A 144,179-nucleotide genomic window follows, 5' to 3' on the forward strand; every position below is an offset into this window, starting at 1 on the left:
TGTTTTCCTACCCCAGATCATGATCGATCTATTAATTTGTTTAGTAATGATTTTATCATATCTAAAAAAACCATAGTTTTTTTCTTGTAAACATTCTTCACGGCTTTCAGATTTATTGCGAGTTGTTTCGCACTATTGTAAAGTACCTTGTTTTATTTACTGTAGTTACTTTTCTTGATATTTCTTGCTTTGTTTTTACACGTATTTATGCAGTTGTCCTAGCAGCATTAAACGTAAATATATTTTTTTCAACTTTTATTTATTTTTGGGACAGAGAGAGACAGAGCATGAGCAGGGGAGGGGCAGAGAGAGAGGGAGACACAGAATCGGAAACAGGCTCCAGGCTCTGAGCCATCAGCCCAGAGCCTGATGCGGGGCTCGAACTCACAGACCGTGAGATCATGACCTGGCTGAAGTCGGACGCTTAACCGACTGCGCCACCCAGGCGCCCCTAAACGTATTTTTTAAATATGTTTGGCTTTTGGATAGTAATTACCTCTTTATTCATTACTTTTTCAGTGCTACCCTCTCCTTACTTTCTGGGACTCAAATGGAATGGATGTTATTTTTTTGTTGTTGTTATAGCCTCACAGGGGTCTGAGGTTCTGTTTGTTAGTCTATTTTCTCAGTATTATTTTGTCTAAATAATTTTTATAGTTCTATCTTCAAATACACGGGCTCTTTCCTCTGTTTTCTTCATTCTCCTCTTCAATTCATCTTTCGAGGTTTTTGTTTAATTTAGGTGACGATATTTTTCAGTTCTAAAATTTCCATTTGATTCTTCTCTATGTCTTTTATTTCTTTACTGGGACTTTTCTTCTTGCCCTTGAGAAAGAGAGAGAGAGGCGGAGAACCTGGGTGGCTGAGTCAGTTCAGCATCCAACTTTGGCTCAAGTCGGGATCTCACAGTTCACGGGTTCAAGCCCCGCATTGAGCTCTGTGCTGATGGCTCAGAGCCTGGAGCCTGCTTCGGATTCTGTGTGTCTCTCTCTGCCCTTCCCCTACTCGTGCTCTGTCTCTCTTTGTCTCTCAAAAATAAATAAATGTTAAAAAATAAAAGACAGGGAGAGAGAGAGAGAGGGAGAGCATGTACTAATCAGGGAGGGGCAGAGGGAGAGGGAGAGAGAGAGAGACTCTTAAACACACTCCATGCTCAGCACAGAGCTGGATGTGGGACTTGATCCCACAACCCTGGGATCATAACCTGAGCCCAAATCAAGAGACACTTAACTAACTGACTGAGCCATCCAGGCACCTCAGCGGGGACTTTCTTTTATTGCTAAGAATCTCTATTATTTTCTTTTGCTTCAAGCATGTTAATAATTGCTTCTTTATGCATCTTTATAATGACTAAAACTTTCATCAGATCATTCTATAATCTCTGTCATCTCAATGTTGTCATAAATAACGTGGGTTTTATTTGGGGGGGGGGATTTTTCGTTTTATTTTGTTTTGTCTTAACTCAGCTTGAGATATCTAGGTGCTTCTTATTAAACTTGCACCCTGGGGATATTATGTTTTGAAACTCGATAGTACTTAGGCTTTCTGTTTTACTGGCTTGTTCTCACACCACCCTGACAGGAGAAGGAGGAAACTGCCTCATTACCTCCTAGTACAGATAGAAATCCACATTCTCTACTTGGGCTTCACGGACACCTAAGAGTGGGCGTGTTTCTCATTACTGTTGGGTAGGAATGGGGGTTCTAGCCTTCCACGAGGTCTCCACTGATACTTCCCTCTCTGGAGGGGTAGGATCACCTTGTTACTGGCCTCTGTCTGGCCTCCATGGACACCTTGATTCAGGAAGGTGGCCTTGTTACTCCTGGGAGGTGTTGAAATCCTTGACTGTCCACTGAGAGTCCTCTGACAACACCCCTGTGGTGAGTAGGGCGGGACCACCGCCTTATTGCCACGTAGTAGAATCTAGGCTCTCTACTTCATTCCCACGGAGACCAAGGAGAGGCGGGGCCGTCGTGCTTATTACTGTCCGGTGAGAATGAAAGGCCCAGGCTTCCACTAAGCCCTGTCTCACCGCCGCCCCCCTCCCCCCCTCCCCAGGATGGTGTTCGGAGGGGTAGGGTCAGCCTCACAGGTGTTGTTGCTGGTCCTTTGGCTAAAGTAAAAAGACTTACATTGGGACTTTTCTTTTCTGTGCCCATGGACACTTTCAGGTTAACGGCCTCTAGATCCAATCTGGGCGTAAAAGAAAACCCAGCGAACCCACTGCTATACCTTTTCTTGCATCCTGAGATCCTAGAAGTTCTGTTTCCTTTCCACATTTTAGACCTTTATTATATTTATTATCTATACTCCATATAGGGTTTTTAGTTGTATTTAATAAGGGAAATGAGGAAAAAGTTTATCTACTCTGCCTTCCTGATTCAATGGCTTTTAAAGGATTTTTTCTCTTTAAAAAAATTTTTTTTTTCTTAACGTTTATTCATTATGGAGAGACAGAGAGACACAGAGCGTGAGCAGGGAAGGAGGAGAGAGAGAGAGAGAGACACAGAATCTGAAGCAGGATCCAGGCTCTGAGCTGTCAGCACAGAGCCTGACGCAGGGCTCGAACTCAACAGCTGTGAGATCATGACCTGAGGTGAAGTCGGACATAACCGACCGAGCCACCCAGGCGCCCCTGGATTTTTTCTCTTTTATCTTAGCTGCTGAATTTTTTACAATAAAGTGTTCATGCCGCTTCGCTGGTATCCTTTTAATAGCTAAAGGATCTAATTGTGATGTCATCTCCTTCATGCCTAATATTGGCAATTCTTACTTGCTCTTTATACTTGATGTGTTTTGGTAAACTTTTACCAATTTAGTTTTTCTTTTCAAATAATCAGATTACGGCTTTGTTAATTCCTTGATTGGTTTTCTGTGTGTCACTTCATTTTTCCTTATTTTTACAACTTTAAATTTAATTTACTTTGATTTTTATTTAAATCATTAACTTTTGGGGCACCTGGGTGGCTCAGTCGGTTAAGCATCTGACTTCAGCTCAGGTCACGATCTCACGGTTCATGGGTTTGAGCCCCACGTCGGGCTCTGTGCTGACAGTTCAGAGTCTGGAGCCTGCTTCGGATTCTGTGTCTCCCTCTCTCTCTCTCTGCCCCTCCCCCCACTTGTGCTCTGTCTCTCTCTCTCTCAAAAATAAACAGTAAAAATTTAAATCATTAATTTTTAATTATCCAGATAAATTATTGATTTCAAACTTCTAACATAAGCATTGGGAAGCATAAGCATCTATTCCCCAGCATTGTCCAATACATTTCTGTATCATATATTTATGTTTTTCAGTTAAAAATATCTCCAAATTTCAGGGTTTTTATTATTCATTCACGAGATTTCGAGGGGTGCTACTTAATTTCCAAATATTTGGAGCTTTCCAAGATATCACATTTTAATGGAATTCTCACATAGTTCTGTGGTGTGCTGGGCAAGACTTTGTAATATTTCAACCTCTTAAAATATATGAGACACATTGACCACATATTTTCTGTGGTCATGAACATAGTATTCTTTATTGATTAGGCCCGACTAGCTGCCTCGTCAAGAGTGTTGTTCAAATCTTCTGTAACTGTACTGTTAACATTTTTTCCTGGTTATTCTATCAATGATTGTGGATTTACCTATGTCTCCTTTAATGTATATCAGTCTTTGTTTCATGTATTTTGAAGTTTTATTACTAGGTGCACAACATTTGAGATGATTATGTCTTCATCATGAAAATCCCTCTTCATTGCCAGCTGTATTTCTTGTAAAAAAAATCTACTTTTCTCTGATATTTATACAGCCATACTAGCTTTTTTATGACTTTTCAAAACTTTCTGGAAAGATTTCTACATTTTATCTTTGCAATTTACCAATTTATTTTTCTATTCGTTCTATTTTATTCTGCATGTGAACTTTCACTTTTTTTTACGCCTAATATATATATATTTAAATTTTTCCTGGTTCTGGTTTCATATTTGGAGTGTCTTCCCTTATACCTATTAATATGTTTATACCTATTAATAGTATGATGTTTGGCTCCTGTCTTGTAGCATTTCTGCTGAGGTTGGAATCTGTAATCCAATATATTGGCTTTGTTTGGAAATGTTTGTATTCTCTAACGTGCTGTTTTGGGGTTTCATTTTTACATGACGCCATTGCTGATTCTAATAAACAATGCATGTGGAGAAGGGCAGCCTATATTGTCAGCTAGAAAAGGTTAGGGGGTGGGGAGTTGATGAATCTTCTACCGGGTTTCCGGGGAAACCTAAGGTATTAGAAAACCAGTCAATTACTCACCCACAGAGAGCTCTCGGGTCAGATCATCACATTTTGTCCCCAGAGAAGCTGCATGAGAAAAACTCCTTAGATGCCACTTCCCTTGTGGGTTTCAAGGGGATGGGGTGAGACAGCCGCTGCCAGGGGCTGGTCTCATTTCCCCTGGCTTTCCACGGCACAGGTCTTCTCTCTTGCCCTGATTTCATTCCTGAGCCACCAGGCCTAGTCCCCCCACCCCGCTGCAGGATACAGACAACGCCGTGGGTTCAAGACAACGCTGGAAAGCAGCCGGAGAAGTAAAATAACGCTTTCTCCTCCACTTTCACCCTCTCAGAGCCTTACCAAACTGCCTACTATCTTCCAAACTGCCTACAGTCCCACACAGAAGTGTGGGAACGAACCCACCCCCCACTCCCACGTTCTCCGGAGGATCCTGCCAGTTCTCCAAAGTTCTTTCTGCGAAAAAGGGAGGCTGTGTCACATTAGTGAGTTGGCTTGAAGTGGCTGGATGTTGTTTTTATGCAAACAAGATATACAGGTAGTCTTTCCTTATTAAATTTACTTAGATCATTCCGTTGAGTGGATCTTTCAACACCTCTTTTTAATATAAGGCCTCTTTGTATCAGCCTAGCTTCCTTCCCTCCTCTTTGCTTTTCCATTTTGTGCTTTAAGAGGAAAGCAGAAGTCTAAACCCAAACCCCTCACATGCTGTCAGCTGTGGGATGCTGTTGCACGAAGCTGCTGGGGTTACCTGAAGTCATTTGAGTTAGTAGGTGGGAAATTCACCACTTGAGATGAAAGGATTCAAGCGTAAGTTCTCTTGTGGCATTATCTCCAGTCGCAACAAAATAAAAGGGGGCTGGGTTGGGTTCAAAAGGCTGTGTCTGGCAAATAAGCACATAAAAAGTACTCATTAAGAACAGGGGCACCTGGGTGGCTCAGTCGGTTGAGCGTCCGACTTCGCTCAGGTCTCACGGTCCCTGAGTTCGAGCCCTGCATCAGGCTCTGGGCTGACGGCTCAGAGCCTGGAGCCTGCTTCCGATTCTGTGTCTCCCTCTCTCTCTGGCCCTCCCCCCGTTCATGCTCTGTCTCTCTCTGTCTCAAAAATAAATAAATGTTAAAAAAAAATTTAAAAAAAAGAATTAAGAGAATCAAGAATATCATTAAGAATTGCAAATTAAAACAGTGAGAAACTGTTGCTACACCCCTATTAGAAGAGCCAGAACGCTGACAATACCAAATGTTGGCAAGGATGGGAAACTACGGGAACTCTCATTCATTGCTGGTGGGAGGGCACAATGGCGAACTTTGGAAGAAGGTTTGACATAACACGCTCTTACCATACGAAGCACAAACTGCATTCCTTAATATTTACCCAAAGGAATGAAACCTTACGTTGACACAAAAACATGAACGTGGATGTTTGTACCAGTGTTATTCATAATTACTAAAATTCAAACCAAGCTTTAGGGAGTGGATGGATAAATAAACTGTGGTACACCCAGAAAATGGAATTTTATTTAGTGCTAAAAAAGAGCTATCAAGTATGAAAAGACGAGGAAGAAACTTGAATGCATATTCCTAGGTGAAAAAAGCCTATTTGAGAAAGGTTACATGCTATAAGATTCCAACTATATGAATTCTGGAAAGGGAAAAACTTTGGACACAGTAAAAGGATCAGTGATTGCCAAAGATTGGGGAGGAGGGTACTGAATCCACGACGCAAAGAGGATTTTCAGGGCAGTGAAAATACACCGTATGGTACTATACTGGTGGATACATTCCATTATACATTTGTCCAACCTAGAGAATGTACAATACTACGTTTGAACCCTAAGACAAATGATGGACTTTGATAATGATGTAAAATGTTAGGTTCATCAACTCTACAGATGCACCACTCCAGAGGGGGATGTCGATGGAGGGGGGGGAGACCGTACATGTGAGGAGCAGAGAATCTATGGGAAATCTCTGTACCTTCCACTCAGTTTCTCTGTGAACCAAGAACTGCTATAGATATTAAATTATTAAAAAAGTTGTGTCTCCTCTGTTTGAACATGGGCACGAACCACAAAAGAACGAGGGAATGATGAGTGTGCATTACAGCCAACCAGATTATCCCAAAGTGCTTTGGCCTCCCCTACAATTGCATGTGTATTCTTGTGTATGCTTGATATCCTTATACATTTTTTTTGTTTGCTTATCAACCACTAAGAGAGAAAAAGATAGCCTCAAGTCTAAATATTGCTTATTCTTGATTATTTACAAGCTTATTTTTCAATATGGTCTGTAGCTTTAGTTTCTAATACTTAACCTTGCTTTCCTTCTATTCCAATTAAAGCCCTGGGGTTTTATCAAGAGCACCAATGAAATAGCCTATGTTTAGAATTTAATTACAATGCTTTGGATAAGAAGTTGAGATTACTGGAAAACAAATATTTTTAAGTGTTTTTAATCCAATTACTTTTGCCCCTCCTGCATTAACTTACCTGAATAATAAAGATCAACAATGGGAATAAGATACAGGTAGCAAACAATGGCTGAAATATTCCCATTAAGCCTTTGATTTTGAACCAGGAGTACCCAGGGGTATTTTTTAAAGTAAGATAGATGATTTCATTGCTCACTTTTGGCCAAGAATCATTATTACATGGTGTTGAGAAAACTGGACAGGTACATGCAAAAAAATGAAACTTGACCACTTTGTTACAGCATACACATATGCATACACACACATACACAAACATGCACACTCAAATATATTAAAGATTTAAATGTAAGAGGTGAAACCATCAAAGTCCTGGGAAAAAAAGTAGGCAGTAAGCTCCTTGACATTGAACTTCTAACATTTTTTTGGATCTATCCCCTTGCAAAGTCCAAGAGTAGCAAAAATAAATCAATGGGAATATATTAAGCTAAAAAGCTTTTGCACAGTGAGGGAAACCATCAACACAATGAAAAGGCAGCCTCCTGAATAGGAGAAGACATTTGTCAACGATACAATGAAAGGGAGTTAATATCCAAAATATGTAAAGAATGTATACAATTCAACAAAAAACAAATAGCCCCATTAAAACATGGACAGAAGACATGTACAGACATGTATTCAGCGAAGACATCCACATGGCCAGCAGACACATGAAGAGATGCTCAACATCGCTAATCTTCAGGGAACTGCAAATCAACATGCCAATGAGATAAAACCTCACAATTGTCAGAATGGCTATTATCCAAAAGACAAGAAATAACAAGTGTCTGTGAGGACGTGGAGAAGAGTAAACTATGGGTGGGAATGTAAATTGGTGCAGCCACTGTGGAGGCCAGGAGGAAGGTTCCTCAAAAACTTAAAAACAGAACTACCCTATGATCCAGCCATTCCCCTTTGGGCTTTTTATCTGACGAAAATGAAAACGCTGATTTGAAAAGATATGAATATCCCTCTGTTCTTGACAGCATTCTTTACCATAGCCAAGATGTGGGAGCAACATAAATGTCTACCCACTGAAGAATGGATAAAGAAGATATGGCATATCTAAATATTATTCAGCCATTAAAAAAAAAAAAGAATGAAAACTTGCCATTTGTGACAACGTGGACAACCTAAAAGGTATATGCTAAGTGAAATAAGTCAGACAAAGACAACGTGGATGACCTAAAGGGTATATGCTAAGTGAAATAAGTCAGACAAAGACAACGTGGACGACCTAAAGGGTATATGCTAAGTGAAATAAGTCAGACAAAGACAACGTGGACGACCTAAAGGGTATATGCTAAGTGAAATAAGTCAAAGACAATGTGGACGACCTAAAGGGTATATGCTAAGTGAAATAAGTCAGACAAAGACAAATACTGTATGCTTTCACTTGCATGTGGAATCTAAAAAAACACAGCAGAAGGACACACAAAAGGAAACAGAAATGGACTCATAGAGTCAGAGGACAAAGGGGCAGTTGCCACAGGGGAGAGTAAGTTGGGGTTCAGGTGAAATAGGTGAAGGGGATTAAGAGGTACATACTCCTACTTATAAAATAAATAAGTCAAGGGATTTATGGACAACATAGGGAATGGCGTCAGTAATAATGACTTCGTATTGTGACAGACGGTAACTAGATCTATCAAGGTGATCATATCATAAAGTATAAACATTTGGAATCACTATGTTGGACACCTGAAACTAATATTTCATGTCAATTGTAATTCAATAAAAAATCATTATACATGAAAACCCCTCTCATTATTGATTTTTAGAAAATGAAAAATGTTATATATAACTTTGTTGTTATTTATTTTACTCCAAGCAGAATTGATGACAGATGCAATCATTACGGGGTAAGAGAGAAAATATTGTGATACTCTCTGTATATATTAGTGAACGTAAAAGATCAATTCAATGAGCCTAGGAGTGGTTCAGTAGAAAGTAAAATAGATTAAGGCTCTCACATAATTAATTGAGATAGAAACATTTATAACTAATGTTTGTGCAGTGATAGAAAATATAAGCAATGTCACTTAGTGTAAAGCCATTGTTTTTTCAGGTATTAAATTCCCTCCATGGAAAATTTACATATGTTATGATGTACACCTGAAAAAGATTCCTGGGGTGCCTGGTTAAGCGTCTGACTCTTGATTTTGGCTAAGGTCATGATCTCATGGTTCGTGAGTTTGAGCCCGGCATCCAGCTCTGCACTCACCGCGTGGAGCCTGCTTAGGATTCTTTGTCTCCCTCTCTCTCCTCTGCTTGCTATCTCTCCCTCTCAAAGTAATGAAATAAACATTAAAAAAAATTCCTTTAGGGGTGCCTGGCTGGCTCATTTGGAAGAGCATGCAACCGTTAATCTCAGGGTTGTGATTTTGAGCCCCACGTGGTGTATAGAAATTATTTAAAATAAACTTACAAAAATTCCCTTAAATACCTTAAAACAGATGAAAATGCCTATCTTATTTGCTCAAGGTTGATATGAGATCATAGCTTGAGAAGGCGCTATTACTGGGTTTCTCAATTCATAGTGTGCAGCTCAGTTAAAAATAATTACTCCATGGGGCGCCTGGGTGGCTCAGTCAGTTAAGTGTCACACTTCCACTCAGGTCATGATCTCATGGATCGTGGGTTCGAGCCCCGCATGGGGCTCTGTGCTGACAGCTCAGACCCTGGACCCTGCTCAGATTCTGTGTCTCCCTCTCTCTGTGCCTCTGCCCGACTCACACTCTCTCTCTCTCTCTCTCTCTCAAAAATAAATAATAAAAATGATAAATAAAACTAAAAATAATTACTCCATTACCTTGACAAGTGGTAAAAGTCACTGACAAAAAGGTTGGGCCATGCCCTAACTTGAGTGCATGCATTGTTCCCTGCTGGGGTACCTTTCTTACTGGGTGTGAACAGAAGGGGGCTTGGGACAGGGAGCCAGGAGTCTGTATATACGAAATACCTAGGGCCTACCTCAGTGTGAGAGCCCAGGGAAGAGACGTTCCCAGATTTGGTCATGAAAACTTCTTTCAGACTTCAGAGGCAGAAGAGCTGTACTCCTGAGCCACTGACTTTTATTTATTTGGTTGGTTGGTTTGGCTCTGTTTATGTGATTTTTCTTATGCTTCGTGAGTTCGACAATGTATGAAGTCATGATTCATCAGGTTTACTGAGGCTAGACTGAAGAAAAATCTTTTTATTTATATTGAATGAGCCCCTTTTGTATGTTTTTTTTCTTTTACAGTCTTGATAAACCACCTATGATTTCAGATTTAAATGGTACCTCCCTGAGAAACTTCTTGTGCCCTCCCTTGATGAACAGTTCCTCTGTGCTCCCTAGTGCTGGTGTTTTAACAACTTGCCTCTATTTTAGCAATTATTTTATTTATGCGTTTATTTATGTCAGTCTTTAAAAGCAGGCTTAGGGGGCACCTGGGTGGCTCAGTCAGTTAGGCGTCCAACCCTTGGTTTTGGCTCAGGTCATGATCTTAAACTGCTTGGGATTCTCTCTCTTTCTGTCTCTCTCTCTCTCTCTTTCTCTCTCTGCCCCTCCCCTGCTCGTGCTCTCGCTCTCAAAATAAATAAATAACCTTAAAACAAAAACAATAATAATAACAAAAGAGGCTGTGAATCCCTGGAAAGCAGGGAAAGAGTTTATTCTTTCCATTCCCAGTGGCAACATAGTGAATGAGGGTTTTGTAAATGTCTGAATTAAAGAACGACAAGAAAAAAACCCATCCAGGTAAGTGCATAACTGCACAATGCATAAATCCAGGATCTTGACGGAAGACCTTTGTAAAACAAAGACTTTTTGAATACGTCCATTTTCTTAATTTTTTTTAAACGTTTATTCATGTTTTGAGAGACACAGCATGAGTGGGGGAGGGGCAGAGAGAGAGGGAGACACAGAATCTGAAGCAGGCGCCAGGCTCTGAACTGAAAGCACAGAGCAGGACCTGGGGCTCCAACTCACAGACCGTGAGATCATGAGATCATGACCTGACCCCAAATCAGACGCTTAACCAACTGGGCCACCCTGGCGCCCCTGATGACTTGCATTTTCAAGGCTCTATGGTGATCACTAGTCAGGAGAATGGGGACAAAAATCAGAAGTGATTTTCAGAAGGAGTGGGCAGTCAGGGGGCCTAAGATTTGACTGCAACAAGAAATTGACAGCCATACTCAAATTAATAAACCTAAAATGAAATTGTAATTGGAAATAAAGTGGAATTTCTATACTTAGTACAGTAATACTAAAGTGCCTTTTTGTGCAAAATAGTTTTGCTGCAAGCAGTGTGGTTGCGTAGAGGGAACTAAACACTTGGATTCAGAATAGTCGGGTTTGAATCCCTATTCCAACACTTACTAGCTGTGTGAGGTAGAGGAAAATCACCTATCGTATCTTGGCTTCTCATCTGTTAAATGACGACACATCAGTTTTCACACCAATTTGTTAAGAGGATGAAACACATACTGGTAGAAATCCTATTGCTTGCTACAAATGTAAACTTTTATGGTTACCCTATGATCGTCTCATTTAATAAATCATCACTGCTCTAATTTCATTGTTTCTAATGGCTTTGTGGACTCAGGTACATGTTGATGTCCCTGAATCATTAATTCGGGATCACTGCCCAGGCCAGCCTCAGATCTAGGCCATTAGAATCGTCAGAATCAAGGATCATTGCACAGGACAGCCTCAGATCTAGGACAGTGTTTGATCTACCCCAGAAGTTCTGCCTGAGATTTAGATTTAATGTAAGAAGGTGGAGACCGGCTGAGGGAAGGCCACCCCAAAATGGGCCCCTGTGACATGAAGATTATTGTGCCGCAGGCAACTGAGACTCTATAAAGCTCACGAGAAACTTGTGCCCCTCTCTTAACTATCTAGGAAAATCTAAATTGGGGGTCTTTCCCAGAATAAGGATTGTTAGCAGAGATCAATTTAATCTGAGTGACCCATGTGTGTGACAGTGCAAACATCTAGTTACCCAACATCTGCCCTTTTTCTTAACGCCCTGTGAAGTGCCTTCCTGTCCTCTGAAGCCCCAGAACCCCTTCTCTTTATTTCAGAGTGGCATTTATACCTCATTTTGCTTGTCTTTGAAATTCCCGTCTGGGTGGATTCCCCGTAGTCACACTCTTAAATTTGATTTTCTCGTGTTAATCTGCCTCGTGTCAATTCGATTCTTAGTCCAGCTAGAAGGACCCTTGAAGGAATTCTTACTCCCTGACACACTTCAGAGGAAGAATAAAACATCAAGAGAAATACAGGCTCACCAATGAACTATGTACAAGTAATAACTCATTTTGGCTGGGTTCCTGCTCAAAGCTGTTTGAAACAGTAGCCCATGCAGAGAGGGGCCTCATCTCTGACAAATCCAAGGACAGAGGCATACTTTTAGAATCTCTCTTCTTTTTTTATTTTATATTTAAAAAAATTGTTTATAATGTTTATTTTTTTAAAGAGACAGAGACGGAGCACGAGCAGCGGTGGGGGGCGAGGGGGGGGCGGTGCAGAGAGAGAGGGAGACACAGAATCCGAAGCAGGCTCCAGGCTCTGAGCCATCAGCACAGAGCCTGATGCGGGGCTCGAACTCGAACCGCGAGATCAGGACCTGAGCCGAAGTCGGACGCTTCACCGACTGAGCCACCCAGGCGCCCCATTTATCCATTTTATATTTTCATATGCCTTAACGTGTTTCTTAGAAAACCCTCTTTGGAAACTGGGAAGTCATGAATTGTTCATTCCATTTCATGGGTGAGGAAATTTAAAGATGCCCAAAGAGTTTAAATTATTGACTAGGTCTAAAAAAAGCCGGTTATTAGAAGAGCAAGGGGTCTGTCTCTGCTTTTAGCCCTGTTTTCAGGGGAAAAAAAAATTCTTGTTTTCGCCTGTCCATTTCTACTGAATTTTCTCTTGACCTTCCTGGTTCCCCGTCTGATGCTCCAGCTCCCATGGGATCTGCTCGGCTCTGCCATTGACAAAGACAACAAAAGAAGTCTCTGCCTGGAACTGACTCCTGTAGACTCCATTCCATTGATAGCTACAGCATGTCCCAAAAGACCCACACATCTCTGTGAGCTCTTTCACAGCAGTTAAAGAGTTTCGAAACCCGAATTGGTGGCACGCATGGACTTAACAGGGAAACGTGCTAGGCGCGAAGCCACAACAGTTGGCCTGTGAATCCGGGGTCTCCAACTGTGAGAAATACAAGGATTTCTGCAGTTCCGAGGCTGAGACCATTTCTCCTCAGAAGTTACTCAGGAGGAGCCCCCTATCTCTATCCCAAGCGTCACCGCCCTGTTTTCTACCTAAGATAGATTTCGGAACTTCCTCGTTCCTTCTCCCATCAGGGTTGTACACGGTGGATTTCAACACTGAAATGATACAGATGGTTAATAAGACGGTTGAGGCAGATAAGTCTAAGAAAGCAATCTCAGACATGTTTTTGTTTGTTTGTTTGTTGCTAAGAAGAAGATAGAACTGATCCTGATTTATGGGGCGCCTGGGTGGCTCAGTGGGGTGAGCATCCGAATTCAGCTCAGGTCATGATCTCCCGGTTGGTGAGTTCAAGGCCCACTTCGGATCCTCTGTCCCGCTCTCTCTCTGCCCCTCCCCTGCTCAGAAGTCCAGATTAAAACAAAGTCGTAAAAGTCATTATGTGGCTAGAAAATAAACAAGGATAAAGAGCAATCTTAATATGAATGCATATGTGGAGACCCAGAAATTATCCCCAGCTGCTTCAAACAGAAAAGGAGATATATTAAAGTCATATCAGGCTCTTCAACCTTAAAAAGAATGAAATTCTGATACATTCTACAACACGGAGGAACCTTGAAAACAGTATGGTAAGTGAAACAAGCCAAAATATCGTATATTATCACTTCCGTCAAATGTGTAGAGTAGGCAAATCTATATGGACAGAGGTAGAATAGAGGTTATCAGGGACTGGGGGAAAGAGTGAAGGGAAGATATTTACTGGGTAGGAAGATAAATAAGCTCTGAAAAGGAATAGTAATGATAGTTATACAGCATCGTGAATGTATTTAATGCACTGAACTTTAAATTTGAAATGGTTGGGGCGCCTGGGTGGCGCAGTCGGTTAAGCATCCGACTTCAGCCAGGTCACAATCTCGCGGTCCGTGAGTTCGAGCCCCGTGTCAGGCTCTGGGCTGGTGGCTCAGAGCCTGGAGCCTGTTTCCGATTCTGTGTCTCCCTCTCTCTCTGCCCCTCCCCCGTTCATGCTCTGTCTCTCTCTGTCCCAAAAATAAATAAAAACGTTGAAAAAAAATTTAAAAAAAAATTTGAAATGGTTAAGACAGTAGCTTTTTTGTTGTGTAGATGTTCAAAAAAATACTCCCCCAAATAACCAGATGTTAGCCTTAATGCCCATCATCTGGTGAATGGATAAAGAAATTGTGGTTTATGTATACCATGGAATACTACGTGGCAGTGAGAAAGAATGAAATATGGCCCTTTGTAGCAACGTGGAGGGAACTGGCGAGTGTGATGCTAAGTGAAATAAGTCCTACAGAGAAGGACAGATTCCATATGTTTTCACTCTTATGTGGATCCTGAGAAACTTAACAGAAGACCATGGGGGGAGGGGAAGGAAAAGAGAAAAATAAAGGTTAAAGAGGGAGGGAGCCAAACCATAAGAGACTCTTAAAAACTGAGAACAAACTGAGGGTTTATGGGGGGTGGGATGGAGGGGTGGGTGGGTGATGGGTATTAAGGAGGGCACCCGTTGGGATGAGCACTGGGTGTTGTATGGAAACCAATTTGACAATAAATTTCATATTAAAAAAAAATAATAATAAAATAAAATAAAATAAAATAAAATAAAATAAAATAAATAAAATAAAATAAAATAAAAATAAAAATAAAAATAGGCAAAGGCGGGGCACCTGGGTGGCTCAGTCAGTTAAGTACCTGACTTTGGCTCAGGTCATGATGTCACAGTTTATGAGTTCGAGCCCCGCATCAGGCTCTGGGCTGACAGCACAGAGCCCACTTCAGATCCTCTGTCTCCCTCTCTCCCCGTCCCTCCCTCTTGTCTCTCAAAAATAAATAAACTTAAAAAAAATAGGCAAAAGACCCGAACAGACATATTTTCCAAAGATGATATACAAATGACTAACAAGTATATGAAAAAGTGCTCAACTTCGCTAATCAGGGAAACACAAATCAAAACCACAATGAAATATCACTTTACACCTTACTGGGCTGGTTATTATCAAAAGAGACCAGAGACAGCAAGGGTTTGGGGAGGGTGTTGAGAAGGGAAATGCTTTTATACTGTTGGGTGGGATGTAAATTGGTGCAGCCCCCGTGGAAAACAGTACGGAAGATCCTCAAAAATTTAAAAATAAGATTTCCATATGACGCAGCAATTCCACTTCCAGATATTTATCCAAAATAATCGAAATCAGAATCCAGAAGAATTATCTGTAATCCGCATGTACATTGCAGCACTCTGTACAATACCAAAAATGTAGAAACAATGTAAACGTCCATCAGTGGATGAATGGGTTTTTCAAAATGTGACGTATACGTATAATGGAGTACTATTCAACCTTAAAGAAGAGAGAAAATCCTGACATATGCAACAACGTGGGTGAACCTGAAAGACATTATGCTAAATGAAATCAGCCGGTCACAGCAGGATAAATATTATCTGAATTGATTTACATGTAGTATCTAATACACGCAAACTCATAGAAGCAAAGCAGCTAATCGACGGACATACAATTTCAATTGTGTAAGAAAAAGAAGCTCTAGAGATTTGCTGCACAACATTGTGCTTATAGATAACAATGTTGTATTTATTGTACACTTAAAAATCTGTTAGAGGGTACATTTCATGTCAAGCGCTCTCACCACAATAAATTTTTTTTAAATGGATTTAAAAAAAAGAGTTTGGACTTCAACACGAGGTGTGAGAGAGAGAAGAGTTAAATATCAACAAGGAGATGCCTTCATGTAAATTACATACCAAAATTTCCTTCTGCCTAAGGATTTAGCTTCTATAACAATTTTCCTGACTTAGCGTGATAATAATAGTGATATTGTATTAGTGATGTCAGCATAACAGACTGCCCGGGGCTAGTTGCTAAGCAATGTCTAAAGCTGTCATTGGCAAGGGAAGGTCTTTTTCTGGAAGCAACAGAAAAAACTGGGCAAATTCAAGAGCAGATACGCCAAGATGGTTGCAGATTTTGTCGATGGAGGCATTCCCCTAATGAAGCCTGAAAGCCTGATGAGGTAGGTTTCAGTATCACCGACAAGGTCAGCCACTCCTGGTCTGGCCCCAGTAGATGGTTTTAGCTAAAAAGCAAAGAGAATCTGGGCCGAGGAGAACATGGAAGATTTACTCATGGCCCAACTTATTTGCAGATTACACTCAGGATGTTAGCGTACTGAAGTTCTTTAGCTGAAGCGATTGATTCTTTTGACAAGGATATAAACTGCGAGAATATTACAGGTCAGGACAGAACTTTCGGGACATGAAGGGGACCCAACTGGAAAGTGGCAGTGCCACATCTGTGAAAACAATCGTGTGTCTGGCATCCCGGCAGCATAGTACTCAAGCGGCTGAAGAAGGACACACTCTTGAAAAATACTTTGAGAAGCACCAACAAGGTCTAAACAGAAGTTGCTTTGTCAACTGAATTTTAAAAGTAAAATTCTGGAAACCAAAGGCAAAACTAGGTCATTAGCAGGCTTTTACACGACTAACATAAGATAAGAAAGAAGAGACTGTTGTGGAGCAAACTTGAGAAACAACGAAAAAATGCCGTAAAATTAGTAAAAAGGAGCACGGACAGTATAAAACATAAAACCGGAAATTCGAAAGATCAACTTAAGGAATTCTTCAAAAATGCCAAGGAAACAGGCGAACAAATCTGAGAGAGAACATGATATATGAGAAGACTGGATAGCAGAGATCTCAAACAGATCACCAATACTTTTTCTTTATTAAAACAATTTTTTTTTTAATGTTTATTGTTTGAGGGAGAGAGAGAGAGAGTGCAAGCAGGGGAGGGGGCGAGAGAGAGGGAGACACAGAATTGGAAGCAGGCTTCAGGCTCTGAGCTGTCAGTACACAGCCCAGTGTGGGGCTCGAACTCACCAACCGTGAGATCATGACCTGAGCTGAAGTTGGGGGCTTAAGTGACTGAGCCACCCAGGCGCCCCAGATCATTGATACTCTTAAAAAAAAGAGAGAGAGAAGAATAAGTAAAAAAGAATATATATAGAGAAAAAAATTGAGATTATGGAATTCCTATTAAAGATAGTGGTTAATTCTATCTAAACCTGTCTGGAATATTCAAAACATTTGATCTCTACTCCTTTGCAGTAGTTAATCTATTGCTGAATAACAAATTTCCCCAAACCTGAGCACCCGGGTGGCTCAGTTGATTGAGTGTCCGACTCTTGATTTCAGCTCAGGTCGTGGTCTCACAGTTCGTGAGATTGAGCCCTGTGTCGGGCTCCGCGCTGACATTGCGGAGCCCGCTTGGGATTCTTTCTTTTCCTCTCTCTCTGCCTCTCTCTCTCTCTCTCAAAATAAATAAATAAACACAAAAAACTTTCCCCAAACCACAGCAGCTGAAAAGAACATGTATTTATTCTCTCATAGTTTCTATTTTTGTAGAATCTGGGCAAACCGGAGCTGAGTCTTCTGCTTCTGTTTTTCTCATCAGATAGCAGCTGAGGTCTACCTGGGATGGGGGCTGTTCCTGAGCTCATTGCATGTTCATTGGCAGAATTAGTCCCTTCCGTGTTGTTGGCCTGACATGTGCAGTTCCACGCTGTCTGTCGCTCAGAGGCCACCCTCAAGTCGTTACCGTATAAGTGGCATTATTACTCACTTAAGTAATAATACAGTTTCACCCTGTCCACAATTTCTGATTGCAGCTAAAAGGTGTGCTCTTTGTCACCCGTACCTCACACAACTTGGTCATTTCATGCAAAGTTAAAAACATTTTCAAAACTCATAAAAAGCAGTAACTTGGTGAGGTGCTAAGGAGTATTTAGAGAAACCACATGCTACACCAGCCATACAGTACCTGAAAAAGACCATAGTTTAATCTATCATCTTAAAGCGGAGAAAGTAAAAATAACCAATTATACAAGCAGGTTCGGTAGCATACTCGAGGTGGTTAAACGTCACATCGAGGGGCGCCTGGGTGGCTCAGTCGGTTGAGCGGCCCACGTCACGATCTCGCGGTCTGTGAGTTCGAGCCCCGTGACGGGCTCTGTGCTGATGGCTCGGAACCTGGAGCCTGCTTCTGATTCTGTCTCCCTCTCTCTGCCCCTCCCCCGTTCATGCTCTGTCTCTCTCTGTCTCAAAAATAAATAAACATTAAAGATTTTTTAAACGTCACATCGAGGAATTCTCTTAAGGTTGGTTAAGTGGCAGATCTAATTTGGAAAACAGGACCGTGAAATCAAAGTCTTTGCTTTGAACTGTCTAAATTGTCCCACAGTTTAGCTCAGTAGGAAAGTCGGCAGGGCTTGGGTTCAAAGTCTTAGGATAAGAGAATCACCTTACCAGCATTGTCCTCGAGGTATCTGTCTTCATAAGGAGCTGTGAGTTCTCTGCATTAGACACCTACGGCCACCATTTCAGAATTTACAGAGAAGTTCAGATGCCTCCTCTTGAGAGCGGATGTTTGATTTTTAGCTTGGGTCATGCGGTAGCTAGTTGGAGATTCCTAAGTGAAGGATTTCTATTTTATCAGTATTAAAAAGAGTGAGATAGGGGCGCCTGGGTGGCTCAGTCGGTTAAGCGTCCGACTTCAACTCAGGTCACGATCTCGCGGTCTGTGGGTTCGAGCCCCGCATCAGGCTCTGGGCTGATGGCTCAGAGCCTGGAACCTGTTTCCGGTTCTGTGTCTCCCTCTCTCTCTGCCCCTCCCCCCTTCATGCTCTGTCTCTCTCTGTCTCAAAAATAAATAAACGTTAAAAAAATTTAAAAAAAAATAAAATAAAATAAAAATAAAAAGAGTGAGATAGGGACAGGAATGAAAACAAAAACCGAAGAACAAACAAAGAAATAAAATAAACAATACAGGAAAGATCCATAGGCTTGTCGTAAGTAAGACTATGGCCTTATGGGAAATAGGGATTTCTTTCTGGGTTAGGGCAAGGTCTTCTGAAATTTCACCCTACAGATAAAGCTATACTTTTTAATGTGTTCTTTAGTGTACTCCCACATGGAAGGAAAGGGTGCTATAATAGGAGTGATTTGACAGATGGATTCTGGGTTTGCTGAGGACTGAGTTTCACTTTTGAGGCCAGAATGAGCTTATATAGAAACTCACACTGCGAGAGGAAACAAATTTCTGGTGGGTAAAGTCCCCCATGGAAAGGAAGGTGTATGGGACCAGGTCCATGGTGGAAGTTGTTAAACGGGCCAAGTGTAACAAACAAACAAAACAGTGAAGATTAAGTGGCCCTAATTTCCCACATGGAAAGCATGTGCCCCGATAATGGTAGCAGCTACTTTATTAGATAGGATGACTTCTGCAGCAATTAAGAAAATCGGGGGGGGGGGGGCACCTGGGCAGCTCAGTTAGTTAAGCCATCCAATTTTTTATTTCAGCTCAAGTCATGATTTCACGGTTCACGGGCTCAAGCCCCACATTGGGGGTCTGCATTGGGCATGGAGACTGCTTCAGATTCTCTCTCCCCCTCTCCCTCTGCCCCTCCCCTGCTCACGTGCACATGCTCTGTCTCTTGAAGAGAAGAGAAATAAGAGAAGAGAAGAGAAGAGAAGAGAAGAGAAGAGAAGAAAAGAAAAGAAGAAAATAAAACCCAACTTGAAATGGCTTAAACAGCAAGCAAATTTTATTGATCACATAACAGGAAATCCCAATAAAGTATAGGGTAAATTCAACAGTTATTAATCTACCAGTTCAATGACATCATCAAGAGACCAGGTTTTATTCTTTTTACCTTTCTGCTCTATCTTACTGAGTATATCAGCCTTGCCCTCATAATCGCAACATGGTTGCAACAATACCAGCTAGGCTATCCAGATGCCGACAGCCAGAAGAATATATTTGGTAGAAATTTCCTAAGGTATCTTTTCTCTTGTGTCATCGGCAAAACAAAACAGAACAAAAAAGAGCGAAGTCATACACTTACCAAATCAAGCACTAGTAAAGGAAATACGATTATTATGACTGCTTTACAGTAATAGCAATTTATTCTGGAGATGGAGTCTGGAGTGCCTTTTCTAAAACATGGGCAGCTGAATAAAACTGGTGTTCTGAAAGCAAGGAAGGCAACCAATAATGTTTATGCCAACACCAGTCAACTAGACTAATGGTTGCTGTGGGCAATGTGATTCCAGGGCTGCCAAATCATTTGATTACTTTTAAAAAGCTGGAACTCTGGATGTTTATGCAAGATCTCCCAATTTTTAAATATTGGCAGTGCATTCAAAACATCTTAAAATACGTTATGACCAAAATCATCCCATCCAAATAAAACAACTCTGTAGTCCAGATATGTCCTGCAAACTACCAGTTTATAACCTCTGGTTTACATTATGAATTTATGTAACTAAAACTTTCTCTACTTAGAAAGCAAAGTTCACTTTAACCTTGCCAGTAACTGAATTATACAAATTTCTGGGAAAAAAAATTAACTAATAAAGTTTTATTCACTTATAGTAAACTTCAAATGACATAGCTAATAAGGATTGCAATAAATGGTGTAGGAAAAAAGATGTTATATGAATCAGAGAATGTTTATATGATTTTGTTGTCAGCGTTCTAATTTGACAGGTTAATTGTCAAAACAATCAAGATGTTGCTAGTTATCTAATGATGAATATACAATGTTCTTCCATCCCTCTCAGTTTCCTGTAATTTACTCAGGGTTTTTATTTGTTTGTTTGCTGGCTTTAAGTAGAGAGTAAATTACTTCTTACTAAATGAGAACATCAAGATACTCAAAATATTTGAGGAACTAGTAATCAATACAACAGTAAGAAGAGGGGGGTGTCTAGGAAAGTCATCTAATTAGACACGTCAGATTCATAGCTCTTTGTTTAGAATCATCTTCTTTCCCATGAATATGGAGAATAGAAATCTTAAATTCATACAAAGATTCTCGAGTATGTCTCTCTAGAAAATTTTTGTTTCATCTCCTCAAAGTAGAACATGAATCAAGAAATGTTAACATACTCCCAGACCCTCTCCCATCCAGAAACAGAAAGAAAGAAAGAAAGAAAGAAAGAAAGAAAGAGAGAAATGTTAACATCCTTGGGTATCAAGAGCAAATAATAAGGAGAAAGTAAGTACATTTCTCTTCCGTCCAGACTGTCCAGTCCTCTAAGTTGATTATTACCCACCACCTGCTTAGTTGCTGCTTCAGACCTTTGGGTTGGAACCCTGAAAAAGACAAGTTCTTAAATGATCAACTTATTCCAAAAATTTAGATATTATATAACTTTTGAACTCTTAAGAAATTAAAATAAATTCTGTGTATTCACACATCTTATTTTATAGATTATTTGATATATCACAGTGAAGGGGTGGAAACATGGGAAGGTAGGGAAAGAAAGTGAGAAAAACCTCACACTGCGATCCAAATATCCATCTGACTAATTAGTATAATATGAAGAAGGTGAGGGACCAACAGAAAACTTATGAGACATCGGATGATTATTCTATGAGAAATGTCCTCTATCTCACTTCCCTGGGATATATTTCTGAGAAAATGACGAGTATTAGGATCATCATCCCTTTCCAGATAAAACCCTTCCATCTTCCTCTTGGGTTTGACCAAACTTAGAAGGAAGACATCTCAGGGGCGCCTGGGTGGCTCAGTCGGTTGAGCGTCCGACTTCGGCTCAGTTCACGATCTCGCGGTCCATGAGTTCCAGCCCCGCGTCGGGCTCTGTGCTGACAGCTCAGAGCCTGGAGCCTGCTTCAGATTCTGTCCCCCTCTCTCTGCCCCTCCCTCACTCATGCTTTGTCTCTCTCTCTCTCCCTGTCAAAAATAAATACACTTAAAAAAAATCTTTTAAAAAATTTTTTAAAAAAGAAGGAAGACATCTTAGCTCCTATCCTATAATCATACAAACACTGTTCTTAGCGAACATCTTCCAGGAAGACATGGTTAGAACTTCTCTCCTTCATAGTAGGAGTGTGACGAGATTACAACAGTTTGGCTATTGATCTCTTACCTTAGGTGTTGACGTTGTTTTATCCTTAAAAACAGTAGAGGGAAGCACTTTTGTGGCATACTATATTAGGGACAAAAATAATAGTAGGTCATTAGAAATGTTATGCATTTCCAATCTTCAGTATATTTATTTCCTAATTTAAATCATTCCTTACCTCCCCATCACTCATTTAAATTCTACCCAACTTTCAGGGTCGAGTTCAAATTCTAACCACATAGTCAATGGATCTTTTTCTTACTTTAAATTAATCTGACCCCATTCATTTCCCTTTTGACCACATTCTTCTCATTTGTATGACTTGCTTTGGTGCAAAAAAATACGCGAGGAATTAAGTGCTCTATATGTATATGACTAGTTTACACACTAAGCATGTAAACTTTTTGAAAAAAAAATTTAGTTCTTTCTCATTTACCCACAACAGGGTACCAAGTATGAAGAAACAATGTGCTCAGTAATTACTCAAGTGAATGAATCCTACTTTTTACTTCGTAGTGCCTGACTTTTATTGCAGGTTTGCCTACATATGGTCTGTTTTTTATTTTTTATTTTTTTATTATTTTTTATTTTTTTTAACATTTATTTATTTTTGAGACAGAGAGAGACAGAGCATGAGCAGGGGAGGGGCAGAGAGAGAGGGAGACACAGAATCCGAAACAGGCTCCAGGCTCTGAGCTGTCAGCCCAGAGCCTGATGCGGGGCTTGAACCCACAGACCGCGAGATCATGAACTGAGCCGAAGCCGGACGCCCAACCGACTGAGCCACCCAGGTGCCCCTGGTCTGTTTTTTAATATCCTATCTTCCACAGACAATTGTGGCTAATATAGGGCTTATTCTGTCTATATCATATTAAAAAGTAAATTATAATTTATAATAAAATTTTATATTCTCCAAAGTAAGCATCTAGGAACTATCCTTTGAAGGACACTGTTTACCTCCTATAGCAGAACTAGTCATCATTTCTTGATGATTATGTAACAGTAAAATTATTTTTAACGTATGGGGGGTGGGAGGGAGGGGAGGGGAGGGGATGGGCATTGAAGAGGGCATCTTTTGGGATGAGCACTGGGTGTTGCATGGAAACTAATTTGACAATAAATTTCATATAATAAAAAAAATTTTTTTAAATAAAATAAAAGAATTATTTTTAACAACAAAAAATTAATACCCATACTAATTTATAGATAGTAAGTAGGCCTTGCTTTCTCAGATATACCTGTGTGCTACAATACCTCAGGTTGACCTAGGGAGCACATATCCTGAGAAAGAATCTATAGATTTACAGACGCCATTCACATCCAGCCCAGATGACATTTAAGGAGTCACTAGTGACTACCTGATACTTACAAGGAAAGAGGAAGTGGACACGGTTGTAGGTATTGGGGGCGGTGGGAAATCTGGCTTCGTAATTAGCTAGTGAAAAGGTAAAAGAAATAAAATAAAATAAAAAATAATGCAAAGATGGGGCCTTGAAAAGAGATGTGCTGAATGGAAAGGCTTCAATCATTTCTAGACATGGTGAACTCATGATCCTGCCCATGCAAATCATCTAAAGCTGTAAGTTCAAGTGCTTTCATTTAGGTATGCACGTGCGATTCAGAAATAAGCTCAGCGCCAGTAGACAGACCATGAAGACGGCACTCTATACAGCAGATTTCTACTCTTCTCGTATTAAGTTACCAACTTTTCCGACCACCATAATTCAGGTTCAGAGGTTAAACGTAGGAATGTAGTGGAATAGCCCACCTTCTCACATTTTGCATTTTCAAAAAGTTTTGCAGGAAAATCTAGCTTTCATATAAATATACGCACAGATTTTCACATTCTTCTAAGGAAACAATGGGCTATCGTGGGTTATGTCTCTTGCTAATATTTCCCTGCGATTAGATTGGAAGCAATATTTAAGAGAGGTTGCTAACTCACAAAAGAAGCTGGAGGCTCAGTGCCCTCTACTGGCAGATCAGGTGTATGGAGCTTCATCTGAGTCATCTAAAAATAATAATAATAATAATATCTTAAAATGAAATGATCGGTTTCCTAAGTTCAACTTCCAAATAAGCAGTCCTCTCAAGACACGGGAGATCAGAAACTGAGATGACACAAGAGACCAGACAGGAAATCACAGTGGCCCCGCTGCTGCATTCTGCTGTAACCAGAGCTGTTAGAGACAGGTAAGTTTCCATTAAACATCACGGCCAATGGCATTGCCATTAACCAACCTCTACCCGAATTTCTAAACTTGCAAGACACAGCCAGGGCTTTAAGGGTTATACATATTATATATGCTGTCATGGAACTATACATATCGTTGTCTTTATTGGGACATTTGCAAAAGGGAAAGGGTCCACCTACAGTCAGTGTGTGTGGGCGGGGGGGAGAGAGAGAGAGAGAGAGAGAGAGATCTGGAGTCTGCCCTCCTTGTTCTCTTTACTTCTTTGCATTTGTGAACTTCAGCAAGGAGCCTCTGCATTTTGGGAAGACTCTTTGGGATTTAAAACAAAGGCAAAGGAGAAATTTCTGAATGTGTAGTTACGGAGCCCCAAATTCTTACTATATACTAACCGGTGGACTGGATTTGTAAAACGCCGCTGAGTAGGAGCGATAGAAGAGACAATGAGAGAATCATGAACCGGGGCCCAAGGCAAACACAGTACCAACTATGGTTCACCTCTTGGGGTCGTACAGCCTTCTCCGTCTGTGGGTTCTTCTTCTGTTTGCGAGGCCTGGTGCCAGTGGTAGATGCTGGCCTGTATATGAAAGCATATCATATACATTGACTTAGCAGTTCCTTCACCATGATGAGGACATTCAAGAGAAGTTTGCCAATTTCCTTTGCCTGTTGCATCATCTTTGGTCATTGACTGGCCTTTCTTCTGTTCTCTAGGACATTCTTAAGGTTTCCTTGTCCTGGAATTCATAATCACCACCACGAATTTTCTTTGTGATTCTCTACAGAGCCCTGAATTCCTAATAACGATGGCACTGAATCAACGGTTGTAAAAATTATGTTATTTCATTAATGATTTAGTCACTCAATATTTAGGAAAACCCATTACATGTGAGTAAGTCGGTGTTTTAAAAATGCTAGAAAGACGCTACAGTGTCAAGACCGTGTTTGAAAGACAAGGCAATCTAGGTGGAAATCCAGATTCCACCGATTTACTTTGTAAAACTTTGAACATATTTTTAGCCTCTCTGAACGTTTGCTTCCACTTTAGGACAAGTGTAAAGTGCCTGGCTTTGCAAGAGTGTTGTAAGAATTAATATACAATACCTTTTCATCTATAAAATGGCATTAACAGTTAGTACTTCACAACCTTCTTGTGACGATTAGAGATAATGAATGCAAAAAGACTTAGCACAGCACGTGTCATAAGCTAGCGACCGATAAGTGTTACACATTATATTCCTAAAATGGGTGTAAAATCCTTAATGATGAGAGTTAGAATAACTCTATTAATTATATTATTAATTATATTTATTAATTATAAATAAATAGAATATATAGATAAAATAAATAGAATAACTATTAATTATATTATTAATTATATTTGTTAATTATAAATACAGCGATCAACACAAAAAGACATGTCTTATTGTGCAGGATTTCCCAGTAAAACTGACACCCAGCATCTGGTCCAAGAAAAAATGCATCTGGACTCGTTTCAGAGTATTCGAAGGGAACCCTAATTAACTTTGAGAATTTGGGTCAGCTCCTTAAATTTAAAATAAATTAGAGGCCAAAAAGTCCCCAAAGCAAGATAGAAGGCTACCTCTGGACTTTCTTCTGCTTTCGTCTGGGGCTTTGGTGCCAGATTACTATAGCAACCACCACAAATATGACAGCCACGGGGAACAGCACCCCGACCACAATGGAGAAGTCTGCAACAAAGAGAAGCAGAGCTGGTGAGGGCATGAGAAATTCACAAATATGCATCACTCTAGTCCTTATTTCTTTTCTCATCACAAATTCCACCTCCCGTTCCCCCCCCCCCCCCGCCCCGTCCAAAACACGCATTCCCTGGAAAATCTCTAATAGTCAATAAAATAAAAACACATTTTGATCTTGAGTGTTGTAATGTTATGCAGATAGAGAGGCACGACGTCTCTAACCTCTGGAAAGTGTAGGGCTGGGAGAGGAGAGGAGATACGAAGTCAGGAGATGGAAGAAAAGGAGTCGCACACTTTTCACACTCAGCCTTGGAATCAGAGAAAAAGATATAAGAAAAGGAGTCGCACACTTTTCACACTCAGCCTTGGAATCAGAGAAAAAGAAACGGAAGGCTTGAGATCATATTCCTGTCGGTAGCAAATAAGGAGTGAAGACACGAAGACCAGAATTGAGAGCGACACAAGCGAGTGTCTTACTGATGTTGGCTCCAGAGCAGAATGATTACGGACAGAAAAGAGATTATGTGACCCGGTGAACTGCGGCATGATTTGAACACGTTTCCTGGCTCTAGATGGTGTTTCCTCTGTTTTAATTCCTGATCTAAGTAATGAAGGCAACTTCAATCTTTTGCTACCGCAGACATTAATTTCTCTTATAATAGTCAGAAGCTTCAGAGACCAGGAGGTACAAGTGTGAGGGGGCGGTGCAAACAACTACTGCTTTCTTATTAGAGCTCAGCAGAGCAATCATAAGATTAAATTTTGCAGAAATGCGAGAAAAACTCCCAAGTGTGAACACGCATATATGCAGACGGAGGCAAATATGTCAGAAGCAGAATTTTAAGATAATGACAAACATCTAATATTTTCCACCTTGCATAACAATTCCGATCCAAAAGGCCAAAGGAAATAAAATTCTGAAGGGTTTGTGTTGAATATGGTATAGATACATTCAGAATAAAAAAAAGAAAGGACTGGCCCTAACATTAAAATTGTAACTATTTTCGGAAGACTAACATGGCACCAGAAGAAATAAAGAGGAAATTGACTGTTTCACAAACACCCCTAATTTGAAAGGACAAGGTCTGCAGAGAAAGCTGGGGTATAAGGCAGATGAGAAGTATCATAATTGGAAGTAGGTATGCATTTGAAGATGGAAATAATTGAAGAGAAAATACACTCTTCTGTTTCTGGTAATGCCGGTCTGGGAAATTCAGGCTCACTCTCCCACTAAGAGAAACTAAGACATTTTTCCAGAAAAAAAAAAAAACACAAAAGTTGTCAAAGTTATGCAATATTTGAAAAAAAATTGGGGAACGGGCATCTCCGTGGCTCAGTTGGTTAAGTGTCCAACTCTGGTTCAGGTCATGATCTTGCAGTTCGTGAGTTCGAGCCCCGCGTCGGGTTCTGGGCTGACAGCTCAGAGCCTGGAGCCTGCTTCAGCTTCTGTGTCTCCCTTTCTCTCTGCCCCTCCCTGTCTCGTGCTTTTCCTCTCTCTCAAAAATAAACAAACATTAAGAAAATTAAATTTAAAAAATAGGGGAAAATGACCTTGGAAAGATTAGTGAGAGGGCAGGAACCCAGAAAGACAGAAAGGAAAATGATCCTGGTCTTGGAAGTTCAGAAATGCAGGAAGGAATGAAAAGTAAATAAACCAAGCATGAACCCGAATTTAAACTATGGCCTTTGAGTGACAATTGTGTGTCATCGGTTGTGACAATGTACCACTCTGGTGGAGGATATTGATTGTGAGGAAGGCTTTGCGTCAGGGAAGGATGGCGAGGCAGAAGGTATATGGGGATTTTCTACTTTCTGCTCAATTTTGCTGTGAACCCAAAACTTTTCTAAAAAGTAATGTCGATTTTTTACAACACCAAATAAAATGAATATTTTCATAATGGCCACTAAAATAATATAAAATAAATATATAATCTCTGAATTAATAAAAAGAAAAATGGAATGATTAAAATCCTCAGTAAGTCCATAAGAAAGCAAGGAAGAAGAGAAAAAGGAACGTAGAACAGGAGAACAAATAAATATCATATAATATGATTGTAGATTACACCCAAGTATATCAGTAGTTACCTTTAATTTAAACGGACTAAGTACCCTGGTTTAAAAATATATATCTTAAGACTAAAATTTTAAGAATGTGTATATTTCCACACTTTTCAAAAACAAGAGACAGATATAAAACGCGATGCTTCAGAAAGAATGAAAGTACAAGTACGGAAAAATGTTATGCCAATGCAAAGGAGACCAACAGAAATTTGGTACAGCTATATTAGTCTTACTATAGACTTTAAAAAGCATGAAGGGGTTCCTGGGTGGCTCAGTCAGCTAAGCGGCCGACTTGGGTTCAGGTCATGATCTCCTGGCTTGTGAGTTCAAGCCCCTCCTCAGGCTCTGTGCTGACAGCTCAGAGCCTGGAGCCTGTTTTGGATTCTGTCGCCTTCTCTCTCTGCCCCTCCCCCTCTCGTGCACTGTCCTCCTCTCTCTCAAAAAGAAGCAAACACTAAAAAAAAAAACTTGTAAAAGAAGAAGACCAGAGATACACAGAAGCATTGCATGCGGATTAAAGTGCCAGTTCACTGAGAAGACATAACAATCCTAAGCTTTTATGTAATAGTAGCGTGGTCACAAAATATATAAGCACTGGTAGAACAAGAAGTCATAACCAAATTCACAGTTATAGTGAGGGATTTTAAGACTCCTGGCTCAGTAACTGACAGCACAAACAAACAAGATATCAGTAGGGATCGATACACGCACACACGGTGAACAAAGGCGGCCTCACAAACATAGAAAATGCTGCACAGAACAACCGTAGAATACATATTTTTGTGTGCACAGACAGAAGACTCACAAGTATGGGCACATGCCGAGCCACGCAGCACGCAAGTCTCCACGTATATCAACAGATTCTTACCCTAGTAGTTTCTCTGATCCTTATGGGATTATGTTAAGTATTAATTTAACAACATGTGGAAAGTCTGAATAAGCACACACGTTAAGAAACATATGTCTAAGCATTTCAAGGGCCAAAGAAGAGAGAAAATGGAAAACACAACATAATTTGCATCAAACGATAATGAAAATATCGTTTAGCAAATGGGCGACAACTCAGAGAGGTCTTAGAGAAAAATGTATGGATTTATAAACCTCAAAAAATGTATTGAAGGGGCGCCTGGGTGGCGCAGTCGGTTAAGCGTCCGACTTCAGCCAGGTCACGATCTCGCAGTCCGGGAGTTCGAGCCCCGCGTCAGGCTCTGGGCTGATGGCTCAGAGCCTGGAGCCTGTTTCCGATTCTGTGTCTCCCTCTCTCTCTGCCCCTCCCCCGTTCATGCTCTGTCTCTCTCTGTCCCAAAAATAAATAAAAACGTTGAAAAAAAATTTTTTTAAAAATGTATTGAAAAAGGGGGCTGAAAGTTAATGAACCAAATATCCCCTTCGAGAATTTATTTAAGACAAAATAAACTTAAGGAAAGGGACTGGAATAGGATAAATTACAGTATAAATTGAAATAGCAAACAAAATGTAAAAAAAAAGAAAAACAATAAAAAAATAACAACAATTGAAAATTTGTATTTGGATGATATTCAAAAAGAGAAAAAAACGATTCTACAGATTACATTGATAGAAAGAAAAGTGAGGGGGAGCCTGGGTGGCTCAGTCGGTTAAACATCCAACTCGCTTTTGGCTCAGGTCATGGTCTCATGGTTCGTGGGTCCAACTCCACGTTGGGCTCTTCGCTGACAGTGTGGAGCCTTCTTGAGACTCTTCCTCTCCCCCTCTCTCTGCCCTTCCCCTGCTCACACTTGCTCATGCCCTCTCTCTCTCAAAATAAATAAATAAACTTAAAAAAAGTAAATGTGATGGCCAAATTAAATTTAGATAAAGCAGAAAAACTGTGTAGGAAACCATAATATAACAAAATTTATATACGAAGACATTAAAAACCTGAAGGGTTTTATAACTACTAAAGAAATCGGCTCTTCTACTCTTACACAAGGTCTTCCAGAGAATATAAAAAATGAATATTTTCTAATTCCTTTTCTATGCATAACATAACATAACAACACCACACTGAGCAAGTACAGTATAAAGAAATTACGGGTCAGTATCACTCACGGACATAAAATAGCAAACATCATCCATCAATACTGTTTCTTTGTTGAGTTTAGCCAAAGTTTGCAAAGTTAAATACATGTTCACATATCAATCAATTTACTTTGAAATACTAGCTGTATAAAGGGGTCAGAAATCTCACCCAGTAAAGAAAGAAAATGTCTTTAATTTAATTCTCAGCAAAGTAGGAATAGAAGTGAATTTTCCTAATCTGAAGAAGATCTAAATATGTACAGAATACCTTCAGATACCGGGGCAAAATATTGCAAGTCTTTGAGATCGGAAGAAAAACAAAGAAACTTTTTATCACTATTTCTATTCTGCATTGTACAGGAGGCTCTATTCAGTAAAGGAAAACAAATACAAGAAATTAAAATTGTAAAGATTAGAGAGATACGAACAAAGCTGTCATTATCTGAAATAATATGATTATGTAGGAAATCTGCTAAAATTTACAGATAAATTACTAGAATTATTAAGAGAGGTAGTATAGGTGCTTGGCACAAAAATGAATATACAAAAATTAGTTGAATTTCTATATTCTAGTAATAGCTGAAAAATATTTTTCAAAAGAGCCCATTTAAAATATACAGTAAATGTTAAAAACTGAGAACAAACTGAGAGTTGATGGGGGGTGGGAGGGAGGGGAGGGTGGGTGATGGGTATTGAGGAGGGCACCTTTTGGGATGAGCACTGGGTGTTGTATGGAAACCAATTTGTCAATAAATTTCATATATTGAAAAAAATATATACAGTAAAACTTAATTTCCTAGAAACAAACCTAATAAAATACATGCAAAATTGTTGTGGTGAAGCTATCAAGTATTAGCTGGCAAAATTAAGAAAAAACTAAATAAACGGATAGACATTTTGTCAATAGATTCGGAATTCAACAGCTTATATGTGCTCATTGTTCCCATAGAGACCACAGATGTGGTCTACGTTAAATGAAAATCCCAACAGGAATTGTGTGTGTAACTTGAGAATATATGTGAACGTACAAAAAACTACTAACCAAATCATTCATGAAGAACAGAGTTAAAGGACCACCTAGATCAAAATTATTTCAAAGACCTGGTGGTAAAAGAGTGCCATACTAGTACACAGATAAATAGGACCACCAGAAAAGAACAGATATCCCAGAAAGACACATATATGAACACTTGCTTTATTAGATAAGTGTCACTGTGGAGCCTTAGGGAAAGATGATCATATGAATGATGATGTGACCATTGGGCATCCATCTGGGATAAAAATGAAATTAAACATTTGCATCATACACAAAACAATTTCAGATAGAGACTTAAATTTGAAAAGAGAATAAAATAATGCTTTTTAGAAGACAATACACAAATATATATTCACAATTTCAGAGTAGGGAAAATTTCCTTTAAAAAGGGCACACACACACACACACACACACAACTAACAATAAGGAAATGATGAAAAAATGGACTGTACTGCATTAAAAACTTCTGATAATCACATAACACCACAAAAAGCATAAGAAAACTCAGAAGGAGGGAAGTTACTTTTAACATATATAACTGAAAATAGTTTATATGAAAAATATAATATTAAAACATATACAAGTGAATAAAAAGGTGGGGAGAGACAACTCACTAGAAATACAAAAAGGCTTAAACAAATACTTCACAGAAAATATAATCCAAATGGCCAAAAGATAAGGAAATGTTCTTTCATTATTCAGAGTGGTAGTAGTTACAGAAAGCAAAATTGAAAACCCAACATGCCGTCACAAAAACAGCCAAAAGGGCTAAAATTTGCTATCTGCCAATGGCAAATGGCTTAAAGGTCGTAGAACAATAGGAACTTATACTCACTGCTGCTGGGAGTGTTAATTTGTACAACCACCCCGGAAACAATTTGGTATGACATAGTTAAGATAAATAGATTTGAATGTGGGGTGCCTGGGTGGCACAGCCAGTTAAGCCTCCGACCTTGGATTTCGGCTCCAGTCATCATCTCAAGGTTCATGAATTCGAGCTCCACATGGGCTCTGTGCTGATAACGCAGAGCCTGCTTGTGATTCTCTGTCTCTGTCTCTCTCTCTGCCCCTCCCCAACTTATCCTCGCTCAAAAATAAATAAGCATTTAAAAAACTGGACTTGAATGATAACATTTATGGAAATTTTTTTCAACATCGCCTTGAAGTATCCATAAAAGCAGTAAGAAAGGAAATTGTCATATCTATATCTATCTATATCTATATCAATATCGATATCGATATATAGATATAGATAGATATATAGATATAGATATATACATATATAGATATATAATTACACCAATACATGACAAAATTGTGATATTATGCACAATAGCAAAAATAAACTAATTTCAGATACATGGAAGAGCATGGATGATTTTGAAAACATGGTATAGAGGAAAGGGTTAACCTTCAGAAGGAGAGAGGACATTAGGACAGGTCTGGGGCCAAGGGAGGAGATGTCTGGACTGCTGGCAATGCTCTGTTCCTTTGCCCAGATTGCATTGTATGAATACTCATTTTGTAACTTATATTACATATATATATCTTATAGTATAAATGTATATAAATAATATATGGAATGTATCTCTTTATATGTTTTCTGTATAAATTTTACTGAAAAATGGCTTTAATTAAGTAAGCTTGAAAGCCCATGGTTATATATGGCCATACTATAGAGCAGGGATCTTAACCTTTTATGTGCCACAGATCATTTTGGAAATCTGATAAAACCTGTAAGACCTTTCCCTGAATGTTTTTTTTTTATTAAAAAAATTTTTTTTTAACGTTTATTTATTTTTGAGACAGAGAGAGACAGAGCATGAACGGGGGAGGGGCAGAGAGAGAGGGAGACACAGAATCTAAAAACAGGCTCCAGGCTCTGAGCTGTCAGCACAGAGCCCAACGCAGGGCTCGAACTCATGGACCGTGAGATCATGACCTGAGCCGAAGTCGGAGGCTCAACCGACTGAGCCACCCAGGCGCCCCTCCCTGAATGTTTTTAAATTCATTAATAAAATGTATAGCACTAAAAAGGAAGCCAATGATGTTGGAATACACTTGTCAAACTATTATAAAACAATCTGTGATATAGTTAAATATTTGCTTCTTTTTAAGCCCTAAATTATAAGATCTAATGGTAGATTAATAACCACCATAATTTCAAACTAGAGATACATATATGTCATACTTAAAGATTCATGTAGCCATCAGCCCTCAACAGTTACAAAAAGATCGAGATCATACCATGCGTATTTTCAGATCACAACGCTATGAGACTTGAAATCAACCACAAGAAAAAGTTTGGAAAGCCCTCAAATACATGGAGGTTGAAGAATATTCTCCTAAAGAATGAATGGGTTAACCAGGAGACTAAAGAAGAAATAAAAAATACATGGAAGCAAATGAAAATGAAAATATGACAGTCCAAACCCTTTGGGATGCAGCAAAGACAATCCTAAGAAGAAAATACATTGCAATGCAGGTCTATCTCAAGAAGCAAGAAAGGGGGGCGCCTGGGTGGCGCAGTCGGTTGAGCATCCGACTTCAGCAAGGTCACGATCTCGCGGTCCGTGAGTTCGAGCCCCGCGTCAGGCTCTGGGCTGATGGCTCAGAGCCTGGAGCCTGTTTCCGATTCTGTGTCTCCCTCTCTCTCTGCCCCTCCCCCGTTCATGCTCTGTCTCTCTCTGTCCCAAAAATAAATAAACGTAAAAAAAAAAAAATTAAAAAAAAAAAAAAGAAGCAAGAAAGGTCCCAAATATACAGTCTAACTTTACATCCAAAGGAGATAGAAAAGCAAATAAAGCCTAAAGCCAGCAGAAGAAGGGGAATAATAAAGATTAGAGCAGAAATAAATGATATAGAAACAAACAAAGAGACAAAATACAGAACAGATCAATGAAACTAAGAGCTGGTTTTTTTAAAGAAGAAACAAAATTGATAAACCCCCTAGCCAGACTTATCAAAAGGGAGAGAGAGAGAGAGAGAGAGAGAGAGAGAGAGAGAAAACCCAAACAGATAAAATAACAAATGAAAGAAGAAAGATCACAACCAACACCACAGAAATGCAAACAATTTTAAGAGAATACTATGAAAAATTATACGCCAACAAACTGGGCAATCTGGAACAAATGGATCAATTCTTAGGGACTCATGCACTACCAAAACTGAAACAGGAAGAAATAGAAAATTTGAAAAGACACATAACCAGCAAAGAAATTGAATAAGTTATCAAAAATCTCTCAACAAACAAGAGTCCTGGGCCAGAAGGCTTCCCACGGGAATTCTACCAGACATTTAAAGCAGAGTTAATACCTATTCTTTTCAAACTGACCCCCAAAAATAGAAATGGAAAGAAAGCTTCCCACCTCATTCTATGAAGCCAACATTACCTTGATTTTAAAACTAAACAAAGACCCCCCTGAAAAGGAAAATTACAGGCCAATATTCCTGGCAAAACTGGATGCAAAAATTCTCCACAAGATACTAGCAAATTGAATTCAACAGTGCATTGAAAGAATGATTCACCACAATCAAGTGGAATTTATTCCTGGGCTGCAGGTCTGGTTCAGTATTCACAAATCAACCAATGTGACATACCACATTGTAAAAAGAAAGGATAAAAAGTATATGAGCCTCTCAATGGATGCAGAAAAAGCATTTGACAAAATACAGCCTCCTTTCTTGATAAAAAACCTCAAGAAAGTAGGGATAGAAGGAACATAATTCAAAATCATAAGACTCACAGATAATATCATCCTCAATGGGGAAAAACCAAGAGCTTCCCCTCTAAGGTCAGAAACACAACAGGGATGTTCACTGTCACCACTGTTATTCAGCATAGGGTTGGAAGTCCTAGCCTCATCAATCAGAAAACAAAAAGAAATAAAAGGCATCCAAATCGGTAAGGAGGAAGTCAAATTTTCACTTTTCATAGATGACATGACACTCTATGCGGAAAACCCAAAAGGCTTCACCAAAAAACTGCTAGAACTGATCCATGAATTCAGCAAATTCATAGAATATAAAACAATGTCCAGAATTTGGTTGCATTTCTATACACCAATAATGAAGCAGCAGAATGAGAAATCAAGAAATCGATCCTATTTATAATTGTACCATAACCCATAAAATACCCAGGAATAAACCTAACCAAAGAGGTAAAAGGTCTGTACACTGAACACTTGAGAAAGCTTCTGAAAGAAATTGAAGAAGACGCACACAAAAAAGGAAAAACATTCCATGCTTATGGGTTAGAAGACCAAATACTACTAAAATGTCTATACTACCCCAAACAATCTACACATGTAGTGCAATCCCTATCCAAATAACACCGGCATTTTTCATAGAGTTAGAACAAACAATTCTAAAATTTGTATGGAACCAGAAAAGACTCGAAATAGCTAAAGTAACGTTGAAAAAGAAAACCAAAGCTAGAGGCATGAAAATTCTGGACTTCAAGCTATATTACAAAGCTGTAATCTTAAGATAGTATGGTACTGGCACAAAAACGGACAGAAATCAATGGAATAGAATAGAGAACCCAGAAACGGACCCATACATGCATGGCCAATTCATCTTCAACAAAACAGGAAAGAATACCCAATGGAAAAAAGACAGTCTCTTCAGCAAATGGTATTAGGAAAACTGGGCAGTGACATGCAGAAGAATGAACCTGGACCCACTTTCTCATACCATACACAAAAATAAATTCAAAATGGATGGAAAACCTAAATGTGAGACAGGAAGCCATCAAAATCCTACAGGAGAATGTAGGCAGCAACCTCTTTGACCACAGCAACTTCTTACTAGACAAGTCTCCGCAGGCAAGGGAAACAAAAGCAAAAATGAACTATTGGGACCTCCTCAAGATAAAAAGCTTCTGAACAGCTAAGGAAACAATCAACAAAACCGAAAGGCAACCGACAGAACGGGAGAAGGTATTTGCAAATGACATATTGAATAAAGGATTAGTAGCCAAGATCTATAAAAAAACTTATCCAACTCAACATCCAAAAAACAAATAACCCAGTGAAGAAATGGGCAGAAGACATGAACAGACACATCTCCAAAGAAGACATCCAGATGGCTAATAGACACATGCTCAACATCACTCATCATCAGGGAAATCCCGATGTTTATAGCTGCACTGTCAGCTATAGACAAATTATGGATAGAGCCCAAATGTCCATCACCTGATGAATGTATAAAGAAGATATGGTGTATATGTGTGTGTGTGTGTGTGTGTGTGTGTGTGTGTGTATACACAACAGAATATTGCTTGGTGATCAAAAAATAATGAAATAACATGGATGGAACTAGAGTGTATTATGCTAAGCGAAATAAGTCAGTCAGAGAAAGACAAATATCATATGATTTCACTCATATGTGAAATTTAAGGAACACAACAGATGAACATAAGGGAAGGAAAGGGAAAAATAAGATAAAAACAGAGAGGGAGGCAAACCATAAGAGACTCTTAACAATAGAGCACAAGTTGAGGGTTGCTGGAGGGAGGTGGTGGGGGGATGGGCTAGATGGGTGATGGGCGTTAAGGAGGGCACTTGTTGGGATGAGCCCTGGGTGTTATGAATCACTGGGTTCTACTCCTGAAACCAACACTATACTGTATGTTAACTAACTTCAATTTAAATAAATAAATTTTTAAAAAATAAAGATTTATGCAGCAACCACAATGTGATATAAAAATATATATGATTTGTATGGGTGACAAAGTCATGGGAACTACTAATACCATGGTGGTTTGTTGCCTTACATCCCTGTAATCGTAGAAAATTCTGAATTCTAGTTAGAATTTAATAAAAATAGAAATGTAATTTTTCTCATTCAGGTTGAGATGCGAAGCCTGGATATCATGAAAACTATCCGCTGAGGTCTGTCCTTTTGGAGACAGGACACTTTCCTGAATTAGAGGACTTTCACCAGTCTGGTGGAGGCTTTCCGTGACAGTTGGGTCAGAGGTAGTACCAGAAATGGAAACAAAAACAAAACAAAAAGAAAACCTAACGGATGAAGTTGAATCTTGACACAGTGGTGTTAACAAGGAGCATAAGTGATTCGGAGAAAAATGTCCCAAATTGTATCATGAACCACTCCAGCTGCCTCCTTGATTCCCTTAAGATATAAATTTGATGTAGTATAATGTATCTTTGCGTCACCAGTCCTTGGATTTAAAGTTTTCAAGAAATACTTTAACAATGTGTGTTGGAGTTTATTCTCCTTTATTGGATGATATGCAATTGAGGGGGAAAAAGCATAAAAATATAAAAAAAGATTAGGTTTAAAATAATATGCAGAGGTAGAATACATATAGAATCTATGCTTTCAGAAATAAAAGCTATAAAGAGTCAAAGTAAATTTAGGGTGGCATCTGCTTGGTCTTCTGAACAAAATGACAACAGATTATAAAAAAAGAAGACATGAAATGAGAAGATAATAGAATGATATGAAAGTGGTTTAAGGAGGGGTGCCTGGGTGGCTCAGTCTGTTGAGCATCTGACTAAGGCTCAGGTCATGATCTCACAGTTCGTGAGTTTGAGCCCCATGTTGGGCTCTGTGCTGACAGCTCAGTGCCCGGAGCCTGCTTTGGATTCTGTGTCTCCCTCTCTCTGTTCCTCCTCTGTTGTGCTCTCTTTCTCTTTCTCTCTCAAAAATAAATAAAGATTTTTTAAAAAAAAAAGTGCTTTAAGGAAACTCAAAAATGTCACTGAATATTTTAAAATGTCACTATAACTAAAAAAAATATAATAAAATGTCATTATAACTAATAAATAGGAGTCTTAACATTGCCAAAAATTCACTGTATTTTACAGAAAATAATTTTGAAAGACTTTCCCCAAAATAACAGGCAATAGACAATGCCAAAAAAAAAAAAAAGATAATAAGGTCACCTAGTCAAGATACTTGATACAAATAATTTATATTTCTGAATTAGAAACCAAAGAAGTGGAACAGAATCCATTTTAAAATCTGTAATAATAGACACATTCCTGGAACTGAAGAATCAAATCCTCACTTTGAAAGACCTCACTGTCAAACAATGGAAATAATAAAAAGAAAACATTACCCAGGCATAACATGATGACTGGTTTTCATTAAGTAGCAATTCTAAAAACATTTAAGAGAAAAGAAACATTATTGTTAAGGGGTTATTTAACGACACCAACAAACAAAATAAGGGTAGCCTCAGGTTTTGAACTTTGAATATCAGTATCTACTTCTCAAGAGTCATGAAGTTAAAACTGGGAGTTAAAAAATCTAATCCAATCCTATCCGCTATTCATGTTTTCTACTTAGCAACAGAGTTAAATCCTTAAAAATGTTAAATTTCATGTAAAAAGAAAGAAGAAATTACTAATGGAAGTGATTTAGCCAATCAAGAGAAGAAACAAAGTTCAACATGAGGGAAGTCATAGTTTAAAAGGATTTTTAGGGGATTTAGGTGGACAGAAACAAAGTAAATTATAGCTCAGAAGCATCAGAATTATATATATATATATATATATATATATATATATATATATATATATGTATTAAAGCATATATATAATTAAGCATCGGAAGTAAATGCTATTCTTTCTTGAGAAGTCTGGCAAAGAACCAGTAATTGTTTTTAATTTTTTTTTAACTTTACATTTATTTAATTTTGAAAGACAGAATGAGACAGGGCACAAGTGGTGGACAGGCAGAGAGAGAAGGAGACACAGAATCTGAAGCAGGCTCCAGGCTCTGAGCAAGCGTTCAGCACAGAGCCTGATGCGGGGCTTGAACCCATGAACCATGAGATCATGACCTAAGCCACAGTCAGACACTTAACCAACTGAGGCACCCAGGCACCCCAGAACCAACAATTTTTTTAAAAAATAGCCCAAACGTCAGAAGTAGATGCCATTTTTTTTTCTTGGGAAGCCCACAGAGAATCTGAACTTGGAACAGATGGTTTGGTCAGGCCCGTCCCCACCTGCACCCCCATCCCTTGTGTATGCAGAATAATAGTGGGCTATGCCTCTGGGCAAAGACCCAAGAACTGCTCTCTAGAAGCAATGGGGGATTCAAGAGCCTGAGGAACAGAATGGAGGCTAACTGCAGATACCCACAGTAGATGAGACAGAAAAGGGAGGATCAAGGAAAGAGCGTGGAGAAAAAGCAGCTCTCTCGGGAAGTAAATGCAATGAAGAACTCTCTCCTGGGCCAAGTACTCTTCACCATGGCGACTGGAGGTGAGGATTCCCCACCCTGGCTGCTTACCACTCCGAAGTCCTAGAGGGAGGTCTCTCTATCTACCGATAGAGCTCACATCCAGATGTCCCATCCAGAGAGGTATCAGGAGGTACAACAAGCACAAAAACATACAAAGAAAACCCATGCAAGCTAATTCGAGTCAGCCTAATCCCACATTCAACAAGGGTCCCATATTCTGAAGAAAAAAAAAACAGCACAGTAAAATAAGAGACAGGGTGAAAGACAGATCAATCAAACTCAAAAGAATTAGAGATGATTCAAGGGACAGCAGTGAACCTACAAAAATAACCGAAGCCAGATTCTTAGAGAGTTTTATGAGGATTCTATATCTACACATTAAGCCAAGCCCGCTATGAAAACAGAATAATCATAAAGCGAGAAAATGGGGGAAATTAAAATAAGATCGCAGCTCTAAAAATTGAGGAGATCTTTTCGTATGTCGAGCAGGAGCATAAGGACTAGAAAATATGATTGAAAAGTTGTTAGAAACCTTGAAGATTAATATTTTAGATTCAATATTTACGGAACAAGAATTCCAAGAGGAGAGAAAAAAAGGCGACAAAATCTAATGTACTACGAACTACAAGCTTGGAAGAGGAGAGCAAGACGCGTAATGTTACCTACGGAAGACCACTGTGGAGTCATCACAGTCAGGAGGGGCCCATCCTTCTTTGCACTGACACTGGAGCTCATGGTCACACACCTAGACAAGCAGTGATCCTGTCAGTTTCCACACTAGGCTGACCACCAACCCAAGGAGCCTGTTCATCCGTTCGGAAGAAGGACTAACCCCTGCTCTGCACCCTTGCAACTACCTCCGTAGTGTATGGATCCATCATGGGAATTTCAATACCACATGCGTGGAAGAAAATTTTTTTCATCGAACCAAACTATTGAGCGGTTAGGCAGACTTAGTATCATTCAGCGCTGAAACGGTACTTCAGCATCATCAGGACTGACCCGAACTTCCAAAAGATTCGGCGAGCTTGGGGAAACGTTTTCAAAACTTACGGCATGCCCTCTGCACTTGGAGGAGCAGTTGGTCGATTTGTAGGCTCTTTCGATATCCACACATTCTGCATTAATGCAAACCTGAAAGTGATGTGAAAAAAACACTGAGTTCACATCAATCCCTGATGGCTTCAGTTCTGCAAATTGCTCAGCCTTTGGAATTTAGTCTTATATTATTAGCCACTACTATTGTTATCAAACTTACCTTTTTAAAAATTTTTTAAAATTATTATTATTTTTTTATTTTGAGAGAGAGAGAGAGAGAGAGAGAGAGAGAGAGAGAGAGACAGAGCACAAATGGGGGAGGGACAGACAGAGAGGGAGACCCAGAATCCCAAGCAGGCTCCAGGCTCCGAGCTATCAGTGCAGAACCCAACGCGGGGATCGAACCCACAAGCCCTGAGATCATGACCTGGGCCAAAGTCGAATGCTTAACCAACTCAGCTACCCAGGTGCCCCCAAACTGACCTTTTTATTAGGGAAATCACAACATTCCTTTGCAAATAAGAATATGGGATCTAGATAATATTTATTTTAAATATTTAGAAAGTTCTCTAGAGAATATTTCCTTATTTGACTTCATTCCTCATGGGTCATTCTGTTCATCTACCCCTTCAGTCCACTCCTGAGACAAATATTTAGCACTGAGCTAAGCATTACACATGATACAAGGCACCCATTCCAAACAAAAACATTATGGAAAACATGTTAATATCATGTCATCTGGAATATTCAAACAATTATCATTTATCTAAAAATAAGTAGTATTTTTATTATTCTCTTTATTATTATCAGAATGGCTTATAATTTATTGAGACCCTACTGATTTGGGGGCAATAAAATTTACCTAGGTTTAATAACCTAGTACTAAGCACATAATAGTTGCTTGTTAAATAATACTGATGGGGTGAATGTAGGCATGCATAAAAGAATGGCATAAGTATTGCTTTGAAAACCGTCCTCCGTGGAACAGAAGGAGGCCTTGAGTAGCAAACATCAAGACAAAAAACAAGACCAAAGAACATTTTGATTAAAAGCTACACTTTCAACTTACCTTCCTGTGTCCACACTTAGTTCCATTAGCTACCATGCCTATTTCTGGACTGCTGTCGTCAGGATCGAACATTTTACAGGTCAGGAAAGTTACTATATGTCCTCTCCAGGGCAAATTATCTGACCCACCTTGGCAGAACAACTTCCCACACAGGGCATCACTGAGGAAAAGCCAAAATTTTCTGCGGTTAAAACACCAGGATCCACATTGCAGTTTTCCCCAAATGTAACACAGCTCCCTATCCGTATTTAATTAATGGCATTTCTCCCTAGAGCAGAGATTCCTAGTTCTCCTTTGTATCAAAGTTCCCCTTGTTCTTCGGTAATAGAACTAGTGAATAGTAACAAGAAACATTGCTACTCAAAAACAAAAAAAACAAAACACAACAAAATCCTGATTTCCCAGGTTCTCGGGCAGCTAATTTTTGGCCAAGTGCCTAACTAAGTTCCGGCCAACTGCAAGAAAGCAGAATCTTGCGTGCAAATTCTTGCAGGTGGCCTTACGTGAAAGAATATGTCTTTTCCTCATTTTGGCTTATTGGAATGCAGTGGCTGGAGCTGGAGAAGCCATGACAGACCAAAAGAAACACTTGGGAATGAAGGTCATTTTCAAGATAAAGGAGAATTGACTTGTAACATCATGAAGGGCACACAGGGAGTCCGTTTCTATTTTGTTTCAGCTAAGGTACTTTTTTTTTTTTTTTACTTAATTTATTTGGAGAGAGACAGAGACAGTGTAAATGGGGGAGGGGCAGAGAGAGAGGGAGAGAGAGAGAGAGAGAGAGAGAGAGAATCCCAAACAGGCTCCGTGCTGGCAGCACCGAGCCTGATGCGGGGCTGGAACCCACGAATCGAGAGATCATGACCTGAGCGGAAACCAAGAGTCGGACGCTTAACCGACTGAGCCACCCAGGTGCCCTAAGGTTACTTCTTATTTTTGTGAATTGCGCTGAGGAATTCTCCCCACTGTAACTGTGTCTATCTAAGGCTGAGTCTTGGGTGACACGCCAAGGCATCACGTGTGGTTACTGGAAGAACTATCTCCCTGCAAATAAAGATGAAACAGCTCAGCACTCAGTAAAGCCATCCACTTACTGCCAAGGTGAGTAGTCGATGCCAATAAAATTGGAGCCAATTGTTTCATGCAGAATTCAGAGGAGGGCTCAGAAAAACTATTCTGAGAGTGAGGGAATCAGATTCTTCTGATGCTTCTGGTAGCTGTTAGGAAATGTGACTGCAGAGTGGAGAAAGGCATACATTGTCTCCAAAATGGAGAAGGTGTTTTTCTGGAGTCACTGTATACAGAAGGCTCTAGAGCACAGAGAATTCCAGGCGTAGTCTCCACTACAGCCAATGACTACTCAGAAGTGACTAGGAGGTCGGGCCGTGGAAAGAATGATACGTTTGTGCCGCTAGTTGCGGAAATGACCCAGTGCTCATACAAACGGTTATACAGGACGATAGCGTGCGTACATGCTCATAGGGAAACGGAGCTACTCTGCTCTCTTTCGCACTCGCTACCTCACAAACCACATGTTGGTCCCCCCAAAACACATACACATTTCTTCTTACATAATTGTCTTCCCTTTTAAATCTGTCCCGATTTCTTATAAAGGAGAGACCACCCGGACCCCCAAGAGATGATACTATGTCCAAAATACAGTTTGGTACTATTTATCATCTAGAACAATTATTGTTTAATAGAAAAGTGTTGAGAAATGTTAACCTTCTTCAGTCTCTTGCTATGCAGTACTTAGTGTGTGTAAAATCTGGAGCAGGTACTAAGTTTAATCTGTGATAATTTGAATTTTAAAAGTCGTCTTAAAACTGTGGAATTAAATAAAGATCTTAAACAAAAATCTGAAGTCCTGGGGCACCTGGGTGGTTTAGCCAATTAAATGTCTGACTCTTGATCGTGGCTGAGGTCATGATCTCACGGCTTGTGAGTTTGAGCCTCACGTTGGGTCTGCCTTGATAGCACGGAGCCTGCTTGTAAATCTCTCTCTCCCTCTTTTTCTGTCCCTCCCCCACTCACTCTCTTGCTCTTTCTTTCCAAATAAATAAATAAACATCAAGAGAAATTTTAAGCCCATTGCTTGTGATATGCTAGAATTTTCCCCACCAGAATATCAATACAAAAAGTAAAACAAATGCTCCAGATGAACTGTCGATCTTTTCTTACTGTATTTTTTTTTCTTTCTGTAATGCCATGGCAAGTTTTTTTTCAATATATGAAATTTATTGTCAGATTGGTTTCCATACAACACCCAGGGCTCCTCCCAAAAGGTGCCCCCTCCTCAATACCCATCACCTACCCTCCCTCCCTCCCACCCCCCATCAACCCTCAGTTTGTTCTCAGTTTTTAAGAGTCTCTTATGCTTTACCATGGCAAGTTTAAATAAAACTATATAAGCATTATATTGGTTATTCTTCTAAGTAGATAAATATCTCTACTCCTTGAATCATAATGAAAGACTTAGGTGGAAAAGCACCTAAGGAATATTATTAAATCCACGTATAGATTTCCAGCCAGGCCCATTCACTGCTGCATGTTTCATCCAAACATTCACTCTATTTAACAACGACTGTACTCGATGTCATCTGAAACACCAGCCATGAGTGACTGGAAAAAAGAGATCATTTCTTATTTGTCTTTTTAACTCAGTCGGTAGCCTGAAATCCTAGCACATAATAGTCACCTAATGGATGCTTATCAAATGGGCGATGTCCAATTTTTTGTTTAACTGGAATGAATCAGAATGTGTGTCTGGAAGAGAGTGAGTCCCCTAGTCTGTGGAGCAGGAAGGTTCAAACAACAAGGCCACTTACTTTGTTTTGCAGGGAATGCGTGTGTCATCCACTTTGCGACAGTACCCATACCTCGACCCACCTTCATTCCTGCTGTAACACGATTTATCTGCAACGCTGGTCCCTGGAACCAGGCATGGTCAGCAGGGACATATTAGAAAAGAAACGAGATAAGGCGTTCGATGCCACAGAGGGTTCATGAAACGTCAAATTAATGAAATACATAGCATGAGAAGCACTGTTAGGGCATAATCCCATTGACCCTTGTCAGAAATACAGGCTGCAATAATTTGTTACTAAGAAAGCTGGTTAGAATTTAAAATAATGTTTTAAATATTTATTTTTTGAACAATGGATAGCTACACATTTGGAAATATGGCTGACATGCTTAAGATTAAGAAAACTCCATCTAAATGTAAAGACTTAATTGGAGAGCCACGATCAGTACATTAACAACCCACAGGCAGACATTGGAATGCTCTCCTGGTAATACTTGCCAGGAGAAATACCATTTCTTCCAATGTTTAGCCAAACTGCTTTGTGCACGCACAACAATAAGCATCACGTATTTCATTTCTCATGTAATCCTTCTCAGAGCCCCATCAGATGAGCAACAGAATACAGTGGTTCAGGGTTCAGGAGCTAAATCGCAGCTCTGTGACCTTGGCCAAGTGCCTTAACCTCTGGGTTTGTCTGTAACTCAACTCACTGTCCATGCCCTTCCTGAACAATGTCCAAGATGATAAAATGAGTTTTATTACCGTATTTTCTTAGTTGTTTGCTCTCAGTAACATTTACAGGCTCCTTGTTAGTTAATATAACAATACACTTGTCCTTTCCCCAATGGCTACATATTCTGCAGTATCATAGCTATAAAAATTGCACTGCATAAATATTATACAATTTATTTTCACTCATGCTTACTCTTGGACTTTGAGATGTTTCCCAATTACCCATTATAATTTTTTGAAAAAGTGCTGGCTGAAAATCCTTTGTAAACAAACATTCCTGAATACGATTCCCGGGGAAAGGTGTGCATTTTCTTTTTAGATTCTACGTGCATTTTTCCAATTCTTCCTGGAAAGACTGTGCTAACCCATGTTCTTACCAGACTATAAAACTGGGTGTTGTGTCACAGCTTCACTGAAACTGAGCACTAACTGCAGAAAAGCTTTGCCAATTTGACAAACGTGGAAGGAATCAACTTTTCGCTCCTGTTTCTTACTATATTTATGTCTCCTGACTCATCAATGTGTCAGTACTTCTACTTCTCGCTAGTGAGTTAAGATGATTTTAATGTTCTTTAGATGTTTGTACTTCTTTATGACAAATTGCCTATTAATGCCTGGGCCACATTTCTAATATTTGGAACGGCAACTGACTTACAGAAATGATCTGATATCGAATAGCGATCTCGAGACCTCCTTCTATATATATGCGATAGACTTTTCAAACTTCGAAGATTAATTTGAAATAAATTTGTGAGCCCTTATGAACGGCAAAATTTGGAATTTCATTGAGGCAACTCTGCTTCTCTGGTCTTTTATAAGGGCTGCCTTTGAATGTATGATTTAAAAGATCTCTCCTATTCTAATACCAGATAAATATGTTCCACATTGATTCAATAATTTTGAACATTTACTCAAGTCAGGCAATGTGTTAGGACCCCCTGGGAACACAGTTGTGAACAAAATACATAGTGTCTGGGTGCTGGGAAGTTTACAGATTCGCAGGTGAGGCAGATAGTGAAGGGTCGGGCAAAAGGACCATGTAAAAGCATTTCCTGCAGGGTTTTGTCACCAGATACTAAAGGGGAAGCTCAGAGCTTCACCTCTGTGCTCAAGTTTTTCTTTCCCCAGGTTTCTGCTATCTACTGACGTCAGCCAAGGAAGCCATGTTTCTTTAACCCGCAAACCCAACCTTGTTTCCACCTGTAATTTCGCATTCGTGTCCGCCTGACCTGTGATCGGGAGGTTTGCGGAGGCCAGAATCCAGGGGTCAGCGCACTTCCTGAGGCACCAGGGGTGTCCAGCGTTCTCCTCAAACTGTGTCTCAGCCCACCCTTGCCTGATCCAAAGGGTTTCATTCAGGAATTTTTTTCTAAGTTCTAGTCCACGTATTTCTCAGGTTTCTTTCTTTCTTTTTCTTTTTCTCTTTGACCGGGTGTGTTGTAAATCAGCGATCGATGTTGCTTTCCTTTCTCTTGTTTTATGTATATTTTCAGGGATTATGAAAAGTTCCTGGCATGTGGTAGCCCTCGTCAAGTATTTTTAGGAAGACGTATTTCCCCCCGTTTGAAAAATTCCTTCAGCCACTTAGGTAAGAATCTGGAAGTGTTGCAGAGGGGGGTATGAAAATTAAATATACATGCACAATGGACATCCTATGCAGAAAGTCCGGAGAACTGATATTTTTAAAATTGCCTTTCTGGGGCGCCTGGGTGGCGCAGTGGGTTAAGCGTCCGACTTCAGCCAGGTCACGATCTCGCGGTCCGTGAGTTCGAGCCCTGCGTCGGGCTCTGGGCTGATGGCTCAGAGCCTGGAGCCTGTTTCAGATTCGGTGTCTCCCTCTCTCTCTGCCCCTCCCCCGTTCATGCTCTGTCTCTCTCTGTCCCAAAAATAAATAAAAACGTTGAAAAAAAATTTAAAAATAAAATTGCCTTTCTGATCAATCTGTTGAGCACAATGGAAGTTTCAGTTTATAGTTTTGGAGATTAAGTTATGCTTTTATTTTTAATTTATTTTTATGGTGTAATCAGAGAATATGTCTTCTAAAATTCCAGTATGACGGACAAAACGGACCTTTAAGAGATTTGGCTTTCCCAGATTGCTCTTCTGCATTCCCACAGCCCTTCTTTTCTTTTCTTCCCCTTTCCTTGTACTCTGCCCATCTCCCGGCACACCGCTCCCCCCACCTCCACAGACTTCCAGGGGTGTACTCATCTGAGAAGGATCTTGATCAGGGTTTCCAGATAAAGCACAGGATACCCAGTGAAATTTGTTTTTCTTTTAAGTTTTTATTTAAATTCGAGCTAGTTAACAGAGTTGCAATGTTAGTTTCAGGTGTGCAATATAGTGAATCAACGCTTTCATACGTCACCCAGTGCTCATCACAAGTGCCCTCCTTAATCTCTATCACCTCTATTACTCATGCCCCCCAACCCCCTCTGGGAACCATCAGTTTGCTCTCTTTAGCTACGAGTCTGCTTCTTGGTTCACCTCCCTCTTTTCTTCCCTCTTTGTTTGTTTTGTTTCTTAAATTACACATGTGAGTGTGCTTGCTGGAGCAGCACATATACTAATATTGGAACGATACAGAGATTCACGTGGTCCCTGTGCAAAGAACACATGAATTCCACAGGAGTGAAATCATATGGTATTTGTCGTTCTCTGACTTATTTCACTTAGCATTATACTCTCTAGCTCCACTCATGTCATTGCAAATGCCAAGACCGCATTCTTTTTGATGGCTGAGTAAAATTCCATTGTGTGTATGGGGGGTGTACATATATATATATTAACTGGGCCATATATATATATACATATATATATATATATATACACTCTCCACACACACACCATATATATATATATACATATATATCATATATATATATATACACCATATATATATACACCATATATATACCACATCTTACATGTATATACCACATATATATGTGTGTGTATATATATATACCACATCTATAAGTATATATGTATATACTTATATGTATATACATCGCATATATGTGTGTGTGTATATATATATGTGTGTGTATACACATCTGTGTATGCACACACATATATATACACACACACACCACATCTTATCCATTCATTATTTGAGAGACATTTGGACTGCTTCCATATCTTGGCTCTTGTAGATAATGCTGCTATAAACATCAGGGTACACGATCCCTTTGAATTCGTCTTTTTGTATTCGTTGGGTAAATACCTAGTAGCACAATTGCTGGATCATAGGGTAATTTGATTTTTAACTCTCTAAGGAACCTCCATACTGGTTTCCAGAGTGGCTATACCAGTTTGCATTCCCACCAATAAGGCAAGAGTGTTCCCGTCTCTCCGTATCCTTTCCAGCACCTGTTGCTTCTTGTGTTGTTGATTTTAGCCATCCTGACAGGTGTGAGGTGATATCTTATTATAAACTTTGATTTGTATTTCCCTGGTGATGAGTGATGTTGAGCATCTTTTCATGTCTCTGTTATCTGGATGTCTTCTTTGGAAAAAAGTCTATTCATATCTTCTACCCATGTTTTAATTGAATTATTCATTTTGTCGGTGTTGAGTTTTGTAAGTTCTTTATGTATTTGGGATACTAACCCATTACCAGATATGTCATTTACAAATATCTTCTCCCATTCCAGTGGTTGCCTTTTAGTTTTGTTGACTGTTTCCTTCTCTGGGCAGAAACGTTTTATTTTGATGAAGTCCCAATAGTTTATTTTTGCTTTTGTTTCTCTTGCCTCCAGAGACATATCTAGAGAGAAGCTGCTACAGCCAATGTCAAAGAGGTTGCTTCCTTTGTTCTCCTCCAGGATTTTTATGGTTTCAAGTCTCACATTTAGATTTTTAATTCATTTTGAATTTACTTTTGTGTACGGTGTAAGAAAGTGGTCCAGTTTCATTCTTTGGCATGTTGCTGTCCAGTTCTCCCAACAACATTTGTTGAAGAGACTGTCTTTTTTCCCGTTGGCTATTCTTTCCTGCTTTACTCATTAAATTTGAATTTCAGATAAACCAAGTTTTCTTAGTATAAGTCTACTTCAAATATTTCATGAGACATACTGATACTAAAAAACATTGTTAATCTGAAATTAAAATTTAACTGGGCCATCCTTATTTTTGTTTGCTGAATCTAGCAGTCCCCAAATTGACCATATGTCTTAAAAATGCACTTATCCCGGATTCTGAGCGGATGCACCATTTCTAAGAAAGAAGACTGGGACAGAAGACTACTTTGGCCATGATTAAATACTGTTGCCCGTTATAATACGATTTTTCCTTGCGTGTGCAGAGAGAGAGAGGCAGGAATGCCCGCAACATGGGGGTCTGCCTTCCTACCTGGTCCCCACAGCTCGGTGCACTGCTCCTGAAGAGTGGGGCACATCCCCATCAAACAGTAGCCCTTCCCATTTTGACAAGGGAAGCCGTTGATTCGGTATCTATCATCAGGGCAAATACCAGATTTGCCATCACACATTTCTGACAGGTCACACTCATCTTTTGCTGGTCTGCACACTGCACCAGGCTTTTTAAGCTGCAGGGAAATAAAAGTGAAGAGAAGTTGTGTTGTTGTTTTTTTTCCCCACCTGACTTACCCTAATATCTCAAATTGATGCACATAATCTTTTCCTTTTGGCCTTTTTTTTGGGGAAAGGAGTTGCCTTTCGGTAAGATAGAATGATGCTTACATTTGCGTTGTATAAACTAAAGACGTCTATCGTATCACTTCTATTGACTGTGCCCAATGGCCGGAGTCCTTAAGTAATCAATATTTCCAAATTTATAATGCCAGCACTATAGAAATATTAATGAGAAAAATACAGAAGAAAACCAAGCCTCATCTTAAATTCGAAGAAGGGATTTATCTTTTCCTTTACCGAATGCATCTTTGTCAAGATTTTCAAGATTTAAATGTGCAACTTCAGAGATGTATTGGTGAAGTGAACCTTCTGGATTAAAGAAAATAAGTTTTTACAAGCACCAGATCAGCATGCTCTGAGACTTTCCCAGGCGTCATGTTTCCTAATCCTTAATTCCTTTCATTGTATGCTCAAATATTTCTTTTCAACTCACTTCTTCCTATGAAATGACTTATTGTGGAGAAGAAATAACCGGATGCACATTTGATGTGTTAACTGCATCGCCATCTATTATTGCAAACCTTGGTCTTACTTCCTCAGAGAAATCATAGTCAAACCAATTCTGCCATTTATGCAAATTTGAGGAAGTCTGTGAGGACACTCGAGGCATCTCTTTCCCTAGGTGAGGTGAGGAGGCATGCTCCCCTATCATCAGAAAACTTTCAAAATCTTTACAGTGATGATAGAATGGAATCCAAAATTTAATAAGAGACCCTCCAAATTCAACCCCCACTGACTGCTCCAGCCAGACTCGCTTTCTTACCAGCTGTCCCCTGAGCCACACTTATACCTCCTGTTCTATCTTTATTCTTTCCCTCAGTCTCCTCTTTTGGGGATTTTTTTTTCTTTCTGTCTGCTATCTAAAATCTACACATTACTTTAAGACTAGCGACAGCCTCATTTTCCATGAAGCCCCCTCTGTCTTCTTCAGTGCACAACGCAGTCCTTCCTTTCTATGCAGGGTGGGAAGAACTTTAAATTTGGATTTGAAAGATACGGGTTTGAATCTTGGTTCTGCCAGGGGCTAGGTGCTGAAAATGGACTTCATCACTCTGAAAACCCAATTCCCTTTCTAATATCGCCTTTACAGAGCCATTATGAAAATTAAGTGAAAAGCTACACAAAGGGCATGTATCTTTATAACGTCTACCTGGGCATTTAATCATGCATGGTATTTTCATATGTTTCAGGTATGTATGTCATTACCCTAAAGAAACAGCATGTTCATTGAAGTCAAAGACTACTTTTTTTTTTTTTAATTTCCCACAATCTCTAACAAATAGCCATTATTCAACGCTTGTTGAAAACTACTTATGTTCTCAAGTTTTCTTCCTTTTGGTCTCTTTTCTTTCTTTCCTCTCCCTCTGATATTAAAAGAAACCAATCTCTCCCAAATACTACCCACAATCTGGTACGTTATAACTCTACATTCCTTCTAAGAACAGTTTTTGCGCATTTAAAATGCACGAAACTCTGTGCTAGGCGAGGATGAATCAGCCCCCTGCCCTTTGGAGTCAATCTAACTAAGGAAAGAGACACATAAACAAATAATCATAATAGAGAATCCTATGCAACAATGGAATGTAAAATTCTAAACTTGAACCTGAAAGGAAAGTCAATGAGCCCCACAGAGAAAAGGACACAGAATCCTTTATATCTGTTTTCCAAGAATTTCACCCTGAAGTGACTTCTAAGTGTCAAGATAGGGGAGACTCCACAAGATTTAAAATAAAAGATTGTCCACCAAAAGAAATATGCAACCAATTATGAGGTTTGGTGCAAGAAGGCCCTTCATCAGAAGCAGTGGCAGGTAGGAGTCCCCAGCTTTGGCTTTGGAACTGATAGTTTGGAGTTTGCCAATTCAGTGGCCCTATTATCTTACACGTTCTCTATTCTGAACCTCTATTCCCTCAAAAGCAAAATGAGATGATAATATCTAACTCAAAAGGTTGTTGGAGAATCGAATAGCCTGTATTTGTAAAGCACTCATATATAAATGGTAAGCAGTGTTACTTTATAGACAGAAAACTCTGCTATTTTATTCAACGTAATCTCAGAGATTTTTAATATAGAAAAATACACAGTATTTAATTATTAAAAGAGACTAAAGTAATAATCTTACCTGGCACTTTTCACAGCATTCTCCTGATGCACATTGAAAACTTGCTTTGATTTTACAAGTTTTAGCATCACAGCAAATGTTGGTACATTCCTAAGAAATACCGGAAATAAATACAAACGCTGTTTGGGCCTCAAATTTTGCTCTCATTTCATATTTAAAAAAAAATTTTTAATATTTATTTATTTCTGAGACAGAGAGACACAGAGCATGAGTAGGGGAGGGGCAGAAAGAGAGGGAGACACAGAATCCGAAGCAGGCTCCAGGCTCTGAGCGGTCAGCACAGAGTCCGACGCGGGGCTCGAACTCACCGCAAGATCATGACCAGGGCTGAAGTCGGACGCTTAACCGACTGAGCCACCCAGGCGCCCCTATTTTCATATTAATTCAAAATATTATTTGTTCATCACATAAACCCTACTTTGGTAAGTCTGAATATAATTTTCATGAAAATAAAAGAACAAAGTTTAACATTAAAAAAAAAAAAACAGATTTTGGAGCCACTGGTGATTTGTTATGACCTGAATGCTACTGACACCTTCTTTCTTTAATTTGAATATCTCTTCTAGTTTGCTCAGCCTCCCATTATAGTACTGCAAGTGATCTAGTTTTAGTAGAATATGAGTGAAAACAAAAGGAAAAGGAACAGTCTTTTAAAATAAAATTTATCAGGGGCGCCTGGGTGGCTCAGTTGGTTAAGTGTCCAACTTTGGCTGAGGTCATGATCTCACAGTTTGTGGGTTCGAGCCCCGCGTCGGGCTCTGTGCTGATGGCTCGGAGCCTGGAGCCTGCTTCGGATTCTGTGTCTCCCTCTCTCTCTGCCCCTCCCCTGCTCATGCTCTGTCTCTCTCTGTCTCAAAAATAAATAAAACATTAAAAATAATAATAAAATAAAATTTATCTAAATAATTAAAAACATAATTAGTTGAACTCATGAACCTACCCAGCAGTAAATTTAGTCTCCAGGGCAGACACTAAAAAGCTAAAAGTACAGTTCTTTATCTAAGTTTGACACTTAATCCAACTCTGTGTTAAGCAATAGACTTTGTCTTGCTCTCCCCACCTTGCTTCTAGGAAATCAGATACCTGCATAAGGTTTTGGCGAAATTCCTACCTCAGAAAGTTCCTCTTATAGCTGCTTAGTATCCCTAAGATATATTTAGAGTTACAACTTGTTAGGGTTAAAACTCTCACCCTTCTTTCTTTCTTTTTTTTTTTTTAACGTTTATTTATTTTTGAGACAGACAGAGATAGAGCATGAATGGGGGAAGGTCAGAGAGAGAGGGAGACACAGAATCTGGAGCAGGCTCCAGGCTCTGAGCTGTCAGCACAGAGCCCGACGCGGGGCTCAAACCCATGAACTGCGAGCTCGTGACCTGAGCCGAAGTCGGATGCTTGGCCCTTGAGCCACCGAGGCGCCCCTACCCTTATTTCAGATATACACATCATCTTGGAAAGAATCTGCTTTCTCACAGAATGAATAAATTTATGGTCATATTTTGAAGTTACTGAAAAGCTGACCCCTCGAGGGCTTGACGTGCTACTCATGTTAAGTCTTCACAAAACGGGGGCAAAGGTCCCATTCAGAACCCTGGCTGCCAAATCAATAGGGTGGGATCAAGCCAGGACTCCTAACGATAAAAACTCTTCAGTCCCAAAGGGAAGAACTCAATCCCAGGGCAGGGTGGTTCTGGGATTGCTGACACAAACACCTGGGTCCATGTCTCGGCTCCTCCCTTCACCAGCTCTGTGACCTTGGCCAAGCTATTTGCACTCTGAGCACTATCACAGTGCTGTGCCTCAAGTAACCACTCAAGAGGTCATAGGCACATAGGAGCCATTAAGTATGTCTGCCAGATGGGAAGGAAGAGAGTACAAAACTCAATTGTTGATTGTTCTTAAAAAAGAAAAAAGAAAAAGAAATGGGGAAGGAACCCCAAGATGGAAAGTAGGAAGTCTTTTAAGCAATGCATCATTCATTGTTAGAAAAGCCGGCCTGAACATATGCGAAATTATAGAAACACACAATTTCAGAGTGAGCCTGCATAATACAGGTTTATGGTTTATCTTCTTAGCAATTGCAAAACACATTCGATCATTTTAGAAAGTACTTGGTTGGGGGCGCCTGGGTGGCTCAGTCAGATAAGTGTCTGACTCTTGACTTTGGCTCAGGTCTCACGAACTGTGAGATCGAACCCCCTTTCGGGCTCCTCACTGACAGGGCAGACAGAGCCTGCTTGGGATTCTCTCTATCCCTCTCTCTCTCCCCCTCCCCTGCTCACGCTCTTTCTCTCAAAATAAATAAATAAATAAACATTATTTTTAAAAACCACAGAGAGTACTTGAGGGTACCTCGGGAGTCCCACAATCACAGTCTTCTCCCATTTCTACCAACTGGTTCCCACAGATTGGGGTGGATATGATATCTGTAGGCAATGGAACATTGAGGACGCAATTTGATAATTTATCTTCAAAGAACTTATCATAGCTGACACGGCTGCAGGAACTGAAGTCTGTAGGAATATAGAAGCTGTGAAGGCAAGGAAGAAGAGAATGAAACACAGTCATGCTGAGCATGAAGGGAGCAATGTCACACATTGGGGATGATATACCCCAAACCTTCCCCAAGAGATGAAATCCAATCTAGTGCCCAATGGCTAAATCATGAGCTCATTTCTGTGCCTAAATTAGCCCTTCTGGATGGACACAAACACCTCCAACTTTTTTTTTATTTTTTTTAATGTTTATTTTTGAGATTGAGAGAGACAGAGCACGAGTGGGGGAGAGGCAGAGAGAGGGGGAGACACAGAATCTGAAGCAGGCTCCAGGCTCTGAGCTGTCGGCACAGAGCCTGACGTGAGGCTCGAACCCACAAACCGCGAGATTTTGACTTGAGCCTAAATCAAGAGTTGCACACTTAGCCAACTAAGCCACACGCGCACCCCGGATGAATTACTTTTGATAGAATTTCTTCTTTTCACAAATAAAGATGAGGTTTAAAAATGCAGTAGTATCTGAGAGAGATAACATAAGCTATGTAGCTGGCATGCTGCCATAATACAATTTTGTGGAACCCTAGGTTGAGTGAGCTGGGAAAGGGAAATACAAGAGAGGAAATATATATATGAAAGGGACTATGGGATTTTTAAGGATAAAATTTCACAGTAAGTTTACTTAGGCAAGGCAGGAATGTATAATCTCTTTATCCTTCTGGGAGAACGTTCTTCTTTTTGTTTTTAATTTTTTTTTAATCTTTATTTATTTTTGGGAGAGAGACAGAGTGTGCACAGGGGAGGAGCAGAGAGAGAGGAAGACACAGAATCTGAAGCAGGCTCCAGGCTCTGAGCTGTCAGCACAGAGCCTGATGCGGGGCTCAAACTCACAAACCGTCAGATCATGACCTGAGCCGAAGTTGGACGCTCAACCGATGAGCCACCCAGGCTCCTCGAGAATGTTCTTCTTTGATTAGATTTTTCTCTCAGAACTTTCTCCCTACCACTACCCAATCTGAATTTTTTGAAAATGTGACAAATACCAATTATTTTCCAAAACCAGATCTGGTGTAGATAATCTGAAGTTAAAAATATCAAGTCACCCCAACAGCAAAGACACAATATGTTTAAATGATGTCTTTAGTTAATGAAAAAAAAAATGCACATAGATGAGGGGGAAGGCGGTTTGGTGTTGATATTCATTCATGATTATGCTATTTGACATTTAAAAGCTTGGATGTGTTGCCAAAGATGACATAAAAGAACAGCACAGTCCAGAGTGAACCAAAAACAGGGATATGAACGCATCTTTCCAAGAAAGCCTCACCTTAGTGCTCTGTCCATCACACATATTGTAGAAGAGCACTTGCAAACATAGGAGTCATGAAACATTCCAAAGTTATGGCCCATTTCATGGGCCATCGTTCCTGCTACTCGAAGCACGTTTTCACTGTGGTCCTAAGGGCAAGAACAGGGAAAACAGATCCTCTGGTTTTTAAAATAAATTATCACTCAGGGTATAATTAAATAGTTCCACTAAGTGGGGTAGATCGAATGGTTTCAGCTTCAGATTTTTCACTAATCACCATCTCTCTTTCTCTCCCCACCTTTTCCTCTCCCCTCCTGCCTCTGTCTGTCTCTATTTCTGTTTGTCTGTTTCTCTCTCTCTCTCTCTCTCTCTCTCACACACACACACACACACACACACACACACACACACACAACTTTGGTACTGAATGCCCATTACAGGGCACACGCCTTTCTCTTTATTCTTGTAAATGGGGAATATTTTTAATGAGAAACATTTTTGTGGTTTCCTGCCATGAAAGACAGTGGCAAAAGGTCTTCAAAAATGATAAGGAATCAGCATTGCTTAAACCTGATCTACCTCCTTCCCCTTGGCTTCTTTTTCAATGCCTTCTAATTGACCGAAGGTCTTGGATGTGTTTAGCTAATAGGGATCCAAAAGTGTTTGTTAACCTAGGGCTTTAGTACCGTTGGTATCTCTCTTAGTTCTGTTACTGCCAAGCTAGACCTCAGTCAGTTCTAGACTTGCCCCATGGCATGAAGTCCAGCCCATAGGCAACTTCATTACCAGATGATTTCTGATTAGAAGTGTTGGACTGGGGGCTCCAGGTTTTTCAAGAACAATAACACAACACTAGAGAATCACTGAAGGTTGTAATTTCCCACAGGGGAGACAGGAATCTGCCAATGACACCCACGCACAGACGCCTGATTTCCTTATCTACTTCATGTCAAAGAACCAAATAAAGAGATCCAGAAGGCACGGTACAAGGCTGGCAAACAAGGAACACCTGTGTAAGATGGGAAGTTCATATTTACAATTCACGATATTGTATCATCCTGTCAAGAAGAACCAGTAAAGCTTGTTATTTTAATAAGATGGAGTTACTCAAATGGGGACAAAAACAAACCAAAAAAAAATTGGAAAAAATGTAAATGTGTTTAGACTTTCCAGATTGCCTTATTTGAGGTCCCTTTAAATGCATGGTGTCTTCCTTTAATTCATTATTCTCTTAACTGAAATGTTTCTTTCCTTTGGAATGACCTCTATTCTCTCTTCCCCCTATCCACCCTTTGAAGTTTATTTTCAAGCAACTTTTTCTGACCACGTGAATCTTCATCAGTAATTCTCTCCTCTGGATTCCTACTGCAGTTTTCAATTCTATTATCATATATTTTAAGTATTGCTTTAAGTAGTCCGATTCCGCTTCCGACTTTATGGTAAACTCTTTCAGGTTAGAAAGTACATATTTTATTTCCTCTGTTCATCTTACAAAGCTTGTCACAAACCCAGACTTATAAGATATATTATACACACACACACACACACATATATATATATAATATATATATTCCACTTCCACCTAGGATGTACAAAGTTGGAAAAAGCATTACTCTTGTACTAACAACAAGGACTAGCCAGATAATGATAATTTTCCTTGACTCTATCAGTCAGTTGTGGTTGCAGAACATCCACAGAACCTGAAAACTAAAAATAGGCCCTCCCAAGGACAGACGGAACTGGCTAGTCTCTAGCAAAGTGTAGAGGAGGAGACGCCAGGGATCCTACAAGTGGGGAAGTTAATTCACTTATCTTCTTAAGTGAATTGTTCAAGGCCTAGGACAGGCCAGTGCCAGAGTATAGAATCCGAGGGACCTCAGAAACAAGGGTGCTTTGCATACACTTAGAGACTCTTCTCCAAGGACCTCCTCTAGGAGCTCAGGGCACACTTTGGGAGCCAGATAGAACAGAAAGAACTTGTCTTGGTGGGAGTAGTCCAGAAGGAGTAAAGTAGCAACTGCTGCAAGAAAAGAGCCTGAAGCCATATCCAGAACCTTCTCCTTTAAGAAATAGAAATCTAAAGCCACTGGGGAAAGAAATAGTAATCTCTGACAACCTAGGGTAGAACGGAAGACCCAACATGGTTAAGGGATGGGTTTAAACACACACACACACACACACACACACACACACACACACATCCTCTACTCCTGAAACAAAAAAACAAACATCTTGAGCCCAGGATCCTATAGTAACATTCATCGAGATTTTCTCCTACTGAGGGATGGTCAGAAAACTCTTCCTCAAAAGATCTGCAAAAAATGGAAAGCAGAATTTTGCTGCTGTGGGAAGGATGGAAAGAATCCCTAAGAAAGCTTTGCTTCTGACACTCAGGACCTGCCTAAGACCAAAACCAGACAAAGGCAAAGGAGAACCCCCCCCCCACCTCTGTTCCTTACCACCACATTGTAGAAGTCTGGGGAGAGCATCACTTCCAAACTTACAATCAATAAAAACACTGGACCATCAATTCACAATTTTCTAGAACTCATCCAGAGCTGAGGCCACAAGGCAACCTAAGGAAAGGTAGGCTGGCAGCTACAGGGAAAGTCGGGGCATGAATATTTGTTTACCTGGAACAGACCAGGTTCCAGCAATAACTCGTATAAAATAATCTTAAAACCCATATAGTTAGAGTGTGTGTGGTACAGCAAGAAAATACACCAAACGTCGGAGCTTCAGACATAGGGGAATTCTCACCTACTCCTGGGTTTTTCTCCACACAGACCTCACCACGTGAAAGCTCTGAGAAAGCCTCCCTCATAGTGTGGGCCTGGGGAAGGGGAACAGGAGCGTGAAAAGGCATGAAATCACTCGAAGATCATTCTCCTCTCTCTGCTATGGCACAAACATGACAAGGTCCAGGGTGAAATGAGCGTGTCACTCGCCTCATTCTAATTCTAGCCCTAAACCGAGAGCTTAAGCTTCTGAGAGAAAGAGCAACAAATCCTGTCACCCAGGGCACTGGTAAAGTCTCAATACAACTATAAAAAAGGAACAGGAAGGAAAATAAAACACATGGAAAGCTTCTACCCCTGGAAGAAAGGAGAAGGAAGGGCAGGAATACATACCGGGCTATGTCCATTAGAGGTCGCTGCCTCTGGCAGTGGAACAGGAGCACTAAAAGGACCTACCCCCGACACTATAGGACACAAGACTTACCAAAAACTGAGGTTTAGTAAAGCGAAAGAAAATGCCCTCTGCCCACCAAAATTCTAACGATCATCCAGTAACAAGTAACAACCACCTACCAAAGGGAGAGAGTCTGCAGCATAAAGAAACTCTCTGGGGGATCCAGTAAAGACCTAAAAATGAGTATGAAGCACACACTGAGAAAAACCCTCTGGAAAACCAGCCTTCACCCTAAACATAAAATAATGAGAGAGGAATTTAAAGCTTGTGATGGACTGAGGCTAGTCATAGCAACAACAACAAAATCCCAATCCAACCAACTCCTGCTAGATTGATTCAAACCTTACTCAAGAGGCCTAGAGGAAGGAAAGAAGTGATGATTTCCAGGCAAGGAAAAAATACACACGCACACACACACACACACACACACCCCTCAGATAATGCCTTTCACAGGATGCCTGACTTTCAACAAAAAATAATAAGGCATCCAAAAAAGAAAAAAAACCAAAAAAGAAAAAAATAAAGAAAAAGGCCTACCTTGCCAATGAACATATCCAGACTCATATCTGACACAGATGTTAGAACTATCAGATGATACTTTAGAATAACTACGATTAATATGGTAAAAGCTCCAGTGGAAAAGATGAAGAGCACACAAGTCTGCATGACAAATTTCAACAGACCTGGACACCATAAGAAAGAATCAAATGGAAATGCTAGAAATGAAAAAGACAGTAACTGAAACGAACGATATCTTCAACAGGCTTAACAATAGATTTGGAATAGCTGAGAAAATAATCACTTGACCTAACAGTTCAACAAAAATTACCCAAATGAAAACACACAGTGCAAAAAGGGTAAAAAAGAAAACAAATAGAAAAACAGAGCATATAACTTTTGAGGGGCAATGTAGAATGGTCATTGATACAGGAATTTGTATCCCTGGAAGAAAAAAGGAGGAGAATAAAATAGAAGAAATATTTGATGAAGTAACAGCCCAGAATTTTCCATAATTAATCACAGATACAGCCCCAGGCCCAAGAAGTTCAAGGAACACTAAATGTGATATATTACCCATTTCTCCCAAAGTCCACTTAGTTATACCATCATTATGATCGAACTAAAGAAAATTAAAAAGAAAGGGAAAATCTTGAAGTAGAAAACAAAAAGATACATTTCAGAGCAACAAAGATAAAGTTTACAGCAGACTTCTCATCAGGAACTCTGTAATCCAGCAGACAGTGAAGTGAAATTATTAGAAGTACTGAAATAAAAAACATTACTAAGCCCGAATTACAAACTCACTGAAAATGTATACAAAAAAGAAAGAGAGATAAAGTCATCTGAAAGCAACTAAAAAATTCATCCACACCACACCTGTGTTATAGGAAATATTTTCAAAGAATCTTTGGGAAGAAATAAAAAATATTATACCAGATAGAAACTCTGCAAAGAAATGGAGAGTGTTGAGAATGAAATAAAGGTGAGTGTAGATAAAGCTAAGATAAACATAATAATTTTCTTTTATTATGTTTAAATGTTTATTTATTTATTTTGAGAGAGAGAGGTCAGAGAGGGGCCAGAAAGAGAGGGAAAGAGAGAATCCCAAGCAGGCTCCATGCTGTCAACACAGAGCCCAACACAGGGTTCAACTTACAAACCATAAGAACATGACTTGAGCCTGAATCAAGAGTTGGGTTCTTAACCAACTGAGTCACATAGGTGCCTCAATTTTTTTCTTACTTTAAACTGTGCTGAAAGATGACTGTCTAAGAAAAATTAGTAACAATATATTGTGTATTTATAGTGTATGTAAAGTTAAACAAATGATAAAAATAGCACAAAACTGGAAGGGAGTAATTAGAGGTGTACTCTTATAACATTCTTATATTACAAGTGATGCAGCTCAGTATTATTTCAACGTAAAGCAAACAGAGGTATATAATAAACCAGGGCAACCATTAAAAATAAACAAACAAAGGTAACAGTGAAAAGCTAATAATGGAGATAAAAGAAATTATTTTTTAAAAATCCTCAATCCTAAAGAAGGCATAAAAAATAGACTAGATGGAATAGAAAACATCTAGAAAAAAAATTGAAGCTTTTAGTTCAATATCAATAATTATATTACATATAAGTGATTTAAATATAGGAAATAAAAGACAGATTGCAGAGTAATACTCCATTGTATTACTATTATACATTATATTATATAATGTATTACATTAATACATTAATACATTAATATATATTGTATTACATTATATATGTATTACATGTATATACATGTATATACATATATATGTATATACATATATATGTATTATATATATATGTATATATATATATACACACACCACATGTATATGTGTATATGTATATGTGTATATGTATATACACATATATATGTATTATATATATGTATATATATATATATATATATATACACACCACATTTTCTTTTTTTTTTTTTTCAACGTTTATTTATTTTTGGGACAGAGAGAGGCAGAGCATGAACGGGGGAGGGGCAGAGAGAGAGGGAGACACAGAATCGGAAACAGGCTCCAGGCTCTGAGCCATCAGCCCAGAGACCGACGCGGGGCTCGAACTCACGGACCGCGAGATCGTGACCTGGCTGAAGTCGGACGCTTAACCGACTGCACCACCCAGGCGCCCCACACCACATTTTCTTTATCCATTCATGCATCGATGGACATTTGGGCTCTTTCCATACTTTGGCTATTGTTGATAGTGGATGTAAATTTTAAAAAAATAAAAAATAAAATTAAAAAAAAAGACAGATTGTCAGGTTAGATAAAAAGTAAAACTCAACTATATGCCAGAAACTTTTAAATGTAGAGAAAAATATATGCTAAAAGTAAAAGTAAGGAAAAGGTTGCATCAAGCAAACTTTAGCCACAAAATGTTGGAGTAACTCTAATGATATCAAAGTAGACTTCAGAACAGGAATATGTCAGGAAAAAAGAGGAACATGAAACAATAATGGATTAATTCTCCAAAAAGACATAACAACTGTTTTTGTGTAGTTGCTTAACCATAGAGCTTCAGAATACATGAAGTGAAAACTTGTAGAATTGAAAGAAGAAATAAACAAATCTACAATTATACTTGGATACTTAACCACTCTCTATAAACTATTCAAAAGAACTGAACACTGTAAGTTAAATTGACATGGTTGCCAGTTATAGAATGCTCCATTCAATAACAGCAGAAGGTAATCTTTTTCAAGTTCATCTGCAGTACTGACCAAGAACAAACCTCAAAAAAATTTAAAATATTAACATTCTACGAGGTATGTTCCAGATTATTAGGAACTGAATTGTGCCCACCCTCCCACACTCCAATTCGTATATCGAAATCTTAACCCCCAACATGACCGTATTTGGAGATAGGGCCTCTAAGGTTAAATGAATATATAAGTTAGGATGGGGCCCTAATCCAACATGACTGAAGAGGAAGGGATGTGTGCAAAGAGGAAAGGTCATGTGAGGGCACAGCAAGAAGGTAGCCATCTGCAAACCAAAGCGGGAGACCTCAGGAGAAACCAAACTTACCAATACCTGGATATTGGATTTTTAGCCTCCAGAACTCTGAGAAAATACATTTCTGTTGTTTGAGCCATACAGTCTGGGGAATTTTGTTATGGAAGCCCTAGCAAATGAATACTCAGATCATAATATAATGAAACTAAAAGAAAATCATAAGAGAAATCATTATAGTATACTTCTAAATAATACATTAGTCAAAAAGGAGATCCAAAAAGGAATTAGAAAATATTTCTAACTGAATGAAAATAAAAACACACATATCCAAATATCACAGATGCAGTCAAGCAGTGCATGGTAAGGAATTTATGCATTAAATGTTTATATTTGAAAAAGAGAGAAGCCTCAAATGAATAATCTAAAAATGTTCCTTAAGTAATAGAAAAGACTAGCAAATTAATGCAGAGAAAGCAAAAGAAATTCAAGACCAGAAATCGATGAAACTGAAGGCAAGAAAACCATAGAGAACGTCGATAAAGCAAAAGCTCTTTCTTTGAAATCAATAAAATTAATAAGTCCTTAGGAAGATCATAAGAAAAAGACATAAGTTGCTAATATCATCTGAGAAAAGATAAATAACCTGAATACTTCTGTTATCTATGGAAAAAATTGTATTCATAGTTAAAAACATAAAGAAATGCCAGACCCATATAGTTTTACTGATGAATTGTACCAAACATTTTAGGAAGGAATAATACCAATTTTACTAAAACATTCCATAAAATTGAAACGTTGGGAAGACATCATTTTATGCGGCCAGATTTACCCGATATTTGTTCTAATAACACAACATGAAAAACACATAACAGGAAAAGACAACTACAGACTAGAATCCCTCGGGATTAAACAGAATATAGAAATCCTCAAGATATGTTAGTGGGTTGAATCCAGCAATATATAAAAAAGATAATACGTTATGGCAATGATGTGTTTATATTTGATATGCAAGACTGTTTCAACATTTGAAGTTCAACCCATGTTATTTGCCATAGCAACAAAAAAACCCTACATGATTCAGAAAAAAAGAGCATTTGACAGACTTGAACTGCAGAAACAACCATTTATCTTCAAACAAACCTGAACAATGCCAACAGAATGATAAGGAGAGCACATTGTAGACATGAAGGCAAGGCCCACGGTTGTTCCAGAAAGTTCTGTTGCTCTGAAAGAAAGAAAATAATTGATATAACAACTTATGATTCTAAATGATATTTTCTATAGACAACTCATCCAGGACTCTAAATGGTTAACAGAGAAACTCACATTGTAAATAATAACTCTTAAATATTTCCTTCAGTTTTTGAATTTGCACTAGGCATTTTTTTTAATGTGCAATGGTTGTCATATCAACTAAATATAAGCACCCGGATATAATCACTGGATATAATCATTTTTAATATTTTATATCTCTCATTCATTATTTTATATTTTTTGTTGTGGAATTCATCTCTTGCCAGGAAGTAAATAAATAGGAATGTTTTTGTCCATATATATATATGTATATATATATATATATGTAATTTGAATATTAATATTTTCACATATGCTTTGTTTTAATTTATGTTTTTCTCTCATATATTTTTATATCATTTACTTTTGTTCACTTTTAGCACTGTTTTAAGCTATAGTGGGATTTGGAATTTGGGCCCATTCTGAATGTATTTGCATTATGAAGCATTTATGTTATTGAAATATTTGTTAAAAGGAATTTGAGCCACTTACATTTATTTGCATAGACTATTGGTTTGGTTTTAGTAATGTTAATTTCTTTTTTTAGTCTTCTTCACTTTTTTTTCTTTCCATTTGCAATGATTCCATGTGCTGCCTTTGTTATTATTCTGTGATCTGATCAAGATCCTGACCCTGGCTTGCCTCTAGTAATTTTCAAGGAATGCATTACTTAAAAAATGCCCTTAGTAGATGCATTTACCTAAAAAGTTGAACTTATATTTTCCCACTTATCATAATCAAGAATGGAGAGTACTGATTTTGCCATGCAGAATAAGGACAATTAGAGAACTTCGTCCCACTTTATACTTCCTTTGGACAATTTTCAGATATCTGTTGTTTTGAAATGATATTTTGCATTATACCTGATATTTTAAAGATTTGCAGTATTTATATCCTCTTTAAAAATTATGTTATAAAATTATTTATACTTCACTGGGTGTTGTATGGAAACCAATTTGACAATAAATTTCATATTAAAAAAATTACTTATACTTAAGTCTGCATTTGTGTGGGTTCAATTCTCACTACCAGCTCATTTATAATAAATAAATCTTCCCCCGTTATGGAGTTAGCTATTTACTCTTTTTAGTGGATAGATTATAGTTGTACCACAAAGTTCTTACCTTGTTATGCCTAGGTATAGACACAACCTTTTGTTAATTTATTAGGTAATTTTTTTTCTTTTTTTAAAAAATTTTTTTTAATGTTTATTCATTTTTGAAAGACAGAGAGAGACAGAGCACAAGCAGGGATGGGGCAGAGAGAGGGGGAGGACACAGAATCTGAAACAGGCTCCAGGCTCTGAGCGGTCAGCACAGAGACCGATGCGGGGGTTGAACCCACAAACCGTGAGATCATGACCTGAGCCGAAGTGGGACGCTTAACCCACTGGGCCACCCAGGCACCCCGATTTGGTAAATTTTTGAATGAAAGTGCAATTATTTCTTTCCACCATATCTTTTTAGTACTTTTACCCTGTTTATTCCAGTCTAGACAGGAAATCTACTCTTCCTGTTGGCTTGTCATTTTTTATCTATGCATTTGCCATCTTGTCTGTGATTTTTATCTCTCTACCCTGTTGGTTCAAAGTATGGAGGTTTATATAATTTGAGCATGGCCCTGGAGGCAGTCTGGTAAGAGGTGAATTACCTTACTACTTATGAGTCCTTGAAAAAAAATACTAACTTTCTCCAAACAAAATGAGCTCACCCTGCGGTGAACCCTTGAAAATTTAAGGAACTCACCTTTCAAAATTAAGGAACTATGGCAGCTATTCTTCAGATATAACCCCCAGTGAGCTAGGCTTGCAGTATTCCTATCCTGTGTAGTACCTTCCCTTGAATATGGGTAGATCTACGACTTGCCCTTGGCCAACAGAATATACCAGAAGTGATGCTGTAATTTCTGAGGTTTGCCCATGAAAAGACTTGAGGCTTTCTCTTGGTCCTCTTACAATGCTTCTTCTGGGTGAAAACTAATCACCTTGTAAGATGCCCAGACCCCTGAGGCTGCCATGCTGGAGGCAGTCCAAGTTAGCCACTTGAAAGTTATATAGACAGAGATGACCAACCAGCCCCTGTGCTCCAGCCCTACCAGGCAAGGAACCAGACACGCAAGTCGAGAAGACTTATTTTAAGTCAGGGAGTTGTGGGTTGATGTGTCATGTGTAGTAAATAACCAATTCAGAATATTAATTAATTCTGACAGGACCTAGTCCTTTTATGTGCTATGACACCTACTGTTTTCTTAGGAAGTAACTCTTGAATAATTTTCAATTATTCATTGCTGTTTCCTTCTATCTGATTCCAGCTGCAAACTATTCCAGGCATCTTCATATGCCTCAAAAGAAATTTCTCGATTTCTTTTGAGGCATATGCTCAGCGGTTTTGTGTTAATTTATAGTCACTAGATTTATTTCTCCTCCTTCCCCCTGTTTTTGTCACTTCAGCCGGATGGTAGAGAGGTGTGGGATTAGAATATGATACGCAGTTTTCTTTATATCCTAGAAGTTTGTCCTCACTAATACCTAAAGCTAGTCAGGACTTTTAAAACACTGAATTGAAACTTCTCTTGCCATTATCTAAACCCGTCTTTCCTTTCTGTATACCCAATCAAAACAGACTTCTGATGAATCATTTTTAAGTTGTTAGCTTTTCTTTAAAAAAGAAAAAAAGAAACACTTATAACAAAAGTTAGGTAATATTCAACATAAGATTCGATCTAATACTTTTTAAACTTTTACCCCCTTTGTGTAAGCCACTTCCTCTTACCCTCTACCCCAAGAAACCACCTGCTTTGCCAAGGTTTTGGAAACTTTCTACGCTAAATACCATTTAACACACAAAAGGGAAAAACTCTACATACGTGATTAACTGAGCGATATCATGACGTTTTCTTCTTGGGAGGACACTTCCCCTCCATTTAGAAAAGTTTTCCAAGGTGAAGCTTGCATTTGGGGTTATCTTTATTTTATCCTTGTCATTCCAGATTTCCATACCGACTAAGGCCACATGAGTATTTAGCTTTTTATAAAGCTGTCCAAAGAGAATACATGTCAAAGGAATGACATAGGTGGTAATGTTATCTTTCAATATTTTCAATGTACTTTAGATTTTCAAACCTATTTCTCCCAGCACGGTAAAAACTTTCTTTCCAAACATACTTGTGAAATGGAAGTTACCACCTCTTTTCACGGATGCTAGCACCCCCATACTCAGGCAAGGCAGATACCCTTAGGTATTTCAGGTCTGGAGACTGCTGTTTTTCAGAGCAAAAGTCCTATCAAAATAAACTTCTCTTGCTTGCCACCTTAAGGCAGATTATAATTTTCAGTTAGTAGTTCACTACTATGACTTCAATGTAAGGGTAATGACTCAAATGCTTTGCATTGTTCCCTGAGTCAGAACATTCCAGAATTAGCAAGGTTGACTCAGTGCTGGTTTGGACATTGGAAAAAGAGCGTGCTATATGAAAAAGTTCTGCACCCGTGAGTCGCAATGAAGTGGTCCTCTGATTCTTAAACCTGGAATGAGCCAAATAACCAATGATGCATACAGGGTAACTTTTAGAAATAATCAATTAACCTTATAAGACAATATGCTTACTCTCAAGAGTTTAAGTTGCTACTATAGTTGATGTAACTGCACAGTGTTGGTAAGAGTACAAACTTCCAGTTATAAGATGAACACGCTCTGGAGATCTAACGTACAGCTTGGTACTTAGAGTTAATAATACCACATTATATACCTTAACGTTGGTGACAGTAATTCGTAAATGTTCTCACCGCAGAAAAGCAATGGTAATTATATGACGCTAACCTATGGTGGAAATCATGTTGCAGTGTTATGAGTACATCAAACCAACATACTGAACAGCTAAACCCACACAATGTGCTATGCCAATTATATCTCAATAAAGCTGGGGGAGAAAAAAAAAGAAAAACCATGGTGACAGGCTTCCTCATGGGTCAACTTTGTGCTGAGAAACCTGAAGAAATGTTTTTAAGTCGTTTGGAAAATAATAAAAGCATTGAGGAATCCAGTAACCATCAAAAGAAAAGTCAAAATCTGGGGTGCCTGGGTGGCTCAGTTGGTGAAACTTCCGACTTTGGCTCAGGTCATGATCTCGAGGTTCATGGGTTCGAGCCCTGTGTCAGGCTTTGCTGACAGCTCAGAGCCTGGAGCCCGCTTCGGATTCTGTGTCTCCCTGTCTCTCCGTCCCTCCCTCCTTGCGCTCTGCCTTCCTCTCAAAAAAGAATAAACATTAACAAAAAATTTTGTTTAAGTATTGAAACCTCACTTTGAGCAGATGCCCTTGCTTCCAAACTCAGAGTAAAGAGGCAATCAGAAGAGAACTTTGACTGGCTCCCACCACTGTCTACCTACTGAGCTAAACCTCTTCCAACAACCTGTGCTCACCTTCTTGACTCTACAGAGGAATGCTCGTGAGAGCCGAAGGCCAGCTTCTCTACTCATGTGCTAGACCTCCAATCTCTCCCCAGATCAAGGAGATGATTCCACAATTCTTCCAACCTCCTTGCATTGTCTCTGCTTAGCCTTCCACGGACCCGTTCCCATCAGCATAAAAAGAATGACCCATCACAGTGGGGAGGATCTCTTTACGACCCTTCCCCCCCCCCCCATCACTTACGCACCATTTCTCTGCTTCTATTTATAGCGAAATTTTTGAAGAGAATTTTCTGTATCTGCTGTCTCTAATTCCACTTCCTATTCTCATCGGGCTCACTCTAATCGTGCCCGTACTCTAACGCTCCACAGAAATGTGCTTCATCCAGGCGACTGGTAACTTCTACGCTATTAAATCCGATGGCCAATCCTCAGTCCTCAGAAGCATCTAACGTCATTGATCATTTCTTCCTTTGATGGGTTTTTGTCTCAAGTGGCTTCCAGAACAACACTATCCCCTGGTTTTCCTTGAAGCTCTTTGTCTCCTCTTTCCTGGTCTCTATCGGTTTCTCCTGTACTCTGACTTCTCCTCAAAGAAGCACTTCAAGGACCTGTTCTTAGGTCTCTTTTCTTCTTATCTACACCATTCGTTTGGTTATCTTACACCAAGGTTGGCAAGCTTATTCCTTAAAGGTCCGGATAGAGACTGCTTCAGGCTTTGAAGCTGCGTGGCCTCTGTTGTAACTCTTCCTCACCACTGGCACTGTGGCAGGAAAGCAGCCACAGATAATGCGTAAACAAATGGTGTGGCCATGTTTCAATAAAATCGTTTTATAAAAAGGCAGCATGCCAGATACGGCCCACAGGCTACAGTTCGCTGGCCCACGTCTTATGCCATTCTGAGCATTGAGGGGCACCTGGGTGGCTCAGTCATTTAAGTGTCTGACTCTTGATTTTGGCTCAGGTCATATCCTCATGGTTCATGAGTTCAAGCCCTGCATCAGGCTCTTCACTGACCGTACGGAGGCTGCTTGGGATTCTCTCTCTCTCCCTCTTTCTCTGCCCCTCCCCTGCTCATGCAAGTTCTCTCTCTCTCTCTCTCTCTCTCTCTCTCTCTCTCAAAATAAATAAATAAACTTGAAAAAAAAAAGACTTTTGGATTTATCTCTCCACCCAGACTTCAAAACTTCAAACAATCTTGTATTTCTAGCATTTTTACCTGGATATCTTTTTTTCTTTTTTCACCCACGAATCTTCTCTTTAATCCTTAATGATCCATCGGCACATACATACAATGATATAATGTGGCACCTCGTAGGGTCTAGACACGTGGGGGTCATTGTCGATATGGACATGTCTACCCCTGATCTCAGGGAAATTTCCTAGCATTTTCTCTGATTTTTGAAATGTAGGGTCTCCAATATTTTAATTTTTAAATATAAAAATGTAACACGAAACATGAACGTATTTTTAAAAAGTACTCAGTCATAGAACAGTTAATAAAAAGTAGCAACCCACTGCCCATTGGCACCTCCGCTAAGAAACAATACTTTTGTCAATCCAATTGACCTATGACATATTTATTTTAGGTATACAACATAATGATGTCCCCCTGGAAATCTTTATACAAAAAGATATCTCAAAATGAATGTGTACAAAATGGAAATGCTAATAATTCCTCTGAGTCACTATTGCCAATACGTTACCCATTCTTCAAGTTGCTCAGGTCAAGATCCTCGATGTCGCCTCATCTTTTCCTTTTCTCACACGTCTCATCCCTCGTCTACCTCATATACTCTGTTGACTGTATTCAGAGACCAGCTAGTCTCAATAGATCCACCATCACTACTTTTTCTCAAACCACCATCATCTCTTGCCTTGAATTAGGGAACAATCCCCTATCGGGTCTTATTTCTGCCAATTGCTTTCCTTCAGTTTATTTTCAATGTGGTGGCCAAGGTGATTTTTTAAGGACACACATCAGAACATGTTACACCTCAGCCCAGTCCCCCAATGTCTTCCTCACCCATGCAGCATAACAAAGTCCTACATAGGTCTACAAGGACCTGCAGTTTCCAGCCACCGCTGCCTGTCATGTGTCATCTGCTCCCACCCTTTCCATGGCTTACCGCATACAGCCACAATGGCCCTCCCGCTGTTCCTCAAATAGGACAATCTGGGTTCTGTCCTCAGAACCTCACTCTGCCTTGCACACCCTCCCTTAGGGTCAGATGCTTCTCTCCTTTCCTTTCCATACTCAAATGTCACCTTGGACATCTTGGACTTAGGCTTCCCTATTTAACACAGCACCCAAGAGGAACCTGCTCTCTCTTTCTCTCTCTCTCTCTCTCTCTCTCTCTCTCTCTTTTTTATCCTGCTTTACTTTTTTATAGCATTTATAATCACCATCCTACCTACTCTTTATTTGGTATTTTTATGCTTGTCTTGGACAAGAATGTAAACTCCCTTGAAGGGAGGGATATTTGTCAGTTTTGTTCCCCACTTTATTTCTGTCATCAAAAAGTTCCTGTCACAAAGGAGATGCTTAGTGGGGCGCCGGGGTGGCTCAGTCGGTTGAGCGACCGACTTCGGCTCAGGTCATGATCTCGCGGTTCGTGAGTTCGAGCCCCGCGTCGGGCTCTGTGCTGACAGCTCAGAGCCTGAAGCCTGCTTCGGATTCTGTGTCTCTCCGTCTCTCGGCCCCTCCCCTGCTCATGCTCTGTGTCTCTCTGTCTCTCAATAACAGATAAATGTTTAAAAACAATTTTACAAAGGAGATGCTCAGCAAATATGGCCAATTCTTGGGGTTCTTTGGGAGAAGTCTTTGTGGTGAGAAGACGAGACCCAGATGATGTTGGTCATTGAATCCACTTTCATTTTTTCCTCTATCCTTAGAGAACCTGCAGGCTGCCACAAAATGACTCACCCATCTAAGGAGGCAGACTAACTAGATGTTTAACTAACAAGACGCTAACAATTAAGATTTAAACAGAAGGGATACAGAAATCATTTTTTAAAGATTTTGTGGATTAGATGATAAAATCATGTTTACAGACCAAGATCAACATCTTTCCAATCGAAATGGACTCGGAAATCCAACCAATCTAAGTTCAAATCTTATGTCTACCATTTCCTAACTTTGTGATTTTAGGCAAGCTCCTTTGCTTCCCAGGATTTAATTCTTTAGCTATACTATTAAGGCTTAGAAATATCTCAGAGTTGTGGTGAGGATTAAATGAAATAACTCTGTGCCAGAGTTCAGCTGATTTTGTTTGTTTTTCCATGTTCTTCCATAGATTTGGATTTCTGTTGGGATTTGCTGGTCAGTGATGTCTCCCCAGGCTTTAGAAAAACAAAAACGATTCAAACAAAATCATCTCTTATACGTTCTTCAACCTGAGAACAGTGTGGCAAGTAAGTGAGAAATATCTCTATCATGTAATATTAATATTCAATTAAGTAGCAAAAGTTCAAGAGCCAATCAAGCATTGTTAGTCAGGAGTGGTGACTTTCTTTCCCTGCTTCAAGAGCATTCGTAGAAAAACCCAATGGCACCGCCTCACAAATTGTTGAAATTGTACTTAATAAAATATACCGTACCATATTGACATAATTGGCCATTTCAAACACCCTCTTTCTTATTTCCTCTGGATCTTGATTGTGCTTTTTAAACTACAAACAAACAAACAAGAAACGAGACAAGATATGGGCATTGGTAGAAATGAATATCATTAGAAGGTGAAAAAAGGCAACTTCAGGTTATTTTGCTTATCAGTGGTTATAATGAACAAACAGTTATGAAAGTTAACAGTTAAAAGATGCAAAATGCTTCCTTACTGCTTTAGCTAAATTAAAGCACTTTTGGAGTAGAGATGATGTTTTACGCCTTCAGTAGGAGCTCAGTGTAAGTCTCTATGGAATTATCCCAAATGTATTTCCACTTAAATACCATGGTTTCATAAGCTGTGCAGATTCAGTGCAAGGAATATGCTATTCATTAAAAATATATATATGAATGGTAAATGGTAAATGAATTTAGTAGAATTAGAGGCCAAGCTTTATGACTTAAACAAATTAACTTAGATTATCATAGCATAAAACTTCTCCTTATGGGAGCATACATGTGAACCTTAGATTTCCAATATATGAAAATGAATTCTTGCAAAAGAATATGAACAATGAATATTACCCCCAAAATTGCCTTTTTTCAGAAGATTCCATTCATGAGTCCTATGCATTTACCACTTTCTGATGAGCATATATTCTAACTTGCCAATGATTTAACCGCTTAATGAAAGACAAAATAACAAAGGAACTTAATTGGAAGCTAAGTTTGGAGACAAAAATAAAGGATAAAGTGCAAAAAATTCACTTTATACATATCATATCAGGTGTACATTCCTGAAAAGGAGAAGTCATTAACACTCTAATTAAATGTCAAATTTCCTAGGGTCAGAGCAATTCAAAAAAAGGAATAGCTCATATTCATGATTTTTGAAAACTGACCCATATATTTAATATTTCACACAATAAATTGATATAGGAGATTTGAAAAGACATAGATATCTGGTATAATTACCTCACCATTATCCAGGACCAAATAAAACTCTATGTATTTCTTACGTTCCCGACCCTTCCGGTCTTTTGATTTCTATAATAAATATAAAAAGGAAAATTACTGAGACAACATCATTCTCCGCAAAAGTCATTCTTTTCTTTGAAATGTGTAATTTTCTAAGAGATGGGTTGATATCTGGCAATAAAGACAACATTATCATTTGAACTCTAACCAACCAGAATTAACTATGATGAGAGGCTCAGAATACCAGAACTAGCAGGGATATCGGTGATATTCTAGCCTGACCCCTTCATTTTGTCAGAATTTAAATGATTGCACAACTAACTAATAATTGCACTGGAACTAAAACCAAAGTCTTTGGATTTTTTTGAACCATGGACTCTTCCCGCTCTCCTGCCCTGAAATAGAGAAACTCTGACTTCCGCAACCTCCCAGTGTTTTCTTCTTGTTGTTTTTGTTTTTAAGTAGCCTTTCATTCCTCTCCCAGTGACTACCTCCTTCCTTAGCAATGGTGCAATGTCCAGAGCTACCATGGCACCTAGTCTGCTCTTTTATTTTTATTTTTTAAATGTTTATTTTTGAGAGAGAGAGAGAGAGAGAGAGAGAGAGAGAGGAGGGGCAGCAGGGCGGGGGGGAACGGGGGGACAAAACCTGAAGCAGGCTCCAGGCTCTGAGCTGTCAGCACAGAGCCTGACGCAGGGTGGGGCTTGAACTCCTGAATCAGGAGATCATGACCTGAGCAGAAATTGGACGCTCAACCAACTGAACCACCCAGGTGCCCCTCTGCTTGCTTCTCCTTAGGCAGAACTAGATCTCTTTCCCACATTCCAAGCTTCCCTATTTTCTGTTCCCTTTTCTCCACTAAACCACGACAGCAAAAGACACATTTCATAGTGGATTGTGCCACTGACAAGTAGCAGATACATTATTCGTACTAACTGATAAACTATCAAAGTTTATCATGTTGCATTTCAGGAAGTGCTTGTCTTTTAACAGGTAAATAAACTTCCATGAACAAGACTTCTAGGAGTCATCTGGTGAGCTATGCACTTCTCTCCCACCCTCCACAGGAGCAGCACATTCATTTAGCACCTAACCCCACCACCAGTGCTGGGGGCACCAGGCATAAGGCAGTGAACCAGGCATGGTCCATGGGCTTAAGGAGCTCCCAGTAGAGAAACAGGCATAGGGCTATCAGGTGGTGATCTTAGCGCTACTCAAAGGAGTAAATGGAGTGATGTGATATTGAGTGACAAGGGAGTTATTTCAGAATATATGGTTAGTTCTCAAGACTTGATTGTGCAGCAGACATTATTAATGAAAATGAGAAACCAGGAAAGGGAAGACACATTGGAAGATAATTCCAGCTGAGGAAAAAAAAAAAAAGTGAACAAGACTCTAAAGCGAATTGATATTGGCATGTTGAAAGCACAGAGAAAACAGGTTGTGTTTGTCAGAACATAATGGGGGAGGTCATGGGTGGGTGGGGAGCAGAAGGTAGGTGAGGTTACGGAGGGAAGCAGGGCCCTAACCATTTGGGGTTTGTAACTCCTGTAACCCTCTCCTCTGTTTGACCACTAAGTATTAGAGGCTGTCATGAAAGCTCAACCCTTTGCTTTATCCAGGCAATCTTCCTAGGGAATCACAATGTTATACTATATTCTACTGCCATGAGCTTGAAATTATGTGGCATCGGTAGCTTTTTATGTGTTCTGCCTTATTTAAATAGGAACCCTGCACTAATTACTATCAAACGTATATCTCCAGTCTTGGCCTCTTCTCTAAAGGCCAGACTCTTATAATTAACTCCTTACTTCATGCATCCATTCGAATGTCCGATACCACAAACGTAACGTGGTCAAAATTACAGCCACCGATTCCCAAACTGCAAACAAAATCTGCTTCTCCCTCATTCTCCCACCTCAGTTAACAGTACTCCCATTCATCATTTGCTCAGGCCAAAACCTGGAAATAACCCTTGAGTCTTCGTCTCTAGGAGTGGTTCCTCTGGGTTCCTAGATACCATATCACGGCTAGAATTTAAACCCACAGCAAAGTGAACTCAAATCAAACCCAGCGGATTGAGATTTTCTTTTATTCAGACCACCTCTGCCCCGTGCTTAATGGATTCTGAAAACAGAAGAAATGATTAGATACAGTGTCTCCGGAAGGAAAGGAGAGTAATTATGGCAATGACTTTTTAGATCCACCTGTGGCTTCAAACAAGCCATATTCACTTTTCTTCTGTGACCGGAAGATGAATTCATGTATGTAAGAGTATTCTAAATTCCTCTGGACACATCCTGTGTTTATTTTTGCTCACTGCTACATCCCCAGCACCCATGGCAGCACTCCAAGAAAGAAATCTGTTGAATGAGTTCATTCATGAAGACGGCAGGATATTTAACGTCCAAGTAATGCTTTAGACCTGTGTCGTGTGTTGTAGCATTGGCGAAGTTGCCTTTTCCTAGAGGGCAAGCATCATATTTACACTGCATTTTAACCTTACGCATCAATAAGTTTTAACCTTATGCATTTTAACCTTGCGCATAATAGTCGATCCGTAAATACTTATTAAATAAATCATCAATGTACAACAAGATGTTAGTGTCTCTAGAGCCTACTATAGGGCTACTAGTTCGACAATGACTATCGAGTTTCCATTAATCGCAACTACTGAGACCAGAAGACGGGGCAACCAGGGCGAGATACATGCGAGCACTGCAAATAAAAAATAAAAGCATACATACCACCAGACTGGTGGCAGGTGGAACCACATTCTGCCGAGATCCGTGTACCCACAATATGTCATCCGTCCCACAGGTGCTGTTAGCCTTCTTTTCCTCGGGATCATACTTGAAGAGTGCATGCTCCTGTGCATCCTGATTTGTGGGGCTTAAAGGTTCAATGAAGTACCTTTGATCTCCCTGACTGAAGTAGCCCCTGGAAAACATGAGAACCCAGGCTTCTTAAAAAATATTCCTGCTTTTGAAAGCACTATAGACGTAGAGATCGCAAAAAGTTACCAGTGCCGTATAATTTCAAGCTCACGGCCACGGAAAATAGGGTAACATTGCAGCTGAAGATATACTTAGAGATGACCTCAACTTATTTTTTTTATGAGGAAATGGGGCCCGTTGGAGAGAAGCGACTATTGTGATGTCACATAGCTCACCTGTTGTGTCAGAGCTGACACTAGAATGGAAATTTCCTGATTCTCACCCAGTGTTCTTCCAATTCTCAAGCCTTGTCTGCATTAAAGGTGCCTGCAAATTAAGACTTTGGAGTCCTATAAATAAGGATTAAAAATCTGGGTCTATAACTTTTTAGCTCTGATTCCATGGGAAAAGTACCTAGACCCACACAGCCTCAGTTTCTCCTTTTATAAAATGAGAATAGTACCTACCTATTAGAATGATTGTAAGGATTGAAGGACATAATATATAAAGCACTTGAACAACAAATATTATCAATTTCTTATCAATTATCCCTGCTGGAGCCCCAAGCGAAGATTCATTTCACCAATATTTAGGGCTTTCCCATTATTCATTAGTCATTGGATTAAGGGCAGACAGTAAGAAAGAAAAGAGTTGTGGTTTCTCCTCTTGTGGAGCTTATAGTCAAACAAGGAAGATGGATGTGGATCAAAGAGTCACATTTAACCCACAAGTACATATATTATGTGTAATATTCACAATTACAGATAATAGCTATGAAGAAAAAGCATAAGAATATATAGCAAGAGACTGGATTAAGTGTACATTGAATTAGAAGACAAGACTGGATGTGAAGAGAGAAGTAGATGGTTTGTTGCAATGATCTGCATAAAGGACCATGGTACCTTGGAGTAGGATGTGGCAGTAGAACAAGAATGTATTGAATAATCTCAGTGAACGTTTAGAACATATAATCAATGGGGCTTGATAATGGATTGAAAGTGGGTAGTTGAGAGGCAAGAAATCATCAAGGAACCTAGGTTTCTGGATTGGGCAAGAAGTTGGTTGATTATACCATTCACTGGCATAGGGACCACTGGAAAAACACCAGATTTGGGAGGAAATCATTACTTTGATTTGGGGTTCATCAGGACTGAGATTTCATTAAGCTATCTAGATATGGAAGAGATGTGGAGATATGGAAGACAAAATTAGATAATCAAGTCTGGGCATCAGAAGAAATATCTCACTGTAGGCAGATGCCTACAGAAGAAACTGATGTCATAGGCTTGGATAGGACAAGCTGAAGAGGGAATTTAGAGTAAAGAGAGAAGGTGGAGAGGAGCTCCTGTTTCCTAAAGATTCGCGCTCAAAAAAAAAAAAACCCACTATTTTAAAAAAGCAGACAAACAAACACACTTCTGCAAGTAATTCAAATGTGTAATTCACAAACCACTATCAAGAGACCTGTTTCCTTCAAATTTCAAATTCTCGATCCCTTAGGATTCATACTTAACTACAATATAATTCATTATATTTGAGATTCTTCAGCTTTATTAAAATACACACACTCACCCATCACCGCAGATATACGCAAACCATTCTTGAAGCCTTACCTTAGGCCCCTACACGTGCTCATGCTAGCATCAGAAACTTTTTCATTAATGACATGTCCTTGGTAATAACAGTCATCCTAAACAAGAAAAAAAAAAAAGTTTTGTAAAGGAAAGTGTGTGTGTTCTTAGATCCACTCCTAAATCTGAATTTGAAATCTGGCAACAAGATCTATAATATTTTCAAATCCTTTTATGCTGAACAACAGTCAACTTAGAGATACAAAAAAAAAAATGGTTAAGAAGCTTTTTATGGTTAAAACCTTTAATATTTAGTTAATTAGCCCAATGCTTAAGGAACATTTGTTAAATGTTGGTGTAAATATAAGTCTTGCAGAAAAAAGGGTAAGAGGCGTGAATTCAGTCTGGAAGAAACAACATGCAGATGAAAATTGAAAACCCAAGTCCCCAAAACATCAATATTCTTTCCCTGGGCTGATTGCTCATTAAATTATTTTTTCTGACACCTACAAGCTCTTTCCAATGAATAGGTTTTCCAGATTGTGTTGTTGTTTCTTGATGCAATCAAAAAGTTTCAGCAGATTAACTGGATTAGTATGACATCTCTGCTTCCATTTGGAGAAAAGTGCCCAACTGTAGCACTTTTCCATATGGATGTACTTTAATCAAGCACACCTTTCTGCTTTGGGACCGATGAGTATTGACCCACATAAATGTCTGTGCCATCACTATGAGGAGAATGAGTGAAAGCCTTCCAAAAGTAAAATGGAGCTCAGAAAAGATGAAAATGATAAAATACCCCTCACACTACTTAACACAGTTGCCTTCTCTAAATAGGAGTTAAGAGTAAAAAAAGTATTTACAAAAAAACAGAATTCTACAGTTCTGTCATTGAGGAAATAGTCTTGAGATCAAGAGACTATACAATCCAGTGAGGTGATTGGCATTGACTAAAATCATGAGATATAGGGGCGCCTGCGTACCTCAGTTGGTCGAGTGTCAGACTCTTGATTTTGGCTCAGGCCATGATCCCAGGGTTGTGGGATCAAGCCCTATGTTGGGCTCTGCACTGAGTATGGAGCCTGCTTGGGATTCCCTTTCTCTCCCTCTGCCCCTACCCCCTGCTCTCTCTCTGTCTCTAAAAGAAAGAAAGAAAGAAAGAAAGAAAGAAAGAAAGAAAGAAAGAAAGAAAGAAAAGAAAAGAAATGGGAAAAAAAAAAAGGACACAAGACGTATTCAATTTTTCACTCTTCTAATGAAGATGAGCAACTCCTGCCTACTCTCCTAGAGAGAGCCCCTGAAGGCTGGAAAGGGTTACCATGGGTCAAGAAATGCATTTGTTCTTGTCAAACTGTACGAATATTGGAGGATCAATTAAGAAATTACTACTGCTGGAAAAGGCACCAATGTCGTAAATGCTTTCACTTTCCCTGTTTGTATGGCAATGACACTGCCTTTGGGTGTGTGAGTCATACCCTGATTGACAACGAATCTAGGATATTCTATTTTACCATGATCTGTGGGCTGGTGGTGACCTCCCCTCCAGTGGAATTATAATGTGTTTCCGTGTAACCTGGTGCAAGGAGACCCCTGAAGAAAAAAAGAAAAACAAATTCATGGTTACTCACGCTAATTGAAAAGTCCAGTGATCAGGGGTGCCTGGGTGGCTCAGTCTGTTGAGTGTCCAGCTTCAGCTCAGGTCATGACCTCGCGGTTCATGGGTTCGAGCCCCATGTCGGGCTGTGTGCTGACAGCTCAGAGCATGGAGCCTGCTTTGGATTCTGAGTCTCCCTTTCTCTCTGCCCCTCCCCCACTCACCTCTCTCTCTCTCTCTCTCTCTCTCTCTCTGTCTCAAAAATAAACATTTAAAAAAATTTTTTAAAAAAGTCCAGTTATCAAAATGAAAGCTTTAACTGGATGCGCAGGAATGTTCTAGCTCCTGAGCTCATCCTCCTAACCCCTCAAGACTAATACAAGCATGAAGACTGAGAGGGCCAGAGATATGCCTGACTAGCATGGAACAGTATCTGCTTTTTCATCAGACTTTTATACTTATTTAGGGGAGATAAATTTCCATTTCCAAATGGAAGTGAGAAGGGTAGAGTTGATAAAAATGCCTAAAAAGGGCAGCGTCCCTCACCAGTTTACGATAACTATATTTTCACCAGTCCTTTTCAGTTCCCAGCGACTGCTAACAACCGTAGCAGTGAAAGTCTATTGGGAACTGACATGCATTTGGTAGGTAGGGCCCTTCCAGAGATTTCACCGAGCTTTTTTGAGTTCTTTCAATGACCCACCAGCACATTAAGAGTCTGGATATACCTTTTATTCAATTTTTTTTTTCAACGTTTATTTATTTTTGGGACAGAGAGAGACAGAGCACGAACGGGGGAGGGGCAGAGAGAGAGGGAGACACAGAATCGGAAACAGGCTCCAGGCTCTGAACCATCAGCCCAGAGCCCGACACGGGGCTCGAACTCATGGACTGCGAGATCGTGACCTGGCTGAAGTCGGACGCTTAACCGACTGCGCCACCCAGGCGCCCCTGGATATACCTTTTAAAGAGGCGGGGTGGGGAGAAAAGGAAGAAACTAGTAGGTGTAAAATGCCACCTGAGTTACACACTTTACATGGATCATTCATTTCATCCTTTCTGAAGTCTTACATGGTAAATATGACTCACATTATTTTCCAGATGAGATTATGATAGGGAAAAATCTGTTACAAAGTGGCCGACAGGACTGATAGGGAAATTCCAGTCCCTGCCCAAAGACTCCCCTTCCCGGTTCCTCTTCCTACCCCTCTTGCCACACAGGCCAAATTACTACTAATGCGGAATTCGGAAGTCACAGGCTATAAATTGTTCCGTCTGCTTACGAACTCAGACCTCTGGAGAGTGACCTTCTCTGAGCCCGCCTGTGTGAAATAAACCTCCTGCCTTCCGAGATCCCTGAGTGCCGCTTGGTTCTTCGGCTGGGTGGATCCAGGCCAGGTTCCATAACAATTACACAGTTCCAGTGGCAAAGGATCATATCCAGGTCTGCTTCAAGTCCACACCTGTACTATTTCCACCCTGCCACGTGATTTCCAAACTCCAGGCTCTTGTGAAGTTTTGCAAAAGGCAAAGAGTCTATTTGAATGAAAAAAAAATCTTGCTGTACTATATAGGATAATTAAAGGATTGAAAGAGCTTGAAAGCACAGAATTTGGGGGGGCGGGGGAGCTACATTTGAAATAGTCAAGATGTAGGATGATCAAGATCTGGGCAAGAGCAGAGGCCATGAAATTTGCAAGAAATGTTGCCTGTGGCCGGCGTGAATAAAGAGAATGAGGAACAGGAGGACAATGTAATTGCATGAGAAAGTGGGCGGGTTAGTGTGTAACTGGGTGGGAAAGAACACTGGCGTTGGAATCAGGAGAGCCCAATTGGTTCTAGGGGTTATTTAACTTAGATATATCTTTTTTTTTTTCCTGATGGAAATGATTGCGAATCGTTTTAAAACCTAATCTTTCAGGGGGCACCTGGGTGGCTCAGTTGGTTAAGTGTCAGACTCTCGATTTCAGCTTAGGTCATGATCTCGAGGTTCATAGGATCAAGCCTCACTGTCAACGCAGAGTCTGCTTAGGATTCTCTCTCTCTCTCTCCCTCTCTCTCATCCCCTCCTCAGCCCATGTGCTCTCTCTGTCTCTCTCTCTCTCAATAAATAAACAAATCTAATCTTTCAGTCCAAGTAAATAAAATACAATAATGTCATGTAATTTCACTCATATGTGGAATTTAAGAAACACAACAGATGAACATAGGGGAAGGAGAGGAAAAATAAGTTACAAAGAGAGAGGGAGGCAAACCGTAAGAGACTCTTCAATACAGAGAACAAACTGAGGGATGCTGGAGGGGTGGTGGGCGGGGGGTGGGCTAAATGGATGATGGGCATTAAGGAGGGCACTTGTTGAGATGAGCACTGTGGATTATATGCACGTGATAAGCCACTGGGTTCTACTCCTGAAAGCCATACTACACTGTACGTTAACTAACTTGAATTTGAATAAATAAATTTAAAATTAAAATATTAAAATAACAAAATAATGTAGGGGAAGGTCTAGAAATCCGCCTTTTCCTTGAACTTGATAAAATGTATATCTGCTTGTACCTCATTCACTGTGTTTTATTACTAGAAGAATTGAAACACTAATAAACTATTGTTTTGCTCAACGTAAACCACTTCAGTAGGAACATATATTCACCCAACCCCGTGGGCCAGTCGAGAGAAAAAGCTTATTAGCCGAGGTTTTTGAGAGCCTTAAGCAGAAACAGACTCATTCAGCACAGTTTCCACCTGCTAACGTTTTGTTGGTGAGGGTAATGTGAGAAGTAAAAACACTTACTTGCTTTTTTTCAAATAAAGCACTGCAATTTTCCCATTAACTGTCATTTCATACTTCAATTCAGTTTCAAATTTTTCCTGCAAAAATGCACAAACATTCGCTGGTAGTTATAAATACACAAATAATTGATTTGGCTGCGTTCATCTTTTAATCATCAGCAAACAATGCCTGCTTTCTTTAGCAGTAGTCCATATAATAGCAAATGTCTGCTTCTGGTCTCTTTTAACAAATCACACAACTCTGCCACCTGAATGGACAAATTACCTGAGACCTGTATATCCATCCATCTATCCATCCATCCACCCATCCACCCATGCATTTTACAAATATTATTTCAGTTATAGGCATGATATATACAAATATTATTTGAGTTATAAGCATGACTCTATTTGGTTCCGGAAATTCAACACTAAGCAAGAAAAAATTGATGCCAACTGTCAGGAAGCTTAAAATCTTGTGGAAATACAGATAATAAAAATGATTTATATGATAAGAGACATAAATATGAATGCAGTGTAGGATGTCTAACACCTTAAGGTCAGAAAAGGCTTTCCTGAGGAGGTAACATGTAAGCGGAGACATGAATTAGCCAGGTGAAGCAGGGTGGCGAAGTTATTTGAGAAGAAGGAATAGTAAGCACACAGACCCAGAGACCTCAAAGACTCTTACGGATGATTTTTGGTCTGGAGGTCTTCTCAAGGCTAAATGGAAGCTAGAATATGGACAAAACAACAGAAATATGTATTCGAAAGCAGAAAGAAGTCATCAGGAAGAAAATAAGTCTTAGGAGTTCAGAATGGGAAAGTATTACCTCAAATAAACCTCATGGAGAAAAGGAGAATGGTTGGAAATTGAGATTTTTTTTTTTTATATCCAAGAGGAGATAGGACTGTACAGAAGTGTGTTAAAGAAGATGTTATTGTGTGCTGAATGTTGATTCTGTTCTATAAAACAGTGAATCTAAAAACTCCCTGCGGGGTGCCAGGACATTGTTATTAAAGAGATCTAAATATGTCAGACCAAATATGACTGAGTGCGGTTTTCTCTGCTTTTCTTCTCTCCTCCGTCTCCTGGCCAGAGCAATACCTGAGCTCAGCGAGGGACAATAGCGAATTTGGGCCTCCAGATCAGGAGGATTGTGCCGGGGTTTGCCACCTCCAAAGTCAACCATTATGGCCCACATTCCCTTTAAATGATCAATTATTGGAGTCTTTTCTGAAGTCAAAAACTCCTAAGCACAATGTGTGGATCTAGATGAGGAGAGGCTGCTGTAATTCACATCATGTTTATAAACACCAGGAGCTGGGGGGAAAAAAGCCTGAGGGTTGAAAATAGAAATTATAGGGGCGCCTGGGTGGCGCAGTCGGTTAAGCGTCCGACTTCAGCCAGGTCACGATCTCGCGGTCTGGGAGTTCGAGCCCCGAGTCAGGCTCTGGGCTGATGGCTCAGAGCCTGGAGCCAGTTTCCGATTCTGTGTCTCCCTCTCTCTCTGCCCCTCCCCCGTTCATGCTCTGTCTCTCTCTGTCCCAAAAATAAATAAACGTTGAAAAAAAAAACTAAAAAAAAAAAAAAGAAAATAGAAATTATAGGGAGTCATTGTAACCACTTATTATTCAGGTTTAAGAAAGGCCAGATGGGATTAAAATATTTGGAGGATAGTAAATATAATCTTCTACCCAGAAGAAGCCTCCAGGTATGTGTTTCCTGTCAGCAATGGATTTTTGTAGATTTTCACCTAAAATTTATTTGGTGGTGGTTTTAGAAAAGATTGTTGCTTTTGGACTGGAAGTTTTAGCCAACACTAGCATAGAGATTATAGACGAAAGGAAACAGCAAGGAAGAAAACAAGTCTTTGTGAAAGAGGGTGCTCTAGGTGATGTTATAACTGTACTTTCCAAGTAGAAGTCCATGGTGGAAAGCAATGCCTGCTAATAAAAAGCGTATCCTGGGGCGCCTGGGTGGCGCAGTCGGTTAAGCGTCCGACTTCAGCCAGGTCACGATCTCGCGGTCTGTGAGTTCGAGCCTCGCGTCGGGCTCTGGGCTGATGGCTCAGAGCCTGGAGCCTGTTTCAGATTCTGTGTCTCCCTCTCTCTCTGCCCCTCCCCGGTTCATGCTCTGTCTCTCTCTGTCCCAAAAATAAATAAAAACGTTGAAAAAAAAAATTAAAAAAAAAAAAAAAGCGTATCCTACTTGTATACAACCTGGGTCCTGAACTGTGGGTTAGGAGAGGAAAGATGCACCTTGATTTGGACAGTGTCCACTAGATGGAAATTATTTGGAGCCCAATGAATAAGGTTAGCTGGCCATAGGGACACATAAATAAACACTTCCTCCAGGAGAAACACCATCCATGGGTAAGGTTTAGTGGGTGGATTGAGAAGGCCACCATCCCGGACGTTCCTGGGAGGGGAGCAAGAGGATGAAGTCAAGATGATGCCCATGCACACAGAAAATAAATAGCCAAGGAAGCCCTCGAAGTCCCAGGGAGGTGTGGTGCCAGTAATACAACTGTTGCCATGGCATACAGTAGTCTGAGGCCTCCAGAAACTCTGGTGGACCCAGCTAAGACCTGAAATTGTTCCCAACATAAGGAAGGTACTGTGCCGCCAGATGTTTTATTTTGTGACATGAGCCAACAGCCTGGCAGTTTTGGCCTCAAAGGAAGTGTGTGGGCTCTATAGGCAGAATCCTGGGAAGATAGGAATTACCTTTGAATATTAAGTTCCCAACACCCGCGACCTTAATTAAGTACTTACTGAATACATTTCTATGCAGATATATGGGTAATATATTCCAGTTACACTAATTCATGGATGTGCCCATTTGTTCATTTGTTTATTATCCATTTGCTCATTTATTCAACAAATAGTTATTCAGTTTTCCTTATGCCATGCATACGCAGCATAACCAAAAATACGATAATGAAAAAAAAATGCAAGTTTCTACTCAGCCCCTGAGTATCCCCTCCAGAAAATTTTTCAGAGGACTATTTCATGATGCCAGGCATGATGAAGTCAGAAGGATGGGGCCAGGCTCTTGGCACAGCTGAAGGTAAAGCCAGTGCCTCTGTTCTCTAGACCAGTAGAGGACACAGTTGATTAATAGTACGTATGTTGTTGATAGCGCTGCTATTAAACATGGGGGTATATGTGCCCCTATGAATCAGCACCCCTGTATCCTTTGGATAAATCAACAATAACCAAATTATAGAAAGAGCCCAAATGTCCATCAACTGATGAGTGGGTAAAAAAGGTATAGATAGATAGATAGATAGATATAGATATAGATACACACACACACACACACACACACACACACACACACACAATGGAAAACCTCTCAGCGATGAAAAAGAATGAAATCTTGCCATTTGCAACAACATGGATGGAACTGGAGGGTATTATGCTAAGTGAAATAAGCCAGGCAGAAAAAGACAGATATATCTTTGTATTCGTATGTGGAATTTGAGAAACTTAACAGAAGACCATAGGGGAAGGGAAGAAAAAATAAGTTACAAACAGAGAGGGAGACAAACCATAAAAGACTTAAATACAAAGAACAAACTGAGGGTTGATAGGGGTGGGAGGCGGGGTAGGAGGGCAGGGAAATGGGTGATGGGCATTGAGGAGGGCACTTCTTGGGATGAGCACTGGGTGTTGTATGGAAGTGATGAATCACGGGAATCTACTCCCAAAGCCAAGACTACACTGTATACACTATATATTAGCTAATGTGACAATAAATTATTTAAAAAAATAAAAAAATATTTAAAAAATAATAATAAGTATACAAGTCCTCATCTTCCCTGCTTTGAGAAGTGATTAATTTCACTGAGAATGTATATAACATCTTCAGGATGTAGAGATCCCTTCCGTCACATGCATTCCAAATTCTAGTCATTTTGAATAATTGCTAATCAATTCTTTGCACAAGGAGGACCGATAATCTCAACGCAGAAACCACGAAGAGAGCTTCTTTTTTTTCAATATATGAAAGTTATTGTCTAATTGGTTTCCATACAACACCCAGTGCTCATCCCACAAGGTGCCCTCCCCAATACCCATCACCCACCCTCCCCGCCCTCTCACCCCCCATCAACCCTCAGTTTGTTCTCAGTTTTTTTTTTAATTTTTTTTCAACGTTTATTTATTTTGGGGACAGAGAGAGACAGAGCATGAACGGGGGAGAGGGGCAGAGAGAGAGGGAGACACAGAATCAGAAACAGGCTCCAGGCTCTGAGCCATCAGCCCAGAGCCTGACGCAGGGCTCAAACTCACGGACCGCGAGATCGTGACCTGGCTGAAGTCGGACGCTTAACCGACTGCGCCACCCAGGCGCCCCTGTTCTCAGTTTTTAAGAGTTTCTTATGCTTTGGCTCTCTCCTACTCTAACCTCTTTTTTTTTCCTTCCCCTACGAAGATAGCTTCTAACAACTTGGCTTATTTGTATAACAGAGTTCTTATTGGCCATAAGCTGTATGTGAACAAAAAGGGAAGATTCTGTGGAAGGGAAGAGAATGTGCCTGCTGCGTGTTAGATAGACAAGGAGGCCCTGGCTTCTATAGTCTATGCTTGTGAAACAAGTGTCATGGCAGAACTCAGCAAGCCTGACCAGGCAGGCCTGAAATATCAGACATGCAGCAGCACAGGACCTTATATTTGTAGACAGAACACGTTCACAGGGATGTGAAAAAAGCCCCATGGTATGATCGCCACCTAGAATACAGGGCATCGTTAAATCTGAATTCCAGATAAAGTGAATAATTTTTAAATACAAGCATGACCCACATGATATTGGAGATGACGTATACAAAAAAAAAAAAAAAGCTTTCATTGTTTATCTGACATCCAAATTTAACCGGGTGTCCTGTATTTTTATTTGCTAGAATCTGGTGATTCTATACACAGTAGTCCAGGAACTGTAAGAATGAGAGCTAAACATCTGTGACGAGGGAAAGGAGGTGAGATTCTGAAATATCAGAGGATGAAAACAGTGACTGGGAAAAGCAGATCAATGCCTTTGGAATGTTTTCTTCAGCCAGGAATTGTTTTTTGTGGTTTTTAGTGGTTTGATCACATTCTTGCTGGCCGGTACTTCAAAGGCATCAACCAGCACCTGAGAACATCAATGCTAGTTGAATAATACTAAAAGGCAAATATGACTGAGTTACATGTATTTGTGAGATGGTCGGAAGCATTCAGTCCTCGTCCTGTCACATTCTTCATGGCGAATAACATGTTACCTCCTACTGTCGACAACTGAAGGCAGCAAGGAGACTCTTGCAAATATACTCCACAAAACGACAAAAATAAAAATAAAATTCACCCTATAAAGAAACATTAAAGCCCTCCAATCGTTTAGGCACATTTCCCTTTGGTTGTCTATGGAATTTGGTGAAATGTTTTTATTTCCTCCAAAAGGTAAGATGGATGTGTTCTGTGGGGATTTCTTTGAATCAATGAACATTTATGGAACACCTTCCATAGGACAGGTTGAGAGGTGAGGGTAAGGAGGAGCAGAGGCATGTTAAAGGTAGAAAAAAACCCACTTTTTTTTTATTGACGTGGGCAGTTTCAACCCAGATGAGAAGATTAAACTTATTCTCACAGTCACTTGGACACACACACACACATACACGATAATGATAGTGAAATCAATATTAAGAGAAAATCAAGAGCCACATGGTGTAACACTGGCCATTCCTGAAGCATGACTCCAGGAAAAGGATCTATCAGTACATATACAAATATTCCATGTTTACTTTACAAGAATAGAATATGAACTGGGTGTTACATATGGGGAGAACATGTTAAATAGGAAAAAAAAATCCATAAGAAGGGCCGAGTGGTAGAAATAAACATATTGCCAAGAAAGGCTTTGAGATTACCAAAGCTGACTAAAAAGGAGGTTGTGTTGAGAAGCAGAAAGATAACAAAACGGCTTAATAAACCATTATATTAAGCAAAAGAGCCATGACAGTTAGTCAGAAGTAGAAGGTGGTGAGTTATATAAGACAGTGCCATAGCATAATCATGAGCAGGGAGTTAATAATTGCATCCTGCTTTGCTTTGCACGTAAGTTTTCTCCAAATAGCCATATAAAGTAAGCATTCCTATCATTATCTCAATTTTAAGATGAAAAAATTGAAGCTCATCAGTGTCTAACAGAGAAAATTAACAAAGCTAAGATGTGAATATAAACAAGCCTTTTGAATTCAGATCCTTTACACTTTTACTATGAATCAAGGAAAGATAAGGCTTATACAATCAGTGAATCGAGTTGTGGACTAGAAAAATAATGTATTGGCAATAAACATCAAGCACATTGTATCAACTGCATCCATCCACTCAATTCTTCCAAAACTTAAGATTGATCATCTAATAGGTGTCAGTAATTATTCTAGAGTTTTTCAACAAAATAAATTGTTCAAAAGCTTAAATTTGTTTTATGAGGAATTCACTTTAAAACACTGGACGTGTATTAACTTTCCTCAAAATATTCAGTGACAAAAAGGTACCTGGTGTTTTTAAGAGAATACTGGAAAGCATTTGAAGAGGGCCATACTGATGAGGAACCCAGTGCAAACAGGTCCCATTTAAATTTATCAGAAACATTTTGTTGAGAGAGAATAATTTCAATAAACAGGGTCTCCTATGGGTTCTGCTATTATAAACATGTTTGCTTTAGAAGAAATCATCTGTGGGGAAGCTTATCCAGTGGGGAGGATATGTACTCCCAGTGAGTTGCATCTTACAATATTTCTACAAGTTATTATTTATGTCTCATTTATCTGTATTTTTCCTGTCTCCCAGCAGAAGACTCCTGAGTGCAGGTAATGAGAAAACTGTTAAATGGATCATGTTTTAGATTTTAGCTTTTGACTGAGACTGTGTTGTTTCATTAAGTAGTAAGAATTCTACAAACTTCAATAACTTTCTCTTTAGGAAAAACAAAAATAAATTTCATGGTTAATTACAGTAATTCATCTGAACTTAATATGCATATATGTATATTAATTGATTCACAATATTTTATTTTCTACTTCAGTTTTAATGTTCATGGTTTTGTTTGTGTGTGTGTACATAGATATGCAGATGATCGATAAGTAGATAATAGATAGATAAAATAAACTGTATCTAATTTCTTTGGAAGTACACAGAATTAGAAATTACCATAAAAGTATTAAGGTTTACTCTCTGTGTGACCTTGGACAGTTTATTTCAACCGTCAGAACCTTAATCTGCAAAAAAATGAGGCTCAAAATAGAACATTGGGTTATTGTGACGATTAATAAAAATAATATGGGTCAAATAACAAATGAAAATGTCTCTATATAAATATGTGTACATATTTATATATTAGAGTTATATATCTATATGTATACCACCTGTAAATATATGCATTTTTTTTTCAAGACTCTTCGTTAAGTCAAAAGAAGTACCTGTTGTTCTGGCTCCTTGACCTCTCTTTTATGAAGTGAATGAAGTCTTCTGGGATAAACCACTTCATAGTTCTTCACTCCAGAGAGTTCTTTTATCGTGTTTACTGAGGAGGGAAAAAAAGGTAAGAGCAGATTGAGTGAAGCAGAAGAAATAAACAAGCCTGTTGGTAATAATCAGCCGTATTGGGTTTCGGCAATAATGCCACATACAGAGGCTTAACTGAGTTTTATGCCAGAGTAATTTAAGAGTAGAGAGACAAAATCAGAAACCCACTCTTCCTCTCAGATCTTTAGCCTAGACCTTCACATACATCCCCACTGAAAGCTTGCAAGTGTATCTCTATTTGGTGAAAGTATTTCTTTTGGATTTTTCCATTTCTCTTTGCTACCTTGAATCTTCTGCGGAGGAACGTAGCAAGCAATACAGGCCAGCACAGAAAGGCAGAAACCAAACTAACCTTCTAAGACAATCTTCTATCAGTGTCAGCATAATTGAGTAGAAGTACTCTGAAAACTACACAGTGTTACAAAAATGAAATCAATGATGTATGCCATTTCTGATTCTAATATTTTTTCGTATTGTCGAATAGCAATATTTTACATTAACGAAGAAAACTATGATGCAGTAATAAAGCTCCAATGCCAGCTCCATAGAATGCTTGGCTTTTGCAATACAGGTAAACTTATTTTTGCATACAAAGCATGAAAAGAATAAAAATTAGAGAAGCAAACAATTAGAGCACTATTACTGGTCCGGAAGGGAACTTTGAGCCTGGAGCCATTATGGAAAGACAATTGAACAGTTACCTCATCCAACCTTCTATCTACATTTTGAATTCTCATCTCAGCATTGTTTCTACAAGTTATTTTTGAGATGAATTCAGCTTTCCGAAAACTAACACTGCATTTTCTATTTTCTTTTTTATTTTCCCACTTGATGGAGTCCTTCCTCCGTGTAGAATAGTGTCTAAGTAAATGTCAATAGATCAGCTCTTTGGCTTCTGGAGGGGCTACTGGTCTACCCAGAATATAGGTGCAGTAGAAACCAAAAATCAAAGTATGGGCCCAGGCTGGCCATTTACTAACACTGTGGTCTGGAAGGGCTTTAGTTCTCTGGGTAATGACTAGAGTGCTTTCTAAAGATAATCCCAACTTATTAAAGCACTCAAACCTAAATTCTATGGTAATATAAATTTATATTATTTTTTGATCTTTTAACAAATAACATTGAGTATTTTTTGTCAGTCATCTTGGGTGACTTGTACGCTTATCCCAAAGATGTCCCAGAGAATATTTTTTTAAATGTTGTTTATAAACTAAAGCAGAAGCTTTAATTTTTTTTTTAATGCTTGTTTATTTTGGAGACAGAGAGAGACAGAGTACCAGCGGAGGAGGAACAGAGAGCGAGAGGGGGACATGGAATCCAAAGCAGGCTCCAGGCTCTGACGTGGGGCTTAAACTCACAGACCGCAAGATCATGACCTGAGCCGAAGTTGGATGCTCAACTTACTGAGACACCCAGGCGACCCTAAAGCAGAAACTTTAAAAAATTCCTAGTTATGTCCATTTTCTTTTATCATTTTAGGATGGCTAAATGCACTTGACCACTTAAGAGCCATTGGCTAAATCTCATTAGGTAAAAACCAGGCCATTAAAGGGATATGCAATAGCTTTTCTTTCAATGAGATTTACTTGAGATTTACTCCTAAAAACATTTTGAAAACATTTAAAATCATGGAATCAACCCTAGGATACTGGAACTTTGGGTTTGGTTCTAATTTTTTAATTGGTTAAAAAGACAGAAGATTAAATGACCTTTAAGGACAGTTCATGTAGTCTATGGTTTTCTGCAAACAAATACCGAATTCTCTGTAATCTCTTTGAAGAGATGAGGATCATTTGGAGAAAGTTGTAATTGGTTTTGATAAAATAAGTATCATTACATAGACAAGACTTCAAGAACTAGATAAGATACCTCAAGACCTTCTTGCTGTTGCGGAGATAATCACTGGGCATTTTTATTTCTATTTAATTTATTTTTTGTAAAGACCTTCTTGCTGTTGCAGAGATAATCACTGGGCATTTTTATTTCTATTTAATTTATTTTTTGTAAAGGAAAACAATAATATTATTTATCAAAAAATTTTATAACAGAAATTAAAAAGCCTAAAGGAACATTAAATCGATCATTTTAGCATTGAGTTAAAATTTTCCTAATTATCATAATTATGTCAAAATAATAAGATGCCAAGAGGTTCAGAAAATTACTCTTGCCACAAATTAACTGACGGCATTGACACAATTCCCTGAAGCTTCTTGCAAACCTGTAATACCAAACAAGCACACCATAAGGCAACCACATGCTGTCTTGTGGGTTATGTCCAATCAGTGCAATTAGTCCCATTAATATGGAGTTCATGAAGCCATATAGTCACCAATGTGCAGCCAAAGTAACTCTTCTAACAATGCTGTTTGAAAATTGGTTTTCATCCATGATACACTATTCCAAGAGTAAATATCAGCCCAAGTTGCCCTTGGGTCATAAAATAATAACTATCCGGCTGATTCTTTTTATCAAAGCAAAAAATGACAGCACACACACATTCCCCTTTCAGAAGGGGTGAGGGAAACAGGCCATCCGGCCAATGCAAGTTTTCTTGACATATACACGCATCTCCATGCTTCTACTTAGTATCTAAATCTTAACATTTCATGAAATCGGAAACTACCAATTGACTTAAATACGAAGTCAAATATGTACATTAGCGGAGAAATTTACCTCCAGCTCTTTGATGGCTGCACACTTCCAAATGGCAAATAAAATCTATCAACCAAGAAACCAGAATACTTTTTTAAAAAGCCTCTGGCAACCTCTCACTATCTTCAGTGTGCAAGCAACAGATTTTCGGCTCTTCCCAAGCTCTTGCAACATAGTACATTCTCTACAGGAAACAGACTTTCTCTTAATGGCTCTTATTTTTGTGGGACCAAGAAGGCCCCTGAAAGAATGAGATTCAAATGATCACAGATGACCCAAGTTAGAGATACACAGCAGACCGAAATATCGTTTGGCTCAATCATCCTTCAGGTTGATGGAAATGACGCAGCCTCCTCCCAGCTGAATAAAATCAGGCTAATTACTTGGAAGCCTGTGGAACAAACACAACTAACTGCCATCCTGGGATTACACAAATCCGAGATGTAACACAATATGTTTCTACTAATTCATTTTAGTACTCGCTTTCTCTCTCTCCCACAGAACTCACACGTTGGATTACTTCTGGCCGGCAACACTAGATCGAGAAAAAACAAAACTATTATTTTGGATTGCCTGAGATAATTATTTTACTGTATATTGGTTTTAGAAAAGCGAATACTCATTGGCAAGATTAATATCACAGGCACTGGTCTGGATTGCCACGTTCTGTTTTAATGTGTTTGGGGGCAATTTTGGAGTTTAGCACATTTGTGTATAATATTTGGCATTTTCATTTTTGATCACATCTGTTCCAAATCGTTTAAAGAATGTCTTTCCAAACTAAACACATGACATTAAGCCCTGGATCAGAGTTTATTCAATATTGACTTCAGATCTGGGCTACGCTGCACCCCCTCAAACTCTGGCGATTGGAAGCTTAGTGTAGTAAAAGTGACGACAAACATCAAGGAAAAAATGCATCCTCATTAAATCTATCATTTTGGCTATGAAGATTAAATTATAAATGCTCTTGAGGCTCATCCAGTCATTTTATGAAGATAAGAAAGAATTGTTAATTTGAAACAAAATAATTTTAAAAAGTACTGTACCCTCTGGATATCCTGTAGAAATATATTAAAGAACTTTCTCTTTTGTCAGTGCACGTACATCTCACCCCCAAACAACTGTTACATCCTTTTAAATATTTGGGTTTTTTCCTATGATGAAATCCTAGAAGTTATTTTTCTCAGGGGATGGTGAAGTGCGTACAAACAGCTGGCCTAATTATACTTCATTATTTTATTTCATGTCTATGGAAACTGGGCACAAGTCATGGTCTGAGGCACATATTTTTTCTTTGGATGGTGGGGGCAGATCAACAAAAAGGAAGAGATGAGAAAATGAGAATTGCTTTATTTTTTACATTCTGGCTGGGAAAGAAATCCATGTAGGAATATATCAGTAGGAATAATACTCACTGCCAAGGGGACAGTCTTGAAAATAAAAAAATGGAAGGTAAAGTGGGGGGGGGGGGAACTCTCTGTTCAAGATAGAAGATGAGGGGGTAACTGTCTGTCGGTCACCCTGTTCTCACAAGAGATACTGCAAACCCTCTGTCCCCACCACCAAATACTTGAAGACATCACGGTTTTAGGCATGGTTTCTAAGGAAGCTGTCTCTTGGTGCCATGTTGTGAATGCAAAGACGAGAGAACAGAATCAGCTAGTATGCCCAATGTGAAAAGCCTGTCATGTGGGTGGACTCCAGGGTTAGCTGTTAATGGATCCTGCTTGATCTAAAGCTAGTTCCCAAGCAATTCTCAGGGGCCAACCAAGTGAGGGATCCCAAAGAATTTTTAGAGATAGCACTTTTGGAGACATGTAGGGAAAGAAGGTTTCTATTAAGGTTGACTCCCAAAGTAGAAATTGAAGTCAATAACTTAAATGCCCAGCACAGTTCTCTAGTTAATGATGTGAAGTAAAACTCTCAGAAGCCTGGAAAAGAAATCAGAAACAGTGGGGAGGAGGTGGGGAGAATTACTTTTAGTGACCAAGTAGGGAGAGTGCGAGAGAGAAGAGAATCTTTCCCTCCCTAACCCTATACTTCTTGTTGATGATCTGTTCCCATTCCTACGTCTCCGCAAGCACTCTAAAACCCAAGAAAAGATTGAATGGGAAGGATTTTCATGCACCGAAGCTAATGTGGTGACTTAAATAAGCTCTGGAAATAGGAATACGTTAAGGAAATGTGTTACCCAATTAAATTTAACCAACATCTAATTGGCGAATTTCTCAGAAATGGAGGGACAGGCCAGAAGTGACCTATTATGGAGAAGTAAAATTTCTCTCCTTTTGAAGTCTTACGTGTTTGATAACCAGCAAAATAGAAATAAATGATCCATTTAAGCTTAACGATAACCTTGTTTTGATCAGGTAATAGCACAATGCTTTAGAAATATCAAGCTGGTCACCTGTTTATTCCTAATTAGTCATACTTATTATCACCAGTAATGGCAGGACCAAACATAAAAACGTGCACTCAAAAGGAACACGACGAGCCAAACTGGTCCCTATAATCACAGCGGATACTTTCTAAAAGCCTCATGCACAGCGGTAGCTAGTCAAATCCTCTGCATCTTTACTACTCTGAAAATGACAAGCGGGATTTGACGAATTCCGCTTTGTGACACAAAGATCATATTCTCTGCTTCAATTAAGCTGTATGAAGTTTTCCCTTTGATGGCTATGTATTCCCATATCAGACATAGGAAAATGGATTCAAGTCGTCTCCTTCCCTCTCCTTTACATTGAGGGTTTACAGAAGTCACAGCCCCCCCCCCCAAACAGCAGACTAAAACCAGCCCAACTGGTGAGTAAAATTGGTTTAAAAAAAAAAAAGCTATTGAGAGAATGTGAAAAGCAAACAGTTCACTGGCGTATCTAACAGAACCTGAAAAGGAATTAAACACCGACCTGGAACTGGAGAAAGGAGGAACGTGACCGTGACCGTCAGAAGAAGCCCCTGCAGCATGCTGGATGAGCCCAGGGGCAGAGTGCCTGCCCTTCTCGCTCAGGGTGCACTGCTTGATCTGTCCCTGACTCCTCTCAAGTGAGACAGAATGAAACTCCCGGGTTCATTCTTGTCTCTGCTTCAGGAAGTGTTTACTAAAGGTGTTGCACAACCCTGAAGCTGTTGTCCTGCAACAATGGCCCTGCAGGAGGAAGTTCTGGCTGCCTCCTGGCTCTAAGGCTCCTTTACCATAAGCTATTGTTTCTCTTTCTTTCGTGCTTCCCGCATTCCCCACTCTGGAGTAGTACATTTCCAGTATATGACTATAGCCCACGAAGCTACCTTGGGCTAACTGGCTTGGATGGACCTTGGTAAGTGTGCACATTTATTATGTATGTTATAAATGTATGCAAATGTTTATATATGTATTTGCTATGTATTATATATGTATTGCTAAATATATGCTATGTTTACAGATGTATTTGCTATATATGTATTTGTGAATGGCATTCTTCCTGCACATACAGATGCGGTTCAGTGAAGCAATTTCTAATCCACTCCAATTATTAGATAAAATTCTCTTTTCCAGTTATCTTCTATTCTGTTCTCACACAATGGTGCTCTCAGGGAGCTTGAGCCATCCTGAAATAAGAATGTAGGACAATACAAGCTCAAGGTTGTTCAGATCTCCAAGGGCATCTTCGGTATCATCACTAACAACCAGGCGTGGGAAAAAGCCTTATTAGACCCAAAGGACGTAATTTCCAGAAAAAACCTTGAGGGGCTGTCATTGGTGGTAGTGAGGCTGAGCAGGCATGTCCAGATAGCACAGTGTATGACTCACTAAATGGCTCGTGGTGAGCTCCCTTACTAAGTTCCAGGTCCTTGATATTACAATCATATAAATTCTTACGACACTTCTGTATGATAAATGCCATCTTACCCCTATTTTGTTGATAAAAACCTGGGATTTAAAAAGATAAAAGATTCAGGGGCACCTGGGTGGCTCAGTCAGTTGAGAGTCCAACTCGTGATTTCAGCTCAGGTCATGATCTCACGGTTCATGGGTTCGAGCCCCACGTTGGGCTCTGCCCTAACGGTGTGGAGCCTGCTTGGGATTCTCTCTTTCTCCCTGCCCCTCCCCACCTTTCAAAATAAATAAACTTTAAAAAAAAAGCCTCTTCAAAATAAAAAGATAAAAGATTCAAAAGATTGAGACTCAGCTGTCCTCCTTTATATAGTAAATAAGAATAAGAAGTTTGCCCAGGGGTGCCCGGAGGGCTCAGTCGATTAAGCGTCCCACTATTGATTTCGGTTCAGGTCATGATATCAGGGTTCCCTGGTTCGAACCCCAAGTAGGGCTTGGGATTCTCTCTCTCCTTCTCTGTCCCTCCCCTGCACTCCCTCTCTTTCTCACACACACACAAAATAAATAATAAAAAAAAAGTTTGCCCAAAGTCATTTTATCTAGTAAGTAGCAGAAGTGGAATTTGAACCTAGTATTGTTTGAGCTCTTAGTCACACATTCTAACAGCTGATTTATACACTCAGTCTTATTTCTGTTGAGAAATTATGTGTATATATATATATATATTCCTATAAAATACACATTCCATGAGCTAATCCTGAGGTTATTACTATTAAATCCATTCTTAATCCACTAAAATTAGGCATTATTCTATGGATTCTGAAGCGCATTTTTGTAATAGAGAGATTTCAATGAAAAGGGATTTCTCAAAATGTCATATAGGCATCAGCCAACAACCAGAAGGGAATTTTTATATCTACTTACTGAGCATTTCAGCTGTAGGATTAGGAATCTCCCGGGTTTCTTTTCTCTCAATCCAAGTTCTACTGCTTTGTCTTTTTCAGGGAACAGAAAGTTTATACCCACTTTTGGGGCGCCTGGGTGGCTCAGTCAGTTGAGCATCTGACTTCGGCTCACATCATGATCTCACGGCTCGTGAGTTCAAGTCCCGGGTCGGGCTCTGTGCTGACAGCTCGGAGCCTGAAGCCTGCTTCACATACTGTGTCTCCCTCTCTCTCTGCCCCTAACCCACTCACATTCTGTCTCTGTCTCTCTCAAAAATACATAAACATTAAAAAATGTTTTTTTAAGTTTATACCCACTTTTTAATTATTACATGATTTCCCCCATTAATTCTATGCACATTCATTAGTACCTATAAGGTGAAAGACCCTGAGATCACAGTTGAAAATGTAGTCATTCCCTTTGAGATGCTTAGACAGCCTGGCGAGGGAGATAGGCAAGGACATGTCCCACAAAGATGTGCAAAGTGAGTGTTGCCTATACATTATGACACACTGTGCTTTAGGCTAGGAAAGATGCAGGCATGGGGGTCAGAGGCGACCCTTAGCAGGGCAAGGAAGACTTCCTGGAGGCAGGAACAATGAAGTCAATGTAAAATTAACTTTGAGAAAAAATGAGGATGTAATGTCGTTCTGTTTACGGTAATACTTTAGCATTGTTGGAGCAGAGTACCTGGAAGAATGGGAAGAGATCCTACTAAACAGAACAAGTTCATATCTGGCTTTGTCCCTGTAGGGAATGGGCACCACTGACAGGTTCTAATCAATGTGGCAACTTCAGTGGGCGGTGCATTGGAAATGAAGAATGATCTCGGTCTGCGTAGGGATGCATACGATATTTTTAAACTGACGATCGTCCTTCAGTTCTCTTTAAATCTGTAATCATACCATGCCTTTCCAGCTGTCATTCTCAGACGTTTTGGTCACTCTGCATAGCCTAGAATTATATTTATAGTACCCTCTAATGTCAAATAATTTAAACCAATCTCTAAATGAATTTTATTCTCTATTTTCCTCATTATTTCTTAGAAGATGTATGGAGCAAACATAAAAATTGAATTTTTTTTAGTTTATTTATTTTGAGAAAGAGAGAGAGAGAGAGAATGTGTGCAAAGGGGGGGGGGTAGGGGAGGGGCAAAGCAAGAATCTCAAGCAAGCTCTGTACTCTCAGAGCCAGATGTGGGGCTCGATCTCACCAACTGTGAGATCATGACCTGAGCTGAACCCACGAGTCAGACGCTTGACAGACGGAGCCACCCACGTCCCCCAAAAGTTGAATTCTGACATTTAGTTTAATTTTCCCCTTTGTTTCTTGTGATAGATGCGACGTTACTGCTTACATCTTTCATCATTATTGGTCAAACTCTTTGCGGGAGCAGAAAATAAATGACAGAAAGAATAGCTAAATGAGTGAGCCACATACATTTCATAATATGCTTCGCTCAGAGTACTGCGGTACAGTGTGAAAAAGCACAAATTAGCACTCAGAGACTGTGATAAACTATAGTGATCAATGGTGCCATACATATTTATATATATATAATACATATGATATAGGTATATGTCTTATACACACACTTGTACTATTCCCTGAGAGAGTGGATTCATGCAGTAAAGCAGGTAAGAAGAAAAATACCAGTTTGGGATGTGTCACATGGAGACAGGATGTCCAGTTGTTAATTAAAAAATAAACAAATAGATAGGTCTGGAACCAAGCTAGAGATCTATTTCAAAGAATGATTGATCACACGTATTGAGTTTTTATATGTGAGTTAACGTATTTTTATCCTCACAACTTTCTTGTGAACTAAGTGATACTTTTATTAGCTTTTTTTTTTAAAAAAAGAATGCACTAAGATAAAAAGATGTGAGGCAAAACCATGCAGTTGTTCTGCAAAAGAAGCAAGCTTTAGACCCAAGCAGCATGCCATAAGGGTCAGACCTGTACATGGCCATCTACAGGGCCTCTTGAATTCTCTGGCCTGTCACAATCACTAATAAGTTTCTGTGGATGAATAAACATCTATGCTATCCCAAATTATTATTTTATTCATAAAAAAGAGCCTCTTTACTTAGATTTCAAAATAGGGGTTAAAAAGCATGTCATGGTCTTTGCTGTTGATCCCCACAATCTTGTGCATCCCAAATCCTTAAAGAATTTTTATTAATCTATTTTTAAAAATTTTTTAATTTCAATTTTAGCCACCATACAGTGCAGTATTGGTTTCAGGAGTAGAACTCAGTGATGCATCACTCACACACAACACCCAGTGTTCATCACAAGTGCCCTCCTCAGAACCCATCACCCATCTAGCCCATCCCCCCACCCACCTCCCTCCATCAACCCTGTTTGTTTTTTATCATTAAGAGTCTTTCGTGGTTTGTTTCCCTCTCTTCACTCCCCCCGCTTCCCATATGTTCATCTGTTTTGTTTCTTAAATTCCACATATACGTGAAACCATATGATATTTTTCTCTCTCTGATTGACTTATTTCACTTAGGCTAATACATTCTAGCTCCATCCACATCATTGCAAATGGCAAGATTTCATTCTTTTTGGTGGCCAAGTAATATTCCATTTTGTGTGTGTGTGTGTGTGTGTGTGTGTGTGTGTGTGCATCACATTTTCTTTATCCATTCATCAGTCAGTGGACATCTGGGCTCTTTCTATAGTTTCATAGTTTGGCTACTGTCGATAATGCTCTTATAAACACTGGGGTGCATGTGCCTCTAAGAATCTGTATTTTTGTATCATTTGGGTAAATACCTAATAGTGCCATTGCTAGATTATAGGGTAGTTTCTATTCTTAAGTTCTTGAGGAACCTCCACACTGTTCTCCAGAGTGGCTGCACCAGTTTGCATTCCAACCAACGGTGCAAGAGGGTTCCCCTTTCTCCGTATCCTCGCCAACACCTGTTATTTCTTTTTTTTTTTTTTAATTTTTTTTTTCAACGTTTATTTATTTTTGGGACAGAGAGAGACAGAGCATGAACGGGGGAGGGGCAGAGAGAGAGGGAGACACAGAATCGGAAACAGGCTCCAGGCTCTGAGCCATCAGCCCAGAGCCTGACGCGGGGCTCGAACTCACGGACCACGAGATCGTGACCTGGCTGAAGTCGGACGCTTAACCGACTGCGCCACCCAGGCGCCCCAACACCTGTTATTTCTTATGTCGTTCATTTTAGCCATTGTGACAGGTATGATGTAACATCTCATTGTAGGTTTTATTTATATTAATTCATTTTGCAAAAAGTTCTTTCATTACAACTACTACAGGGACCATGACTATCACACGACATGTGGTTTGGGGACATGGTCCCCTACTCCTATTGAGTGAAACACATGTCACATTATCCCCATGCCCAGGAGAGAACTCCTCCTGTGCTACTCCTGCTCCACGCACACGAATTTATAACAATGCTCTGGACTGAGCTTACAGTCACCTTGCAAGGGATTCCCGATTATTAATCCACAGAAATAACTTCTTTCTAATAGCGCGACTGGGTATTTTTGTTCAGAAAAAAATTAGGTTTTCCGAAGTCACATTGCAAGACATTATCAGAATAGAGATTTAGACGACTACCCCTAAAAACAAAATAATGATGGTGAGAGCTAATTCTTTCAACACTTACTAAGTGCCAGAAACCTGGCTAATGCTTTGAAGATGCGATGTCCCTGATTTCTCACCGAAATCTGGCAATTACAGTAGTAGATGTTGTTGTGTTGTCGTATCATGAGGAAGAGCACAGGATCTTGGTGCGGGTCCCGCTCTGCCTCTTGCTGTATTATATAGGGATTATGACTTTCTTGTAAACCTTGATTATAGATAAAGTTAGGTTCCAAAGCCATGTAACAGGTAACTTCTAGCATTCTGCTTCGCTGGAGTTGACAAGGATCAGAGGCTATCATACATTTGAAAAGCATTTTGTAGACGTGCCCACAATACCGACTCCACACTTGGCCCTTCATCTCGTCCATGTTCGTGAGATGACCTTCCCTGGGCTACATGTTCCAGGCCCCTTGGACATTAATGGAGACCCCAACAGAAACGCAGGGAGGCTTATTCTGCTCTTCCCTAAAGTTGTTTAGATAACTGGTAGAGATAATATAGGTCCCTCCCCCCCCAACTCCTGTGCACCAGTGGTATCGCGAGATCTGTTAAATGTTAGCTACCAAGTAAGTGGACCCTTTGACTTTGCCACAGACCCTCTGCGGATCCCCTCACTTTACAAAATCTGCAGACGCAGGTTTGGACTTGGTGGGGAACGTCTGTGCAGCTGTCAGGATCATCATCCGCCAGATTCCCCCGTCAGTAAGTTACTCTGAATAGAACTCTGTGTAAACTGTATGCGGGGTCCTGCTTTGTGTCTTGGTCTCCAAGTGCCTTCTCAGTTTGGAGGTGACTCTGCTGCCTCTCCTCCATCTTCTAACAGTTGGCCAGCCAGCCAGGATGTGGAAAAACGAAACAAGCATGGGTAAAGGGGCCCTTCCCCAGGGAAAGCCTCTTGTCCTTGGGGGAAATCCCAAGCTGGCCAGTCACCTCTATGTGGACTTGTCCCGGTTTTTTGACCATTTTAGACCAGCACATAAGTATAAGGACGCCCCCCAAAAGCCCAAGGGATTGTTAGATATCCTATTGGAAATGGTGGAGGAAAGGATGGAAGGGAAAAAGGAAAGTGAACAAACTGTTGCTGCAGTAGTTCAGCCATTGTTCTGTGTATTACAAGACATCACAGGGAAGGGATTACATGAGACAGCACTTTGAGAGCGATCTCCCTGTCTCCTTGCTAGTAATCGTTGCTTTCAACACTCCCTTGGGTGATGTTCAATTTAAAGCGCTCCAAGCAGTGAATCCTTTGAGTTCAGTTACAGATTTGGGGAGCCAGGTGGGACCTCTGGTCTAACCCCTTAGGGTTCCCCCAGCTCCCAGTAGGCAATGCAGTGGGCAGCCGCAGCTCAGCTGGTCCAGCTCATCTATGTTGCAGGAGCCGGTGGTGGGAGGCATCGGAGAATCCTCCTTGGCACTTGATTTGTCTAGTCTGTGTACCTTGGTTCACTGAACAGTTTCAGTGTCCACTCAGGAGCTTTTAATCAGAGAATTCCTTCAGAGAGGTGAGAGGCAATTACCCTACAAATCAGCTTTAGGGTTTTGCCCTTATCTAAAGCAGTGGGGGGTAAGGGAGATCTCTGGGGAAGTGTTTTAAGAGAAGTACCCTTTTAGGGAAAAAAAAGAGAAAGAAAGAAAGAAAGAAAGGAAGAAAGAAAGAAAGAAAGAAAGAAGAGAGAGAAAGAAAGAAAGAGAGAAAGAAAGAAAAGAGAGAAAGAAAGAAAGAAAGAAATTAGAAAGAAAGAAAGAAAGAAAGAAAGAAAGAAAGAACAAAAGAAAGAGAAGGAAGGAAGGAAGGAAGGAAGGAAGGAAGGAAGGAAGGAAGCAAACAAGCAAGTGAGACAGAGAGAAAGCCCCCCTTTGGTAAATGGACTGGCAGATTGAATACTTCTGTTCAGGCAGAGCCTAGAAATTCCCAGATGAAGAATGTCAAAAGAAAGTTTTAAGAAGATTACACTGAGGATGACTTTAACACTCAAATGGCCTAAATGAGGATCTTTTAAAAGATATCTAATGAGTGTATACGCGCACCCAAATTGAGAAAGCCAGCTATTAGACTAAACAACCTGAGCAGGATGCATATTTTCATTGGTACTTGGAAGCTTCTAAAAATACTCACAGGATGAAATGGAACCAGATGGGTATAGCAACCTACAATGTCTTTTGGGTTGACCTCCCCTGAGGTATTGAAAGCAACTGTCCTTACCTTGCAACTCTTTGCAAAAACTAGAAATGAGGCCCCAGCAACAATACAGTTTTTCAACATGGCTGGGAACTCTTATCTAGATCATTCCCCATTCCTAAGACTTTAAAAAAAGGGAAAAAGAGGCCTTTTAAAATACAAAAGACCAGAAAAGCCCCTGATGAGGTTTTGGGGCAATGGTGGGGCAGTTTGGAGCCAAAGGCCAAGAAAGAATTCTTGAGACATCCTTGGTGCAAAAAAAGGTGATTTTATTATATGGCAGAGCACCTGCCTAAGGAGTGTGGTGAAAACCTCAAGGGAAGGCAACCTGGCTCTTTGCGCATGTGCGACATTCCTCATGACTCTGTAACAGAGACCGCCCATTCAGACTGTATGTTATATACGGGAGACTTTAGGGTCTTAGCCCGCTGAGCCCCTGCTGGCACGAATAAAGCTGCTTCCTGGAAAGAAAAACCTCGGTGTCCCCCAAGGACTTGCTATGTGTGACTCACCACTACAATTAAAGCACAGGGACAGGATTTGGGGGCAGGAAGAGCTGTCCCAGGACCCTGAGGAGAGACTGATTATATACCTGGGAGTTGGGGAGGTAAAGTCAACAGGAAGTTTTCCAAGAGATTTTCATACGCTAAAGAAGACGCAGATGACTGGAGGCCTAGCTATTGTTAAGCTAAGGTTATTTTTCCCTCTAGCAAAACGTTAGCCTTAAGACAGTGAGGAGTTCCTGGAGAAAGCTTTACTCTGCCTTCCTCAAGTAGTTGTCAATGGCCTGCAGGTTATAAGGAAATTTCATTGTATCTGCCATTTCCTTCTTGCCTTCGGTCCCCACATCACTATGGAGGGGTGATGTTGGGGCTCCAGGAAACTGAGTCTGTTTCTGGTTCTTACTGGAGCACCAGGAAGACGTTCCTGTAACTGTTTCACTCCCAGGACCATAATGCCTCTACTCCCAGGTTTTCTAGTCACTAAGGGCAGAAAAGGAATTACACATGTGAAAGATGATACCTTTCCTTGCTTTACGAAAATCTCTTTTCAACCCAGAATCCTCACTATCCTTTCTGCTTTCCAATTTAATTGTTTCAAAGACGGTCGTGTCGAGCAGATGGTGTTAGTACCGGAACCAGGAGGAAAAGATAATTCGGTCCCCACCTACTTAGGCCAAGGATGCAAGGTCTTCCTAAGAGGAAGAGAGAAGGGAGCAAAGTCTTTCTGGGTGATCAGAGTATGCCAGTCTTCACATTAGCATGGATCATTCCATCTTTTTGTTTGTTTGCTTGCGTGCTTGCTTGTTTTATTTTTGAGAGACAGTGTGCAAAGTAGGGAGGGGGCAGAGAGAGAGAGGGAGAGAGAGAATCCCAAGCGGAACATCCAGAACTGTCAGCGCAGAGCCCGACGCGGGGCTCGAACTCAAGAACTGTGAGGTCGTTGCAGGGATCCATTGTGGCCACAGCCTTGAGAAGGAAGCAGCATTGAAAAACCAAAGACAGTTGATCTTTCCTAAGCATGTGGGACAAATGCTGGCACCCTTGAGTACAGGATCTTTAATATAAGTTTTCACTTAATGAAAACATTTCTAAACTGTCGTGCTGTTGCAATTGCCTCTGGAGCAGACTCAGCCATACCGCTCCTTCAAGCCAAAGACGGACTATAAGGTGCCTGAACACTGAGGCACTGCCTCCACTGTTTAGCCTGCACCTAGAAAAGAACCGCTCAGAGCTGGTGCTGAGTCAGCGCCTCCAGGGATGCTATTAAAGGCTAATGGCAAGGGGCATACGGAGCGCAGGTTTTAACTTGGCTGGATATATTCCTTCTCTCTGTCCTCTGGACACGATGCACACATGTTGAAATTTCACCTAGTCACGTCTCTACCTCCACTTCCGGTAACAGAACAACCAATAGCACAAACTTAAAGTGGGAACGTCATCTCCAAGAGCAGACAGACGGGTCGTCAGATTCAACATTTTTAAATATTTTCGTATATTCGAAACAAGGAATTCCACCACTGAGAATCACTCCAAGAAAATTGTCTGAGGTAGCAAACGGGCTTGAGGCAGCAAGACGTTAATTACATTATTTTTAAAGGAAAAGGTTAAAACCAAATTATCCCCCAAATACGAAGGTAGCTATGGAACCTGCTACACTCAGTGACATATTAAACCATTATTTTAAATTACCTGCGCAATGAAGTTTGGTACTATGGGAAGTCTCTACATTATGATCCTAGAACAAAAGTAAAGCAATAAAGCTATATACAAAATGATCAAAATCTGAATAGAACCTCACAAACCTATTCAGAATGAAAAACAAAAGCAGGAAAAAAAAGCCAAAATATTTGGAGAAGCTTTTCTTTTCTTATGTGTTTATTTATTCATTTATTTACATTTTAGAGAGGGGGGGTGGGGAAAGGTAGAGAGAAAGACAATCTTTTTTTGTTTGTTTATTTAGAGAGGGAGAGAAGGAGGGAGGGAGAGACAGAGAGAGAGACAGAGAGAGCATGAGTGGAGGAGGGGCAGAGAGAGAAGGAGAGAGAAATCTCAAGCAGGCTCCCTGACCCAGGTTTCAAGTTCATGAACCATGAGATCATGACCTGAGCCAAAATAAGTGTCAGATGCTCAACCGACTGAGCCACCCAGGTGCCCCTAGAGAAAGAAGCTTTTCTATACGTGCTGGGAGATGGACGGTTTCTATCTCTTTCTTTCTGTATTTCTTGATTCTTAAGTAGTGGTTGCTGTTTTGTTTTTAATAATTTAAACATTATATAATCAATACCAAAAAATCAAAATATTTTACAAAATTATTGACAGGGCTTCCCTCCCCTAAACTGAGCTCTCCTTTCGGATGTGGGCTGGTCATCCTCATATCCCAAGACCCCAGCGTAATTCTTCGAAACGAGTAGCTACTAAATATGTGTTTGCACACTGAATTAATGGTTAGAGGAGGATCACTTAAAAAACAAGCAGAGCCTGTGAACCACAAGCCATCAACAGCCGAGTCTTAGAATAAAAGGAGGAAAAATAGCGATTAGTCTTTTAAAACCAAAACCCCTTTAAAGCCTCAGGGTTCCCTTTTCTAACTTATCATATTCCTACCTGTGGTAAGTAGATACCATGACACGAATGAAAGAAAGCGATTTGCTTTTAAGCTTAGTAAATACATTTTTACATAAGAAGGCCGAGAGATTTTGTTATCGCCTTTCAGGTACTGTATTTACATAAGAGTTTAGTTTCTTGCTTAGGTTTTGCTATTATAACCAGCCAATAACCCTCTGGCAGAAAATTATTAGCTAGTTTAAAACCTGCTACATTCCATTAGGTTCTTTGTACAGGCATATCTCGTCTTACTGCACTTCGCAGGTATTGTGTGGGTTTTTTTGTTTTTTTGTTTTTTTGTTTTTTTACAAGTTGAGGGCTTGTGGCCACCTCCCACCAACAAAGGCTATTGGTGCCGTTTTTTCCAACAGCATTGGCTGACTTCATGTCTCTGTGTTACATTTTGGTAACTCCTGCAATATTTCAAATTTTTTTCATTATTATATTTGTTATGGTTACCTGTAATCAGTGATTATGACTGGCTAAAAGCTCAATAACGATTAGCAGTTTTTAGCAATAAAGTATTTTTTTTAACGTTTATTTATTTTTGAGACAGAGAGAAACAGAGCATGAACGGGGGAGGGTCAGAGAGACGGAGACACAGAATCTGAAACAGGCTCCAGGCTCTGAGCTGTCAGCACAGAGCCCGACGCGGGGCTCGAACTCACGGACTGCGAGATCATGACCTGAGCCGAAATCGGCCGCTTAACCGACTGAGCCACCCAGGCACCCCAATAAAGTATTTTTTAATTAAAGTAGGTATGTTGTTTCTTTAGACGTAATGCTATTGCACACCTAATAGACTATACAGTACAGTGTAAACATGATTTTTATATTCATTGAAAATCCAACAGATGTATCTGACTCACTCTATTGCCACATTCACTACATTGCCGTGTTGTGGAACTGAACCCACAATATTTCCTAGGTATACGCATAATGCAACGTGGTCTTTCCTTTCCGCATGCAAAATCTGAATCTAAAAGCAATAGGTGATCAGCAGAGGCTTATTGGGTCTAATCAAGCTGATTCGCCATTTGCATAATCTAACGTAGTTAACAAGCTGCCGAGGGCTTATTAAGTACCAGGGGCTAGAAGATCACTTTGTCATCCAGGTTCAATGAGGATGGGCACTGTCCATCTTCATAACAGATCCTTCAATTTCTGTGCTCCATCCTGCACCCCCCCCCCCAGCCCTCCATCTGGCATAAGAACTAAAATTAAGATACGATATTATGCCTTCCTTGACATCTGGGGAAACACCAGAGGGCCTGGATTGGCCTAACTATGAGTTTCCCTCTCTACCCTTATTTCCGTGGGTCAGGCCCCCTTGGTTAACAGGACCAGGCAGGCACAGTTCCTGCTTATCTCCTGAATAGCAGGCTCCAGTTCCCTATGAACCTACAGAATTACCCAAACAAGCCAATCATATACTTCCATGGGAACCGGGGCAGGGGGACGGGGGGGGCTCGGGGTGGTGGTGGAGAGTACCCCATCCCCTGGATACTACTAAGCCTACCTCTCACAATCCCTGGTTCACTCCATGCCCAAGTGCAACCCTTGGGTGTTTGGGTGTGGGGTGCATGCCATGGGCATTCTCCAGCTCTGGGTTGTGAGTATCTGTGACATAAATTGTTGTTGATCTCATCTTTCCAGTGTATGGGGTTATGTTTCAGCCATCCCCGTAACAATAGGGCAGGAATCTCTCCCTCACCAATGGGGTAAGTAATAGGCATTATTAAGCACTCAGCACAGACATCTCCAGTAACAGTTACATCAGGTATTTGGGCTAACATAGCCTTCTCGATGAGAGGTAACCTGATCAGAAATTTTCGTTTTTCTCCTCTCTAGCACAACCTATCCCCCCTGTGTTTTATTATTTTTTTCTGCTGCAATTATCACACACTAGCATTTTACATTATGCATTTGTTTACTTATTTCCTCATTTTTATTGTCTGTCTCCTGCCCACCTGAATGTCAAGTTCCATAAGGGCAAGTAATTGTTCAATAAGTTATTCCCAGGACTTGTAACTGTGCTTGCTTCAGAGCAAGTGTAATAAATATTTGTTAAAAATTTTTTTTAACGTTTATTTTTGAGACAGAGAGAGACATAGCATGAATGGGGGAGGGTCAGAGAGAGGGAGACACAGAATCCAAAACAAGCTCCAGGCTCTGAGCTGTCAGCCCAGAGCCCGACGCGGGGCTCGAACTCACGGACTGCGAGATCATGACCTGAGCCGAAGTCGGCCGCTTAACCGACTGAGCCACCCAGGCGCCCCTAAATATTTGTTAATATTGGTTAAATGAGTAAATTTAAATTAAAGATTGTTTAAAGTTTTTCTAGGAAGAATTCTGTTACTTATTAACCTAGAATTGTGGTACAGATTTTTCACTTGAGAAAAGTTTTCAGTAACCCGTATGAGCCCTCCTTACACACTATTATCAGGAAGTCCATGGTATTTCTCTTTTACCCCCACTCCCAAAAATCATTCAATAACTTTTACAGCTTTACATAGTTGATAGAATGGCATGCCCTTCCAAGATATTGGGCATAGAATGAGGATTGGATTCTGACTGGTCTGTTATTGCAATTGTATAGTTATTGATCTGAAACTGGTCCTTACTGTAGAAGCATTTTTATAGGCCCTGGACCTTCCCTACACTTCCCTACGATGGTGTTTCAGATAGGGCATTAAGGTTCTTAGTTCACATGGGCTTAGTTAGATGCTGTTCACATTGACTTGTTCGTTCCAGAGTAACTAAATCTAAAGGCGATAACAGTTCTATACTGCTCCAAACCTAACTCTTCTCAGTCAAACTTAAATCTTTCTCTAAAGCCCAGCTCTCCAGCTTACATTCCCTTTTCTCCCATGTGACGTAATTCAGAGGCCCGAAGCATTCCCTGAGTTGCCTCACACAATTCGGGAGGCTGGCAACTCCAAACTCTGCGGGGTATGCCAGCGGGCTGGAGCCCCAAAAGAGCTGATGTTAGCTCAAGTCTGAAAGCAGTCTGCTGGCAGAATGCCATCTCTCTCAAGGAAGGTCAGTCTTTTTTCTATGAAGGCCTTTAACAAATTGGATGAGGCCCACGCATCATATTATGGTGGGTAATCTGCTTTACTCAAGTCTATTGATTTAAGTGTTAATCTCATCTGAAAAAATACCTTCACAGAAACAGAATATTGTTTCACCAAGTATCTGGGTACTACGGTCTAGCCAAGTTGACACATGCAGTTAATCATCACAGGGTATAGAGGTTGCGATTTGACCTTTTCCTCCTTAGAAAACCCAGTGCTCTTTATTTACATCGTCACGTTCGCCACAGAGATCTACTGCATACCAAATGGGTATTGCAACTTTTTAACCATTAAGAAGAGAGAGAGAGTGAAAGGACTTGTTATATACTAATCCACTATTCCTAGAAAAATGTGTCCTACATTTGCATATCAAAGAAGGCCCTCCAAGTGATCCTTTGTAGGACAAGGAAGGCCAGCTTCTCCGGATTAGAAATCCTGAACCCATTCTACAAAGTAAGGGATACCCCCCATGTATGGGGGGGCTCCCCAAAGTAAGGGAGCACCCCCCATAATGCCTGAAGATGTGACAGGTTGGTAGAAATGAACTAAAAACAGCTGGAATTGAGCACCAGATGCTGATGGCAAGTCCTGAGTAAATGTTTTTGTTTTTTGTTGTTTTTTGAGTAGACTCTGAGACCCAAATATGCTTCTTTTGAGCAGGTTGGGATCAATATAAGCCAGGAAGAACAAAAACTATATATTTCTCTTTCTGTATCTAACTTATTTCATTAATATAACTTTCTCCAGGTCCATCCATGTTTGTCATAAATAGTAGGATTTCCTTCTTTGTTAAGATTGAAAACTACTATATTATGTGTGTGTATATATATATACATATATATACACACACAAATTTTTCTTTATGCATTCATCCATCAATAGACATTTAGGTTGTTTCTGTACATTGGAGGAACTCTAAGATTAATGGTGGGGGTCTTACTTTCAAACAAACTATGTGGAAGAACATTGTTTGACGAGAGTAACTGTTCAACTAATTGATCAATTTTATATCTAAGTCATTTTACAAATTCTGTTTCTGTGTCACATGTTTCTGGGTTCCTAAGAAGTGTTCGGTAAGGTTGATAGGATCAAAATACAGGACAAAGCGATCTTTTCTGATTTCTCTGCCAACGTAACTAAGCAACATTGTTAACCCATGTTCTTATCAATGTGTGATCATTTATACACTACATGTATCAATGCAAACCATCCAATTATTCATATATTCAATTAATTTTTGGATTACGCAGGTGGCTTAATAGGTCAAGAATGAAGCCATATCTGAGAGTGCCTTAAGAAGAGAGGAGATAAATGTAACTAAATGTCAAGGAACTGAGAGAAAAGTGTTTGAAGAAATTAAAATTCAGAATATCGTTTAAAAATATTGATGGTTGGTTAATTTTATGTGTGACCTTGGCTGAGCCATAATGCCCACATATTTGGTCACACCTTATTCTGGATATTTCTATGAAGGTATTTTTGACGAGGTTTACATTTAAATCAGCAGACTTTTTTACAACCACTTTAATGAAGTATGATTGACGTGTAAAAAACAGCTGTACATATTTAATGTATACAAGTTGATAAATTTGGATATAAGTCTACATCTATGATATATCATCACCACTATCCAGGACATAGACCTATCTAACTCCTCTTATAATTTTGTGGTAGGGTCCCCTCCCTAAGGAGAAAACAAAGAGAGAGAGAAAAGAAAAAACAAAAAACAAAAAAGTTCAAGGTAACCTGGCTATGCGCCTACGTGACAACATCCCTCATGACCTTGTAAATTGAGACTACTTAATCAGACTACATGTTTGTGTGTGTTACCATATATGGAAGACAAAGAAATAGAAAATGTATTAAAAAAACTATGCTGCTGGTCGTTTGGGGCTCAGTTCTTTGGGTGTGAACCCAATGAGTGGTTCCGGCATGAATAAAGTTGCTTCCTGGAAAGAAAAGCCTCGGTGTCACGACTCTCTGTGCAAAAATCCTGCTACCATTTCCTCCCACTCCCACTCCCATTACCATTATATTATTATTATTATTATTATTATTTTCCCAAGGAGTTTATTTGGACATACCTGGGGAGAGGGAGGCTCTGCATCTTAAAGAAAGTGTTGGGGCTCTTGGTGGTGAAGCTGTGTCTTGTGCTGGTGATGCAGGGTCCAGGAGGGCAGTGGGAACTTGATCGCCAGTTCGGAGTTTGACCGGGTGGGAGAGCAGGATAACAAATTAGAGCCTTCAACAGGCTGTTTTGCAAAACCGAGAGGGCCCGACATGCCTCCATTTAAGTCCCATGCACTGGTGCCAAAGCTGGATTAGAGCACTAAGAAATGGAACATCTGAGAAAGTGATGAAAATAAAGAGGAGGGTGTTGTAATTGACGTGGCAATGGACAAAATGCCCCATGCCTTCTGACCCCTAAGACAGAGGAAACATTAAATAGGAATCACCCCCAAACTCCTAGGAGAAAACTTGCATTCTTTCTCTGTCTTTTCAAGTTGTAAATCTTTTCCTGTCTTTGAAGATAACAAAAACGCTGCCCACAGAGACAAAGGAAAAAGAAGGGAGGGGGCTTTTAAAACGTAGAAATTCCCTTGTCAATTGCTTTGTAATGCACCACCACAACTAACTAAATACCAAATACATCCAAGTGTTCCAAAAGGGACTTGTATGGTTAAAAGCTGTGCTTTTAATCCTTTTGTTTTTTAGCGAGTGCTGCGGGAGGTCATGGAGAAGCCGTGACCACAAGATGACCCTTGAGGTGGACTCATTCCATTTCATTTGTCCCGGTATAATGCCATCAGTCATCATTTTGAAATGTAAGCATGTATGTCACAGAAATAATCAAATTCCTTTGTCAATTGCAATATAATGAACTCTCACCACCTCTTTAATTGTGGCAATTTTTAAGTCTTTGGTCATTTGCAGACAATTATCGTTTCACTCCGATGCTTCGGAAAAAAAATGTATTCCTACAAAAGTGCTTCATCTTCTGGGGCGCCTGGGTGGCTCAGTTGGTTGAGCATCTTGATTTCGGCTCAGGTCACGATCCAGTGGTTGTGGGATCGAGCCCTTCACTGAGCTCCACGTTGAGCTTAAAAATTGCTTCCTTCAGCGACATTCATAGAAATGACTTTAACAAGTACAGGTTTCTGATAACGAAGATCAATTTGCTTTCAGGTAGGAGGGACAATGATGAACTTTTCAGCTGCTCCCACAAGGCTGCCTGCACAGATACAGAATATGTGACAGGATAGTAGCTGGGACCCATCCCTGTTCTTCCTCCCTCAGTAAAATGGACCCATTACATTGATAGTAGAATGTTAACTAGTGAAGATTTGCCTCCGCAGCAGGACACCTTACAGACTTTGCTGGGCCATCTATGAGGGCTAAGATGGGCAATAAACCCATGAAAAACTCAAGGCCCAGGCACCACTGTAAGGTTTTGGGAGTCATCTGGTCAGGTCAAATGGATGTTGTACCAAAAGTTGTGATTGATAAGGTCCAAGTTCATACAACCCTCAAGAATGTGAAAGAGGTTGGGGTGTCTGGGTGGCTCAGTTGGTTAAGTGACCAACTTTGGCTCAGGTCACGATCTTTCAGTTTGTGAGTTCGAGCCCCGTGTCGGGCTCTGTGCTGACAGCTCAGAGCCTGGAGCCTACTTCACATTTTATGTCTCCCCCTCTCTCTACCCTTCCCCTGCTCACGCTTTCTGTCTCTCAGTCTCTCAATAATAAATAAACGTTAAAAAAGTTAAAAAAAAAAAAAAAAAGAATGTGAAAGAGGTGCAAGTCTTTGTAGGGATTTGGGGGTTTGGGAAGATTTTTAATCCATACCTGGCACAGTGCCCCCATCCCTTGTGCTGTCTGATAAAGAAAGGGTATGTGTGGGACTGGGAATCAGAGCAACAAGCTGCCTTTGAGAAGGCAACAATACCAACAAAGCAGATTAAAGTTCTGGGATCCCCTAAGCAGGGTTAACATTTGAGTTAGCTGTGTCTTTGAATTTAGAAGGTATGGGCCAGACCCTCTGGTAGAGACAATAAGGGAAGAAATGCCCCCAGAATTTTGGCCCCAGCTCTGGAAGGGGGTAGAAACCCAATATCCCTTCTGGGAGTGTTCGTGGCACTCCTCCAGCTAAAGCCTTTCACAAAGCCACCAGTAGGCCGAGCTCAGAGCAGTCTGGCTGGCGATCAATCCCTCAGGAGCCCTAAACATTAACCCTTTGCACTAACAATTGGGCTATTATAAAGGGATTATTCCTATGGCTTGGACAACTGAGGAGTGAATGATCATAAATAAGCCCTTCTAGGGACAAGATCTGTGGAAAGACTTTGGGGTCTATCTACAAGAGCCTAAGGCAGCCATCAGTGTTTTTCATGTTTCCGCTCATAAGACACTGAGAGCCCCTGGTAATTAGGAAGTTGATGTCCTAGCTCAGGTATGAGTCCTAGCTATTGACCCCATCAGTACATACAGTTGATTGGGTATGTAAAAAGAGCGGCTACCATGGTCCCCAAATAAGATGGCATATTGCCAGGAATCCCAATTGCCCTTGAAGAATAGTGACTTGGTCAATGTAGTAACAGCATGTCTTGTGCGTTTTAAACAATGCCCAAGGCAACCAACCAAAAGAATCCTGAGTTTCCAACCAGTGAGGGATTGGCATACTGATTTTGTTGGCCCTTTCCTTCTGAGTAAGGGATCTAAATATGCCTTGATTTGTGTGGACACTACATCCGGCCTAACCTAAGCTTTTCTCTATTATTGTGCAGACTAGGCTGCCACCATTAGAGGATCATAAAAGGTATATACCACCTATGGATACCTTCATTGACAAGACAGTCCTTAAGGAACACATTTCAAAAGCCATAACATGCAAGACTGCTTTTATATTCCCTATAACCCACAAGCAAAAGGGTTGGCCGAGAAGAAAAAATGGAATATTAAAGCAGTAGGTTAAATTATTGACAGGTAAAAACCATCTCGGCCAGGTAGACTGAAGTATTGGTCCAGGCTTGAATACATGTGAATAATCACCCACTAGGTCCTGTTGCCCCACAGTTCAAGCAGGGGACCCTTGCCAAGGCACCCAATACTGTGAAGGTATGGAGGTTATGGGAAACAACCATGGTTATGGAGGTTTCCACCATGGATAACCATGCTGCAAGAGCATTCTGGAATTTACAGTGGGAGGTCTTGCTGAGATTGGTGAGTTATTCACACCCCCAGGTCAAGGGGAACTACTCAGTCTCCACAAGGATCCCAATGTCCTACTTCAGGCTGAACCTGCTAAAATGTCTTATACCTGAAATGGAGCACACATCATTGAAAGAGGGAAAAAGGCGGGGCTCCCATCTGGCATATCCCACCCCTAGCCCATCACTTCATGCCTGATAATGCTGCCTCCCCTAGCCAACATGTACACTAGGCAAAGCCAAGTCAGGTTCCTAAAACTACTAGCCTCCCTCTTTTTAAGGCCAATGGATACTATATTCCACTAGTATGATCAATTGGAAGCCATCTTTGTCTCCTTGATTTGCCTGGAGGATAGTATAATGCACATAGAAGCCTTTACTAAATTCACCCAGCAAGCCATAACTGCTAGCCAATGAAACCCATTCTTACTGAACACTGAAATGTCTCTCATGAGAAAAACTGCTTTCCAAAATGAATAGCCTAAGACGTTAGATAGATAGATAGATAGATAGATATAGATATATACGCCTCAAGGAGACATCTGCGCCATTATCTAAACAGAATGTTGTGTGTTCATACCTAAGTCACATGGGGACACAAGTAAACATCCTGAGTGATCCGACCCGCAGTTTAAGGAACTTGATAAATCAATGGTTCAGATCATGGGGCTCTTAAGGGAAAAAGCTGTCACTGATTTGGGGCATCATTATTTAATCTGTTTTCTTATGTATGTGCCTGTATTGTGGCCGTAGCAGCTGCCTTCAGTGCAACCAGACAGCCATCGAAAGGGCCACTTCCATGCTCGGGAAGCCCCTTGTTGACCACGCAGGGCCATGGCAGAAGAGGGTGGCATGTGAGATTGTAAGAGCTGGCCACAAGGGGTGGAGTGTTGGGGAAGGTCATCAAAAAGATGTGACTGCCGGTTGCCCTGTGAACGGGATCCGGGCAATCAGAAGCTTCACACCCTCTCTTCTATCCTTGGAATGTGGGTTCCACCTGCCTTTCCCATTCCCAGAAGCTGCTCCAAGGACACGGCTTTGAGATAGTGATGTGGCGAGGAGAACATCTGAAGAGTGTACATGACTGAACCCAGCGAAGGTCTCTTTATGAACATTTAAGATTGGGGGGGTGGGCAGGTGTGAGGATCCATTTGTCTTGCTGCTACTTAAGACGAGCCTTGTATGCAAGTTCCCTTTGCTTCTTAAAACTGCCACCTACTAGCGTGGAGTGGCCTGCCTCTTTCTTTGGTCTCTCCCAGCCCTCCACGTTCAGGGACCAGTTTTGGATTACACCCAGGGAGCTCCTGAGGAGGTTACAACCCAACAATTTTGTTGATTGTTTCTTTTGCCATCCAGAAGTTTTTAAATTTGCTGTAGTCCAACTCATTATTTTTTGGCTTTTGCTGATGGTGCTTTTGGTGTCACATCCAAAAAGTCATTGCCAGGACCACTGTTAATGAGCTTGTCCCCTGTGTTTTCTTCTAGGACTTTCATGGTTTCAGGCCTTGTACATGTCTTTAATCCTTTTCTTGCGTTTATTTTGTGTGTATGGTGTACAATCAGGGTCCAACTTCATTCTTCTGCATGTGATTGTCCGGTTTTCCCCATACCCTTTACTGAAGAGTCTAAGCTGTCTCCACTGAGTATTCTTGGTTCCTTTGTCAAATAACAGTTGACCACTTATGTGTGGGTTTAGAAATGGATTACACTGGAGTTATAGATTATAAGTGGCTACACATACGGAAACAGCTAAAAAATATTGGCAGCTAATGAAAACAGTACACACACTATGAAAAATATTTCTTCTAAGAAAAAAAAAAAGAGCCAAGTCTCCTGCTCTAGGTGAGGGACTTGAGGAGCATGTTGGATGTTGGGATCCGTAAATATGCAGCGCGGTGCCATCCACATACGTATTAGAAAACATCAGAACTAGAAAGATATCTTTCCATCCAAGTTGAATATAGATAAAATAACCAGCTTGGAGTCTATGAAAATATGTAGAGAATTAAGGCAATGGAATGCTCTCATTTAATCAAAAAGCGTGAATGTTAAAATAATTTTATGAAAGGAATAGAAACGATTGAGGAGGCATATGCTGGCCTCCAAAATGTATTTTTAAAAATCTCTGAATGGAAAGAGAAAGGCATGGGAAGGAACCACACTCAAACATGCAAAGAGAGCTGCCTGTAACGAGAAAAACATGCGAAAGAAGACTATGTAAGCCGGCAATGTGAGCATAGGGACCAAATATTTCTGCTCTGGACACTCCAAAGTCCCCTGGAGAGGTAGAGAACACAGGGCTGTTTAGATGTCCTGCAGGACAGTTGGTATACCGCTGCTTGTCACACTCTTGGCGACTATTCAAGAGCTATAGGCAGTTAAAGAGGTCTTCCATTTAGGTGGTGAAACCTAATATATCTGAAGTGGTGTGCTTCTTGCTCAAACTGGCTTGGATCAAACTATTACAATTTTGAAAATTCATCTACGCAGCCCTTTTCCAGAGCACATGCTTATTCCTAGCAGGTTGGGCCAGAATGGGCTATATGCCACTTCACATAGACATAGACAAAATTAGGTATGTATGTATACCCATATATTAGTATATGTGTGTTAGGGTGTGGCTACGGGTGTGGAGAGGAAGAATTACAGATAAAGAGATAGCTAGATCGCTAGATGATAAATAGGTAGCCGGATAACATACATATGAAAAATAATAAATAGATGTTAAAGAGATATATATATAGAAGACAGATGATAGATAGATAGATAGATGATAGATAGATAGATAGATAGTAGATATAGGGGTCCATATATAATACAAATTGCCAATATCATGAGCTTACTGGTGACTTGTATTGTCTTTATATATTTGTGATCCCTTAATATTTTCTAATATAAGCACAATTATTTTTATAACATAGTAAGAAATCAAAACTTTTTTTAAATGTTTCAAAGCTGAAGAATTTTAGAGTGATGAACAGGTCAAGAATGAAGTTATCTCTGCAAACAGCATAAGAAGAGAGACGATAAATGCAACTGAACATCCAGAAACTGAGAGATAAGCTAAGGTTTTCTATCAGATTACGTGAACATCGTAGTCACGTGCGATGATGGCAGGAACTGGGTGCGAAAGAGGAAACACTGTGAAGTGTGTACTAAATTGTGGGTGAAAAGGGAGAAATAGCGTGGAGGCTAAGGACATGTAGAGGGCTGCCTGACTGCAAGGAAAAAGACATGCTTGCAGCATGTACAAGAGTTGAGCATTTGCAAATGGCAGTGGGAAACTTAGGAAAACTAACCACACTGCTGCATTCCTAGGAGGTAAGAGAATGAGGATTGTCTACAAAGAAGCTACAGATATGCACCCTCCTTGGAGTAGCTGGATCAAGTGAAGAGATGTTAAAACTATGCAGGTTTTGTAAACAGTGAAACTCATTCTGGAAGGCACGTTGGAGAGCTTGCATGACAGAGCAGTGGGGAGGTGACAAGATGGTGGAGAAATTTTTAGACAAGAGGATAGAAAAATATTCACCAAAGTACTTTCCATTTGGAAAGCTAACCAAGGATACCAGGACTTGACAGAAAAATGTACGATTCCAGGAGACAAGATGCAATTGTAGGAGAAAAATAAGAAGAATGCAGAAATGGGAGATGAGAGTTTTCATGTAAAAATATTGCCTTGAATTATCTTCATGTATCACAGAAACTTCCAGAATAATCTCAAATGTCTAAAGCATGTGTTTCCTAATGAATCATTGCCAGAATTGCTTGACATACCTTAGCTTCTGGGTACACACCTTAGAATGTGTTACTTAGGAAAGGTATTTATCAGGAACAGTGATACCTTGTGAATGAGACCAGAACAGTAGAATAAATAGAATGAAACACGAACCACAGAATCCAAGGAGCTATAAGAACGTTCTACATTGTTATTGCTTGTTCCTAGGAAATAAGCTGAGTGGCAGAGAGTAAGGAAATTTATAGCAAAAAAGCTGATTAGGAGAAGCACTGATCTGCAGATGAAACCTGTCTATGCATGTAAATAAGTCATAATGAAATTACTGGCCCAGAGACCTGAGGAAATATATCAGCAATTTACCTGTGTCAAACTTTGTAAATGGCCCTTTCATTAAAGTGAGAACAAGTGAAGGTAAATTTTCAACGGATGTTAGAATCAATCATGAAGCTTTGTATTTAAAAGTCTTGTATAGGGATAGTAATAGACAAATAAGAGAATCAAAATAGACAATCCAGGAATGAACCAGAATACATTTTAAAATTTAGTGCAAAATAAGGTTACAATTTCATATAAGTTTAGAATGCTCAATAAATGAATAAATGATATTAATTAGTAGGTTTACTAATTAGTAAGTCTACTAATATAGAAAAGTAAAGTATTACCTTAGAATTTCTGTCTAATATGAATTCCAGATTGCTTAAAGATTGATATATAAAATATGAACATAAATAAACATTTTTTCACCCATCAAATTGGCAAAATTAAAAAAATTAACATTTATTCATTTTTGAGAGACAGACGGAGACAGAGCATGGGTGAGGAGGGGTAGAGAGAGAGACACAGAATCCTTAGCAGGCTCCAGGCTCTGAGCTGCCAGCACACAGCCCAATGCGGGGCTCAAACTCACGGACCGCAAGATCATGACCTGAGCTGAAGGCGGACACTTAACTGACTGAGCCACCCAGGCACCTCAGCAATTTTTTTAAAAATAATAATGCTTTATATCGCCAAGGGTACAACCGTTGAAAAAAGTTCAATACTTTGTGCATGTTGTACACATTACTAATATTTTCTTGAGTTATATTCCAAAGTATAAAAATCTTCTTATGCTGAGGGCATGATGATTCCTGGGCTTTAAAATACACGGCCAAGTATCCTTCCTGTGATGTTAATTCATGTTGAATACAGAAAAACGTAATGTACCAACAAGCAAAAAAGAAAAATAAAGGGCTTTTAAGGTCCTATTTCCCCAAACCAGAGACAAGTTATCACTCCAGGGTATATTCTTCTAGAAAATTCTTCTACACATCTATTTATCTACACATGTGTATTGCTTTTTCCAAAGTGAGATCATGATACTAAGTTTTATGGCATTCCTGTCATTTACGAATTTATTGTGAGAATCTTTAAATTAATGGGTACAGTTCTGAAGCACTTGCACTGATCCATTGTATGGACATGCAGTTTAGCTAATGCCCTTTTGTTGGGATTGTTTCTAAAATTTCACTATGATACTGTTACAGGGAATGTTCACGTATGAGCATGTGAACGCTTTTACCGCTTGGAGACAGACACAGTTGAACTACAGCTACTGGCAAATTGGATTGCAGTCTTGGTTAGCTGAGCTATTGTTTCCTGGGAAAGTATATCTACATCTATCTATGATATATCTGTCTTTAGCATATCGATGGATTGATCGATATACATGTGTTTGTATATGCATATCTGTACCCACAACATCAGAGCAAATTAGTAATCTATAATTAGTCCCACTCTTGCCAAAATGGGCAACAACATTCACTGGAAACAAAAATGTGCAGTTGACTCTTGAACTGTGCAGAGGGTTAGGGGTACCGACCCCCTGTATAGTCAAAACTCCCCATACACCATTCGACTCCCCCATCCTTAACGAATAGCCTGCTGTTAACTGGAAGCCTTAGAGATCATATACACAGTTGCTGAAAACATATTTCGTATGTTATATGTATTATATACTGTGTTCTGACAATAAAGCAAGCTCGAGAAACAAAAATGTTATTAAGAAAATAAAGAAGGGAGAGAAGATATATTTCCAGTACTGTACTATATTTATCAAAATAAATCTGTGCATAAGTGAGCCCAGAAGTCACACCTGTGTTGTTCAAAGGTCAACTGTATTTAGTGGCAAATCTATCTGTGGTCAGTGTAGCATACTCATGCGGTCCCTAGCAACGCGACCTGATGGTCATCTGCAAATTTGCAATCAACTAATTCTTAGCAGAGTGATATTTTCCAGAAGCATGTCTTATTTTACTTCCGTTTAGAAACCTTACATACACCTTCTGTGAAGGTGTGGGATTTAGAACATTTCAAAAGAACCCTGAAAAGTGGGAGCTACAGAGAAATCTTACTGACTTTTTCAAAACTTTGGCTTTTCTTAGAGAAGTCAGTCAATTAGCAGGTGAATGCGTTTCTCTGTTCCATTTATTAACTGAAAATGACACTTTTAATGCTTCATTGGTTTTCTTATCTTTTTTTTGAGATTCCTATTTTTTAACCAGTTTCATTCATTCACTTCATAAGTGATTACAGATTACCCTCTTGTTATAAGCACAGTGCCAGCTGCTTTGAAGAAACTCAAGCAAGGTAGGAAAACAGCTAATATATTACAAGTATCATTAACATAAATTTGCACAGGTCATACAGCAGCTCCTTGCCGGAGATCACACAGCCCGTAACAAATAAGCCTGAGAATTCAGTTCGCATACGCCCAGCACTCAAGTGCAGAACATTCTCCTCCTCTGAGACTTTATAATCAAGGGTAGGCAATCCTAGATAGCATACCGCAGATGGGAGAAGATGGAAGGGAAGAGGCAATATCGCCATTGGTCATGCTTGGGTTAGTCTTTCTGTCCAGGCAGGACGCACTTGTCGTAAGAAGATACAATGCTTCGAGAGGAAGAAGCAGGCTGAGGACATGAGCAACAGTTCCAGTGATTGCTAACAACCTGGATACAAGCCTGAAGGTTGAGAGAGAGGAGCCGATGAGGAAATGAGAAGATATTTAGAATTTAGAACTAATGAAAAGTAAAAGGGACAGGAAGTCCAGGGAGGCTGGTCGGGGCAAAGTTAGCACATAGTGTGTGTGGGGAGAAGAGAATTTGAAATCGGTGGAGGAGACAGAAAAGATAGAACCAGGAAGGGGAAAAACTGAGCTGTGAAAATCAAACCCACTTTTCACACCACGACATACCATTTTTAACCCCAACAGAGTGCTGCTGAATGCACCAGGGATCTGAGCTACCGAATGACAAGTTCGGTGGGAAGAATCCTTAGGGAGCCTTTGAGCTAAACCCACTTATTTTCCTAAGAAAGCTATAGTTGGTGAGGCCAAGTCACTTAAAAAAAAAAATCCCACCATCAGTTTTTGCCAAATAAACTTAGTTTTCCTACCTCTCAATCAAGAACTTTTTTTTTCCCCTTCAAACCTCTGCTCCAGTTATAGCCTTTCTCATCTGTTAATTTAGGCAGAAACGGACGAGGGCCAGGGCATGAGATTTGTCAGTGTAGACTGAGACAGGTTGGCATCCCTTAACACTGTGATAGATAAAGGATTTGAAGGCCTTGTGCTTAGAGGTGGAGCTCACGTAAAAAAGTGCACTAGAATATTCAGAAGCTCATCTTACAAAACAAATCTCTCCGACCCATCTGTTCCCACCAGTTGTGGATGGAAAAGAGGAACAGGGCTGGCCACATCTGACATGAGAGGGTGTGGCTTGAACCAGATTACAAAGCGAGTCGTGACTAATGCACACTTGTCGTTATCGTTTCTCGTTAAAGCCAGATCTCAGACTGAATTGTGTATTACTCATCACCGTCTCCAAAAGCCCTACGTGCTTATTATCATGGTTCTGTGTGCCTTACTATTGCTCCAGCATTGTTTCAGCCTGCTAATCTTTACTTCTCATAAACTTCAGATGGCATTTTGAGATCAGAGCTAGAGACTCGCGAGACATCTAGGTAGATCATTTGGGCTTAGGCTACCCACAGACTTGAGTTTTATTCTGTTCCAGCCTAATAATCTGTGCTGTCACCCCTGGGTTCTGTCTACCCCATTCTTCAGATAAAGACCTTGACTGGTCCAGAAAGGACATTTGGTGAATTGGAGCAAAAGGTTTTATTCAGTTGAACAGTATCTATTTTGGCCAAATTAGAAAGATAGCGATGCACATAAGAGCGTGAATTTAGCTCGTAATGAGATAATTCGGTAACAACCTGCAATACCGAATAGAAATAGAGAGCTTTTCTAGTTTTTTTTTTCAATACTCTCTGTGAAAATGTGTGATTCTTTTGATATTACGAGTTGTTTCCACCAAAACGGTGGGGCAGAGGTGGTCATTGAAGGCACCAGTTACGACAGATCAGCTTTCTCGACTGTAAGACCTATCAGAAACTTCAATGTTACTATATCTGGTGACATGCCGAGATAGTATCTAGAATTGCCAGAAGATACTTGGTCATGGAACTCTTTTTTTTTTTTTTTTTAGTGGAAGAATAGTTTCCATCTATTCCAGTTATCTTTTGCTGTGTAATATACCGTCTCACACCCACCGATACTTATAAAACGATCATATATGAGTGTTGTTATCCCTCACATTTCTGGGATTTGCCTGGGCTAGGCAGTTCTTGCTTGGGATCTCTCATACAATCGCAGTGTGACAGCAGCTGGGGCTTGAAACACGAGAAGGGTCATTTTCTCCATGTCTGGAGGTCAGTGCTGGCCGTTGCCTGGGACCCAAGCTGGGTATCAGCTGGGCCACATGCCTAACGTCTCCCTACCTGGCCTGGACATTCCCTCAGAGCACTGCCTCTCAGTTCCAAGGGCAAGTGTCCCAAGAGAGACCTGGGGGGAAGTTGTATCTATAACCTGCCCTAAAAAAGCATGCAGTAAAATTTCTACCATATTCTATTTATTAGAGGCAAGTCACTAAGAGGAGGGAATTAGACTCTTCTTCATGGAAGGAATGTCAAAGAATTTGAGGACATGTTTTAAAACCACCATATTATTTCAGGTAGCATTTCTTACAGTATGGTTTGGGAAACTCTCTTTCAGATAGTTTTTGAACTAATTCGTATGAGTGCAAAGCCTTGAGCATTACAATACTAACACTTCACATATGAGTCATAGTAGCTGGTATAACAAAATGGGTCTAAAAAGTAGAAATAACACATACTTAGGTGATTTAACACCCCTGTGATCCCATACCACACAAAGGGTGAGTAAATTCAAAGTGCTATTTCCTTGTATGCTGGATTGGATTTTCCCACGAGCTGATCAAACCCGAGAATCCTTCTTGTGCTTCGACCCCATATCCAGACCATACATCTAAACATGCCAGGACAGCCCCCATTTACCCCTGTTGTCTTTGCCTACCTATTGGTATTACCACTTTTTACTCTCAATATGGCTTGATTTGGATGGTAAATTATATAATGACTCATCTGTACCTATACTCTTTATAAATATATACACATACATATATATATATACACACATACATACATATTATATATATATATATATATATATATATATATAATTTATTGTCAAATTGGTTTCCATACAACACCCAGGGCTCATCCCAACAGGTGCCCTCCTTAATGCCCATCACCCACTTTCCCCTCTCCGCACCCCCCCGCCATGAACCCTCAGTTTGTTTTCAGTATTCAAGAGTCTCTTATGGTTTTCCTCCTTCCATCTCTGTAACTTTTTTTTTTTTTGCCCCCTTCCCCTCCCCCCAGTCTTCTGTTAAATTTCTCACGATCCACATATGAGTGAAAACAAGGTATCTGTCTTTCTCTGTATGACTTATTTCACTTAGCATAACACTCTCCAGTTCTATCCATGTTGCTACAAAAGGCCATATTTCATTCTTTCTTGTTGCCAAGTAGTATTCCATTGTGTATATAAACCACATCTTCTTTATCCATTCATCAGTTGTGGACATTTAGGATCTTTCCATAATTTGGCTATTGTTGAAAGTGCCGCTATAAACATTGGGGTACAGTGCCCCTGTGTATCAGCACTCCTGTATCCCTTGGGTCAATTCCTAGAAGTGCTATTGCTGGGTCATAGGGTAGATCTATTTTTAATTTTTTGAGGAACCTCCACACCGTTTTCCAGAGCGGCTGCACCAGTTTGCATTCCCACCAATGGTGCAAGAGGGTTCCCGTTTCTCCACATCCTCCCAGCATCTGTTGTTTGCTGAGTTGTTAATTTTAGTCACTCTGACCAGCGTGAGGTGGTATCTCAGCGTGGCTTTGATTTTTATTTCCCTGATGATGAGTGATGTTGAGCATCTTTTCATGCACCTATTGGCCATCTGGATGTCTTCTTTAGAAAACTGTCTATTGATGTCTTCTGCCCATTTCTTCACTGGATATTTTGTTTTTCAGGTGTGGAGTTTGGTGAGTTCTTCATAGATTTTGGATACTAGACCTTTGTCCGACATGTCATTTGCAAATATCTTTTCCCATTCCATTGGTTGCCTTTTAGTTTTGTTGATTGTTTCCTTTGCAGTGCAGAAGTTTTTATCTTCATGAGGTCCCAATAGTTCATTTTTGCCTTTAATTCCCTTGCCTTTGGAGATGTGTCAAGTAAGAAATTGCTGCGGCTAAGGTCAGAGAGGTTTTTCCCTGCTTTCTCCTCTAGGGTTTTGATGGTTTCCTCTTTCACATTCAGGTCCTTCATCCATTTTGAGTTTATTTTTGTGAATGGTGTAAGAAAGTGGTCTAGTTTCATTCTTCTGCATGTTGCTGTCCAGTTCTCCTAGCACCATTTGTTAAAGAGACTCTCTTTTTTTCCATTGGATATTCTTTCCTGTTTTGTCAAAGATTAGTTGGCCATACATTTCTGGGTCTAATTCTGGAATCTATTCTATTCCATTGGTCTACGTGTCTGTTTTTGTGCCAATACCATGCTGTCTTGATGATTACAGCTTTGTAGTAGAGGCTAAAGTCTGGGATTGTGATGCCTCCACTTTGGTTTTCTTCTTCAATATTACTTTGGCTCTTCGGGGTCTTTTGTGGTTCCATACAAATTTTAGGATTGCTTGTTCTAGCTTCGAGAAGAATGCTGGTGCAATTTTTATTGGGATTGCATTGAATCTGTAGATTGCTTTGGGTAGTATTGACATTTTAACAATATTTATCATTCCAATCCATGAGCATGGAATGTTTTTCCATTTCTTTGTATCTTCTTCAATTTCCTTCATAAGTTTTCTATAGTTTTCAGCATACAGATCTTTTACATCTTCGGTTAAGTTTATTGCTACGTATTTTATAACTCTTGGTGCAATTGTGAATGGGATCTGTTTCTTTATTCGTCTTTCTGTTGCTTCATTATTGGTGTATAAAAGTGCAACTGATTTCTGCACATTAATTTTGGATCCTGCGACTTTGCTGAATTCATGTTATCAGTGCTAGCGGACTTTTGGTGGAGTCTATCGGGTTTTCCATGTATAGTATCATGTCATCTGCAAAAAGTGAAAGCTTGACTTCATCTTTGCCAATTTTGATGCCTTTGATTTCCTTTTGTCTGATTGCTGATGCTAGAACTTCCGACGCTATCTTAAACAACAGCCTCCTTCTCTCTTCCTTCCCCTAGGCTGGTTACTCTGGTTAGTGGTCTGTCTAAACAGGTATATTTAATCCATTCTCTTGATACATGTTCTACATCTCCTTCTTTACACTCCTTTCTCTCTCTCTGGAATAATCAAGCCATACACTTTCTCTGTCTGGGTAACTTTATCTGTGTTTCGTTTTCCCCGCCTCCTTCCTTATTTTCCTTTCTCTCTCTCTGGATTAAGCCTTTTAGTCTCCCTGCCTAGTCAATGTTTATTTTTTCTCCACCCCCCACCCCCGTTCCTGTCCTTTCTCTCTTTGTCTGTGCTCTTCCATCAGCACCACCCCCCACCCTCGTCTTTACTTGTAGTCGGTGTTTTGGGGTTTTTTTGTTTTTAGTCTTTAGTTTTTTGTTTTTGTTTATTTGTTTGTGTGTTTGCATGTTTTTGTCTCCTGTTTGTCTATCTGTTTTCCTTTCCAGGGCTACTCCAAGGAAAAAAATCAAAGCACACCAGGTGGGGGGTCCAAAATATCACTTCGAGTAGGGTAATAAAATAACCAAAGTACAACAACAGAGAGGAAGTAACAATCTCTGAAAAAACACCTCCTGGACAGTGTATGACCGTCCTTTAATATAGCAATGCTTATAGGTGCGGAGCACACAACAAGCTTTTAAAATGCATAAGGGACAGAAAACTAGCCAAAATGAGCAAACTCTTAATCAGATACTTGCAAGCTTTTCTACTCACATGTAGTTTTTATGTCATGTTCATTCCCCCCTTTCTCAATTTCTATGGCTATGCCTGGTCTTCTTTAACGTTCCAGTGTATGAATTGGCTCCCCGGGGCGCCCGGGTGGCTCAGTCTGTGGAGCGTCCGACTACAGCTCAGGTCACGATCTCGCAGTGTGAGTTCGAGCCCCACGTCGGGCTCTGTGCTGACAGCTCGGAGCCTGGAGTCTGCTTCAGATTCTGTGTCTCCCTCTCTCTCTGCCCCTCCCCCACTCATGCTCTGTCTCTCTCTCTGTCAAAAATACACATAAACATTAAAAAAATATTTAAAAAAAATTGGCCCCCCTAAGCCTAAGCTTTTTCTCCTAAGGAATATTTTACGTGTCTCATTTAGACTAATCTTTCCAAAACACGACTTCCATCTTTTCTGTAGTCTTCATGAATTTCCCCTGCATCTACCCCGCAGTTCAACCGGTGTTACCACCCATAGACTCAATCTGTCTCATACCAGAATTTTGTCAATCCTAAATAGCATGGCACGTAAGATGTAAACTATTGTCTCTATTCTGTTCCACACCTGGTAGACCTTATTAGTAGAAATTGTTGCCCCTTCTAGACTAAGGAATAAAATGGTCTAATCATACCTGCTAGATTTCTGTGACAGTTTCGGTGTCCTTTTGGTCATCCAGACATTTATATTTCCAGAAAAGAGTTCTAGATACAAGTTATTTGGCTGATAACCCCCTTCTCCAACCTAACCAAGTCTTGGCCTCCCTCCACTGTCCTCTGTTTCTGATTTGGGATTTTGTTTACTTTTTGGCAGGGAGAGAGGTCCTTGTGCCTGTCGCAGTCTCACTTTAAGCCCGGAGCTCTGCTCGAGACCCAAATCAGTGTGAGAGATCTTACATCCATGGGCACTTCTCACAAATAATAATTGCCTCCTTAATTTCTTGCGGAAATCTGAAAATTAACCTTTGCCTGAAGTCCCCACCATTTTGTTCTGAATGCCTGATTCATTGGCCACCTGAGTTATTTGCCAAGTCATATACTATCTTTTTCACCCACTTGTATCTCTGGAGTCAGTCTTGTAGGCAAGTCACTTTCCCCAGCATCTTTTTGGCCAAAGTCAGTGCAAACGGACCTTATTTTGTACCTAAATCTGTAGTGATAACACTGTTTAAATTTATTCCAGAATAGGTGGCCCCACATAACTTATCTTCCTCTAGGTGCTCCCCCTTCCTTCCTGTCGTTCCCAAAGCCAAATCTGTTTTATCCAGGCTAGTCTGGAAGTCCTTTTCTCACTTATATGTAGAATCTAAAAAAAAAAAAAAGTTTAAAAAGAAATCAAACTCATAGTGACGTAGAATGGTGGTAACCAGAGGTGAGAAGGTGGGAGAAAAGTAATAATATGAGTAAATTCTGGAGACCTAATATACAGCATGGTGACTAGAATTAACGTTAATGAGCCGTAAACTTGCAATTTGCCAAGAGGGTAGGTCTCCAGTGTTTTCACCACAAGAAAAATAAGGTAGCAGTGAGAGGTGATGGATATATTAATTAGTCTGATTGTGGCAATGAGCTCATAATGTATGCATATCTCAGAACATCTTGCTACGCACCTTAGATATATGCAAATTTTCTTTGTCAGAAAAGCTAACAAAAATCAACATAAACTAAAATTATTTTATACCTTGTTACTCGCTCACCTCCCCTACTCAGATATCATCAAAAGACAGACCTTCCCTGACTTATAGTGCATTGGCTTATGATTTTTTGACTTACAAGGGCATTAAAGTGGTACACCATCAGTAGAAATTTGTACATTGAGTTTCGAATTTAGCTTTTTCCCCAGACTATTGCCACGCGATGCAATATTTCCTCATGATGCTGGGTGGTGGCCGCAAGCCACAGCCCCTGGTCAGCCACCCAGATCACAATGGCAAACGACCAATATACCGACAATCATTCCAGACTCAGGCAATTATTGCGTATTTCACTTCCAGTACGGTATTCAATAAATTACATGAGGTATTCGATACTTTAGTATAAAACAGTCTCTGTGTTAGATGAATTTGCTTAACTGTGGGCTCACGTAAATGTTCTCAGCACGTTTAAGGCTAATTTATGATGTTGGGTAGGTTAAGTGTATTAAATGCATTTTTTCCAACTTGGGATATTTTCAATGTACAATGGTTTATTGGGACATAACCCCATTGCGAGTCAAGGAAAATCTGTACCATAAAATTTTCAAGGCTTAGCTTTCCTATATTTCCAAAGCAATGTTTGTTTACAGCATGATGCTTATAGTAGCTGTACTGTCCCCAGCAATGGAATTGTTGGATAATGTGGCAGTTCTCTTTTTAATTTGTTTTTTTTTTTTTGAGGTTCCTCCATACTATTTTCCATAGTGGCTGCACCAACTTACAGTCTCAACAACAGTGGACAAGGGTTCCCTTCTTTCCACATTTATGCCAGCATTTGTTAGCTCTCATCTTTCTGATGATGGCCATTCCAACAGGGCTGAGGGGATATCCCACGGTGGTTTTAGTCTGCATTTCCCTAATGACCAGTGAGGTTGAGCATTTTCTCATGCACCCATTGGCCTTTTATACGTCTTCTTTCAGGAAATGTCTATTCAAGTCCCTTTCCCATTCTATAATTGGGTTACGGACTTTATGCTATTGAGTTATATGAGTTTTTCTATATTTTGGATATTAACCTCTTATCATATATGTGGTGTGCAAATGTTGTTTTTTCCCATTCTGTAGGTTATTTTTGTCTTTGTTGATGGTTTCTTCTGCTGTGCAGAAGCTTTTTAGTTTGATGTAATCTCATGTGGTGGTGGTTGTTGTTGCTTATGATTTAGGTGTCATATCTAAAAAAATTACCAAAATCTGTATCAAGAAGCTTAATTTTTATGTTTTCTTCTAGGTGTTGCGTGGCTTCAGGTCTTCCACTTAAGTCACCAACCTTCTTTGAGTTAATTTTTGTGGATGGTGTGCAGCTTTACTCTTTTACATGCAAACATGTAATTATTCCAGCACACATTTATTGAATAGATTGTCTTTTCTCCACTGAGTATACTTGGCTCCCTTGGAAAACATTAGTTGCCTATATGTTTAGGTTTATTTCTGGGCTGATTATTCTGTTCCATGGTCTATTTGTCTATTTTCAGGCTAGTCCTACACTGTTTTGACAACTATAGCTTTGTAGTATAGCTTGAAATCAGGAAGTGTGATACCTTCTGCTTTGTTCTTATCTCTCAAGATTTCTTTGACAATTCAGGGTCTTTTTTGATTCTGAACAAATTTTAGGAATGTTTTTCTTAGTTCTGTAAAAAAAAAAAGCCTTTAGAATCAAAATGCCTTTAGAATGGAGATTGCATTGAATCTCTAGGAGGCTTATGCTTGGGGATTTAAGAACAGACTTCTCAAAAACTGAAGATCAAACAACACAAATCTCAAGAGATATTAGAGAATTCTTAGAACTTAATAGAAATGTGACCTCGCTCCCACGGACAAAACTCTATGTTCTCTAGAAGGTTAAATTGATAAACACAGAAAGAGTTCTGGAATCATTTGAGTTGGCCTAAAAGAGAGAATGGCAAAGAGCCAAGGATTACTGAGCCAAGACGTCCTTCTCAGTGGGAGTCTAAAGTTTGGGGCACTTTTTTTTCCCTCGAAGATAAACTTTTAAAAGGGAGAAAAAGAGTGAGAATACTGAGTACGCAAAATGGTAAGGGATGATACAAACGGAGTATTAACAAAGGCAAAACATTACAGAAGGGAGAGGGTGGAAATACCAAAGATAAAATCCCAACATTACAATTTGTATCGTGGCATTTACCTTCGTTGAAAGTAAAATCAGTGATTTTGAACCCCTATTTGGTTCGTAACACCCTCAGAAAATTTGAGGACGTCAGTGGATTTTATCCCAGATGAATGCAAAAGAGAAAATTTCTGCATAGATTTTTATGTGGGAGACACTGACTCCTGAAGTCCATTTAGAGATCTGGTTTCAAAATCAATGTTCTAGAACGTACACTGATTCTTGATACCAAAGGTAGACTATAATAATGTTGGCAAGGAGGTTGTTCTTACCCTGCTGTCGTTCTTATCATCACCCCCTCGAATTAACCAGCCAGGACGAGGGAGGCCTTGCCTCCAAAGGGCCGCCTACATTTCTTTTCTTTGTCGGGAAGCCTCACTTCCTGAGAAGGCAAGGCGGCTTGTCCTGGAACATTTCACCCACTTCCCAGAATACTAACCTCCTATTGCATTTTTTGGTAATTTTCAAAGCCTGAGAAGTTCACTAGGGATGGCGAGGAAGCCAGGAAAATGGAGTAGGCTTTGCCTGGAAGTTTTAGACTCTGGCCTCAGAGCAACAGACTGTGTGGCCTTAGGTAATTCACTTAACCTCTCTCCGTCTCAGTTTTCTCGTGTCGAAAATAATACAGCCAGTAAGATGATTTTTAATTTCCCTTTCTGGACTTTAGATGCCTCTAGGAGGAGGTGAGACGAGACTTGGGTTTGGAGGTTCTGGTAGGATTAATAAACGGGGGAGAAAGTCCATTCTGCACTTTTGGTAAACCTTTATTAAATCTCCAAAGTGTTTTAGGGGCTGGCTTTAAAATTTTCTATAAAGAAACAGACATATGAGGTTAACTTTATATAAAGAGTGGGGGGTGTTATTTTGGAGCAGGAATGCCTTCCATTTGTAATACACTGTAGCACATCTCTTGAAAATAGACAAGTCACCAAGATGTTTCTTCATTCTGTTATCTCTGTGGGGCCATATTCTCAGGTAATACACATCAGGCCATAGACATTTCTGTTTTGTAGGAATATTCCCAATGTGTCACACTAAGGAATGCTGGGCTCCCGCTTTGTCTTACTTTTCTGAATTTCACTCTTCATGTTTCCACAGAGCAATAGAAGCATACGGCTGTGACTATTAAGGTGATGAAAACACAAGCTCGTTGAGACGGCACTACACCTTTGTAAATTTCACATATGCGTTTATATGTTATACATACTTAAGTATAGTTATATATAAACTATATACATGTATTCACATATCTATTTATGTGAAATTATATATTAACATATTCACATTTATGTCTTCACCAGCTTCCTGAATAGATACCAAGATGAAGCAAAATATCTTTCCCGGCATTGAAGAGCTCACAATCTGTCATAAAATTCAAACATTTCCTGATCTTTCTCGTCCAGTGTTACTTGAAATGTTATTCCATTTATTTAGCTATTTGTCATTTTGAAAATGTTTACACTAACATGTAATTGGACTTAGGCTCACGGGATACATATTTGGTAATGAATTCTGAGCTTTGCGTTGCCTATATAGGCTAAAAGAGGCAATAAAATTCAAAGGAAGGGTTTTTTTTTTTTTTTACATTTTTCTTTTCTTTTCTTTTTTCTCCCCTTCACTTCTTTCCTGTAAGTATTCTATCCTTCCTGTGTGAGTCTAAGAAATCAAATCTCAAACTACTAATTTTAAAACTCTCCAAGGGTCACCTGGGTGGCTCAGTCGGTTATGCGTCAGACATGATCTCACGTCATGATCTCACAGTTGGTGGGTTCGAGCCCTGCCTTGGGCTCCCTGCTGACAATGCAGAGCGTGTTTGGGATTCTCTCTCTCCCACTCCCTCTGTCCCTCCCCTGCTCATGCTCTCTCTCTCTCTCTCTCTCTCTCTCAAAATACATACACTTAAAAAAAAAATCTTCAAGATTTCAGTCAAGTCTTCATGTTCTAAGGTCTCTTATAATGTGTTTGTAATTTTACATACTGCTGGCATAAGCAGTAGCCTACACCGGCACGTTCGTTTTCAGCAAATGAGTATATTGAAAACGAATTCCTATGGCCACAATGAACGAAGACCATCCATGTAACCACTAAGCACTCTATGAGATCATACATAACATGCTGGCAATAAGACCCCAAAGTTGGATTTTCTTGACATGCCAGCATTTTTAGGCACGGTGCTAGAGCCGGGACCAGTAAAACTAATGGAAAGGCTGCATGAAATCAACTGTAAAAGTCAGATAAAAACAGTGACTTGATTCTAAGACAATCCAGGTTCCAAAATGAAATGGAAGGTGCTGGGATTTCGTGAACATTTTCAAAAAAGTAACCCTGAAAATTTATGAGGAAATTTATAAAGTTGGAAGTTAGTTCCCCTAAGGTTTGTGTCCGTAATTCTTGGCTCAGGCTGATTTAAAATGTCTACACTCTGCTCACGGGCTCTGCAGGCACCACGTCCCATCACGTTTCAAACAACAAATGATTCCACAGAGCCCTGTTGGTTCCGAATCAATGTTTCTCTTTATTAACTAATTGTTGTTATTACTAGTAATAATCATGTAGTGAAATTGCTCAAGTTTCATAAGTGAGCTAAGCTCATATTTCTGGAAGAACTCCCAGAATGAATGGTTAAGCTAAATATGTAGTGCTTGCCAATCACAAAGGAAACCAATGGAATATAAGAAACACATGGTGGTAACACAGGGCAGAATTGTATGCACTTCTAGTATTCATTTCCTGTTTCTTGCTGAGGATGCACAGCTATGTCCAGGCCTAGGACAAAATGTATCAGCGAGCAATGACTGTTTTTTGTAATCCTTACTCCGTGATCGGCAATCTTCTCATCAGCCATTCCATTTTGGGGGTGGTTTCTTCCACAATACCTTAAGAATGGAGTGTCCTTGTGAAGCTAGTGACTATCTATTGATTACCTATTATATAAGGGGAATGTTCTAGAGGCTATAGATAAAACAGAGCTATGGGTACGTGGCTGGCTCCCTGGTAGAACATGTGACTCACTCTCAGGGTTGTGAGTTTGAGTCCCACGTTGGTGTAGAGATTACTTAAAAATAAAATATTAACAACAACAACAACAACGAAAAACAGAGGTGAATAGGACATAATCCCTACTATCATTTAACATTGCAACCTGAGATATAAAATAAGATAAATTTGAAAAGACGCTAAAGGCAGAATGCAGTAATTATTGTAAAAGAGATTCATGCCACTCTAGATATTAGATTTGCTTAGTTCCTAAACAACAGTTGTGTGTCAGATTACTATAAACCCATTCCCTTCCTCCATTAGTACTGTTCCATCAAATCAAACTATTTCTAGTAACCCATTTCATACTAATAATATTTACTAAACATTCATATTACTCATAAAAATAAATGACCATAAAGAAAACATAAGGTATGTATATTTAGGAGAATTTTTTACTGCGTGGCTAGACTGAACAAATGCTTTTTAAACATGAATCCAATCACGTTTAGAGTAAATATGGGTGGGTAGGTAGTTGAGTGAAATCGAAGTGATAATATTATATAGCTGAGAATTCAACTGATAGAAATACGAAGCACTAGAAAAAATGTGCCTGACCGAAACATAACAAATTAATTTTACATGAATTTGGTGAGGTGACCATCAAACAATTGAAAATGCAAGCCATGACCCAAGAAGAGTCAAATTTGGCATTGAACAAATTTGAGAGTTGATAGACATATTAGAATTTGTGGGAATGGATAGTAATCTTAAGGGAGAAAGTGAAAAAAAGAGAAGATAGTTGTAGAATGCGTTTAGTGTAAAAGTGAACTGGGAAGGCTAGAAAGAAAAATGACTTCGGTGGAAGGGCGTGGGATGTAAGGCAAAAATGAAGACAGCCATTATCACAGAGGACAAAGCGGGGGCTAGGGCCACAAAGAGAGGAATGACGAATGGCAGGAAGTGTAACGGAGAAGCCACAGGACATAAAGTTTGGGAACAGGGGGTGAAGAGGAATAATGAGAGGTTAAATATTGAAAGGGGAATGAGGAAATACTACCCACTTCAGAAATGTAGGGTCCAAGGAAGAGGAAAGTATCACGGTAATATAAGGTAGAAAGAGAGGAAAGGAGAGTTTATATTAGGAGGGTGTGGCACGAATATGTCTCAAGGCAACAAGCCCATGAAAAGGGAGAGAGAGAGAAGAAGCTGAACAGAGAGGATATGATGACTTAGCAGGTTCCAGAGGAGCAGGAGAAGATGAGATTCCGTCAAGTTAATCTGAGAGGAGAGATTTTTTTGGCAGGAGCAAAGAGAGATAGGGAAGATGAAAATTCAGGGAAATAGCCAGCTAAAACGTAGAACACTTAATGCAGCCCTCCAGTGGGTGGGCCCAATCGTGCTTGTTAATAGCGAGAAGGCATCTATTCACAGGGGCTGAAAAGGGGGAGGAGTGGAGACTGGAGGTAAGTGGATAAGGTATGACATAACCATTGTAAATAATACAATAGGAAGACTGAAAAGGTTAAATTCAAAAATTATAGAACAGCAATGACACCCAGACTGGCATGGAATACTTCAGTGGGTAGCAGTCAAGTCTGGATCTGTATTCTGAAGCTACCCACTTCTCTTTGAGAAGCTTATTTTAAACACTGGGTGTATTATAGAAATAAGACTCACAGTTCGATGTATTTATTTGTATTTTTTTTAATATAATATGACCTCAGCTCAGTGAAGGAATGCCGTATCAGGCAGGTTTGAATCAATTTCACAACATTAAAATGGTCTGGTTTTGTCAGTTTCTTACAATTATGACCAGTGAGTGGTCTGGCTATTTTTTTTTAAATTTTTTTTTAATGTTTTTATTTATTTTTGCGACAGAGAGAGACAGAACATGAGCAGGGGAGGGGCAGAAAGAGAGGGAGACACAGAATCCGAAGCAGGCTCCAGGCTCTGAGCTGTCAGCACAGAGCCCGATGCGGGGCTCGAACCCACAGACTGTGAGATCATGACCTGAGCCGAAGTCAGACACTTAACCCACTGAGTTTACCAAAATGATTGTTTTACAGCGCATTGAGTTCGGATATTTATAAAGTTGTTATTTCACAAAAAACACTTTTATTTAAAAAAATTTTAACATGTACTTATGTTTGAGAGACAGAGCACGAGCAGGGGAGGGGCAGAGAGAAAGGGAGACACAGAACCTGAAGCAGGCACCAGACTGAACTGTCAGTACAGATCCCTATTGGGGGATTGAACCCACAGACTGTGAGATCATGACGTGAGCCGAAGTCAGAAGCTTCTCCAACTGAGCCACCCAGGTGCCTTCAGAATAACTTTTTTTTTTTTTAATTTTTTTTTTCAACGTTTATTTTATCTTTGGGACAGAGAGAGACAGAGAATGAACGGGGGAGGGGCAGAGAGAGAGGGAGACACAGAATCGGAAACAGGCTCCAGGCTCTGAGCCATCAGTCCAGAGCCCGACACGGGGCTCGAACTCACGGACCGCGAGATCGTGACCTGGCTGAAGTCGGACGCTCAACCGACTGCGCCACCCAGGCGCCCCTTCAGAATAACTTTTAAATAGTTTGGAATTCTGTATATAGAACCCTATATATAGTACTATGATCCTATAGAACTATATATATGGTCCTATATATAAACTATATGTAGTTTAGACACCAGTCACATGTGGAGACAAAATGAAAGTGTGCAATATTTTTTACACAGGTGAGCCAACACAATGTACCTAATTGCAGAAGTAATTATCAGATTAATTTGTAATAGATAAGTTGTATAACATTTTTATATCTTAAAATTTTGGGGGGGGCTCCTGGGTGGCTCAGTCAAGTGTTCAGCTTTGGCTCAGGTCATGATCTCAAGGTTCATGAGTTCCAGCCCCATGTCTGGCTCTGTGCTGACAGCTCAGAACCTGGATCGTGCTTCAGATTCTGTCTCTCCCTCTCACTCTGCCCCTCCCCTGCTTGTGCACTCTCTCTCTCAAAAAATGAATAAGTAAACACTAAAAAACTTTTTAATGTTTTTAGAACAATCTTCAGGTGAAATAACATTTTCAAAATAAAATTCTATAGAAACAAAATAAATACTTCAGTAGGATCAGTATCTTTGGGATACTTCCCACAGCGATATTTGACAGTAAAAACAAAGAAAATAAGCAGTTTGAGTTGAGTTGTCAAAAGTTGCGCAGCAAAAGTTTACCGTTTACCCTTCCATAAATCATTCTAATTTTTGTTCTAATAAAAACCATAAGACTAGTAACATCATTTCCACTTTACACACTGAGGTTGTCAAAAGTTATGTAAGTATTCATTGGGTGAACCAGAATTTTGAAGGGATTTTTGATAGGCACCCTGACAATGGCTGCGGGAGATTCAGATATGGAAAGAGAGAAGGAAAGGAGGGAGGCATCAGAAGCTCAGGTAGCAATAAAAGATCTGGGGAGTAGGAGCTTAGGCGGTCCACCCATGTTAATCAATCACTGGGGAAGAGAAAACTATGTGGAAAGACTTGGATGTAGATTTCCATCAAGTTTTCTAACACATTGGTGGACTGTGTTAGACGCTATTTTGCCTAGACTCTGCTGCCTCGTCAATGCTCCATTCTTACATAGTGCTGACTTCCAACGAATCCCTGAGACTATGTTGGCTTAACAGTATCATCTAATGACAGTAAGTAATAAAGAGTTAATAAAAGAAATATTTGCATGTTTTGTGTAGGGAGACCATGCCTCCTTCTTCATCCTGCTGAATTTTGCAGCCCTATTCCTGCCTATCAATTTGCTCTGCAGCGATGAGGTGTATGGACATATTCCCCATGAGTCTTCAACTGCCCATAGCCTGGCCACCTCAAACTATAGTTTTCTCAGTGTGGAGGAGATTTTAGTGGGGGCTGTATCCCACCCCACATTCCTACTTTCACTCTTCATGTGTTATCACTTTCACATCCAAGAGAGAGCAAACGAACACTGGACAGCCCCTTCCAAAGAATTTTCCAATTTATGTATCCATCACTATAGTTAAGAGTTAAGGTTTAGTCTTAGGAGCTCAAATTGTGCAATTCTATTTCCATTACAGACCAGTGCTTATCACTGTGGAAGTTACTGCCAGTTGGAGGTTTTAACCAATAGTATTTAAGACCATGTTAAAGATCATGCCTCTCTGTTGCTCCAAAGATCTGATTCATTATGGTGTACTATTATGCCTAGGTGAGTTTAACGTCTAACTACAACATTTCCTGAAAGTGAAAAAAAAAATCAAAGATCAATTAAGTTTCACACTTTGAGTTGAAATCTCAATAAAATACACTTCTGATTATGTTATCTATATATTTCATATAGGCAGTTGAGACAGTTTCTAGACTAGTGGCTCTCAACCCTGGCTACACATTGGAATCATCTGGAGAGCTATTAAAGATGCCAACACCCAGATGTCACCCCGAGCCAATTAAATCGCATATTTCACGGGGAAGGCCCGGACTTTGGTGTTTGTTAAAAGCTCCCTAGATAATTCTAATGCTCAGCCAGGAACTTGAGGAACCATTGATCTCGGGCTTTTGGTCCATAAATCGACATGGTTAAAAGCAAAGTAAGGGGGAGGTTTCCTTTAGGATGGTTGTCTTATTTCTTTGCTTACACCTTTCTTTTTGTAAAAAATGTCTTTTTCAATAAGTTGTCCTCATTTTCCTACTTTACCATTGTGACTCCCTTCTTGAGTATTGCTGAAGATTTTTTTTTTAATTTTTTTTTTCAACATTTATTTATTTTGGGACAGAGAGAGACAGAGCATGAACGGGGGAGGGGCAGAGAGAGAGGGAGACACAGAATCGGAAACAGGCTCCAGGCTCTGAGCCATCAGCCCAGAGCCTGACGCGGGGCTCGAACTCACGGACCGCGAGATCGTGACCTGGCTGAAGTCGGACGCTTAACCGACTGTGCCACCCAGGCGCCCCTGCTGAAGATTTTTATAATAGGAAGTGATTCATTTTTTGATAAATGCTAAAATGAAGAAAAAGACTATTCTGTAAGTCTAAGACATGCTACCCTTGCAAACTGGAAACCAAAATATAAGAATGTCAGGTTTAAAGTAGAAAAAGCTGTTAAACACTTGAACATAAGACCTGAAACTATAAAACTCCTAGAAGACATAGGCAGTAAGCTCCTTTGACATAAGTCTTGACGATGATTTTTTTGGGGGGGATTTGACACCAAGAGCAAAGGCAACAAAAGCAAAAATAAACAAGTGGGACTACATTGAACTAAAAAGCTTCTACACCAAAAAGGAAATATGAAAAAAAACAAAAGTGAACGCAACCTACTGAATGGGGGAAAATATGTGCAAGTCATATATCTGATAAAGAATTCATGTCTATAAAGGTCTTATATAGTTCAGCAGTAAAAAACAAGAACAAAAAACAACAAAACAATCTAATTAATATGGGGAGAGGATTTGAATAGACCTTTTTTTTTTTCTTTTCTTCCTAAACAAGATATACAGATGGCCAACAGGTGCATGATAAGGTGCTCAACGTCGCTGGTCGTCAGAGAAATGCAAATCAAAGCCACAATGTCCTATCATCTTACACCTGTTTAATGGCTACTATGAAAAAAGACAAGAAATAATAAGTGTTGGTGAGGATGTAGAGAAAAGGGAACACTTGTGCACCCTCCGCTATGACAAACTATATGTCGTTTCCACAAAACATAAAAAATAGAACTACCATGTGATCCGGCAATTCCACTTTGGGGAATTTTCTTAGGTCAACGAAAACACTAACTCAACAAGATATCTGCATGTTTCTGTTCATTGCATCATCGTGTGTAATAGCCAAGACCTGGAAATAACCTATGCCCGCTGAAATGTGAATAGATCAAGAAATGTGGGATATATACAAGCACACACACACATACACACACAGAGGAATATTATTCAGCCATAGAAAATAAGGAAAGAGGAAAACCTGGCTCTTTGCCATAACATGGATGGACTTTAAGGGCATTATGCTAAGTGAAGTCAGTTTTCTCTAAAGAGAGAAGAAAAATAGATACAGAGAACAGATTGCTGGTTGCCAGAGGTGGGGGTTGAGAGGTGGGTGAAATGGATGAAAATGGCCAAAATGTACAAACTTCCAGTTATAAAATGAGTAAATCATGGGGATGTAATGTGAAGCGTGGTGGCTACAGTTAATAATACCGTGCTGTGCATTTGAAAGTTAAGAGTAGATCTTAAAAGTTCTTATCACGAGAAAAAAATTATAATTACGTGTGGTGACGGATGTTAACTGAATTTATTGTGGTGATCATTTCACAACATATACATACATCAAACTGTTATGTTGTACACCTGAAACTCATGTTATATTTCAATTAGATGTCAATAAATACGTTTCAAAAACCCACAAGGGGTCTTATAGGAAAAATTGACCAACAGTTTGAGGAGTAGTATTTGGGAAGATTTAAGTATTGCCTTCTCTAACACTGTCCAATCAATAGCCTTATGTCTACAACATCAAGATCAAATATTACAGTTCATTCTCCTAGACAATCAGTATTTATTTAGCCTCTGTACTATACATTCCAGAGTGGACTTAGTCACTTTAATGAGCAACCTCAGGTAATCATGAAAGGCACAGGTAAAGTTATTTCAGATTTATTTAGAGCTTTGATGGAGAATGAAGGGAAACAAAGCTGACCTTTATAAACCACGCTCTCAAACCTATCTATTCAAACCTAATCTATTTTACCTTGATTTCTCAGATTCCCATGTTTTCTTTGTCAAAATCATAGAGCAGAGCATTGTCTCAAAAAAAAAAAATGCAGAATACAGAGGAAGTACAGGCAGTGGCTAAGTGTCCTTGATGCAAACTCCCAGCCCCCACCCATCTTTGAACTCACACCATAAATAAGCGGTTAGGTTAAAAATAATTGAGCTTGATGTTGTCTTAATCTACTGTGCTTCGGTAAATTCACAGTGTACCTAAAAGACATTGTTTTTATCTGTCGAGATCCTGTGCTTACCAAGACCCATGCCCTGACCACATAAGCTCACGCTGACTTCTTCCTCTAATGAATACCTAAAGTACGTACTGCTTCCGACACTCATTTGGCATTTAGAGCGATTTGTTTCTTAACATCAGTGATCTTTCCACGGGAGTGTCTTACTACAGCTCCACCACATACTAGTTAGAGTCACCCAACATCTCTTTGCCTCAGTTTCCTCCTGTATGTAATAATGATACCTGCCTCGTTCATGTATTGTGAAAATTAAACGAGTTACTATACTTCAAGCTCTTAGAACAGAGCCTGGCACATAGTGCCCAGCATAAGCCATAGGTGAAGTAACAGAAGTCATAGTAAATTACACTGGAGACTCTCTAAAAGTGGATGTTACCCCATAGTGTTTATCGCAGTGTGGGATAGTTGGTTTGTATTTGTTGATTCACACTATACAGGGATCATTAGACCTAGTTTCTGGGGAACTAAGAAGGATTAATACATCTGTGTCCCTTCCTTTCTTTCTCTTTCTTTCTTTCTTTTCTTTTCTTTTCTTTCTTTCTTTTGTTCTTTCTTTCTTTTCTTTTCTTTTCTTTCTTTTTTTCTTTTCTCCCTTCCTTCCTTCCTTCCTTCTTTCTTTCTTGGGAGAGGGGTAGAGGGAGAGAGAGACACATTCTTAAGCAGGCTGCACACTTAGTGCTTAGCCAACTGAGCCACCCAGGCGCCCCTTTATGTCAATTTTAAAACTGATTTTTTAGTGCAGAAGCACTTGTTTGAGAGGCTTAGCCTCGAGGTGAATGGTTGTCTCTCATTAGAATCCAGTTGTAATTAACATGTCTGATCACATTTAAAATGAATAAATATATCTTGATCTCTGATTACAATACTTCGATCCCATGGGGATGGCTGCCTGGGTGGCTCAGTCAGTTAATCGTCGGTCTCTTGATTTTGACTCAGGTCATGATCTCGTGATTTTGAAGCCTGCTTGGGATTCTCTCTCTACTCTCTACCCCTTCCCCACTCAAGCTCACTCTGTCGGTCTGTCTCTCTCTTTCTCTCTCAAATAAATAAATAAATGAATAGGCCTATAAAAAAAGAGTAATGTGCAGACGACACAGCAAATTACTGGTTAATACAGATAATTAAGAATAGAGTTCACTTATTGATCTATGATGCTATAGATATGGCCCAGCCTAATATCAGAGATGAAATTAAACGTCTACCAATAACCAAATATATAGTTAGAAAACTCACAGAAATAAAACCTTGCTTTTATTACAACTGATACCTAACATATATTATAAATGCAAGTTCTTCTTTGCCTGTGCCTGGCCCCTCTCTCACTTTAACTTTTCAAATACAATTACTGATATAAAAGAGGAAAAAGGCAAAATAGGAAAAACAGTGTTAAAATGCAAAACATTAATTACGTATAATTATACATTAGAGAAAATCTTAAGTGTGTTCTGTATACAGTAATTATGTGTTAAATAGCATCAGTTAAAATATTCAGATATCCTTTTTTTTTAACTTTTGCAACATTTACTTGGTGGAGACTCTAAACTTTCTGTGTCAAACGCTTGATATATATGTACATATACATATATGTACATATATGTCTCTGCCATATAGGAATTACTCCCTCTTTCTCATTTTAAGAAGAGAAAATAGGCTCAGAGAGATTAAGTAACCAGCCACAAAAGCTGTAATGAGAATTTGAAGGCCAGCTTGTAATCTCATCCTGGTTTTCAACAGACTACATTTCCTTTTTTTTTTTTTAAGTTTATTTATTTATTTGAGAGAGACCAAAGCGCGAGTCGGGGAAGGGTGGAGAGAGAGAGAATCTCAAGCAAGCTCTGCACTGCCAGCACAGAGCCAGACATGGGGTTCAAACTCACGAAACAGTGGGGCTCAAACGCACAAAACCATGAGATCATGACCTGAGCTGAAACCAAGAGTCAGATACTTAACAGATTGAGCCACCCAGGCGCCGGGACCACATTTCGCCCGCAAGATGTTTTTCCTTCTGGAGGCAGGATACTTAAGCATTTAGTCTTTTTACCATTTATTCAAATCTATTCAGAACAAAATAGGTAAAAGGAGAACTGTTTTTTTTTTAAGTTTTAATTCCAGTAAACATAGAGTGTAATATTAGTCTCCGGTTGCTTCCGTATCTTGGCTATTGGAAGTAATTCTGCTATAAACAGGGGTGTATGTATCCTTTGAATTAGTATTTTTGTATTCTTTGGGTAAATACCCTGCAGTACAATTGCTGGGTCACATGGTAGCTCTATTTTTAACTTTTTGAGGAACCTCCATACTGTTTTCCAGAATGGCTGCACAGTTTACATTCCCACCAACAGTGCACAAGCGTTCCTTTTTCTCCACATCCTCGCCAACACCTGTTGTTTCTTGTGTTGTTGATCTTAGCCATTCTGACAGGGGGGAGGTGGTAGCTCATGGTGGTTTGGGTCTGTATTTCCCTGATGATCAGTGATGCTTCAGTTATCCTTTAAATTGAACTATGAGAAATAACTAGTGTGCTTAAAGCCTATAAAGTCATTAGGAACAGTAATAGAAGCGAGCATAAGAGTTTGTTCTGTGATTCTTTGTGTGAGTGTGTGTGTGTGTGTGTGTGTGTGTGTGTTGAAGAGGTGATGAAGGGAGAGCAAGAATTAACTAAGAAGTCAAGCCCCTGGTATTTTCGCCCAGGAATTACCATTGACTTGCTAGGTGATTTGGACAAGTGACTCTCAAGTCTCTTCTTTGTAAAATGGAAATAGTAATATACTATTTAGCTATCCCACAGGTCGTAAAGAAAAAGATTTGGTAGCACTGTGGAAAGTTAAAGACAGTCTAGAAATGAATGTGAAGTGATATATTAATATGAAGGGAGTATTCTACTCTTAATTTGTTTTTTTGCAAAATTTTAAAAAATGTTTATATATTTTGAGAGAGAGAGAGAGCAGGGGAGGGACAGAAAGAGAGGGAGACAGAGAATTCCAAGTAAACTAGGTGCTGTCGGCTCGGAGTCCAATGCAGAGCTCAAACTCAAAATGACCTGAGCTGAAATCAGGAGTCTGACACTTAACTGATGAAGCCACCCAGGTGCCCCCCACGTTTAATTTCTTTTTTTTTTTTTTATTATTTTCTTTAATGTTTATTTATTTTTGAAAAACAGAGACGAAGCGTGAGTGGGGAAGGAGCAGAGAGAGCGGGAGACACAGAATCCGAGGCAGACTCCAGGCTCTCAGCTGTCAGCACAGAGCCCGACGCGGGGCTTGAACTCACGAACCACAAGATCATGACCTGAGCTGAAATCAAGAGTCAGAAGCTTAATCGACTGAGCCCCCTAGGCGCCCCTCAAATGAGTTTCCATAAAAGTAGGAAAGACTTTGGTCTGTTGTTGGTAAGCCATAAACTATTACTAGGCACCCAGTGCCTCGGCATAACAGGCCTCTTCTGTTGTCTGCATCAACCTGCCTTCCCTCAAAAGTTATAATTCAGTGAATATTCACTGCTCCGTTGTGTTCGTATAACTGCTAGCCAAGTATTTTTTTTCTTTTTTTTTTTAATGTTTATTCATTTTTGAGAGACAGAGTGAGACAGAGCACGAGCGGGCGAGGGGCAGAGAGAGAGGGAGACACAGAATCCGAAGCAGGCTCCAGGCTCCCAGCTGCCAGCACAGAGCCCAACGTGCGGCTCGAACTCACGAACCGTCAGATCATGACCTGAGCTGAAGTCAGAGGCTTCCCCAACTGAGCCACCCAGGCGCCCCAGGTCGTTTCTTGTTCTTGTCATTCACTTTATTTTAGATGCTACCATTCTTGATGATTTCAACTTAAAAGTATGTCTCTCACTGAGTCTGCATCTCTCTCCCTTTTACTCCCTCCTTGTCGTGTGCTTGCACACACGTACACTTTTCCATGTACACACACATACACAATGCCCCCCCCCCACTAATGGCCCCCCTTCCCTCAAAACAGGAAAAAAGTCAGAAATTTGTAGCTAATGATAAGTAGTCATTAATAGAGATTTTTTTTATCCTTATGCCTAAGGTTGCAAACAAAACAGAATTGTTTTGAGATTAAAACAAGACAGACCTGAAACGGGGGGGAAAAATTCTAACAAAAGAGACTAGATTTCTTGCTTTCTTCTATGAGAAGCTTCTGCCCCTTGGAAACCATTTGTAATACTGTATTCATAAGCCATGTTAACAAAAGACTTCACAAAATTGCTGGCATAATTAGTAACAGACATTAATCATCATTCTTCCTCTAATTTACTTCAGTGATCCTATCGCCAGTCAGACCCAAGACCTGGCCTTTACAGCCCCCCGGCTTGTCCTCACTAACCTTTGTCTTACATTTTCCTCTGAGCCCTTCTTTCCAGCTTTTCTCTTAACTCAGGTAAATACACCTGAAACCAATGCCCAGGTATGGCCACTACCCTGATCAGACCTCCCATCCGCCCAGATCCCCTAGACCATTTGAGCTAAACCAGACTCATGTCTGCACAGAGGGACCTGTGGTCATCATGGGATGACCTCTGGAAGGACTGCCATTACCTCTTCCTCATTATAATACCAAAATCTCAGCCCAAGAAGGAGCCTTGGCCTCATTTGCATAGCACACAATGCATGTAGAGGATGTTTCCTTAAGGTGCACGTGTGCGATTATGTCTGTCTCTGCATAGGATGACAAGGCTTCCCTATCTAAATATTCATCCTCAACCTAAACAAAAAGAACCCATTCACCCTCTTTCTGGGAGTCACAGTTTTGGAAGTCATTCCCCGAGATCTCCTTATTTGATGCAAATAAAAGTTTTCTTTGTGGGACAACTCAACCTGGTGTGGTTTCTGAC

At 39.8% G+C, this 144,179-nt stretch overlaps 1 protein-coding gene and 1 long non-coding RNA gene across 6 annotated transcripts; one reads left to right on the top strand and one right to left on the bottom strand.

The window, feature by feature from the left end:
- Window positions 1-19,574: 19,574 nt before the first annotated feature.
- On the bottom strand, window positions 19,575-94,555 carry ADAM28 (ADAM metallopeptidase domain 28). Of its 5 annotated transcripts, XM_047857547.1 has the most exons (24): window positions 94,389-94,555; window positions 88,719-88,822; window positions 81,278-81,354; window positions 78,403-78,481; window positions 76,934-77,010; window positions 75,132-75,324; window positions 72,382-72,453; window positions 71,403-71,474; window positions 66,262-66,431; window positions 63,244-63,328; window positions 55,427-55,557; window positions 53,960-54,137; window positions 51,611-51,700; window positions 49,187-49,382; window positions 44,124-44,226; window positions 41,296-41,455; window positions 40,242-40,322; window positions 39,855-39,933; window positions 25,714-25,822; window positions 24,609-24,687; window positions 23,864-23,929; window positions 23,288-23,353; window positions 21,943-22,002; window positions 19,575-21,145 (listed from the first exon to the last, which is right to left on the bottom strand). In XM_047857547.1, the coding sequence occupies exons 1-24, from the start codon at window positions 94,444-94,446 to the stop codon at window positions 21,125-21,127; spliced, it is 2,406 nt and encodes an 801-aa protein (XP_047713503.1). In that variant the 5' UTR covers window positions 94,447-94,555; the 3' UTR covers window positions 19,575-21,124. The 5 variants fall into 5 exon arrangements, 4 of the variants coding, with proteins under 4 accessions (XP_047713503.1, XP_047713504.1, XP_047713506.1 ...); XR_007151857.1 differs by lacking the exon at window positions 19,575-21,145 and having other exon boundaries at window positions 39,851-39,933; XM_047857548.1 differs by lacking the exons at window positions 71,403-71,474; window positions 72,382-72,453.
- On the top strand, window positions 51,127-92,458 carry LOC125164696 (uncharacterized). The gene is made up of 4 exons (XR_007151858.1): window positions 51,127-51,298; window positions 71,099-71,216; window positions 88,693-88,840; window positions 91,978-92,458. It is a non-coding gene; the product is annotated as an uncharacterized LOC125164696 (long non-coding RNA).
- Window positions 94,556-144,179: the final 49,624 nt, after the last annotated feature.

Source organism: Prionailurus viverrinus, chromosome B1 (assembly GCF_022837055.1).
Source record: "Prionailurus viverrinus isolate Anna chromosome B1, UM_Priviv_1.0, whole genome shotgun sequence".
NCBI lineage: Eukaryota > Metazoa > Chordata > Mammalia > Carnivora > Felidae > Prionailurus > Prionailurus viverrinus.

Excerpts from the sequence above, each read along its gene's own strand:
- ADAM28 (XM_047857547.1), bottom strand. The coding sequence starts at position 94,446 with ATGCTGCAGGGGCTTCTTCTGACGGTCACGGTCACGTTCCTCCTTTCT. Across the intron at positions 51,701-53,959 it reads GTGATTGTGGGACTCCCGAG|GAATGTACCAACATTTGCTG; the intron begins GTACCCTCAAGT and ends GGTATTTCTTAG. Across the intron at positions 44,227-49,186 it reads CACCGAGCTGTGGGGACCAG|GGACCAGCGTTGCAGATAAA; the intron begins GTAGGAAGGCAG and ends GCCTGGTTCCAG.